The following is a 144,179-nucleotide window of genomic DNA, read 5'->3' as shown; positions in this document are numbered from 1 at the left end:
TTTGCATTTCACTCCCTCTTCACATTTTTTGTCTTCTCCATCTGGGAGAGAAACGCTGACTTTCAAGTGGAGCTTGAGTGTTTACTACTCAAGCTGATGAGGCTCTCTTGTGAAAATGGATTTCGCCTTCCTTTCAGGCTTCTGCTTTGAGTTTCAAGACAATTCTGTGTTTAGAACCAGATAAAACAGCCTGTCAGCAAATTCCAGGGCAGAATGTTAAGGTTATTGAGATTTCCAAGACACTAGCATGATAATAGAGAGGGATTTTCCTACAATAATTTGAATCATTATGTGAACATATTATTTGTAACATATGGTACATTAATAGCTTTAAATAAAAGAAGGCAATTTTGATGGAGTGGGGAGATGTGGAGGAGGGACCAGGGTCCCTCACATGGATCTTGACCTGTATGTTCACTATTATGCAGCATAATGTGTGCTAACTCAGCATCATTCAAGCTGATTCAACATACTTTGTGCAGATTCACCAGTCTGACCATATTTTCAGTTATTGTTTTTGCTTGGTCGCTGAGTCATGTCCGACTCTTCCCTGTCCTCCACTATCTCCAGGAGTTTGCTCAAACTCACTTCCATTGAGTCGATGATGCTATCCAACCATCTCTTTCTCTGCCATCCCCCTCTCCTCCTGTCTTCAGTCTTTCCAGCATCGGGGTCTCTTCCAACTAATAGGCTCTTTGCATCAGGTGGCCAAAGTATTGGAACTTCAGCTTCAGCATCAGTCATTCCAATGAATATTCAGAGTTGATTTCCTTTAGGATTGACTGGTTTAATCTCTTTGATGTCCAAGGCATAGTCTGACCTGATGTTCTTATAATCCAACCTGATTTAGCATAGCCTGCAACTGATGTACAATAATCAAACAAAAGTTGAACTAGATCCAGGCAGTACTGTTTTCAATTTTTACCTAGCTATCTGTCGCTTTAAGAGTTCCACTCCACTTATAATCTGAGGTTTGAGAATATTCCTAATTAGAGACAAATATTCCTAGTGACTAAACACAAAACTTTTAAGATGAAATGTGAAAAAATTTAATTAAGCATGTGGTTGCAGAACTCTCACTTTTGGTGTCAATTAAATGAGTTAGAACCTCAGTAAGTCATTCAAACCAGCTCCATTTCACAGATCAGACAACTGAGAACAAAACAGGGCGAGCAGCCTGGAAGCACACATTTAGAACCAGGTCACTTGTTAACTGACTTTCTTTTTATAACTTAAAATAGGAAACAAAATCAATTTATGTTAATGAAGCTAGATCTTTCTCATTTAATTCTGACAATAAATTTTGAAAAAGAAAAAAATCTTATTACCCTTTTATGAATTAGGAATCTAAGGCTCCAGATTAAATAAAGAGGCCAAAGTCACACATTTTTGAAATGCTTTCAGATACTCCGTATTCACACAATCTAGCAATCTCTAGAAAAGAATTAATGTCATTTTGGGGATAGAAATCTATGGAATCTTTATTTCACCAAAATACATTTTTCAGGTTGTCATCACCTCAAAGCAGAAACTGGGCTTACATGAAGTTTGACAGATGAGCCAGTTTCAAGGAAATTCTTGGGAAGTAAAAGCAATTGTGCTACTAAGATAAACAATTTTTTTTCTCTAAATAAAAAAATGTGAGATCTTTAAAATGTTATTTAATAATCTTTATATTTTAATTAAATATAATTTAATTAAATTCTATTAATTATATTGAAGATTACATTTGTAGCATGAAAGTAATATTTGTAGTATTCTTCTATCAATTATAGAATGAAAAAAGCTTAAGATAGTCATATTCCCAACTCTACTAATCACTGTTTATATATATGTGTGTGTATATAATTATGTACATATAATTTTGTATTCAGATTTTAACTTAATACTCTAGAAGCATTTTGTCTTGCAGTATATTGTAGTCACAACTGCTATTTTAAATGTCTGCATGCATCATCATTACTAGTATTGAGGTTTTTATATATATTTATTTTTAAATGCTATAAAATTTTTAGATAGATACATCTCTGCATTGAGATTATTTCTCCAGCATGATTGCCCTGAAGAAGGATGACTTACCCAAGTGTTTACATTATTTTCTCCTCTTGGCAAATATGACCATCTTATTGCTTCTCAAAATGGTTTCATGCCACCACCATGTTTAATCCCAACCAACTTCACTGCATCTTTACCAGTGTTTGAGAGTGCTCTTAAAATAATCAATGAATTTGACCAAAATGTTGCTGCAAGGCAATTTTTATTTACAAGTGTTGAATTGTGTCCTTATATTTCTATCAAGTCCTCTTTGTCTTTTGTACACTTCTTTTTTTTTTCTTAATTTATATATTGGTTGCTTACCAGGTTCTCTTTATAGAGAGGATTTCATAGAATAAGACAAAAGCATTCACTCTTCTATTATCTACAAAGGTATTTCCCAGTCTGTTTTCTTTTATATGTAAAAATTTTAGGTGATTCTTTCCACTGTTTCTTCCCATCCCAATATTTCAGTTCTTTTTCTGATTTTCTTTGACAGTTTTTCAGTTATTTCCTAGTTTCATAAAATTTTTCTTAATTTTTTTAGTCCCCAAAACCTTATTCTAATGTTTTTTTCTTTACTTTCTAAGTCCTACAGGCCTATTTGCAAAGGAACCAATTTGAGCACACAGACCATAAGCATATTAAATCATGGTTGGTACCTATTAAGATCTATTTTGCTATTCCCACATAATTTGAGTTAAATTTTTTTGCAATGTGTCTTATTTTTTTCCTAGTAAATAAATGAACCAAAATAAAAAATTCTTTTCTTCTTTGATGCTCAGATAGAAAATGACTCAAGTTCAGATTAAATGTTTCTACCAGCAGAATGCCCAGCTGGTGAGATAAGTTCTAAAGCGGAGCATGAAAGAGATGGTAGACAGAAAAAATAAAAATTACAAAGCTTACAAAAATCAATAGCATGTTATAGCCTGTGTGAGAAGCGGCAGAAACTACTTTGATGCAAACTATTGGAAAGCTGTGTCCAAGGGCAAATTAGCCTCACTTTTCAGAGCTAAATGACTTGGAGGCATTCATCTAATACTTCTTTATTTAGGGGAGGCCTAAGTTAGCAAAGTTGAGTGGAAAATTAAGGCTTGTCCTACCATGCATCCGTTATCCACTATGCTTGGTCTGAAAAGTCCTGTCCTTTGCTTCCAGACAATCCATTTCTTTCCCTTCAAAAACACAGCTCAGTGGGCAAGTACTTCAGGAGGCTATTACAGTTTAAACTCATTCAACTATAGTGATTTCTTGACATAATGATACTCATCAAATACATCAATATGCATATACTTTAAATTTGTTAGTGGGTGGTTATTCTAATTTTCTCTGAATATTGTAGAAAGAAGATAGTCATTACTGACTAATTACATTGCAAAATAACAAAATGGCTGGTGTTGTTTTGGGTTAAATTATTGGAATGACAATTTTACTTTTGTTTATTTTTCTATACTGCTGCAACTATAGATTTTGTCATAAATAATCTAAGTACCAGTTATTTAAAGCTTACTAAATCTGTGCTTTTAATCTAACGTTTATAGTTTGAGAGGATAATTAAAAACAAAAATAAATCAACATTTTGAAGATTTGAAATATTTACTGATCACAAATATCTTTCCTTTTAGGGAAAAACATCATGACAAATCACTGAAATTATATTGCAAACAACAAAAATAATATTTCTTTAGATTATATTACCATCCAGAGTTGGCCAAAGGAGAGCATATTAACTGTGGTCCTCATTTCCTTTAGAATATTTAATATCATTTTCATCTCGGGAGCAATATGTGGTTTAAAAAAAAAAGGAACAAACAACTGTTCCACCACTGGTGCAATTAAATATGAAATCTATCCTTTCTCCAAATCTTATGTTGAATTTAAGATTCCCATTCATTCAGTTTCAAATATATTGCAGGTCAATTAACTGTACAGCAGAGACTAGCAAACTATGTCTAGTCACTAGTGTTTACAAATTGAATTTTATTTGAGATGAGTCATAACCATTCATTGAGTTATTGTCTATGGCTATTTTCACACTAGAACACCAGAACTGAGTTGTTGCAAGAAATCTCATGGTCAGCAAAGCCTAAAATATTTCTCATCTGGCCCTATTAAAAAAAAAAAATCTACTGACCCCTTGCTCTAGAGGACTGTGAAAATTGATTAACAAGATAAAGTTCCTGCTTCCATTAGAATAGAAGCACATATTAAACAAATAATCACAAGAATAACAACCTTGAGGTACTCCTTTCCCAATCTGGAACCAGCTCGTGGAACTAGTTCCATGTCTGGTTCTATTTAACTGTTGCTTCTTGACCTGCATACAAATTTCTCAGGAGGCAGGTAAGGTGTTCTGGTACTCCCATCTCTTTAAGAATTTTCCACCATTTGTTGTGATTCACAGTCAAAGGCTTTGGCATAGTCAATGAAGCAGAAGTAGATGTTTTTTCTGGAATTCTCTTACTTTTTTTTTTTTTTTACGATCCAGTGCATGTTGGCAATTTGATCTCTAGTTCCTCTCTCTGCCTTTTCTAAATCCAGTTTGAACATCTGGAAGTTTTCCGTTCACATACTGTTGAAGCCTAGCTTGGAGAATTTATAGCATTACTTTGCTAGCATGCCGGGAGAAATATCAATAACCTCAGATATGCAGATGACACCACCCTTATGGCAGAAAGTGAAGAGGAACTAAAAAGCCTCTTGATGAAAGTGAAAGTGGAGAGTGGAAAAGTTGGCTTAAAGCTCAACATTCAGAAAACGAAGATCATGGCATCCGGTCCCATCACTTCATGGGAAATAGATGGGGAAACAGTGAAAACAGTGTCAGACTTTGTTTTTCTGGGCTCCAAAATCACTACAGATGGTGACTGCAGCCATGAAATTAAAAAACGATTACTCCTTGCAAGGAAAGTTATGACCAACCTAGATAGCATATTCAAAAGCAGAGACATTATTTTGCCAACAAAGGTCCATCTAGTCAAGGCTATGGTTTTTCCTGTGGTCATGTATGGATGTGAGAGTTGAACTGTGAAGAAGGCTGAGCGCTGAAGAATTGATGCTTTTGAACTGAGGTGTTGGAGAAGACTCTTGAGAGTCCCTTGGACTGCAAGGAGATCCAACCAGTCCATTCTGAAGGAGATCAGCCCTGGGATTTCTTTGGAAGGAATGATGCTAAAGCTGAAACTCCAGTGCTTTGACCACCTTATGTGAAGAGTTGACTCATTGGAAAAAGACTCTGATGCTGGGAGGGATTGGGGGCAGGAGAAGGGGATGACAGAGGATGAGATGGCTGGATGGCATCACTGACTCGATGGATGTGAGTCTGAGTGAACTCCGGGAGTTGGTGATGGACAGGGAGGCCTGGTGTGCTGCTATTCATGGGGTCGCAAAGAGTCGGACACGACTGAGCGACTGAACTGAACTGAACTGCTAGCATGTGAAATGACTGCAATTATGCAGTAGTTTGAACATTCTTTGGCAATGCCTCTCTTTGGGATTGTAATGAAGACATCTCTTCCAGTCCTGTGGCCACTGTTGAGTTTTTCAAATTTGCTGGCATATTGAATGCAGCACTTTAGCAGCATTATCTTTTGAGATTTGAAATAGCTCCTCTGGGATTCCATCATTTCTACTACCTTTGTTTGTAGTGATGCTTCCTAAGGTCACCTTGACTTTGCATACCAGGATGTCTGGTTCTAGGTAAGTGATCACACCATCGTGGTTATCTGAGTCATGAAGATCTTTTTTGTACAGTTCTTCTGTATTCTTGCCACCTCTTAATATCTTTTGCTTCTGTTACATCCATACTGTTTCTGTCCTTTATTGAGCCCATCTTTGCATGAAATGTTCCTTTGGTATCTCCAATTTTCCTGAAGAGATCTCTAGTTTTTCCCATTCTGTTGTTTCCTCTATTTCTTTGCATTGACCACTGAGGAAGGCTTTCTTATCTCTCCTTGCTATTCTCTGGAACTCTGCATTCAAATGGGTATGTATTTCCTTTTCTCCTTTGCCTTTCACTTCTTTTTTTTTTTTTTTCTCATCTATTCATAAGGCCTCTTGAGACAACAATTTTGTCTTTTTGTGTTTCTTCCTCTTGGGGATGGTTTTGATCACCACCTCCTGTACAATGTTACAAACCTCTGTAAATAGTTCTTCAGGCACTACTGCCTGAAGATCTAATCCCTTGAATCTATTTATCATTTCCACTGTATAATTGCAAGGGATTTGAATTATGTATTAGATAATTCAGATCTATCAGATCTAATCCCTTGAATCTATTTATCAGTTCCACTGTATAATTGCAAGGGATTTGAATTATGTTATATCTGAATGGTCTAGTGGTTTTCCCTACTTTCTTCAATTTAAGTCTGAATTTTGCAATAAGGAGTTCATTATCTTAGCCATGGTCAGTTCCTGGTCTTTCTTTTTGCTGACTGCATATACAGCGTCTCCATCTTTGGTTGTATATTCTTAATTATGTAGGTTTTCAGACTAGAAAACTCCTCTTGGCCGCCATCCATGCCCAAAGGGCAGCAGCCAAAAGGAGTTACCCCATGTCTGAGGTCAGGGGCAGCGGCCGAGAGTGCCAGGCTGCGACGGCGCAGGAACGGCTGAGAAGAGCTACCCAAGTCCAGGGTCAGGGGCAGCAGCCTAGAGGAGCTACCCCGCGTCCGAAGTCAGGGGCGGCGGCCGGGAGGAGCTACCCCATGCCCCCATGCCCGAGTCCAAGGGCGGCGGCCTGGAGGACCAACCCCGTGTTCAAGGAGCCATGGCTGCACAGGCGCAGGAGGGCCTAGAGGAGCTATCCCACGTTGAAGGTCAGGAAGGGCGGTGGTGAGGAGATACCCCTCATCCAAGGTAAGGAGCAGCAGCTGTGCTTTGCTGGAGCAGCCGTGAAGAGATACCCCACGCCCAAAGTAAGAGAAACCCAAGTAAGATGGTAGGTGTTGCAAGAGGGCATCAGAGGGCAAACACACTGAAACCATACTCACAGAAAACTAGTCAATCTAATCACACTAGGATCACAGCCTTGTCTAATTCAATGAAACTAAGCCATGCCTGTGGGGCAACCCAGGATGGGCGGGTCATGGTGGAGAGATCTGACAGAATGTGGCCCACTGGAGAAGGGAATGGCAAACCACTTCAGTATTCTTGCCTTGAGAACCCCATGAACAGTATGAAAAGGCAAAATGATAGGATACTGAAAGAGGAACTCCCCAGGTCAGTAGGTGCCCAATATGCTACTGGAGATCAGTGGAGAAATAACTCCAGAAAGAATGAAGGGATGAAGCCAAAGAAAAAACTATACCCAGCTGTGAATGTGACTGGTGATAGAAGCAAGGTCCGATGCTGTAAAGAGCAATATTGCATAGGAACTTGGAATGTCAGGTCCATGAATCAAGGCAAATCAGAAGTGGTCAAACAAGAGATGCCAAGAGTGAATGTCGATATTCTAGGAATCAGCGAACTCAAATGGACTGGAATGGGTGAATTTAACTCAGATGACCATTATATCTCCTACTGCGGGCAGGAATCCCTCAGAAGAAATGGAGTAGCCATCATGGTCAACAAAACAGTCCAAAATGCAGTACTTGGATGCAATCTCAAAAATGACAGAATGATCTCTGTTCGTTTCCAAGGTAAACCATTCAATATCACAGTAATCCAAGTCTATGCCCCAACCAGTAACGCTGAAGAAGCTGAAGTTGAACGGTTCTATGAAGACCTACAAGACCTTTTAGAACTAACACCCAAAAAAGATGTCCTTTTCATTATAGGGGACTGGAATGCAAAAGTAGGAAGTCAAGAAACACCTGGAGTAACAGGCAAATTTGGCCTTGGAATATGGAATGAAGTAGGACAAAGACTAATAGAGTTTTACCAAGAAAATGCACTGGTCATAGCAAACACCCCCTTCCAACAACATAAGAGAAGACTCTACACATGGACATCACCAGATGGTCAACACCAAAAAGAGATTGATTATGTTCTTTGCAGCCAAAGATGGAGAAGCTCTATACAGTCAGCAAAAACAAGACCGGGAGCTGACTGTGGCTCAGACCATGAACTCCTTAATACCAAATTCAGACTTAAATTGAAGAAAGTAGGGAAAACCACTAGACCATATAGGTATGACCTAAATCAAATCCCTTATGATTATACAGTGGAAGTGAGAAATAGATTTAAAGGCCTAGATATGATAGATAGAGTGCCTGATGAACTATGGAATGAGGTTCGTGACATTGTACAGGAGACAGGGATCAAGACCATCCCCAGGGAAAAGAAGTGCAAAAAAGCAAAATGGCTGTCTGGGGAGGCCTTACAAATAGCTGTGAAAAGAAGAGAAGCAAAAAGCAAAGGAGAAAAGGAAAAATATAAGCATCAGAATGCAGAGTTCCAAAGAAGAGCAAGAAGAGATAAGAAAGCCTTCCTCAGTGATCAATGCAAGGAAATAGAGGAAAACAACAGAATGGGAAAGACTAGAGATCTCTTCAAGAAAATTAGAGATATCAAGGGAACATTTCATGCAAAGATGGGCTCGATAAAGGACAGAAATTGTATGGACCTAACAGAAGCAGAAGATATTAAGAAGTGGCAAGAATGCACAGAAGAACTGTACAAAAAAGATCTTCATGACCCAAATAATCACGATGGTGTGATCACTGACCTAGAGCCAGACATCCTGGAATGTGAAGTCAAGTGGGCCTTAGAAAGCATCACTATGAACAAAGCTGGTGGAGGTGGGGGAATTCCAGTTGAGCTATTTCAAATCCTGAAGGATGATGCTGTGAAAGTGCTGTACTCAATATGCCAGCAAATTTGAAAAAGTCAGCAGTGGCCACAGGACTGGAAAAGGTCACTTTTCATTCCAATCCCAAAGAAAGGCAATGCCAAAGAATGCTCAAACTACCACACAGTTGCACTCATCTCACATGCTAGTAAAGTAATGCTCAAAATTCTCCAAGCCAGGCTTCAGTAATATGTGAACCGTGAACTTCCTGATGTTCAAGCTGGTTTTAGAAAAGGCAGAGGAATCAGAGATCAAATTGCCAACATCCACTGGATCATGGAAAAAGCAAGAGAGTTCCAGAAAAGCATCTATTTCTGCTTTATTGACTATGCCAAAGCCTTTGACTGTGTGGATCACAATAAACTGTGGAAAATTCTGAAAGAGATGGGAATACCAGACCATCTCACCTGCCTCTTGAGAAACCTATATGCAGGTCAGGAAGCAACAGTTGGAACTGGACATGGAACAACAGACTGGTTCCAAATAGGAAAAGGAGTACATCAAGGATGTATATTGTCATCTTGCTTATTTAACTTCTATGCAGAGTACATCATGAGAAACGCTGGGCTGGAAGAAGCACAAGCTGGAATCAAGATTGCCGGGAGAAATATCAATAACCTCAGATATGAAGATGACACCACCCTTATGGCAGAAAGTGAAGAGGAACTAAAAAGGCTCTTGATGAAAGTGAAAGAGGAGAGTGAAAAAGTTGGCTTAAAGCTCAACATTCAGAAAACGAAGATCATGGCATCCGGTCCCATCACTTCAAGGGAAATAGATGGGGAAACAGTGAAAACAGTGTCAGACTTTATTTTGGGGGGCTCCAAAATCACTGCAGATTGTGACTGTAGCCATGAAATTAAAAGACGCTTACTCCTTGGAAGAAAAGTTATGACCAACCTAGATAGCATATTCAAAAGCAGAGACATTATTTTGCCAACAAAGGTCTGTCTAGTCAAGGCTATGGTTTTTCCAGTGGTCATGTATGGATGTGAGAGTTGGACTGTGAAGAAGGCTGAGTGCCGAAGAATTGATGCTTTTGAACTGTGGTTTTGGAGAAGACTCTTGAGAGTCCCTTGGACTGCAAGGAGATCCAACCAGTCCATTCTGAAGGCGATCAGCCCTGGGATTCCTTTGGAAGGAATGATGCTAAAGCTAAAACTCCAGTACTTTGGCTACCTCATGCGAAGAGTTGACTCATTGGAAAAGATTCTGATGCTGGGAGGGATTGGGGGCAGGAGGAGAAGGGGACGACAGAGGATGAGATGGCTGAATGGCATCACTGACTCGATGGATGTGAGTCTCAGTGAACTCGGAGTTGGTGATGGACAGGGAGGCCTGGCGTGCTGCGATTCATGGGGTTGCAAAGAGTCAGATGCGACTGAGTGACTGAAATGAACTGAACTGAACTTATACTAGAATTTTGGCCAAATGAGATATATCATTATAACGTGAAATATTTTTTAAATGTTTTGTAAAAATCATGTAGCATTTTCAGAAAAATTTATTGAAAAAACAATACATTTTGCTAGTTTAAATGCTTATATCTTTGAGTATAATGATAAAGAGAAGGGATGGATGGTTATCATAGATTTTTTAAAATAATCTTTGTATTCATAGGGTAATTTCCATAATAGGTGCTTAAGAAATATACAGATCATTGACATTTCATTTTTAAGATCTATGTAGAGATGTATTCACATAATTATAGATTTTTTCAATTCTTTAATGTTATTTATATATTCCAGTTCTTCTCTTATCATGTTTTCTTAAATTGCTTGTAATATAGGATAAATACAAGTAATAATGCAGTCCTCCAGTCTCTTCTGTCCATGGAATTCTCCAGGCAAGAATACTGGAGTGGGTAACCATTCCCTTCTCCAGGAGATTTCCTGACCCACGGATCAAACTCGGGTCTCCTGCATTGCAGGCAGATTCTTTATTGTCTGAGCCACCAGGGAAGCCCAACAATGCAATAGAAACAGAAAAGTCAGAACAAAGGAAAATGAACATACAAATGCCAGCCATGATATTTGACAATTTTCAATTTGACTCTGAGTTTCTTCAACATTATTACAAAAAACAAAACCTAACTTGTTACACAGGCCTCAATTTGGAAGAGAAGAACAAACCAAATTCTTAGGGAATTATAAAACTTTCCTAAAATAAAGTCAGGTTTAAACATTATTTCTCCTTCCCTTGTGCAAGTTTAAAACATTAATATATAATTGATCTTCATTATCTGTCTTTAATAGAGAAAAATAGAAATATTTGGGGGAATATTTGTGTATATCAGTGGTCCCCAACCTCCAGTTACTGACCACTACCTACTGTCAGATCATTGCTGACATTAGATTAGAAACAATGTGTACAATGAATGTAATGCCCTTGACTCATCCTGAACCATCGCCCTGACCCCAGTCCATGTAAAAATTGTCTTCCACAAAACTGACCCCTGGTAACAAAAAGCTGGGGACTGCTGGTATGTATGATGTTACAAAAATATTCTTCTACATATGTCATCATATAATAGACTTCTCATTTTTCCAAAAATGTATAGTCTAGAAACCTATGTAAATAAGAATTTGTACTTGATGTTTTCTACATAGCTCTTATTTCAATCATGCTCATTCCTGTGTTTGTTTACTATCTGCCTCTAGTCTAATGAGAGCAGTACACACACACACACACACACACACACACACACGCACACAGATATTACATTGTCCACATTGAAAAATGTACTCATCTCTGTCAATGACAGCAAGACACACGATCTCTGAAGTGACTGGTAAGCTATTCTTAAGTGTCTGTCCAACTGTTTATGATGTTACTGTTAGGGGAAGCACACTGATTGAAACCGCCCACCCTGGCCAGGCACCATAGTAAGCATTTGCATTAGTTGTTTTATGACAGGAGATCCTGATAAGAATACAGAACTAATAAGCCACCACCAACAGGAAGAGTTCGGAAAAGGTCAAAAGGAGACACCGCGTGTCCGTCCACTTCCCAGAATCCCTCTCGCTAGCATCCATCTTGGCTGAGATATGCGTGCGCCACCAGGAAAGACTCTGAATTAGAATGATTGGCCAAAGACCACCCGGAAACAAATCCCATCACCATAAAACCCGAGACTGTGAGCCATGCTGAAGAGCAGGTCTCCTGGTTCCCTTACCCTACTGCTCTCCACCCGGGTGACCTTTCCCAATAAAATCTCTTGCTTTCTCAGCACATGTGTCTCCTCGGACAATTCATTTCTGAGTGTTAGACAAGAGCCCAGTTTCAGGCCCTGGAAGGGGTCCGCCTTTCTGCAACATTAATATTTTTGTGGATCCAAAACTCAGATCACGGGCAGCCTATTCTTTCAATGCTTAGATTCTCCAAGATTTCACTGCGTAGGGTCTGCAAAAAGGGGATTTCTCTGGTGACTATAGCTTTGGAAAATCATCTTTCCCTTGAATCTTTTTTTTTTCAGTCCAGAAAAGACTTGCTTCCTGAAATCTGATTTCTGTATTTATTAAAACAAGTATCACAAAATTCTGCCAGTGGTTTGCAGTGAGTATCTGTAGATGGTTTAGTTGTGAAATGAAATGAAATCTGTCAGTGAATCCATCAGGTTTTCTGATACTCCGCTCTACACCCATAAAAAGAAAACAAGCTCTGGGACAAACTTTTCCGAGAAAACGTTTCTTACAAATATATAGGCGTTCCCTCAGTCCATATTGAAGATACTCAATTTATAAGTTATCTTACTTTTTAACTGTGTTCTTCCCCACAGTGTGCTAAAATTTCTTCTTGTACCTAAAAGGGCACCTAAACAAGCTAAAGGCTCTTTTGTTTCAATTAAATATACTTGCGCCACTATACTGAGACGGCAATGGCACCCCACTCCAGTGTTCTTGCCTGGAGAATCCCGGGGATGGGGGAGCCTGGTGGGCTGGCATCCATGGGGTCACACAGAGTCGGACCCGACTGAAGTGACTTAGCAGCAGCAGCAGCACTGCCACTATAGGCCACCCTCGTGGCCTACTGAACACTTTGCTGTTGCAGGGATGAAGGGAGCTTGTTACTGGGTGTAAGTGCAGAGGAGGTGTGTAGGGGTGATTAATGCTCCCAAAGGGAAATTAGTCAACAACATGGGAAATTCTGCAAGCAATACCCCTCTTAGACCTTCAAGAAAAGCCTTAGATTAGAGAACAAATATATGGACGCTGTGGAACGAAATGTTTTCTGCTCTATGCTCTACCGGTAAACAAGCCTTTCCAAATGGAAACTTCTAAGCCCAAGTGAAACAAAGCCAGATATTTTGAAGCCATCAGCTACTTCCACCCCCTATCCCCCCAAACCCCCGCACTCCCAATCCCCTCCTCCCATTAGCACTTAGGAGCTGGGGGAATGTGATACACTACTTAAGGTAAACAGGGAATTAACATGTGAACAATAAAGAAAGCAGCCTTGGCTCCATATTACTAGATGCATTTATGAAAGAAACGATTTTAGCCAGCCTTGCCTCATCCCATACATAGAAGATCACTAATTCTCTTCATGTGAGAGATTTAGTTTTCTCTTAATTAACAGTAAACGTTTAATATTGAGACGACCTGTGGCTCACTGCAAGCTTGTATATAGCTGTGCTCCTCCCCTGCCTCCTCGGAGTCAGCTGTCTCAGGGTGACCTGAGATACTGTCTCCTGGGCTCAAGTCCTGACATTCCCGCCGAATAAAACCTAACTCGCAACTTTTAGGTTTGTGTCTATTATTTTAGTGGACAACACCAAGGAGGAAAAAGGGAGAGTGGGGGTAACTGAGAGACTGGGATTGACATATATACACTATAGATACTGTGCTTCCCTGGTAGCTCAGCTGGTAAAGAATCTGCCTGCAATGAGGGAGACCTGGATTCTATCCCTGGGTTGAGAAGATCCCCTGGAGAAGGGAATGGCAACTCCAGTATTGCCTAGAGAATCCCCATGGACAGAGGAACCTGGCGGGCTACAGTCCATGGGTTTGCAAAGAGTCAGACACGCCTGAACGACTAAGCACAGCACAGATGCTAAGTACATAATAGATAACTAATGAGAGAAGCTACTGTACAGCACAGAGATCTCTACTCAATGCTCTGTGGTGACCTACATGGGAAGAAAAATCCAAAAAAGAGGGAATATATGTATTTGTATAGCTGATTCACTTTACTGTAGAGTGGAGACTAACTTAACATTGTAAAGTAACTATATGGCAATAAAAATTAATAAGAAAGCAATAAGAAAGGTAGGAGAGAGGCTGGGCCAAGGGAGTGGACCGGTTTGCCAGTGTGCTCATTTCCTTTTCCTCACCTAAGGTTCAAGGAGAGAATTTAGGAAATAAATTTGCGAGAACCTCTCACTCCCATGTTGCTCATTGGAGAATGTAATGAGGGAGAAAATAGTTCTTGGCACTTGTAGAAGAGACTTCGGGATCAAGCTGACTTTGTTTGGAAAATGCCTTGATTAGACCACTTGGGCAGATGAGTCTGCAGGGATGGGTAGGGTCTGGCATCAGGACATCAGAGGTGGAAGGATGTGGTAGAGGAACAGCACAGGGAAAAGGATGACCTGCTGTGTCCTGCGACAGCCCCATGAGCTTTATCTATCCAATCTGTTGCAAAGTTAATAAGTTTACAGAATGTTTGGTATGCGGGGAGGGAGCATAGTATACATGGGAATCAGCTTTATCTAAGGGTCAGGATGAGAAAACACGGAAAGCAAGTAAAGAATCATTGAAACATACAGTTTATATAAATCAGCACTATTTTTGGAAGGAAGATTTTAGAGCTTTACCATGCTGGGAAACTGGGGGTTTAAGACATTCCTACAGCATTTAATGAATTGAGAAGAACCTTTATCATCTGGATTAAGTCTAACTAGCAAGTATATAATCTATAGCAGAAAATGTTCTAGGAAAAATAATTTTTAAAATTAGGATGGCACGTGCACAACAGTTTTCTGAAAACTAGACTATTGGGTCATTTATTCATTGATTCTACAAGTATTTATTGAGCCATATTGTGTATTTGTATGTGTATTTATTTAAATACAAGTATTTATATGGCAGTATTGTGCTATGAATATAGCTGAGGATGTAGACAATGGAAATGAAATCAATTTAAAATTTATATAGGCAGACCTCATTTTTTTTGCACTTTATTGTGCTTCACAGATATTGTATTTGTTGTTGTTACAAATGAAGCTTTTTCACAACCTATTGTCCAGCAAGCCTGTTGGCACTATGCTTCCAACCGTACGTGTTCCCTTCGTGTCTGTGTCATACTTTGGTACTCTCCCAATATTTCAAACATTTTCATTATTATTATATTTGTTGGGGTCATCTGTCATCAGTAACCTTTGATGTTACATGATGGAACTCAGAGATGGTGCAGGGTCAATTTCACACCGTGACAATAAAGCAAATTTTTCAATAAAGCAAGCAATGTAAATGTTTTGGTTTCTCAGTGCAAAAGTAACAGAAAGAGTATGACTTGCTGAAGGATTAGAAAACAGTTAGCATTTTTTAGCAGTATTTCTAATTGTGATAATTATTATTTAGACATAATGTTGCACACTTAATAGAATAGAGGTAGTGTAAACACAACCTTTATAGCACCGATGACAAAAAAATTCATGTGACTCACTTTATAGAGATTTTTACTTTAGTAAGGTGGTCTGCAATTAAAAGCACAGTATCTCTGAGGTCTGTTTGTAGATATTTATATTTTAAGCAGATGAGATGTTCAGAGAACATATGCCATTGGTTGTCTTGTTTTGTACCTAAGAAACAGAGAAAAGAAATTAAAGATTTTGTATCTTTGATACTCTATTCTAATTCTCTGATATCAATTGAATGTCCGACAGCTCAATTAAATTCTGACACTATCTGGAAAGAACTAAAACCTCACAGGTCAATAGAATAATCTGTCACAAGACTGTTCCTACTTCAGACACCAGAGGCAACTGGGGTCCCCAGGCGTCCCAGTCAGCTAGGACTGCTGTAAAAAAACATAGACTAAATGACCGTAACAATTTATATTTGAAACTTATTTTCTCCCAGTTCTAGAGGCTGGAAAGTCAGAGATAAAGGTGACCGCTGATTTGGTTGCTATTAAGAGTTATCTTTCTGGCCACCTTCTCGCTATGTGCACACATGGTGGCTGGAGAAAGAAACGCAGAGAAAGAGAGCAGACTCGCTCTCTGGTGTCCTTATAAAGGCACTAATCCCATCATGAGGACATCATCCTCATAACCTTACCTAAACCTGATCATCTCCCAAAGGCCCCATCTCCAGATGCCATCACATTGGGATTAGGGCCTCAACATATGAATTGAGGTGGGGGTACAAATGCCAGGTTACCTACACTTCTGTCCAAACTGGCTACAAATTCAGGGTTCCCAGGACCCTCATTCAAGTTCAATAATCCACTAGAAAAACTCAGAGTTACTGAAAGAGCTATCCTTACAATTATAGCTTTGTTATCAAGATAGCAACTTGGGAAAAACCAAGTGGAAGAAACACCGAGGGCAGGGACTGTGGAGAGGGGTTTCCATGCTGTCTTCTTGCGGAATCCGCATGCCACCCTCTAGCACATCAGTGTGTTTACCAACCAGGAAGCTCCACCCAGCCTTGATGTGGAGTTTTATATGGGGCTTTATGACGTGGGTGCACTTGCTTAAATTACTGTCCATTGGAAGGCTGAGACTTTCAATTCTCTAATCATGTGGCTTGCTTTTGTAGTATCTACCCCCATCCTGGAGCTATCCTGGGGCCCACCAGGGCTTCCCAGGTGGCTGAGTAGTAAAGAATCTGCCAGCAACACAGAAGATGAGAGTTCAATCCCTGGAAGATCTCCTGGAGAAGGAAATAGCAACCCACTCCAGTATTCTTTGCCTGGGAAATCCCATGGACAGAGGAGCTTGGCAGGCTGCAGTCCATAGGGTCACAAAGAGTCAGACACCAAGGGCTCATCGACTAAACAACATGAGTCACCTTGTTAGCATAAACTGAGATGTGGTTGCTGCTGTTGTTCAATTGCTCAGTCATGTCCCACTCTTTGCAACCTCATGGACTGCAGCATGCAGGCTTCCCTGTCTTTCACCATCTACTGGAGCTTGCTCAAACGCATGTCCACTGAGTTGGTGATGCCATCTAACCATCTCGTCCTCTGACATCCTCTTCTCCTCCTGCCTTCTGAAATGTGGTTAAAAGGGGCTTATAATGAATAACAACATACATACTTCTATCACTTAAGAAATTTCAATGGCTTTTGTAGCTCAGTGCCAGGAACCAGGGACAAAGATCAAATACATTTTTTTTTTATTATATCACAGACATAACACTAAAATCACCTCCCCAGCCACAGAGCCCTGCCAGCAAGAGGTGAGCTGATCTAAACTGAGCCCGTTGGCATCTCTGCCTCTGTAGAGACAGGTAGGTAGGAAGGGTCCAAGGTCTAGAGACTGTGCTCTAGATGCACAGTAGGAGGGAGACACTTTCCTCTCTCCCTCTATGCCCTGGTGTTACCTGTCTGTGTGCATGTGTGCTCAGTCATATCTGACTTTTTGCAACTCCATGGACTGTAATCCACCAGGATCCTCTGTCCCGGGGATTTCCCAGGCAAGAATACTGGAGAGGGCTGCCATTTCTTCCTCTAGGGGATCTTCTTGACCCAGGGATCAAACCTGTGTCTCCTGCATTGGCAGGCAGATTCTTTAACCATTGAGCCACCAGGGAAGCCCCTGGTCCTTCCTACTGGTGCCTTATTAGGTCCATGGAGAAGAGCCTATAAATGTATGCCATTTCCCTCCATTTCTGAGGCTGGTCCTCATTTGACCTCCTTGAAGTTGTCTGTCTTTCCTTACATTGCAGACCATTAGGCTGTTCTGCAATCTCAGCTCTCCAATGGCTTCAAGAGAATTGGATTTTTATATTCTATTCATCTATGGTTGATTTTCCCATCTGCAGTATAAACAATATTTATTCACTGTTTTTTTCATTTGATTCTGATAATAACCCTGTAAGACTGGCAGAGTAGGGGTTACCAGTGCAGAGTTTTTCTCATTAATCTAAGGTCTGTTTTCTTTCTGGCACGTGATATACCTCTCAGAGATCCTACATAGGTTATGTATATTGCTATCACTCATATTAGGTTCCTTATGACCCAGTGTTCATCAATAAAAGATCAAAGGAATAACCTGAGGGATTTCAAAAAAGAAAGCTCAGAAAGCACATTTCTTTACCTTCCAAATAAGGCACCCTCTTTCCTCCATGTCTAATATTAGTAACCACCCCATTTTTAAGTGGATATGCTTTCCCCTGTCCAAGTACTAAGCCAGAGATCAAACTTCAGAATACATAAGAAATTCCTGAGGAATAGTACTTAAAAAAAAATGTACAAAATATTCACCATAAAATTTTTTAAAAGGGTACACTGGGCTATATTAGAATTTAAAGAGATTGAAAAGGCACTGCTCAGAGTGGGAGCAGATATTTGCAATACAAATATCTGATAAAGAAGGCATACCCACAATGTATAAAGAATATCTCCTAATCAATAAGGAAAGCCAGTCCGCCCACTAGAAAAATGAAAGTTCATAAAATAAGATATTCAGATGTCCAATAAACAGGAATATGTGCTCAACTTCTTTAGTTTTTAGGGAAATGCGAACTGAAATCACAATGAGATGCAACTATATATTCTCAAGAAATTTTTTTTAAAGGTTTTAAAAAAAGATTGACAATATCAAGTGCTGATAAATACTTAACTGGAGCTCTCATTTATATGCTGTTAGTATTGTTGTTGTTAAGTTGTATCCAACTCTTTTGTGACCCCATGGACAGTAGTCCACCAGGCTCCTCTGTCTATGGGATTTCCCAGGCAAGAATACTGGAGTGGGTTGCATTTCTTTCTCCAGAGGATCTTCCTGACCTAGCGAGTGAAACCCAGTCTCCAATACTGCAGACAGATTCTTTACCGCTGAACCAAAAGGGAAGCTGATTGTTAGTGTAAATTGGTACAAGACAATGGTAAATTATTTCTAAGTATATGGTAAAATTGAATAAATGCATTATCTAGTTCACTTTTAGCTACTGTGCAATAGCAAGGCATACACATGTTCATCAAATACTGTGTGCATGCTCAGTCGTGTGCAATTCTTTGTGACCTCATGGAGTATAGCCCATCAGGCTCCTCTGCCCATGGAGTTTTCCAGGCAAGAATACTGGAGTGGGTTGTCATTTCCTGCTCCAGGAGATCTTCCTGACTGAGGGATTGAACTGGCATTTCTTGTGTCTTCTATATTGGCAAGCAGATTCTTTACCACTAGTGCCACCTGGGAATCCCAAAAAGAAATGTAGATGGCAACACAATTGTGTGATAGACTTAAATTGGAAACTAACCAAATGCCCACTATATTAATGAGGATTTATGGGTTGATATGTACGTAAGAGTATACTCACACAATAATAAAAACAAAAGCATGGGTTAATTTTACAACCATAATTCTCAGTGAAAAAAGGAAAAATTCCTAGTGAACAATGAATCAGTTCAGTTCAGTTTAGTTGCTCATTTGTGTCCAACTCTTTTCAACCACATGAATCGTAGCACACCAGGCCTTCCTGTCCATCACCAACTCCCGGAGTTCACCCAAACTCATGTCCATCGAGTTGGGGATGCCATCCAGCCATCTCATCCTCTGTCGTCCCCTTCTCCTCCTGCCCCCAATACCTCCCAGCATCAGAGTCTTTTCCAATGAGTCAATCCCTGGGTCAGGAAGATCTTCTGGAGAAGGGAATGGCAACCCCCTGCAGTATTCTTGCTGCCACCCCCCCCAAAAAAAAGGGGGGCTCAAAGAACAAAGAATACTTCTTTATTAATCCATTTATATAAAGCACAAACAGACAAAAGTAAATATGCTGGTTGATGTCACAAAAGTATTTGCTTCTGAGGGCTGGCTTCTGACTGGAAGAGTGAACAGGGCAAGACTCTGTGGGCCAGAATATTCTTTCTTGACTTGATAATGACCATGTGGGTGTTTTTGGTTCATGAAAATTTATGAAGTGGCACATAATATGTGAACTTTTGTGCATGCATGTATGGAATACTTTAATAAAAAGTTAAAAAAATAAAATCTCACTGTAGCTATACATGAAGAGTTTATTTGAGAGAAGCAAGAGTAAATTGGGAAAATCGTTAGGATGTTGTAGTTTTGGCAAGAGACGATGGTAGCCCAGTAGGAAAAAGAAATTACAGAAACTTCTAATTGTCATAGTAGAAAGCATAAAACTGATTTAACTAAAGAAATATAGTAAGCAGTTTTCTGAGTCAATAATTGTACATTAATGAGGGTAACATTTATCTTGTATAATTGTCTCTAGCTGTATTTAGCTACTTAGATACTAGCAACAAAAATACATACAGTTGATTTTATACAGTATTATATAAGATCTGGAGGTTTTCTACCAAGCACATGGGTGATCATTAATTTCTTTTTCAATTTAATTTTATTCAATACAAATGGCCCCAAATGGTCTAGGATAATTTTGAATTATCCTAGACTCTGCTTTTTTCTCTCATATCCTATTTTTCCCTTTATTATCTTGGGTTAACATCTTGAAAATCCCCTGCTGGTTTTTCTTAAAGGAAAATACAATTGCAAAACAACCAAGTTTTAAAACCCTGAACACTAGATAATACTACCTTTTCTCCAAAAATTGAGCTTATGGCTGCATTTTCTGGGCTCAATATGTGGTGAGGTTGTTTGAGATTATAAAGGAATCAGAGTATAGCTCTCCAACACTGCAGTGAAGGATGTTTACAATGGATTTCTGCAGAGGGTTTTTAAAACTAATGAAATGAAGATAATTCAAGCTATAATATCCATGGAAACATTTCATTCAGAAACTGCATGATAGAGAATACTTTTCTCATAGCCAAAAAAACCTCCTAGATGGCATGAATTTCCATACATTTTATCCTTGAGGGAAAGTTATCCTTCTGAATTTCAGTTATGTTGAAGATGTCCATTAAATTAGATAACTTTTATGGTGCACTTATTATGCTCAAAGCACTTTGGCAGATAATTGGAAAAATACAATAATCAATCATATGTCTCAATTTTCAAGATGTCGAAGTATTTGAAATATTTGTAAAACAGATGTACTAAAAACTTAGAGAATTTTAAAAAAAAGTTCTACATCTATTTCAGGACAGATACTCTGAACTTAATTCTAAATTGTGCAATACACACTTACTGGGCAGGGTGGGAGGAGGGTTGCAAGGTCTACTTCATGGTAAGATGGTGAAGCAATAGCTGTTGATTCTCACCCCCTAAAATGATCCTGCAGATACATAAAAGCAAGAGAACATCTGACCTATCCCAGAACCCAATATTTAAATATTCTACCAGCTGGATGGTGACTGGGTCCTAATATAAGTTCAGGATATAATAGTCCAGGTAGAAAGGAAGGGATATCCAATAGATCCCCTTGGCAGCTCTTCTGACTGTGCCCTGCTTGAGGCATTGATTGTTCCAGCTCTATTTGGTGGTAGAAAAACATCAAGAGAAGTTCAGTGCTGACTAGAGTAGCATGGAGGACCTGCTGACTAATGAGGGGATTATAAAAGCTCTATGTTCTCTGAATAAGTTGGCTCTGATGGATTCTTTCTTATCCACCACGTGAGGGTGAATCCACCCAGGGTTGTTCTGGAAAACAGCAGGACCTATAGTTGAGATACTAAGAGATTCCCTGAAAGATCAGATTGGTTGATGGGAGGGAAAGTGTAATGGGGAAGTGTTAGAACCTTACTGAATGTCATAAACTCTGCCCTAAAGCAAATTCCACCACAATCTCCAAATAGAACAGGCAAATGCAAGGACCTGGAATTAACCCACTCTGGTATTCTTGCCTGGAAAATCCCATGGACGGAAGACCCTGGTAGGCTACAGTTCATGGGGTCACAAAGAGTCCGACATGACTGAGCGACTTTCTTTCACTTTCATCCCTCCCCCAACAATATATTAGCCGATTCTTCCAAGGGAATGTGCATTAAAGGGACTAAATATTTAAGTACCTGAGAAACATTAAGTACCATAGAAGAATGACTTCAAATGATGAATACATTATCTAAAAACAAAATTTAAAACGAGAAATCACACATCCCCACTACTCTGGCCATTCCGTTCTCTTCCTCAGGAGCTCCTGGATGTCCTGACAGAAAGGACACTCAGGACCCTGTCCTAGGACTAGGACTGGTGTTTGTCCTAATTCCTTCAGGCTTGTGTAAGTGTGGGCTTCCCTTGTAGCTCAGCTGGTAAAGAATCCACCTGCAATGCGGGAGACCTGGGTTCGATCCCTGCGTTGGGAAGATCCCCTGGAGAAGGGAAAGGCTACCCACTCCAGTATTCTGGCCTAGAGAATTCCATGGACTGTATAGTTCATGGGGTTGCAGAGAGTTGGACACGACTGAGCAACTTTCACTTTCACTATGTAAGTGTAAGCGAATGTTTACCTGAAAGACAAACATGGAAACAAGCAGCAGCTATGGCAGCTAATTAAATAGCCAATAAAACAGAATTAAGTGGAAAAGTCAGGAGAAAGTCATGAGAAAGAGGAAGTCATATAGGATAAAAGTAATATTCCATCAAGAAAGAATTGATCAAAAACAACTGGGCCAGAAAAAAATATAGTCATAAAAGGCAACACCTGCACTATTGATATTATGTACAAAATAGATAATTAATGAGAACTTACTGCATAGCACAGATTGGTTCAAAATTGAGATAGGAGTACATCAAGGCTGTATATTGTCACCGTACTTGTTTAACTTATATGCAGAGTACATCCTGCAAAATGCCTGACTGGATGAAACACAAGCTGGAATCAAGATTTCCAGGAGAAATATAAGTACTAACACTATCCTTATGGCAGAAAATGAAGAGGATCTAAAGAGCCTCTTGATGAAGGTGAAAGAGGAGAGTGAAAAGTTTGGCTTAAAACTCAATATTCAAAAAATTAAGATCATGGCATCCAGTCCCAATATTACATGACCAATAGATGGAGAAAAAATGGAAACTGTGATAGCCCTTATTTTCTTGGGCTCCAAAATTACTGTGAATGGTGAGTGGAGCCATGAAATTAAAAGACACTTGCTCCTTGGAAGAAAAGCAATGATAAACCTAGACAGTGTATTAAAATAGCAAAGACGTTACTTTGCCAACAAAAATCTGTATAGTCAAAGCTATGTTTTTTCCAGTAGTCATGTATGAATATGAGAGTTGGACCATATAGAAGTCTGAGCACAGAAGAATTGATGCTTTTGAACTGTGGTGTTGGATAAGACTCTTGAGAGTCCCTTGGACAGCAAGGAGATCAAACCAGTCAATCCTAAAGGAAATCCATCCTGAATATTTATTGAAAGGATTGATGCTGAAGTTCTGATACTTTGGCCACCTGATGCGAAGAGCGAACTCACTGGAAAAGACCCTGATGCTGGGAAAGATTGAAGGCAGGAAAAGGGGATGACAGAGGATGAGATGGTTGGATGGCATCACCAACTCAATGAACGTGAGTTTGAGCAGGCACTGGGAGCTGGTGATGGACAGGGAAGACTGGCATGCTACAGTCCATGGGGTCGCAAAGAGTCAGACATGACTGAGTGACTGAACAGCAACAGCTGCACAGCACAGAAACTCTACTTGATGTTCTGTGGTGACCTAAAAGGGAAGGAACAGAGAAGGCAATGGCACCCCCCTCCAGTACTCTTGCCTGGAAAATCCCATGGACGGAGGAGCCTGGTGGGCTGTAGTCCATGGGGTCGCTAGAGTCAGACACGACTGAGCGACTTCACTTTCACTTTTCACTTTCATGCATTGGAGAAGGAAATGGCAACCCGCTCCAGTGTTCTTGCTTGGAGAATCCCAGGGACGGGGGAGCCTGGTGGGCTGCCATCTATGGGGTCGCACAGAGTCGGACACGACTGATGCGACTTAGCAGCAGCAGCAGCAAAAGGGAAGGAAATCCAAAAAAGGTGGATATATGTATATACGCTGCTGATTCGCTTTGCTGTACAGTAGAAACCAATGCAATATTGTAAAGCAACCATTCTCTAATAAATTAAAAAAAATTTTTTTAATTAAAGAAAGACAACATCTGAAAGATATCAGGGGGATATAAATGCATCAAAACATACTTTGAGATTTTAACTTATATTTTTCAGAAGCTGCAGGTCAAGCAGTTGAAACTATTTTGGAGGCTACCTATGTACTAGTTATATAGTAACCTATAACTAGTTATATATAACCTATATACTGGTTATAAACTAGTAGGTATATCTTGCTGAGTGATAACTTACGGGGAAGATAAGTGTGTAATATGTGACTCTCATGTGAAAATCTGGACAAATTACATGTGTCTAGCTTTTTATTTGTGCCTATTTGAAAAGAAACAGTGAAAGAGTACAGACATAAATAAAAATATTAGGGGAAGTAAGGTATACAATTAGCTATTTTGTGTACATTTTTGTGCATATTTTAAACTTTATAGATACATATTTTTAAAATATTTTAAAAAAGGAAACAGAAGTCTAAGGCTTTCCAAGTCAGCCACCCCAGGTCAAAGTGGGGCTGGATCTGGGATTTGATGTTCTCTTTTGCTATAGGATTGACACAGAGAGACTTGACATCCCAGGGCCGCATTTGTGGTCATTAATGCAGTAGTGCAAGATTATATTATGAAAAGAAGTCTGAGACTTGAATCAGAGTTGAGGGCAAGGATGCAGCAAAGATCTGTACTTAGCAGGACCCAAAATCTATTTGTCAAAAATTTGCAAAGAGTTTAGAGCCCATTTAATGTGCAGGCTTTGAAACAGAGCAGTGGGAGATGAGACAGGTACATCAACATTCTGAGAAATTGGTGCCTCAAGCAAAGTCTAACAGACCTATATGCAAATTAGGAGCAGTCTCTACTAGAGCTTTAATGTGGGTCCATTAAGGACCAAACCAATCCAGCTTGGCTGGAGGGCTCAAGATAAATGTAAGGATCATGAAGGGAAGACTACATATAAATCGTGTAAACACGTCTTTAGGAAAATGGTGCATCGTTTTTTAAGTTTTGGTAGTAACAGGTTAAATTACAAAGTGCTTTCACATTCATTCTGTCATGTGAAGCTCAGAATAAAGGTTAAACAGCCATAACTCCTCTGTTACTACTTCATCAATGAGTAAACTTTCAAGAGTGAAATGGCGTGTTCACATTCACAGCTAGTAAGAGGCTGTGCAAAGAAGAAATACAATTCTTTTTCCCACTCACTGCCTCAGCCATTAATTTATTCATTTACCCCTCATTTCGAGTCCCTAATAAGTCAGTCACTACTTAACAAGAAGCAAGGTTTTCCCCTAAGCACCCACCACTCCACTAGGTCCTCTTACTGTTAGTGCTGTATCAGAAGGAATTATTTTTCTTCCTGCCTTTAACTGTGCTATAGGCAAGAAAATATATGCAATGAACCCCTTCAATTCAACTCCGGGGGCTTTTAAGACCTCCACGGGAAGCCAGAAAGCCCATTAATTCTGGGTCTAATGATCTAGTTTTACGGTTTGGTAACACTCTGCCCTCTGTACCACCTCTGTGCTCCTTCGGACCATTTTAAGGGATGCTAGCATGGTGAAGGAGAGGATATGGAAATGAACAAGAAGGAATTCAAGCCCATCAATTTCTATTTGTTTGAGGAGGCAGTTGGCACTGACAAAATGAGAAGCTTGGATTATTTGATGATATAAACTAGTCAGCCTAACTTTCCCTCTCCCCTCCCCACCATAATAAATTTGGAGCTTTCTCACTGCCACACATTGATTTGCCTTGGCTTCTCTTTTTCTTTTATGTTAAAAATTATAAAACCTTCTCCAACATACAGAATTGTCTTCATGTAAAGATTGTTATTTGTTTGTTTGCTTTAAGTTAATGGGGCAGAGAGTGGGTACTGACAAAGCAGAAATTCTGGAAATGCTAGACTTGCAGTCGATCTGAGGACTAAGTCCAGCTCAGTCATATTTTTGTTTAAGTTGGGAAAAGAATAGAGTAACTATCATCAGGATTAAATGAGTAGATTTTTTTAATCAAAAAGGAAGGAAGGAAGAAATTAAAATAATTTTAAGTGCACACTGCATATAACTGGATTCTAATGAAAGAGCCTGCAAGTTCATTTCAGATCATAACTTTCAAAATGAGTTTGTTGTTAAGATAATGAATTCCCACAGAGACCTTGCCAGTGTGGAGCAAGTTTTTCACGGTATAATTTGATAGATAGTTGGCACCTCTGTCACAAAGAAGAGACAATTGAATTTAGAGACATCCATAGAAGCTTAATAAAAAAAAATACTGGAGCTAATGCTTTTGTTTAATCTCTGGGAATTGTCTGCAACCTTCTGCCAATGCTGAACTAACAGTGATTCCAATGACAGTCATAAGCGATTACAGTTTACAGAACCAGACGTTAACTATTGGCATCTTTAAAGAAGACAGCTATTTGAAAATGTTAGAAAGAAAACGTGGTTCCCTAAACGTACTAAACGAGTCGCCAGTCCAGGTTCGATGCACGATACTGGATGCTTGGGGCTGGTGCACTGGGACAACCCAGAGGGATGGTATGGGAAGGGAGGAGGGAGGAGGGTTCAGGATGGGGAACACATGTATACCTGTGGCAGATTCATTTTGATATATGGCAAAACCAATACAATATTGTAAAGTTAAATAAAATAAAATTTAAAAAAAAGAAACAAGAAGTTTGCATTGGCCAAGCAGAAAATTGCAGCAAGGTGTTTTCAAAGTAATTCCCTGCCTTCCTATAATTTCAGATTGCCTGTCAAGCTTCTCTTCTTCTATCCACTGGCTCTGTCTTTACTGTTCTCAACCCAATTGACTGAAAGACTAAGAAAGAGATGAACAATGGAAAGAAAATAAGCACATAACTCTGCTTTCATTTTTTTTCCCCTCTTAAGTCTCATCTCAGTTGAACAAAATGTATTACACTTTGATGTAGTGGGCAAACAGGACTAGACCCATTACAGGAGGCAGGACTAAGCTACTCCATTAATCACAGATAGAAGGTTAAATTAAAAAGTGCACAGTCTGGAAAAATCAAGATTTATGAAATATGTCTCCATTATATAGTAGGTAAATACTGAGAAGGGGGCTCCAGGTTAGAAAGAGATAAGAATTAAAGCCAGTTTAACAAAAGTAATCTGTAAATAACCATCTGTATTGATAGAAATAGATTTCCTCAAGGTGACACAAAAATGTCCCCACCAAGGCAACTAAAATAAAATGAATAATAAAAAATACTGAAATACAAGAGAACTCTGGGATCTATGACACCACCCCAAATTGTTTGCATCTCTCCAAATGGGTGTTGCAACTGACTTATTTTTCATTCCTGATGGGCCAATGCATGTTTGTTATGAAAAGTATTTTAAATAGACTTAACATGTAGAGGGCTTCCCTGGTGGCTCAGACAGTAAAGAACTCGCCTGCAATGCGGGAAACATGGGTTCAAGCCCTGCATTGGGAAGATCCCCTTGAGAAGAGAATGGCTACCCACTCCAGTATTCTTGCCTAGAGAATTCCATGGACAGAGGAGCCTGGCAGGCTATAGCCCATGGGTTTGCAAAGAGTTGGACATGACTAAGGGACTTTCAATTTAACATGTAGAAGTGGATATGTTAGGGTAAAATACCTTTGCTTTTTTTTCTCCTCTCCCTCTCTTTTCCATGCCCTAGTATTTCCATCATCATCATTCTGTGCTTGTCAGTAAAATAGCTAGCTTAGAATAAATGTCTTAGTCCTTCCATGATGGCCACAGATACATGTTCTTAACATGTTTCTCAAGGAAGTTTCTTTCAGGATCAGATAAATTTACCTTTTCTCTTTACTTCTAGGTGGTGACAGTTGACTGATTTTCATTTCCTGTTCCAATAAAAACAGGTCAGTGTTGACCAAATCTTAACTAGTCCCTTCAGTTCAGTTCAGTTGCTCAGTCATGTCTGACTCTTTGTGACCCCATGGACGGCAGCACGCCAGGCTTCCCTGTCCATCACCAACTCCTGGAGCTTACTCAAACTCATGTCCATCAAGTTGGTGATGCAATCCAACCATCTCATCTTCTGTCGTCCCCTCTCCTCCTGCCTTCAATCTTTCCCAGCATCAGGGTCTTTTCCAATCCAGTCACATCAGGTGGTCAAAGTATTGGAGTTTCAGCTTCAGCATCAGTCCTTCCAATGAATATTCAGGACTGATTTCCTTTAGGATTGACTGGCTTGATCTCCTTGCAGTCCAAGGAACTCTCAAGAGTCTTCTCCAACACCACGGTTGAAAAGCATCAATTCTTTTGTGCTCAGCCTTCTTTATGGTCCAACTCTCACATCCATACACAACCACTGGAAAAGCCATAGCTTTGACTAGACAGACCTTTTTTTGGCAAAGTAATGCTCTGCTTTTTAATATGCTGTCTAGGTTGTCTATGCTGTCTAATGTTTTTGTCTTTTTAATATGCTGTCTTGTCCCTTCAAGTACCAAACAATTTGTAGCAAAATTTCATAGACTCATTCTTGTGTTTATTGACTAGGTGTCACCTGATATTTCTAATAAGGATTCTCACTATAGTTCTATATTTCATAAATTAACACATTCTGAGTTTTGATTTTTCATGAGCAGTGACATGTTTATTTTCCTCTGATGGTTGGAGACTTACTTTCTAATTATTCCGTGTTTCAATCATCTAGTTTTTCTTCCTTTTCTTTAGCTTTCTGCCCTCTCCCTCTCTTTCTTCCCTCCTTTCCTTGGTTCCCTATCTCTTCTCTTCTCTCTTTCCCATCCTTCTATTATTCTTTCCTTTTCATTGTTTCTATAATTATGTGATGACTTTTCACGTTGTGCCTGTCACTATACTTGTTTAGGTCCTAGTGATACAAGCACAGTTTCATCCCTGAGGAGCTCAAACTAACAACCCTGCAACAGTAGACCATGTACCAGGTACTGAGAAACCCACAGAAACAAAGGCAGTTCCTTGAAGGGGCAAAGGGTAGGATGAAAGAACTGAAGAGGTTTTCAGTTTCTAACTTTTTAAGTCTATCAAAGAAATGAGGAGGCCATTCTAAGCAGAGGGAAAAGTAAAGACATGTATAAACATATAAACGTGCATGCGATGTTGGCAGAACCATGAGAAGCGAAGACAAATTCATGCCAGAAAGGAAGTGGCAGTGTGTGTAGTGGGGGAAGCATTAGCTGTGAAGCTAGAGGTTATTTTTTCTGTTTTGAATTTTTTTTAATTGAAATATCATTTATAATGTGATAGTTTCAAGTATACAGCAAAGTGATTCAGCTGTACGTATGTATTTTTCAGATTCTTTTCCACTATAGGTTATTACAAGACATTTAACTATAGTCCCCTGTACTATACAGCAGGTCCTGCTTGGTTATCTCTTATATGTAGTGTGTATGTTTTAATCCTAAAGTAATTCACCCCTCCCCACCTTCTCCCTCTGGTAATCGTGTTTGTTTTCTGTGTCTATGAGTCTGTTTCTGTTTTGTAAACAAGCTCATTTATGTCATTTTTTAAGCTTCACATGTAAGCAATGTCATATGATATTTCTCTTTGTCTGTCTGACTTATTTCACTTAGTATGATAATCTGTAGATCTATCCATGTTGCTGCAAATGGCATTATTTCATTTCATGTATTTATAAAAAATAAATTTATTTTTATTTAATATTTGTTTTATTTCATTTTATTCCTTTGTGTGTATATACCACATCTTTTTAAATTCCATGATAGGCTCTGAGAATTTCATCTTGTAGGCAATTCACTCCTTTAAGGATTTTCAAAGTAGTAAATAGAGTGACTTACTCTATAAAAAATAATCACTTTTTCATATGACTGGATTATAGACTCTTCAAAGAAATTGATAAACAAGCAAAAAATTTATCATTTTCCAAGTAATTTTACAAGCAAATAGCTTGTAACTGTGAACCCAGGAGCATCTTTTGCTGGCATACTGCTAATGGTTTCCCTGGACCCTCCCCAGGAGGGTTGTGGGACCCCGCTCTGCTCAAGCAGGAGATGCCTGGTCTGTGCCGATTTGCTCACAGCTTTCCTGGAATCTCTATCTAGGAGTTTCTCAAAGCCCAAGTCCAGTCCCTTTAGCATGTGTTTTGAATGCATCCTATTTATCAAAATCTAAAATGTCAGGGGTAGACGGGATCCAACGTAATGTCAGAATAAAGGTATTCATTCAGTGCATTCTTCCTAACACCCAAAATGGCTTTGCTTCTTGAGTTCGGTTATTTTGTTGTGATTGTGATCCATTTTCCAGTGCACATGTGGGCAGCTCAAAATATTTGCCATGGAGTGCTAATGAACGCTGCAAGAAAATTGTGGAACACTTCATACAAAATTGTGGTCATCTTCTTTGACAGATTTAGCACAAAAAGTGGAAAATTGCAGAAAATTGTAAAAACAAAAAATGCAGTTAAAATGGTTTACACTTACTGACAACCTCTATCTCAAACCCTGCTATTTTATCATTTATTTAATCTGTCATGTTAGCTACTAGTTTAAATTTCACTTTCCATTTTCTTCCTTGTGTTGACACTTCCTCGCCTCCTGCATCTGACATCCCAGCAGTGAGCAGTTACTCATTCCTGAGCACCAGGCACCTGGGCAGTTACATACTCAGGTGTTAGCTCTAAATGGGGATGAGCACTTATTACAGACTACCATTTTATACACATATATACATGCTTATATGTGTATACACTATATACATGTGTGTATATAGTGTGTATGAACTGTTGGCTTCAATATCTGTATTAAAAAACCCTTTTTGACCTATAGGAAAGTTTTGAGAGATTATTATTTGAGAGATTTTAGTTGGTGATGGACAGGGAGGCCTGGTGTGCTGCGATTCTGCTACTGCTAAGTCGCTTCAGTCGTGTCCGACTCTGTGTGACCCCATAGACGGCAGCCCACCAGGCTCCCCTGTCCCTGGGATTCTCCAGGCAAGAACACTGGAGTGGGTTGCCATTTCCTTCTCCAATGCACTAAAGTGAAAAGTGAAAGTGAAGTCTCTAAGTCGTGTCTGACTCTTAGCAACCCCATGGACTGCAGCCTACCAGGCTCCTCCATCCATGGGATTTTCTAGGCGAAAGTACTGGAGTGGGGTGCCATTGCCTTCTCCGTGCTGCGATTCATGGGGTCGCAGAGTCAGACACGACTGAGCGACTGAACCGAACTGACTGAAAAGTAATAATGCAATAGGATCAAGGCTCTGATTCTTATAATAAAACCCCCTTCTAGTCTCTGAACTTAGAATTGTAATGGCTTGCCTAACTTGTCTCTTAATCAAGTATGACCTTACATTACCTCTTATTTCCTTGTCTACCTATCCAAATTATTGTGTCTTAAGTTTTCTGACCCCAAGTAAACTATAAGCTCCAAGAAAGCATGAAATATATACCATTCATTTCTAGCTTCCCAAGTCTCCAGAAAACCTTATATGCTTCTCAGCATATTCTATTAATACTTTTAAAATGTTCCACCAGGATTAAACATTTTGATGAGAAATTTGCCTCTATTCTTTTAGTATCTTTAACATACAACTCAGAAAAGTAGATTTGCTTACTACCTTTCTTTTGGAGTTCATATTCTCATTTGCTTTGAGAATTTTCAACTTTACATGAAACAAGAGGAGCCCAATTACTTCCCCAAATAATGGGAAAGTAGACTGAGATATAAATTATATTTTTCAAGTCATAAATGGCAGTCATCTGCATTAAAGTTACCTTTGTGTGTATGCTCCATCGCTCAATCATGTCTGACTCTTTGTGACCCTATGGACTAAAGCCTATCAGGCTCTTCAGTCCATGGGATTCTCCAGAAAAGAATAATGGAGTGAATTGCAATGCACTACCCTAAGGGATCTTCTTGACCTGGGGATCAAAACTGCATCTCCTGCACTGCACTTGGATTCTTGGCCCACTGAGCTACCAGGGAAGCCCCAAAGTTACCTATAACATATTTTCAATAACTGATATAATGCAATGAAGAAAAACAGCCAGAACTTGCAACAACATGATGGACTTAGAGACTGTGACATTGAATGAAGCTGGACAGAGAAAGACAAATATTATATGATATCCCTTTACGTGGAATCTTAAAAAAGAGTACAAGAACTTATTTACTGGAGAAGGAAATAGCAACCCACTCCAGTATTCTTGCCTGCAGAATCCCAAGGACTGAGGAGTGTCACAGATGTAGAAAACAAACATAGTTATCAGAGGGTAAGAGAAAGGAATAAACTGGGAGATTGGGACTGACATAGACACACTACTATATATAAAGTACATAACCAATAAGGACCTACTGTATATCACAGGAAACTCTGATCAGTACTCTGTAAAGGCCGATATAGGAAAAGAATCTTTAAAAAAAAAGTAGATATATGTATAACTGTTAGCAAACTGTACACTTTGCTAATACAACATTGTAAATCAACTACACTCCAATAAAGATTTTTCAAATAAATAAAACATAAAAAAGAAAAATAGAAACACAGGTAAGTGAGAGAGGCTATTCTTTAAAACAGAGCAGAAGAGCCTACAAAGAATAAAAGAGACAAAAGAAAACAATTCATTCTGGCAAGAAACCTGAAAGAGTTTGAGACTGACTTTTTTAGGAAAAGAGTTAAGTTTAAAAACAGACTTGAAGAAATTGAAAGGTGATCTTTGATCATTTAGAGAGTAGATGCCAACAAAATGTTCTTTCTGAGGGAACTAGTCATAGTAAGGAAAAAACCATCATCTTAACCCTAAAGCTACAAAACTAGAACTCATAAATTATAAATAATGCCTTATAAATCAGTCAGAGACATTGGAGAAATAAGAAAACTACACAGGTGAAACAAAATGTATATTGAAAATGAGCTGATGTTATCCCTGAGAGAAAAGTCAAAACAACAACAAAAAAGATATTTTTAAATAATGACAATATTTTTTATCTATAGGAATAAAGAAAATATGCTTTTCAATATATACAAGGAGGAAAATAATTCAGTACTATTCAAACCAGTCAGGTAAACGTCAGCTCCTTCAATAACTCCTTTGAAGAAAAAGATTGTATTCTCAAATTGTGCAATATTTCCAGGACAGCGTCCATTGCTCAGGACCTTATTCCCAGCTTATATATTTGCAAATCTAAAGGGAGTAAAAATTAAATATTGCAGAAACAAAACAGCATTTAAAAGAGCAATAGGCTTCCAGAATTAAAGAAACTGTCAGCAAAGGAAAGATATCCAATTCTAATCCACAATTTTAAACCCATATGAATTGATATTGTGATAAAAATTGAATTCCAGAAGTAATTCACTCATGTCTTCCATTTAATTTCCAAAGATGTGTCAAGTCGTCCCATGTACAAATCAACATGTTAAGAAGACAAAGAGATTTTAAGTAGGCAAAACTACTTATAAACCAAATATTGAACACCACCATTTCTTATATCTGGAGCAGCAGCCAATATTGTTACTAACTGACTTAGATATAAAGAGTTTATGGCAAGGTGAAGCTTTAAGATTTCACTGAGCCTGTGGTGTTTAATATTCTTCTCGAGTGCTGAGGAAACATTATTTATATTGTGGATTAGGGATACTCACACCCACATGGGCTATCAGGAGTGAGGGAGAGAAGCCAGGCTGACATTGGTCCAGACTCTCCCTTTAGTACAGACACAAACAGGATAAAACCTTTGAGCTAAATTTTGCTCCCAAGGGACTCTGGCCAAAAGGAATCTCTGGTTGTCACAGTGGGTGGGATATAAGTGGAATGCCTATGTCCTAACATTTTTTTCCCCCATCAAATTCTTATAAACTATTCATGGGCTCAATTCATGTAGAACACCCAATCATTTTTCTTTCTCTTAGTTATCCCTACATATATCTTCTTCTAACTTTTACATTATCATGAATCCAAGCTAACTGTCTCTTCAAAACATAATTTGCTAAAGTTCACAAGAATAGAAGTTTTCCTATCCAGTATCAGTGACTCCTAAGTCTTTTTTTCCCCCATTAAAAATGCATGCTCTGGGAATTCCCTGGTGGTCTAGTGGTTAGGACTCAGTGCTTTCACTGCTAGGACCCAAGGTGAGTCCTTGGTTAGGAAACTGAGAGTCTGTAAGCCACGTGACCTGGCCAAAAGTAAAAAAAAAAAGTTCACTTCTTTTCCTGTGTGTTCAATCCTGCAGTATTAGGCTAAATTTCCTGATAACCCGGACTGTTAGGAGAATTATCTAATCTCTACAGTTGGGGTTGGGAATCAGACAAGTAGGTGATATGTGAAAGATGATTTGAGGTTGAAAGAGTAAGTTGGATAAAAATATTAACAAACACTAAAATGTCTTGAAGACAATGGCTGCAAATAGTAAATGTTATATGTTATCTCAGCAAGAGAAAGGCTGGAACAGAACAAATTAATTGATGTAAACAGTGCAAAAGATATAATTTTGAAACTATATATATGCTTGCTGCTGCTGCTAAGTCACTTCAGTCGTGTCCGACTCTGTGCGACCCCAGAGATGGCAGCCCACCAGGCTCCCCCATCCCTGGGATTCTCCAGGCAAGAACACTGGAGTGGGTTGCCATTTCCTTCTCCAATGCATGAAAGTGAAAAGTGAAAGTGAAGTCACTCAGTAGTGTCCGACTCTTAGCGACCCCAAGGACTGCAGCCTACCAGGCTCCTCCGTCCATGGGATTTTCCAGGCAAGAGTACTGGAGTGGGGTGCCATTGCCTTCTCCCATATATATGCTTAGGAATATCTTAACATGTGGGAAGAATATTTTGAAAGTGCTTTTCTTTTTAAATAATCGGATACATGTGTATTTATTTCTGTACTGGTATGAAATGAGAAGTTCTATGATTTGACATCATCTAAAGTACATAGAATATTGTAAAAAGTATCAAATAGAAACTATTTTTAATGTTTATAGTAGAAAGGTACTCTGAAAGAAGCAAAAAAAGTACATGTGAAAATATTTTAGCTAAAGCATTTATGTGAAGAGCTGACTCATTTGAAAAGACCCTGATGCTAGGAAAGATTAAGAGCAGGAGGAGAAGGGGATGACAGAGGATGAGATGGTTGGATGGCATCACTGACTCAATGGACATGGGTTTGAGTGAACTCCGGGAGTTGGTGATGGACAGGGAGGCCTGGCAAGCTGCAGTTCATGGGGTCACAAAGAGTAGGATACGACTGAGCGACTGAACTGAACTAAAAGCATTTATATATTTTAATGCAAAAAATAGAATTGAGTATTTTCTGTCCAGCAGAATTTGTCCCTAGAGAGATAATTTCTCAATTAAAAATGTGATATATAGAGACAAGTCAATTAAATCTATCAACAGCAAAATAAGCAAGCGGAAATACAGTACACTAAAAAATTCTGCATAGCAAAAGATTCACTTTATCATCAATAAAGTGAAAAGGCAACCCACTGAATGGGAGAAAATATTTGCAAATCGTATACCCTATAAGGGGTTAATAACTAAAATATTAAACAACTCAAGGAAAAAAGCAAAACGTCAATTTAAAAATGGGCATTAGATCTGAATAGGCATTTTTTCAAAGACGACATACTAACAACCAACAAACACATGAAAAGATGCTCAACATCACCAATCATCAGGGAAATGCGAACCAAAACCACAATGAGATATCACCTCACACTATTATCAAAAAGAGAAGGGTTAACAAGTGTTGGAGAAAATGTGGAGAACAGGGAACCCTAATGCACTGCTGGTAGGAAAGTACCAATTTACTTTTCATTTCCACAAAAAATTAAAAATAGTACTACCATACAGTCCAGAAATTCAACTTCTGGGTACATATTCAAAGTTGAATATGTTGAAAAGATAGGTATCTGCACCCTAATGTCCAGTGTAGCATTATTTACATAGCCAAGATATGTAAGCAACCTATATGTCCATCAATGGATGAATAAATAAAGAAGATACAGTATAAATATATACAAGAATACCATTCAGCCATGAAAAAGAAACCTTGTCATTTATGACAACACAGTTTCACATTTAGGGCATTATGTTAAGTAAAATATGTCAGACAGAGGAAAAAAAAATACCATATGGTCTCACCTACATGTGGAATCTGAAGGAAAAAAAAAGAAACAAGTCACAGATTCAGACAATAGATTGGTGTTGCCAGGGGTATGGGGTGAAGGTTGGGCAAAACGGGTAAAGGAAGTCGAAAGGTACAGAGTTACAGTTATAGAATAAGTCACAGGAACATAATGTAGAGCATGGTGATCCCAATTAATAATACTCGTGTATATTTGAAAGTTGCCAAGACTAGATCTTAAAAGCGTCCATCACAGGAAAAAAATCTGTGACTATGTATGGTAACCAGACTTCTGGTGACTTATTTAAATACACACGCAGATACCAAATCACTATGCTGTTTATCTGAAAACAATATTATGTTTCATGTCAATTACATATCAGTAAAAATTTATAAATAGTAAAAAGAAAGTATTGACAACTTCAAAGTTTTAAACCATAAATTGCCTCCTGGAAGAAAATAACTGGCAATGTGATGGAAAAAACTAATCCCCTCTCCTGGGGAGGGTTGTTCTCCTGAGAAAGCACTTGGTACAGGAAAGCTCTGTGAAGTTGCCATGTTAGGCTACTCCTTGTTCTTTTTTACTTTTGGCACAACAGGAATGGTTTTCTCTTTCCCCGTGGGTCCTACTTTGCATCCGGAGCAGAGATGGCCAAGCCACTTGAGTAGGATTCTCGTTTTTGTTCTACCAAGCAGAATCAGCAGAGTCCACACTGCAGCAGCCACTCAAGGCAGCTTCTATCCCCTCAGAGGGTTGTGTGCTCCTTGGAGGCAATTTGAAGGGGCACTGCATGTTAAGATGAAGTCTGCAGAGAAGGGCCCTTTTCACTGTGCTTCATGCTTCCACATTTTAAAAAGCAGGTAGCCTAGGCTTTGACCTGTTTTTTTTTTTTTTTTTTCTCTTAATCTAATTCTGAAGCTCAAAAAAAGTCCTTTTTTGGTTGCCGTTTATCAAGTTTGGTGTTTGAATCTTCTATTAAATTGCCTGTCAACAAAAGATAATCTTGTGCACACATTTTCCTAAGAATCATTGTAACTCAAAGCAGAGGACTTCTACAAAAATATCACTCTTTCCCCCTATCTTCTCACCAAGTTTTACCTGGAGAACAAAAAGGTAATGGTAAGGGAAGGTGGGGGGTGGGTGGGTGAGGGGTGGTGGCGGGGTGGCAGGCTTTTTGATTGCTCGTGGGTGACAAGAGATGTGCTCTTATATGGATTGTCCATATAGGTCCAAGCATTTTCCTGATGTGCAGGCAGATAAAAGATAGTGTGTGGTCTCCTCGGGAAATTCTGAGGGGCAGGTGGTCTAAGAGACCCATTTATCCTGTGTGGCCTGATGAAAGTTCTCCTCATTCACTTGAGTGTGGCTGTGACAAAAGAAATGAATGCGAGAAGCCTGGCCCATCAGTCCCAGCTGTCAGACCATCCTTGCTTCCCCATCTCCTGGAGGGATATTCCTACCCATCTTCTCAGGATGCTCAGCCCTACAGGTGACAAATGGCTCCCCCATAGTATTCAATGTAATTTTTTTCTCTTGTCACTGTTTCAGTCTTTACCTTATTTGTAACTATTTAAATGCATTCCTTTCTTTACCGTCAGCTTAGACTTTCTACAGTGATGAATTTATGGCTGTATCTAAAATACATGTGTGAGTGTATGTGTTTAGCATCTTACTTTATAATTTTGATTTGCAAAGGTATACACTTAAGTCTCATGTTTGTCTCATGCAAAGTTTTAACTTCTGGTAATACTGGGAAGACTGAAACCATCATACTCAAACATAAGCAATAATATGGATATCTAACTTATTTGGAAAAGAATAGAATGCTATTTATCAGAAGAAAGCTATTTGTCCTAAGAAAGAGTTTATTAATGGTTGTACTTAGTAAAATCAAACTATACATAGTTTATTTTCTAAGGACATGTTTAAGGAAATAGAAATTTTCAAGCACAATAATAAAATAAGGAAAGTTTTAGAAAAATCCAATGTATTAAAATATCTTCTATTCTTAAAAGGCAAAGTCCTTTTCCTTTGCCTTCTTGCTTGTTTACAAATGTATTGTTCCTTCATTAAGATGCTCTGTAAGTCTAGATTCTAACCACTCCTCTGAGATACAGATCACAGAGTATTCTTTATACTGGAGTATGATGTTCTGGTTTAACCTTCATTTGCAATCATTTGTTTCTGACTTCACTTGGTATACAGAATTTTCTGGACGTCATTGCCACCGGATTAACATTTTTGTGAGCGTTTAGTTAAATACTCGAGCTTGGCTGCTTCAGGAAGTGAGTGCATAGTTTTACAATGTGTTATGCACAGATAATGCGTTTTTAATTGTGAACGTTTTTATTGGAGGCAAAGGAAGTATTAACTGCGTTCTCATGGGTCAGTAATTGCAAATTGAGGGAGGCTTTCCCTAATCCTCACTCCTCATGCTAGTTTATTGCTCCAGTTTTTCTCTTGTCTCTTCTCTGACTCCTGGATCTATGCCTCCAGCTCTCCTCGGCCTCCTCTCCCCCTACAGCTGAGCCAACAATTGGAAACTCTTAGGTAAATTTACTCCACGGAACCCACCCTGTTGACCTTTTCTGGCTCTTTTTCATTTGGAAAGTGGCCTATACTCAAAGCAACTGAGGTCTCTAAAAGTGCAAAATGCATGACTATAAATACTTGCTATGCTTTTGCTACTTCTTAGCAGAGGCCTAATTACAGTGTTTGTTGGTTTCAAGTGTGACATGGATGAACACAGGGAAAAGCACACGATTAACTCCTTCATAATAGGTTCGCTTTTTAACTGTGTCCAGACCTTCTTAAGCTGGCTCAAAACTCAAATTCAAAAATCTAACATCATGGCATCGGGTCCCATCACTTCATGGTGAATATAAGGGGGAAAAGTGGAAAACAGTTTTCTGTGACAGTTATTTTCTGGGGTTCCAAAATCACTGCAGGTGGTGACTGCAGCCATGAAATTAAAAGTAATTTGCTTTTTGGAAGAAAAGTTATGACAAACCTAGACAGTTTATTAAAAGGCAGAGATGTAACTTTGCTGACAAATGTCCGTATAGTCAAAGCTATGGTTTTTCCAGTACTCGTGTACGAAAGTGAGAGTTGGACCATAAAGAAGGTTGAGCACTGAACAATTCATGCTTTCCAACTGTGGTACTGGAGAAGATTCTTGAGAGTCCCTTGGACTTCAAAGAGATCAAAACAGTCAATCCTAAAGGAAATCAACCCTGAATATTCATTGGAAGGACTGATGCTGAAGCTGAAGTTCCAAAACTTTGGCCACCTGATGTGAAGAGCCAAACCATTGGAAAACAGTCTGATGCTGGGAAAGATTGAAAGCAAAAGCTGCCAGAAGTAGCATAGGATGAGATTTTGGATAGCATCACTGACTCGATGAACATGACTTTGAGCAAACTCTGGGAGGAAGTCAAGGACAGGGAAGCCTGGTGTGCTGCAGTGTGTGGGCTTGCAAGGAGTCAGACATGACTTAGTGACTATATAAAACACACAAAAAAACAACAGACCATCTGACACCAGTTCAGCTGGAGTCAGGATCTCTTTCATAAATGTTGTCCATTTACCCGGTCTCCACCTCCACAATTTCCTACCTCTTCTCAATCTCCATTGCTACCACCCACTCTCCTGACCCTGAGTGAATGAGAATTTGCCAGGTCCTTGAATCCAGAGGACACTTGTTAATTTTCTGCAACTTGAATACTCTGCAACATTTGATGCTACCATTCCCTCTTCCTGAAAACAATGACCATGAAGTATTATGCCCTACAATTGTTTTTCCTTTAAAATAGTGAAATAATGAAAATTGCAAAAAAGTGTAAATGACACCATAATGAATACCTATGAGGCCACCACTTTAATTCAAATGAGCTAAAACATAACAAATACTGTTCAAACATTTTCAGACTGCAAGCCTATCTCTCTCTCCATTCTCCACACTCTGAACTTGGTTCATGTTGTCTATAATTCTCAACTTTGATCACATTTGTATGTATCCTTAAATAATTTAACTTGATTTGCATTTATTTAAATTTTGTTTAGACAGAGCTAAAAACTATATCTATAGGTTTTTATTTTATTGTTACTGTTTTTAAGTTCAATGTTTGTGAGATTTATTCATACTGGTATGTATAGTTATGTATATATATGTATATATGTATATGTATAGTTATAGATCTTTCTTTTTATAGTATATTCATTGTTTAAATCTACTACTGTTGACAGCCCAAAAGATCACCAGAAAAACTTGCTGATCAAGTAAAGTTTATTAGATTTACTGCAGTAAAGCAGAAACAATATTGACAATTTTAAAAGTGTTTCAGAAGTGAGAAAGCCAGGGAGAATATTTATGGAGTTTTAGGAATTGGGCTGGGTGATTTTAAGGTGGGCCTTACAAGAAAGGAAACAGTTTGAGATTGAGCAGGATATATGGCATTATCTTTGGAGCAAGGGTTTTGAAGAGAATCTTGGTGAATCTGATAGTCTTGAGCTGTTAGGAGAATTATTAGTTTGTAATGAAGGTTATTTCAGATGGTTCATAGGCTAATCTCCAGGAGCAAGTATTTCTTGCAGCAAGCTAATTTATTTTGCTTTTTTTCTCAGTATTGCTTAACATAGGACCATGGTTACATGACTCAGTTTTATTTAACTCTGGAGCAGGAAAGGATTGTTTAACACAGTATCATGGAATTGTGTTTAAATTCTGCCCACAATTAAAAAAAAAAACATTTTCTGTATCAACTGTTTTCAATGTTACTATGAATAATGCTGTAATACCTTTATTAATATTTAAAAACCTAAAGTGTAATAGATGATTATAAGGAACGCATATTCTAAAATTTACTAGACAATGAAAATTTGCTCTACAAATAGACTGTTATAACTTCAATTCCCATTAGAACCTTATGAGAATTCTTTGTCTGCACTCTGACCAGTACTTGCAACTGTTCAGCTTCTAAAATTTTCCCCAAAGTTAAATGATATCTTATCATGGTTCGCTTTGCTTTGTTAGTTGCTATTTCTATTTTTGTTCCACTTTTCTACTGAGTGTATATTTTTCTAAATTTGATTTCAGATGCTCTAAAGTTTCATGGAAACCATTTTTATGACTATGTGCATTGCAAATATTTTATCTCAGTTTTTGGCTTTTCTTTCTCTGTTTTATATATTTAGATATCTATAAAGTTTTTTTTTAATGTAGTAAGATTTATCAATCTTTTCATTATAGCCTATATTTTTTGTCCATTTAAGAGCTATTTCCCTTCTAGGAAGTCATTAATGACTAAACATTTAGATCCTTAGTTAACTGGAAATTAATTTTTGTAGTTGGTGTAAGTCAGAAATGAATTTCATTTTTTTCTGTACATGGATGACTCGTTTTCAGAGTGTAATAGAGAATATCTTTTCCAACTTTCTAGCACATATCACACTTCCATATACATGTTAGTATACTCTGGGCTCTAGATTCTACCCCATTGTGCTATTTTGTCTCTTCCAGAACCAACACCATCATTTCTTAGTGTACTAGGAGGATATCTGAGACGTGGAGAAGCAAAATTTCCCAGTTCTTTTTTCTCCAAGGGTGTCTCTTCCTCCACGTTGTTTCCTCCGTGTAATTTTCCTGTCAAGTTCTACTGAAAACCAACCAACAAATCTTAAAACCCCTTGCCATTTCAGTTGGAGTTGTGTTGACTCTCAGCCAATTGGGGAAGAATTGGGATATTTTAATAACATTCAAACTTCATATGCACGAAGACAGAATCTTTTACTCCTTCTTTGCAACTTTCTTCATGTTGTAGCGACCCGGGAAGGGCACTTCCATCCCTTACTGGAGACAGCACAGTGTATGGATGAAGGTCCTGGTTGCCCTCTCTCTGGATCTGCCGCCAAGTTCAGGCAGGGTGAACTTGTTCAAGGTTGCTCCCAGCTGATGATGGAGCAGACAGGGTACTAATACAGGCCCAGTCCTGCTTAATGCACATTTCCTCTGACTCGGGGCCTCCCTGTTGGCTTGGCAGAACTGCTCTGTGGTCTTAGACTGTCCTGCCCAGTGCTCCTTCCTTCTCTCATTTCTCACCCAAGTATCAAATCTTCATCACAGTCTAAGGCTCTCCTACTCTCTTTCCCTTTTATCCTCCAGATGTTTTCCCTAATAAATTTATTTTTATTGACAGTTACACGTTAGTACCTGCCTCTTAGAGCACCCAAAGTCACCACACTCAGTGACTTTCAAAGAATTTTATAATTCCCTTCCAAAGTTATTTCCAGACATTTATGAGACTTTAAATGAACAGTTAAGATTTTAAAATCATACTTTTTGATTGCAATTGTGGTAGAGACACTGCACATAGGGACAGGCATATATCTTTGAGGACTTGCCTAATTCATGCTATTTCTTATCTAAAGGATGTAGGAGAAGCAGCAGAAAGAGTGCCTTTATAACCATGCTCAACTTCTATGGAACCACATTGACCATCTCCTACCACCCTCTTATAGCTAAGACTGAGGCTGCAGGGATAATAAAGGGAAAAATAGGAGGCTTTCTGACCCCTGACTGCAGAAAGAGACTAAGGAACAAGGTGAGTGGAATCGCAAAGCAGCTGAGCTCAGGGATGACACACAAACCTGGTTCTTCACACCCAGAACTGAAAAAACAGAGTTCTAGATCCAGCCTGGGCTTCTCAGCCTCTCAGTCTCTGGGGCTGCTGTTACAGTGAGATGGGTCCTATGGCTTCATCTCAGACTTGGGAGGGAGATGATACTTCAACAATACACAGCTACCTAGACAAGAAACCATTGCCAGAAACATGGCCCAGGAGACACTCCTAACAACTGGCCCTTCAGTAATGAAAACCATTTGCTAAGTAAGGGCTTGGTGGAGAAAGAGTGGACGAGTGTATTTCTAAAGCTAGGAGGGAAGGCAAGAATGAGTCATCTCTTCTTTCTGCGGACAAAACAGCCGTTAGCTTGAGAACCAATCTAACCTTGAGGCAGGATGTTCTGAAACCACCTCCAGGCAGAATAGAAAAGTCTCTTAGAATTCAGTTGCTCCTCTATGAGTTGCAGCTGGGACACAGCAGTGCCAACTCTTGGCTGCTGTGAGCACCATGATTCCAGTGCCCCTGGCTGCAGAGCTCAGTGGCTCATCGTGTCCTGGGGCTGAATGCTAAGACCGCAAATCGTGTGCCCTCCTTGGGGTGTTTAAGCTCATCCCACTTGGATTCTGCTCCAACTTTGCAGGCTTCTGGGAGCCCCAGAGTCATCTGTTTTCATTCTATTGTTAATATCAGGTTGAGTTTCAACAATCCTTTTCTCGTCTCCTCCCTGCTTCCCCTTTGGGCTGGAATCCTCAGTCCTATTATTCAGGAGCAAATTGTTGGTCTGCTCTTCCAAAGCCTAAATCAGACTATAGTGCATAACATTCAGTGCAACTTCCATTGAGCTAAAAGATGACTGTAGTTCTTTATAATTCTCATGACAGAGATAAGACATTGAGTCTAAGAAGATTGAGTGCTTTGCCTAAAGTTACACACTCGTCAACTTGTAAAATGTAGTTAGGATTTGAACCCTGGTTTCTGGGACTTCAGACTCTGTACCTTTTCCATGGTGCATTTTCACCTACCTGCTAGGCACTTCAGTACCCTTTCTCTGCTCCACCTCCAAGCTGGGTCATCTTACTGCATCTTTGTAGATGCCTCCATGCACAATGTGTAACTAAACCTTGACAACTCTGAGTCAGGCTCCCCTTGGTCTCACTATATCCTGGGGAGAGTGGGATGCTACCCCTCTTCATCTACGACTGTGCTCTACAGGTAAATCCTCAGAAATTACAAAGGCCAAGAAATCGTGTGTGGTTTTTTTCTATGATAACATTTCTCTTTATTTCTAATTTCTTCTAGTTCCATTCTACAGAATCTACTGATTCTGAGATGCCAGATTTATTATTAAATAATGTGTGCTCAGTCGGTCAGTTGTGTTTGAGTCTTTGTGACCTCTTGGACTGTAGCCCGCCAGGCTCCTCTGTCCAAGGAATTCTCCAGGCAAGAATACTGGAGTGGGTTTCCATTTCCTCCTCCAGGGGATCTTCCCGACGCAAAGATCCAACCCATGCCTCCTGTGTCTCCTGCACTGACAGGTGGATACTTTACCACTGAGATGCCAGATTTATTATTAAATAATAAATATAGCTGGCTTTCCTGGTGACTCAGACAGTAAAGAATCTAGCTGAGAGAATACTCAGCTATAGAAAATGTTTAATCTAATTTATTACATTTTCTGTCTGCTATTTAGGTTGTAAATTGCTTTCTGTTAGCTTTAATTTATGAAAATAAGCTGTGAGAAGTCAGAAAATGTTGAATATGTGCTGGCATCAACACTCTGGGAAGGTTATGCCTCAGCTAAGGAGATGCTTAAGTCGTTTAAAGGCTTATTTCAAAGTTCAAAAATGAAATTATTACTGCACAGAGACATCAACACAGTGCTTACATAAAGAATATGATGGGAAAGCAATGAGTGATACTTTACATGAATAAATATCTTTTTATGGTCTATTAAGAATTCTGTGCTTGAACTAGTAGTTACTCCCATTAGCTTCTAAATGGAGCATTGTTGAGAAGCACTGGACTGTGATATTATGAATGACGTTGCCAGTAGAATAAAGTGATACAAGAGTTGAGTTGTTTTCAAATGATAGCTGGAGAGATACTAAGGATCAATGAGTTTGTTATATAAGAGACAGGGAATGGGTGGAGAGCTCTGTCTTTTCTGAATGCCAACTAGGATATGTAGGGGCTGATATTTTGGTTGGGTCCAAATAGTAAGTCACAGAATCAGAAATGAGGATGGATGGGGTTGTAATTTTCTTGGACTCTCTTATATTAATTATGTTGATATAAGTAGGGATACAATAGAATTTAATGAACTAGAAGACCAGGCTGGACTGAAAGGGAGTCAGTTGACATAGACCAAATGGGATGGTAAGACCACAGGGGTCCAAGCAGGGCAGGGTCCCCTTAGTCCTCCAGGCTCCCAGGGAACCCCTGTGATAACTGGACACTGAGGAAGACATCCGGTCATTTGGCCAGCTTATGTATTGATAACAGAAGCAACAAAAAAAGCCTCTTATTAGAAGCACAAGGACACCCAGCATTCTCAGGAAACAAGGTGGATACCAGGATTGTGGCTATGCTTGTTATTTGATATCACACCAGCTGGTGGGAACTGGGTTTCTAATGTGTTGGGTCTTATTTTAATAGGCAGTCAGGCTGAGTCATTATGTAACAGGCAGTTTGTTTGCTGAAGCCTTCCACAGATTATAAACAATAAGCTCGATTCATCTATAACTGTGGTGATTCTTCCTGTCCACTTCTTATTTATCGACTGTATTTTATTCACTTTGCCCCATGGTACCTAGATAAATGCTTGCCTAGTTTGAGTTCTTAGAAAATGTGTAGTGGTATTCTCGCTTTGAAACTGACCTAAAAGATGATGGGAAATAATTGTTTTAGTAATATGTAAGATGTCTTCTTAGAGAGCAGGATAGCTCTGCTAGGTCAATGTTTATAGGTAGATCTATGGGAGTAAAAGTGAGATGCTTTAGTCAGGGACATACATATTAAAAAAAAAAAAGTAAAATGAAGATCTGTGATGCACAAGCAAGTAATGGGCATTAGGTGCTGGGTTAGAGACTAAGAAGAATGAGAGAGAGTTGAGGAAAGAGGTACGTTTCTGAGGAACAAAGAGGAAGTAACACTGTCCAATGAGATGTTCTCAATGGTGGCGGTTTCACAACAGAGGCACTTAACTTATTTGGTTCTGAATTGTTAATAGTATTGGAAATTGTATCTGCTTCATTGAATCCTCAGGCCTTTTCCGTTATTTTGGGCATAAAAGAATTAGAATGGTGTCCATGATGAGGCAATGCAGAAAAAGAAACATACTCTTGGGACTTCCCTGGTGATCCAGTGGCTAAGACTCTGCACTCCCAATGCAGAGGTCCCGGGTTTGATCCCCGGTCAGGGGACTAGATCCCATATGCCACAACTAAGAGTTCTCCTGCAGCAATGAAGACAGAAGAACCCACGTGCTCAGCCAAATACAAATAAATAAATATTTTAAAAGAAATGCACCCCTGAAACACTAAATGAACCCTAAATTTAACTCAGAAGAAGCAAAAAACGGGAATTCCAGGGGGACCAGGTATCAGTTTTGATTGGTTCCCTCTAATAAACCTGGGAGGGACCCATCTCTTCCCTCTGCTGCTGGGGAGGGAAATCAATTTGTTTAACCTTTGGATTTAATTTTACTGGAGTTTTCAGTTTCAGACAACAAAAGCAAGAGGATATTCTCTAGTCATCTTATCCTCCTAGTTTGTAATTATGCATTTGGCATTTAGAAATATATATATCCAGAAAATACATATACTTTAATCTAAAAGAGCTTCTGATACTATTAACATATACTAATTATAATCCTTCAAAATAATGAATTTTTCAAATTTGCATCTTACTGTTTACTTTCACATCCTAAAAGTCTGAGACTCTAGGGGTGGGAAGCTAGAATTTCGACACCCAAGAACGACAGTAGATATATGGAACTCTGTCCCTTGTCCCTGTTATTCAAGCTTTTAATAAAGCCCCCTTCAGTACTATCTTCTGACATTGAGAAATCCTTCTTTTATAATGACCCATATAATATCCATCTTTTAAAACTACTCTCAGTTGCTTCTCATATTATTTTAATGGTTTTAACACAAGCATGTAAATACTTTCATTGTCTCCATACACACATGAGAAAATCAACAGTCATGGATTGATGTTTGCAGAGTTTAAACTTGCATGTGGGAACCAGCTCCAAACTCACATTTGATCATCAAACCTAAGGAACAGGAGGGATTTACAAGTGAGGTAGGAACCCAGCCATCAAGGTCTGTGCCAAAAATTCTTTCCCTAAAACTTGCCACACAGCACTGTGCCTTTTATGCGCCAAAGGTAGGTCTTGCTTAAGGCATTTATGAAACAAATATGGAAATTAAAGCAGAATCTCTATTACTAATGGTGATGGCACCTGGCAACGTCATAACGTAAGTTATACAATGAAGCAAGGCAATTATGCCAAAACGCCTGAACTACTAAGAAACTTACATCGTATATTAAATATTCACCCTATACACATGTATAATTCTATACTCAGAGTTATACGAAGCCGAAATCAATCCCCAGATAAAATAGAAATGACTTTTCTCTGCCTCTCTTACCTTCTCTCCCTAGACAGCAATAGTAAAAATGCTGATTTAAATGTTATTAAAACATTTACACAGCATATCTAGATCTTCATATCAGAGTCTAATATTATTACAACAGTGGTCTATAAAGTAGGAATTGAGGTGTACACAGCTTAAAGATGAATGAATGTTAAGCATAAAAAGTGTCATTGCTCAGTTTAATTTCATACTACTTGCCAGAGGTTTCCTGCAACTCCAGTCCAGATTTTGAGAGCTACTCTCTGGCTTGGAGTAGCAGAGAGCAGCGTTGCTTTCAGTTTGAAGGAGCCCATTATCGAGCTAAACAGATGCTTGGTATTTTGCATCATCAGCACATCAGGCCTACAGACAACCAGCTTCTCTCTAGCCACCATCATCATTCAATAGGACAGGTTGCCTTTCTACAGTTTTACAGTGGGTCCCACATGCCTCTTAAATCCAGTTAGACTCCTGAGTTGGAGTTCCTCTAGGAACTTGTTTGTTTTTGGTTCTTTGCATTCTATTGAGGTTGTTAAAGTTCTAACCTGTTTATGACCCTGCTTATAAGAACCTCCTCTGTGCCAAACCACATTTCCTTCTTTAGAATATAGCCACTTTCCAAGAAGGGCCCGAGTTTCTTCCTCCTTTCTTTCCTGTTTTCCTCCATCTCTGTAACTTTCCACATCCTGACTCAGATGGTTCTGTGCTGTGTCAGATGCTGGCTGACTCATTTAATGAGTAAGTGGTTTGGATTAAGACCTTGGCAGGCCTTCTCTAGGACAGGCCTGTGTTCATCTAACAGCTTTTCAATGAAGCCCCAGGCCTTTTCAAGGGTGAGAGAAGAAAGGAAAGAAACAGTGGAGATAAGTGAAAACTGATGTTAAAAAAGCAAACCACTCAGTGAAGGGACTGGCATTTTGGAAGGCAGAAGGAAGGAGATTCACCTGGGGAGTGTTCTGGCTTCAGCTGAGATTTCTGCTGTGGCTCCAGACCAGTCTCTGAAAATTTCTTTGTCTCTCATCTTTCTCTGGATTCCTATGCAGGCCTAGAGCAGCTTCTACATGGGGCAAGCCTTGCAAATGTACCCCTTATTATTTATGTTTTTCAGTTTTTCAGATAATTCTTTTTCCAAGTTAGACTCAACTCATTCCCACAGCATTTCTCCTGAAAGATCTGAGTAAATTCAAAGTTCTAGATACACAGTCAACTTTCTATTTGAATTTACCGAGCACTGTCACATTATGAACCACAATGACGCTGTGATGTGCGAGGGTCTCAGGGTCATGTCCAAATGAAAGGACAAAAGCCACAGTCTAAAAACACAAGAGCAACTTCAAAATCGTTCCAGCTCTTTACTAGTATTAACACCATCAAACAAGCGAGGGCTGGTAACTATTCACCGTACTAGATCACTTCTTTCCATAATTTATGTTCACATCAACTCACAAGCACACCCTGAGTCTTAGAAAAATCACGTGCAATCACTCCCATTTTCCATGCTGGGGTTTGAAGATTTAGAGGTTAAACGAATTTCCTAAAGACGTGCAGCCTGCAGGGGGCAGAGTGAGAGGAGAAACTGAGGCTTTCCCTTCCAGGCCCGTGACCACATCACAAGGCTTCCTGGTGCACACTAGCCTTTTCATGAAACCGAGAAAATGAAAGGCCTTGTTGGAGGAGAAAGCACGTGATAAATAATAATGAATTGCTCAAGTTTTTCATCGCTATGAGAAGCGCATAATCCACAGAGAATGTTATTCATTTGTCCTTCATCTTAATGAGATACGGTTTCTCAATGTTAAGGAGTGAAAGATGATATACTGTAATGCTATTTTAAAAATGAAAACTACAACAAATGGTGTTCTAGCATAGGAAGCGCTTGTTTTGTCGTCATGCCATGAACCCAAGTTGACAGCTGATTCCCCCGCTCCCCGCCGTGTAACTGGAGTGCACAGCCACTGGTGGGGAGGTCTGATACGGAATAATGTTCCTTTGAATTTCTTGATTTCCTTACTACTTGCAATGTGGAGTGAAGCTCTGTTTTTAGGTAGCAAGTTGACTTTAAAATCTGAATATGGAGATAAAAAATAATTATTGCTACCTCATTTCTTCAGGGCACAATATGTAAAAATATCATAAAGCAACTTACCTTCTAACTCAGAAGGTTCGGTGTATAATGAAGCCGTGATGAGCAGACTTGCTTCCTGAGGTCTCTCTTCTTTCCTTCTTCTCTTCCTTCTACCCACCCATCCATCCACCCAGCCCCCTCCCTTCTGGGCTCCCTTTCTTTTTACACTTAGCTCTCAGCTTATTCCTTTGACCCCATAGTCACCCTGGCAGCTGACTTGGATAGGTCTTATTAGTTCTTGCAGTCAGCAGGACTAGACTTCTTTAATAGGCCCTAATTCAGAACAGCTGTGTTTTCACTGTTTTCTGCTGCTGAACTTTTAGAGGAGGACAATTTTATGCAATTAAGTAAAAGAAAATATATGAGCAATTTGTCTCATTAATTTTATCAGTCTTTTCAGGGAAATGATGTAAGCATGAAACATCAAAGACATTTTTTGAAAAAAATTGAAATGTTCTCCAGTAGGTTTGATTGAACTTACTTGGCCCTAGGGAGGTTCTTAATGGATGATTCACAAATGTATTTCAATCTTTTTTTTTTTTTCTTTTCTCCCTAAAATTACCCTAGGCATGTAACTCTAAAGTTTTTCATTCAGGGAACCCCAAAGAGCTTTCGGGTTACAGTCAATTCTAGAGTTATTAAAAATAGTAATTTCCCTTTTAACAATTCTCTGTGTACTTGACATTTCTGTAGAAAAACCTATGGCACAATAGTTTCATAAATTATGTAACACTTTTAAAACCTGGACCATGAGTTTCAGGCTCAAAATCGTATTGTCTTCAGAAAACATGTTCCACAGCCAAAGCAGTTCAAAATAATTCCTTGTTTTACCTGTAAGCTCTATAAACTAGAAGAGAATCTAAATATGGAGCCCACAGCTGCAATTATTCAATGTCCTCTATTTTTCTGTTCCCTTTTCTGCATAAGGCCACAGTCTCTAAATCCAGAGTAACTGTTCCTCTGTACCCTTCAGGAGATTCAGTATCACATAACTGTGGACTGTGGCTGCTAAGTTTTCCAGGCAAGTCTGTTGTGTTCCTCTCTGGTCCTGGGTCTGAAGTCAGGAGGGGGCTCTTTAGGAGAGAGGATGGACATGAACTGGGAGACAGAGTGAGCGAGGACAAAAGGGAACTCACAGAGATGAGCTGGAACCTGCATTCATTTCTCTCCTCCAGCTCTGATAAGCCAGGTGGTGTGCAGGACAAAGTGGTAAATTCAACACAGAGCTCAATGTGTACCTGGCTCAAGCAGAAGAGAAAATGAGCAAGGCTCCAGGGAAAGCACAGGAGCTCCTGGCTCCACTGTCCTGCAAACCTGGCCCGCCAGCAGCAAGGTAGACCATCCGTGGAGCTTTGTCAGGGCCCTGCTGCCCCCTCTGCAACTTTCTGAGCATAAAAAGGACCACGCTGCTGCTGAACTCTCAGTTTCTCAACGCCATGCAAAAATGCCCTTGGTACACAGCAAAGGAAACCATAAACACGAGAGAAAGACAACCCTTAGAAGGGGAGAAAATATTTGCAAGTGAAGCAACTGACAAGGGATTAATCTCCAAAACATACAAACGGCTCGTGCAGCTCAATTAAAAAAAAAAAAATGGGTGAAAGATCTAAACAAGCAGGCATTTCCCCCAAAACATACAGATGGCCAACAAACACATGAAAGATTCTCAGCATCTCCAATTTTTAGAGAAATGCAAATCAAAACTACAATGAGGTATCACCTCATACCAGTCAGAATGGACATCATCAAAAAATCTACAAATAATACATGCTGGGGAGGGTGTGGAGAAAGGGGAACCCTCTTATACTGTTGGTGGGAATGTAACTTGGTACAATCATTATGGAGAACAGTATGCTGCTGCTGCTGCTAAGTTGTTTCAGTCGTGTCTGACTCTGTGCGACCCCATAGACGGCAGCCCACCAGGCTCCCCCATCCCTGGGATTCTCCAGGCAAGAACACTGGAGTGGGTTGCCATTTCCTTCTCCAAAATATCATATATTAACTCATATATGTGAAATCTAGAAAAATGATATAGATTAACTTATTTGCAAAGCAGGAAGAGAGACTCAGAAATAGAGAACAAATGTATGGATACCAAGGAGGGAATGAGGGGGTGGGGTGAATTGGGAGATTGGGATTGACATATATACACTAGAATGTATAAAATAGATAATTAATGAGAACCTACTGTATACTAGCAAAGGGAACGCTAAACTCAGAGCTCTATGGTGACCTAAAGGGGAAGGAAATCCAAAAAAGAGAGGATGCATGTATACATCTAGCTGACTCACTTGGTGTGACTTCTCTCTAAAGAGCTTGGTAATCTGTGACAAATACTCTCTATTACTGTTCTGCAATTGTCTGGGAAAAAAACGAAAGAAATGCACTGCTGCTGCTGCTAAGTCACTTCAGTCGTGCGACCCCATAGACGGCAGCCCACCAGGCTCCCCCGTCCCTGGGATTCTCCAGGCAAGAACACTGAAGTGGGTTGCCATTTCCTTCTCCAATGCATGAAAGTGAAAAGTGAAAGTGAAGTCGCTCAGTTGTGTCTGACCCTCAGCGACCCCATGGACTGCAGCCTTCCAGGCTCCTCTGTCCATGGGATTTTCCAGGCAAGAGTACTGGAGTGGGGTGCCATTGCCTTCTAGATAATTTCTAATATTATTATTTTTCAATTTTAAAAAATCTGGCTATATTAATAATGCATGTTTATTGTAAGAAATTCAAAGTTTGTAATACAACTGTCAGTGATTAGTAGAATTTCTCCTTTTTTTTTTTCTTTTTCTTTTTTTAAAGAAGAAACTACTTTCCTACCCCTGCTGTTTTCTTTACTCTTATGGCTTTGAGTTAATTTCTAGTATTATTTCATTTCAATCTGAAGGACTCCTCTGCAGTATTTCTTATAGGGCAGGTCCAATAGTAAGAAACTACCTTTGTTTTTGTTTATCTGGGAATGTCTTCCTTTCTCCCCCATTTTTTGAAGAGACAGTTTTGCTAGATGAGAATTCTTGGTTAACAGTTGTTGTTGTTGTTGTTTTTTTTCCCCCCAGCAGTTTAAACCATGTCTTCTGACCTCATGGTTTCTGATGAGAAACTGTCTGTTAATCTTATTGAAGATCCTTTGTATATGACAAGTTGCTAACCCCTTGCTGCTTTCAGGATTCTCTTTTATCTTCCGACAGTTTATTATGATGTGGCTTTGTGTGGGTATCTTTGAATCCATCCTGTTTGGATACTGTTGAGTTCCTTATGTCCATCTCTTCCATCAAATCTGAGAGCTTTTGCACATTATTTCTTCAGACATTTTCTTTTCTTTCTCCTTTCCTCCCTTTCTCTCTCTCTCTCTCCCTCATTCTCTGCTATTTCTGAGACTCTCACAATGCATGTTTTGGGCACCCTCCATGTACTTACAAGCACCCTACACCATACTTTTACTTTTCTTTAGCTAATTCTTCATTTCGTTTAAATGTACTATTAAATCCCTTGAGTGAATTTTTCACTTTAATAGTTGTACTTTTCAAATCCACAATTTCTGTCCTTTTTTAAAACTTTTTACTGATATTCTGATTTTGTTAATACACTGTTTTCAGTTTTCTTTAATTCTTTGTCTTTTTTTTTTTTAGCATAAACAGTTGTTTTAAAGTTTTTGTCAAATATCACAACATTGAACTTCCTCAGTGACTTTTCTGTCAAAGGTCATACTGTTCCTTTCACTAAATCATACTTTTCTGTTTCTTTATACACCTTGTAATTTTTTTTGCTGTTGTTGTTGAACACTGGACATTTGAATATTATAATGTGGTACCTCTGAAAAGTAGATTCTCCCCCTTCCCAGTGATTTGCTGGTTTGTTTGTTTGTTTGTTTAAGGCTGTATAAGTCTATCTTTCTTGTTACTTCCCTGAACAGTTTTGCAAAACCTGTTTCTTGTGGGTAGTCACTAAAGCTTCTGTTCCTTAGCCTCTGTTCAGCTAGTGTTTTTGAATGCTAGGAGCTAAAACAACAAACAAACCTCTACCAAAAAAAGCCCAAACATACCCAAAGAAAAGCAATAATAATAGCAAAACCCACCTCTTTCAGTATCTGCAGACTGGTTCTATGCTGAGGGGCTCCTTCAGCACTTAATTACAAAACTACACTGCTGGAGTAAATCACCTATGTATAACAATTAGAAGAGTGTACTGTGATGAAGTGCATTTTCAGTAGGCCGTTTCCAGTAGTTCCAATTCCAACATAACATTTTTGCCTTTGCGAGTAAAAGGGCACTGAGTCATTATCTGGGTATATTTGTGAAGACTTCAGGATATGAACAAATGCTTAAGACCATGCTTTTGTTTATCATCATTGAAGAAAGTATAGTAGGGCCATCCTGTACTAGTGGCTTTTTAATCACATGTTTCTCTGAGTTGGGCTTATGAAACTTGAAAAGTATGTTTCTCAGGGCTGAGATTAAGCTGAATTTCAACAGAAATTGCTAGTCTTTCTACCCATACATCTAGACAGCAGGGCACAGTCACTGAGTTATTGGATGAACTTGGTACTATTCTGGCTTCTCAGGGTCATCAACCCTTTGCTGCTGCTGCTGCTAAGTTGCTTCAGTCGTGTCCGACTCTGTGCGACCCCATAGACAGCAGCCCACCAGGCTTCCCCGTCCCTGGGATTCTCCAGGCAAGAACACTGGAGTGGGTTGCCATTTCCTTCTCCAATGCATGAAAGTGAAAAGTGAAAGTGAAGTCACTCAGTCGTGCCCGACTCTTAGCGACCCCATGGACTGCAGCCCACCAGGCTCCTCTGTCCATGGGATTTTCCAGGCAAGAGTACTGGAGTGGGGTGCCACTGCCTTCTCCCATCAACCCTTTAGGGGTGAAGATTACCTCTCTCTCTCTGGGTTGTAAATATTGACTCTCTTAATGAAAGACTATAGAGATGGGTCATTGAAACTTCCTTCTGCAGGCAGGACATTGCATGCTGTTAATTAAAACTGAGTAAGTAGATATACTTACCTTTTAAACACAGTCCTAGAATCATAACAAAGTAATTACTCATCTTAGTTCAAAATGTATAGCAAGCTGAGCTCTATGTTATAAAATGACATTTTTGACCTGCTAATTATATGGACACATACAGTGATGGTGGGCCTTTGCTTTTTCTCATATGTCTTGCTTTCAGCTAACTTAATGGTCCAGTGTAAAAGAAAAAAATAAAAACAACAAAACTGTCAACACTTGACCATGTCAAATAATCATGTTATTATTAATGACCATGTGGTTAGTCATGTTAGTAATGACTTTGTCAATATTTGAGCAGGTAAAACCTGTTGAGTTTTTCATCATGGCCAAAACATATCATGAACATTACTATCTAACTTCTAGTTACTGCACAGAAATCTTGAACTAAGATTCTTCCTTTAGAAATGTGTATGGGTTGGAGATTTTGCCAACTTGGTACAAAAGAAAACTTTCCAACCCTCTCATTATTCAAAAAGTAATCACATTAAAATCAACTAAATAGATTACAAAGAAGGCAAAAATTGTGTCTTGTAATGAAGATACAAATTGTAGCCAGTGATTGGGATGTGTTTCCATTATCACTGGCATTTGTAATCCAGAAGCCTTAAACTTCAATATATGCAATTCAATATATAAGTCATTATATTATAAAATGCCACTTAAAAACCTAGAGAAGTTGAAATGGTTCTGGTATTTGAAGCAAATATGAAGCTATTTTATATGTTTATCCAGTGATTTTTAAATATTCCTTTTCTGTGGACAAAATTCTTAGTTTCTTAAATATTAATTAAGCTGATTTTAGTGAAGCAAAGGAAAAAAATCACTTTGTAACAGTTTAAAAAATGTGAATGAAAATATGATGCATTATGTAGTGCAAGTGACCCCAGCATCTTCGTCGTGCAAACAGGCTCTCACACCCCACTGTCTAATTCTGCACTCTTCAATGGATGACTCTTTTCCGAAACAAAATACTTCATTCAGCCATATTGGACCTGTACCTGCAAAAATCAGATACAACTGTATTAATAAGTATAATTTAATGTTTATGTTTGCATGGAACAGAGTCATTAATTTATTCACTAATTTAACAAAAAATGTGTTGCTCATTATCCACATGCAAGCTCTGCACTCTGTATTAAGATTCAAAAGTTAACTCCCTGCCCCAGAAAATTTTATTTTCCATCAGTGTGTAAATGACAAAAATACTAAGTAATAAAAGCTGCCATGAAGTTCAGCTCTTCATACAGACTTTTATGAAATCATAGATTAATGAATTATTGGTTTTCTCCAAGGATTTAATAAAAATTTTATTTTTAAAAATAAGGAAGGAAATAAGCTTTACTAACAATGGATATATGCTATAACTTAATGATCTAAACGTATCTTGTAGGAGGTTTATCTAGAACACTAGCGACCCTGCAGTTCTTTTCTTAGCTTCCTGTGTGTTGCAGTTTGCATGTGTCTGGTTTACCAGGTATATTATCTATTTTTAATTAAACCAAAACTAACACAATCAGCAAAGGGCTTACAAACTATCCTGCAAGAAGACTACAGATTATTAATTGCAAACCCAAGCAAACAAGAAAATGGCAGAGGTAACACTTATACTCTTTGTCTGAAATCTTCCTCAGACACATTAGAAGGAAAAACAGGCTGTCAGCACAGGCTACCTAGGAGATAATTAACTAAACAAACTTAACTGCCACTTTCAAGATAAGAACATTATTTTATCAGTGAATAAGAAAACAACTTCTTTTTTTTTTAAGGAATTCATGGCAAGAAAAGATAACTTTAAAATGAATGTTTGGCAATGTTTTTCTGATATTCTCTAAAGATTTTTTTAAGTGTATCAGATATAACAGTTTTTTCTTTCATACTTAAGACACTTGGGAACAGACTCTTTGAAAAACTTATAAATGAATGATTCCATTGATATATGGCAAAACCAATACAATATTGTAAAGTTAAAAAATAAAAGAAAAGAAAAGAAAGAAAAAAACAAACAAAATAAACGTATAATATTGAAACCTCCTGATGAATTTTCAAGAATAGTTCATGTCATCAAGAAACTGATGATTTAGCAGTGAAATTCCAATAAACACCTTTGCAAAACTGTGAATGGAAAATAAATATCTTAATACTCTAAGTATAATCAATAATGCACTTTTTCCATTTGGATCAATATGATGTTAAAGGGTTCTCTTTCAGTCACAAGAACTATATAAAGCATGTTTAGAAGCAAATTCAAAACCTAGAAACATACCTCTGTGTAGCTCTAAAAGCTAAATGAAGATTTGTTTTTTACAGAGGAATATAAAATGGCACATATAATTCCATTACTCTTAACTGATTTTTCAAATAATCTGTGAGTTAAATAAAAGTTAATAATATGTGCATGACTAGCGTGCATAATTATATAGTAGTGGACAGGGAGGCCTGGCGTGCTGCAGTTCATGGGGTTGCAAAGAGTTGGACACGACTGAGCGACTGAACTGACTGAACTGATGTGCCTATAATATACAACTAAATTAGCAGATACTGGAAATTTTGTAATTGTGATATGGATAATATTTGACCAAAGCTTAAAAATGAATGAAGGTTTTTCCATATATTGAAAAGATGTAATTCCATATAGTGGGGGCATCATGAAATGTATGATCTATTAAAACATTGAATGATCTTCTGTCATCTGTAACTGAGTCCATTAATGGGGGGAGGTGGGCTCCTTGGAAAGGTTGGACAGGAAGCTACGACCATGCTATAAACATTTTTGGATTGTATATTATAAGTCACCAAAAAAAATAATAACATCATCAGAACTATATTTTAGAATTGTAAGTCTGTCAGAAATGTGGAAGATGGATTGAAAAAGAAAAAAAAATCTATAAGCTAAAGGAGCACTTAATAGGATGTTTACCTAGACATTTTCTGTAAAGACATGTTTTTTATTTACTTTTGGAATTAGGAAATTGTAAGTTCCATATATAAAATAAATAGGTGCACTTACTTAATTTTTGAATAATTTGTGCCTTCACTAGAAATATCAAATAAAGACAAATATTAATAATATTTAGGTTTACATTATCAAAGTAACTGGGAATAGTATATTTTTCATTTCACACAATAGTAATTAAATCATTAGAATCCAAATAATGTCTCTATTAGACAAGCAAAGGTTTTCCTGGGCTGATCAATTATGAGTAGCAACTTGGAGAGCTCAATTATTTTATGAAGTGTTTATAAGAGTAATAAGCCTTTTCAATTTGAATTTTTAAGGCAGATAAAAAGGAAAAAAGATTAGAGGAATATGATCTTAAAATCAGAAGCCTGGCCAGTAATACTCTTTGGTTTTCAAATTGCTCTTACTAGGTATGTTGTGCTCCGTTTTGTGTTTGTGAGTAATTGTGTGTGTGAGCATGTTTGTGTGTGTGTGCATTTATTTTAAATATATAAGGTCTATCTAAATTTTTGCGAAACTGACCCAAAGAGCTACTCAACAAGATAAGCAAATAACAAAAACTGGACAAATAATAAAGCTATTTCCCTGCTAACGTGGAAGGGAGCCAAAACAGTGGGGCATTTATAAATCGTATTTATTACACTTCAGTTCAGTTTAGTTCAGTCGCTCAGTACTGTCTGACTTTTTGCAACCCTATGGACTGCAGCATGCCTGGCCTCCCTGTTCATCACCAACTCCCAGAGTTTACTCAAACTCACATCCACTGAGTTAGTAATGCCATCCAACCATCTCATCCCCTGTCATCCACTTCTCCTCCCACCTTCAATCTTTCCCAGCATCAGGGTCTTTTCCAGTGAGTCAGTTCTTCACATCAGGTGGCCAAAGTATTGGAGTTTCAGCTTCACCATCAGTCCTTCCAAAGAATACTCAGGACTGATTTCTTTTAGGATGGACTGGTTGGATTTCCTTGCAGGTCAAGGGACTCTCAAGGGTCTTCTCCAACACCATAGTTCAAAAGCATTAATTCTTCGGTGCTCAGCTTTCTTTATAGTCCAACTCTCACTTCCATACACGACTACTGGAAAAACCACAGCTTTGATGACAAAGTAATGTCTCTGCTTTTTAATATGCTGTCTGCTGCTGATGCTGCTAAGTCACTTCAGTCGTGTCTGACTCTGTGCAACCCCATAGACGGCAGCCCACCAGGCTCCCCTGTCCCTGGGATTCTCCAGGCAAGAACACTGGAGTGGGTTGCCATTTCCTTCTCCAATGCACTAAAGTGAAAAGTGAAAGTGAAGTTGCTCAGTCGTCTCCAACTCTTAGCAACCCCATGGACTGCAGCCTAACAGGCTCCTCCATCCATGGGATTTTCCAGGCAAGAGTACTGGAGTGGGTTGCCATTGCCTTCTCCAAATATGCTATCTAGGTTGGTCATAACTTTACTTACAAGGAGCAAGCATCTTTTAATTTCATGGCTGCAGTCACCATCCACAGTGATTTTAGAGCCCAAAAAATTAAAGTCTGTCACTGTTACCGTTGTTTCCCCACCTATTTGCCATGAAGGGATGGGACTAGATGCCATGATCTTAGTATTCTGAACATTGAGCTTTAAGCCAACTTTTTCACTCTCTTCTTTCACTTTCATCAAGAGGCTCTTTAGTTCTTCGCTTTCTGCCATAAGGGTGGTGTCATCTGCCTATCTGAGGTTATTGATATTTCTCCCGGTAATCTTGATTCCAGCTTGTGCTTCATCCAGCCCACTGTTTCTCATGATGTACTCTGCATATAAGTTAAGGAGCAGGGTGACAATATATAGCCTTGACGTACTCCTTTCCCAATTTGGAACCAGTCTGTTGTTCCATGTCCAGTTCTAATTATTGCTTCCTGACCTGCATACAGACTTCTCAAGAGGCAGGTCAGGTGGTTTGGTATTCCCATCTCTTTAAGGATTTTCCGGAGTTTATCATAATCCACATAGTTGGCACAGTTAATAAAGGAGAAATAGATGTTTTTCTGGAACTCTCTTGCTTTTTCCATGATCCAACCAATGTTGGTAATTTGATCTCTGGTTCCTCTGCCTTTTCTAAATCCAGCTGGAACATCTGGAAGTTCATGGTTCACGGACTGTTGAAGCCTGGCTTGGAGAATTTTGAGCATTACTTTACTAGCATGTGAGATGAGTGCAATTGTACAGTAGTTCGAGCGTTCTTTGGCATTGCTTTTCTTTGGGATTGGAATGAAAACTGACCTTTTTTAATCCTGTGGCCACTGCTAAGCTTTCCAAATTTGCTGGCATATTGAGTGCAGCACTTTCATGGCATCATCTTTTGGGATTTGAAATAGCTCAGTTGGAATTCCATCATCTCCACTTGCTTTGTTCGTAGTGATGCTTTCTAAGGCCCACTTGACTTCACATTCCAGCATGTCTGGCTCTAGGTGAGTGATCATACCATCGTGATTATCTGGGTTGTGAAGATCTTTTTTGAAAGGGTTGTTATTTATTATAACTTATATAAATAAGCATGAGTGACACTTTTGGTTTTGTAGTCTTTGAGAGCACGAGAACAGCATGGTTCCATGGCCTCTGCACCCTGGGGACTGTGGGGCTTTCATTCTACAATTTGTAGATCTTGTCACCAGATTTATATCTCAGCAGTGCAGAATTTTTACAATCCACGAAAAGAGAATTTAGTATGAGGATCCTCTCAATAGCTGAAGCGCCCAGAAGGGCCATCCCCACAGGGGCAACTCAAGACAGATATTATTCAGTCATTGTGCTGCCATGTGAGTCTAAGTTTCTAGAAACCATAGTGGTGAAATTCATGAATATTTGAATGACAAAGGTGCAGTAAAAAATAAAAATGAACATGTAAGCCCACTGTTTTAAGGATTCATTGTGTGGCAGAAAATAGTCAAAGTACTTTTGAGCTGTTACCTTACTAAGTTCTCCATCTTAAAAAGTTAATAAATGCTATTTTGGGGTCATGATACTGTTATGGAAAGTGAAGGTCAGAGAGAAGAAGCCCCTTTGCCCTAGGTCACATAGCTAGTGCGTGATGGAGCCAGTATTCCCACCCTGGGTCTGCCTAGTGCCAGGCCTTTCATCAGAGATTTACTGCAATCCCTTGCATCACTGTGATGTGTTTGTGTGCTCAGTCGTGCCTGACTCTTTGCAGCCCCATGGACTGTGGCCCTCCAGGCTTCTCTGACCATGGGATTCCCCAGACAAGAATACTAGAGTGGGTTGCCATGCCCTCCTCCAGGGGATCTTCCCTACCTGGGGATCAAACTCACATCTCTTATGTCTCCTGTACTGGCAGGCGGATTCTTTACCACTGCACCACCTGGGAAATCTCCCTTGCATTATTAGATTCCATCATTTAACAAATCTCCTTGCAGTACCTATATGAGTGAACAAAAATCAGAATCCATCCTGTCTTGGACTGACTTTCTAGTGAAGACCTTTGTTTTAGGTGAATGCAACAACTGAGGTCACAGAGATAATTAGTGGCAAAGCTGATTCCTGTATTTAGAACACTTAACTCATGCATGCATGATAAGTTGCTTCAGTCGTGTCTGACTCTGTGTAACCCTGTGGACCATAGTCTCTCAGGCTCCTCTGTCCATGGGATTCTCCAGGCAAGAATGCTGGAGTGGGTTGCCATGCCCTCCTCCAGGGGATCTTCCTGACCCAGGGATCAAACCCATGTCTCTTAAGTCTCCTGCAGTGGCAGCCAGGTTCTTTACCACTAGCATCACCTGGGAAGCTCCCGCTTAGCTCATATTACAATGCTTTCCCCACTGAGAACACATAGATGTGATAAATACATTATGTAATTTAGTAACTCTGGTGTTACACTATACAGAAGACTCAGGCACAGTGAACATACTGAGTCTTTTCATATATAATTTTACATATTTACTTCCAATAACTTTGTGAAATATTGGCAATTATTTCCATTTCACTGATAAATAAATTGAGACTCAGAAAGGATGTATGATTTTCTCAAAATAACAGAGAAAATAGGGGCAAGCAACAGAACATGATGACATTTAAAACTTGGTGCTATTCACTGACTATAGAGAAGCCCAAATAGAGTTATAAAAATTATTTTCAAGTATTTGCTATTTTATTTTTATATTAATATATTCAGGACTATCAACACTAAGGAAAATTTTATTTAATACTTACTTCCCATCTTCTTCCAAATTGTTTTCTACATTAAAAATTAATGCCAAAGTAGAATAAAAGTCATAAAATTTTATCTTCATATGCACTTCAAAGATTAAAAAACAGATCCGTTTTTATTTCTGTAGGTAACGACAGTTACTGAAGGACTTTTGTCGTTGCTGCTGTCCTTGTTATTTTTTGCCTCTGAGCAATCCTTTCTACTAGTGGAAACCATGAAAAATTGATATATGTATTTTAGGGATGATTTTATTCTCTAATCCTACCTGTTTATCGTCTATTTCTCTATCTACCTAAACATCTATATAGCTACAATTTCCTTTACAATGTGAAAGCTGTAGAGGAAGGAAAAACTGATTTTGTGTTTCCAAAAGCAGACAACAAAAACTGTCATCCATGGCTTCTGGAGTTTTATGACTTGGTTTGTGATGCTTAACAGTGTGCTTGACAGATGATACCATTTCCTCTTACTGCTAAGTCACTTCAGTCGTGTCCGACCCTCAGCGACCCCATGGACTGCAGCCTACTAGGCTCCTCCATCCATGGGATTTTCCAGGCAAGAGTACTGGAGTGGGGTGCCATTGCCTCCTCCAATTTCCTCTTAATACCTCTTTAAAACAAGACAAATATTGATATTTCTTTGAGGGACTTGAGTTTCTTTAATCTTTCGTAACCACTGCTTTTATTTTTAAAAAGTAATCATATTTCAAAGAGTAGCCAGATACACAGTGACATGATGAGATTTGAAATTAGCTGCTGAATAAGATAAGTGAAGAAGCAAAAAATCACTAATGGTTAAAGCCTCTGAGTGAATTTTAATTACATCCAGTCAAGGCTGGGTGACATGCATTTATATCACTTTTTAGACTTCTAGTTGGGAAGTGCTTTGTCAACAGCTTCTTCTTTGAGAAAAGCATTATGCTTTTTTTTTTTTTTTAGGGGGTCGGGGGCCAATGTTAAAAATGAAGTGGGAATCAGACTAGAGAATGGGTAAACTTAGATTATAGTTCTAGATTCTAGTTTTTTGGTTCTGGAGAAGCCACTTATTTTCTCTGTTTTATTATATATGCAGAATAGAGGAGTAGGGCTGAAATAGCTCTAAGATTTCATTTACTTTTACAATTCTAAGATTCTGAAGAAGCAAGCTCTTTAGAAATGAGGTTTTTAAGGTTAAAGAACTTAGAAGGACTTTCTGTCCAGTGGAGAGACAAGGTAAGGCATGAAGGTTGACCCATGCCTCACAATCACGATAACAGCTATGGAAATGTGGGTGTTTTGTGACAGTTCTGTCAAATTTCCTTAGTTTTCTAGGGAGAATGGGGCTATACCACCTTTCTCATAAGCACTGTGAGCACTAAATTAGATTGCATAGTAAACACTTGATAAACAATATTATTTCATACTTAGTATTTCTTTGTTAGATAAGCAATAGAACAGACAGGTTACGAACTGTTAGGCTCTATGAAAGTGAAAGTGATTGTGTTAGTAGCTCAGTTGAATCTGCCAGGCTCCTCTGTCCATAGAATTCTTCAGGCAAGAATTCTGGAGTGGGCAGCCATTCCCTTTCTCCAGAGGCTCTTCCTGACCTAGGGATCGAACCCAAGTCTCCTGCATTGCAGGCGGATTCTTTACCATCTGAGCCACCAGGGAAGCCCTGCTTCTATACCAGCTTGCTGCTACTGCTGCTAAGTCGCTTCAGTCGTGTCCGACTGTGCGACCCCATAGACAGCAGCCCACCAGGCTCCCCCGTCCCTGGGATTCTCCAGGTAAGAACATTGGAGTGGGTTGCCATTTCCTTCTCCAATGCATGAAAGCAAAAAGTGAAAGTGAAGTCGCTCAGTCGTGTCCAACTCTTAGCGACCTCATGGATTGCAGCCTACCAGGCTCCTCCGTCCATGGGATTTTCCAGGCAAGAGTACTGGAGTGGGGTGCCATTGCCTTCTTACATAATATCTAACACATAAACATTTACATTTGAAAACTTTCAATGAGCAGGGATCAGAATGTAAGAATTGGCAGTTCTGATCTATTGATATATTTAATTTATCTTTGAGATTGTTTTCACTCCCAATCACTAAGGGATAGTTCAGAGACACAGAGTTTTATTTTTGATCTTCAGTTTAGCTTTGTAATTCTTAAAATTCCACTCAGAAAATTGAATATGGAACGTGAAAGGGGTAATGTACAAAAGATAGCATTTATGTTTAGAATTTTCTTCTGTTTCTGCTTTTACATTTGGAGCTTCAGCACCAACTCCTTTAAATTTAGGAGAAGATGAGATGGCTGCTCCAGAGCCAGTTCTTAGTTTGTTCATTAGCCTAGAGGCTCAGACATGCCTGGAACAAACTCTCGGACTACCACCGTCCCCCGATAAAGCTCATCCGAGTTTGCTACAGGGAGCCCACTGGGAGAGAAGAGGCTCCCTGCCTCCTCCTTGCTCCATGCAACAGCAAGCACCAGAAGCTTCTCAGCGCTTCTTTAATTTAACCTTTTTGTCTCCTTAGGAAAAAGAAAGAACATTCCATTTGATGCAAAAGGTGCATCCAGATGAAAGAACCCATTTAAAGGCGTGAGCTTTAAGCTTTGTTCCTATGAATCATTTTACTTGCAACACTAATTGTTCTTAAAAAGCTAATAAGGATTATCTCTAACAAGCCAGGTTTGCTATTTTAAAATGAGAAGGGGAAAAAAAAAAAAAGGAGAGGGGGAGACTGTGTCCAGAAAATGGTATTCTGTCTTTAACAGGAGAATTATACAAAGGAGATAAATTTAAACTTTTATCTTCTTGTTTCAATTTTGATAATGTTGTACCATATAGCATTAATCTGATTCTTCTTACTTTCCTATGGGAATGACATGTAATTAAAACTTTAATGCACCTTCCTCCTCTTCTCTGCTCTACACCTCCCCACTCATACTTCTAAATTTCCTTGCCTGCTTCTCTTTTGCAGTCAAACTGCTTTCTTGTTTACCTCCTGAGTAAAACTGTAAATTTAAAATGGAAAAAGGAAGAGTTTAAACAGCTTCACATGAAATGGTGGTTTGCCATGACTAATCCAGAATCAGTTTATGTTGTAAGCCTGTTTCTTAAAATACAATGTACACTGAAGCAGATCATGAAGTTCATTTTTCAGATTCTTTTTCTTCAGAACAAATCACCTCAGTTCTATTTTTCTCCCAGCCCACCTTGCTTTACTATTTTAAAATTCTTATCATCATTCTTCAGTTGTTTGGGGCTGAAATCTCCAGAGAGCTGAAACAGTGCTAGGTGTGTGTGTGCAGCAGAGCGGGGACCTTACTAGAGAATGTTACACAGAATGTTCTAAAGTCACACCTCCAAACTGCAGAAAACCACATTCAACTTTTCCACCCTTGGAACATCATGAATGTCACTCCACAATGTAACACCAATCTGACTTCTCTACCTTTCAACTTTCAGCTTCCCTGGTGGCTCAGACAGTAAAGAATCTGCCTTCAATGCAGGGAACCTGGGTTTGATCCCTGGGTTGGGAAGATCCCTTGGAAAAGGGAACAGCTACCCACTCCAATATTCTTGCCTGGAGAATTCCATGGACAGAGGAGCCTGGCAGGCTACAGTCCACGGGGTCACAAAGAGTTGGACATGACTTAGTGACTTTCACCTTTCAAAGAGGATGGTAAATATGTAATTATACAGTTAGTGGTCCTGCTCCCTGTGATCTTGTCACTCGTGAGCAATGCTGTGCGTCTGGCTTCAAACTGGGCACTTTATAGATGCCACTTCTTTTCAGATTCAAAACAAATATTTGCTGTTCAGTTGCTCCATCATGTTCGACTCTTTGCAATGCCATGGATGGCAGCACTTTGGGCTCCTCTGTCCTTTTACCATCTCCTGGAATTTGCTCAAACTTATGTCTGTCGAGTCAGTGATGCTGCCCAACCATCTCATCCTCTGTCATCCCCTTCTCCTCCCACCTTCAATCTTTCCCAGCATCAGGGTCTTTTCCAATGAGTCAGTTCTTTTCATCAGGTGGCCAAAGTGCTGGAGTTTCAGCTTCAGCATCAGTCCTTCCAATGTAAATTCAGGACTGATTTCCTCTAGGATGGACTGGTTGGATCTCCTTGTAGTCCAAGGGACTGCCAAGAGTCTTCTCCAACACCACAGTTTAAAAGCATCAATTCTTTGGTGCTCAGCTTTCTTTATAGTTCAACTCTCACACCCATATATGACCACTGGAAAATCCATAGCTTTGACTGCTAAGTCACTTCAGTCGTGTCCGACTCTGTGCGACCGCATAGACGGCAGCCCACCAGGCTCCCCCGTCCCTGGGATTCTCCAGGCAAGAACACTGAAGTGGGTTGCCATTTCCTTCTCCAATGCATGAAAGTGAAAAGTGAAAGTGAAGTCGCTCAGTCGTGTCCGACTCTTAGCAACCCCATGGACTGCGGCCCACCAGGGTCCTCCGTCCATGGGATTTTCCAGGCAAGAATACTGGAGTGGGGTGCCATTGCCTTCTCCATAGCTTTGACTAGATGGACTTTTGTTGGCAAAGTAATGTCTCTGCTTTTTAATATGCTGTCTAAGTTTGTCATAGCTTTTCTTCCAAGGAGCAAGCGTCTTTTAATTTTAATGTAAATACATAGCCTCACTGAAAATGGACGCTCATTTTAGAGAAGTAGTCAGTTATCTCGGAAAAATCTTGAGATGATTGTTTCCATATAGCCAAATGAATCATTTCACTTGAGACTAAACTCTATTTAAATAATAAGCTTCTGTTTTTTTGTTTGGCTAGTATTTCAGAATATTTATTTTATTCCTTTCTTACCGGTGTTTTAGACTAGAAATTCCTAGTGCTTTAGACTAGAAATCCCCAGAGGTATAAGTAAGAATGAATAAAATCTGGGGGGAAAGAGCATTTTACTTGTGAAACTAGGCCTTCAAGTTAATGGAATCTTAAGATAATGGTCTCCAGTTGTGTATTGACTGTACAGGCTTGAACCTTAATGGGAAAACAACTTTGAAATCTATAGCAAGGCTCCATATTCAGAAAAGGAATAGAGCCTGGGTATAATGTCTTATTCTGTTTCCTCCTACAGTTTATATTTGAAATGTTTTTTATACAATTATGTATTTTAAATAAATGGTCTTTCATGCTATAGATCCTAGTTACATAGAAATGGAATCTCTCTGAAAAAAACATTATAGAAACTCAAATGGGCAGATTAGTCTTCCTAAACAATTAACTGATTCATTTGATTTTCTAGTGATGAAGAGTTGGGGATTTTTGTCTTTTTCCCTTCTCTGGGGGTAAAAAATAAATCTATCTTATCAATGTTTAAAACATTTCACATGGAGGTAAATTTTACAGGTACATGAATGATTTTGGTCTGACAATTTTCAAGCTGAGGAAGTTCTGAAAGTGTAGTGTAAATGGAAAAATTTGGAAATTCCAAAAATCTGTTTGGTGGTGGCAACTTATGGATATTTTCTCTTTCCTTTGTTTCTTCTATTCAGAGCTTTAACACACAAATTAAAAACTGGTGGCCAGGGGCTTGAACAAAACAGAACAGAAACTTTCACCACTTTCTTTCTGTCTTGTCTTTAGCCTCTTTATGAAGTTAAATTATCCTTCTGGTCTTTAAAGACTTTGGAATCTAGATTCCTTCTAAAATTCATCTCTTAAATCTGATATAATAAATTCATTTAGGTAAAAGAATAAAGGATATAATTGTGATCTATTATTAATACTGCTTATGTGTTTAGCACAATGCATGACAGAGAGTTATTGCTCAGTAAATTGTAGCATAATAGTGCTAAACACAGGCTTCCCAGGTGACGCCAGTGCTCAAAGGACCTGCCTGCCAGTGTGGGAGACGTAAGAGATGTGGGTTCACACCCTGGGTCAGGAAGATCTCCTGGAGGAGGAAATGGCCACCCACTCCAGTTTTCTTGCCTGGAGACTCCCATGGACAGAGGATTAACAATATGTTTCATTAATATAATTCATGAATTTAAGAAGTCTATCTTGTTTAGTCTTTTGATGTAATAATTTGACATACTCCACTATTTTATTATTACACATAAGATTACCTGGTAATTGTTCAGTCGCCCAGTCATGTCCTGCTCTTTATGACCCATGGCCTGCAGCACACCAGGCATCCCTGTATTACATACCTGGTAATGCTGTTATGTTATGTCTATAATTCTGCATACAATCTCTATTGCCAGTACCTCCCTAGAAGAATAACTAATGCAAGAAGAAGGTGGTCAGATCTTTCTCTCTTTTTTGGTCACCACCAACTTCAGAGACACTAGTTACTTATCACATATGGACAGAAGAATAAATAAAGAGGAAACACTGACTTTAAAATTCTAGTTTATTTATATATGGCTACTTTCTTCTAACCTGTCCTTCAGAACTTATATATGTTTAATTATACATAAAACCTAATATAAGATGCCAGTGTAGGGGGAAAAAATGAGGTAGTAAAAATACCATGGGTAAACTTTCAAATGTTTTACCCCCTGCAAATTTTCTCCCAAGGTCTTTCAATACATTCATAAAACATGTTACCAAATCATCAGATGAAAATACACAAATTTACATGTAGCAAAAGAACTACGCAATTCAACCTCACATAGAGGGGAAAGTAACCTTTCCATTCCCTATTTCCCATCACAGTCCTTAGAGGAGAAGTCATAACTGGCAGGCATAGAGAGCTCGTATAATTGCTCCTTTTTCTTTTAGAGTTTCTACTGCCCTTTCTGGAGAAGGAAATGGAAACCCACTTCAGTATTCTTACCTGGAGAATTTCATGGACAGAGGAGCCTGGCGGGCTACTGTCCATGGGTTCGCAGAGAGTCGGACAGGACTGAAGCGACTTGCAGGGCGTGGTGGCTGGGGGGTAAACGCAGAAACCGGTACCCCGCCCCCACTCAGTTCCACAGAAGAGAGAATAGGGGAACACAAGGCATTGCCCACAAGACCCAGAGAGGTCAGTGAGTGTCCCAGGAAGTCAGGCCTTCTCTGTAACTGACTGCTTTCTGGTCTGCTTTGCCGATCATTTCCCGCATTTCCTCTGTTACATTTTCCACTAACCAATTCAGTCTAAAGGATATGTAGACATTAAAAGGTGTCTAAGAGCATATGTCTTTTCCTTAAATCTCTTTTCATTCCTACTTTCTAGGAAAGGCCTGTAAAAAAAAATTCTACTTCCTTTTCTATATGTTCCTGTCTCTACTTGATTATATGTATTGGAGAATGCTTGCTGCTGCTGCTGCTGCTAAGTCGCTTCAGTCATGTCCGACTCTGTGCGACCCCATAGACGGCAGCCCACCAGGCTCCCCAGTCCCTGGGATTCTCCAGGCAAGAACACTGGAGTGGGTTGCCATTTCCTTCTCCAATGCATGAAAGTGAAAAGTGAAAGTGAAGTCGCTCAGTCGTGTCCGACTCTTAGCAACCCCATGGACTGCATGCAGCCAATCAGGCTCCTCCATCCATGGGATTTTCCAGGCAAGAGTACTGGAGTGGGGTGCCATTGCCTTCTCCGGGAGAATGCTTACATTTCATTAAAAAAAAAAAAAAATTACCTTTTCCAAAATAAGCTCGCTTATGCACACTTTGAACACCTTTGTATCCCAAGCTCCTGCAGACGACCAGTCCTCCACGCAGTTCCCAGCGGTCGTCACACACCGTACCCCACTGGCCTTCGTGAAAAATCTCCACTCTGCCTTCGTGAGGGCCGCTGCCACCCACCAGTCGGACTGTATTAGATTGTCCTGTAACAGAAATAAACAGGGTTTAATTTTTTATATATGCACATACTGCTTTATAATGCTTTCTCTTAAAAGAAAAAAAGCACATTTTTTCCAGTAAGTTCAATTATTGGAATAAGTATTAAATTTTCTAGCCCCACCTATTGGTAAAGACTTTAATTGCAAACACTGTACTAGCAGTCAAATCTGAAGAAGAAAGCTCTTCTTTCTTGTGAATCTCTTCCAGTAACTTTAAAATTTAACAACCACAGGTCTGTTATTGTTATAGAGATTTTATGATATTTTATAATATCATAAACATAAAATAGGCCAAATATCCCATTCTTCACCAAGATGAACAAAATAACTATAGTGACAACACTGATCTAGAAACAGCAAGACTCTTCCTTGTTACAAGGTCCCTGGATTTTATCCCAAAGTGTTTATCTTGTTTTGTAAAAGCATTAATGAGACCGGGATCAGATAATTTTTATTTTGAGAAATTGCTAAAAAGTACACTTTGGGAAGAAACATACCATGTCTATAATAGTAAAAGTAATTTTGCTCTGCAGTGCCTAAGTAATTAAAATTGCCATACATGCTGTAAACTTTTATAAAATCTTGATCATGTGCAGTGATTAAAGTGTCTCTTTTTGCCTTCTTTAAAAGCAACATATACATTTCAAACCCAAGAACAGGCAAATAAAGTGGGTAATTAGTATTATAAAAAGTTTCAGTTAGAGTTAGAAAATTTCTTTAAATAACCTATACTATTCTAGTAAGTTTTTGCTTAAGAATATTTGGCTAAAAATGAGGAAACAGAAAAGACAGAAAATAACTTTTAAAATATATTTAGTGCTAAATAAAAATAATAATATTCTCTAATAATTAAAAAAGCCAATGAATTAAACACAATTCTACTTAAATATATCTTTTCAAATACAAGTTTGAAGGACATCATATTATAAAAAAGCACAATGTAACTGTTACAACAAAAGTATCTCTGTAATGTGAAAATGGAATTTTAGGTTATAGGTTTTCAGAACTCAGTTACCTAAAGAAAGAGTAACTTTTTTTTTTTTAATTTCAGTAAATTTTGTTGGAACAGTAATCCAACAATGTGTAAAGGAAAATAAGCTGTTTCCTACAAGCCTGACTGAGCCACTCAGAAACAGGAAAAGCAAACAAATTAAATGTAGTATTACAATTATTTTCTTGATTCTTCCAAAATGTTATTCAGTGCTAAATAATGAATTTATGCAATAATGCCCAGGTGCATAAGCCCTTTTTCACTCAATAAATGTGAATTATAAGCATTAACATTTTTTAAAAGGAAAATAGCTTGCTATTGCAGTATTCAAACTTCCAATTACTGAGTAACCCAATTGTTCACTGTAAATGCCTAAGAAATAGGAACTGATCCAGCAGCAGATTGTGTAAAGTTTTAAAATGCTAGAGTCATGTAATAGTAACTAGTGCCACTCCCAAGTGTTTAAATTTTACACAAGTCAGAAATACCTAAACACAACATGTTTACCATGATTCTATGAAAAAACAGATGTCACATTCAAACACGTGATTTTATGAGCTTGCCTTACTGCCCAAATAAGTGTACAGAAGTGTTCTCATTGTGGGTTCTTACCCCCTTCAGTTCAGTTCAGTTGCTCAGTCGTGTGCAACTCTGCAACCCCATGAAAGGCAGCACGCCAGGCTTCCCTGTCCATCACCAACTCCCGGAGTCCACCCAAACCCATGTCCATTGAGTCGGTGATGCCATCCAACCAACTCATCCTCTGTTGTCCCCTTCTCCTCCTGCCTTCAATATTTCCCAGCATCAGGGTCTTTTCAAATGAGTCAGCTCTTCGCATCAGGTGACCAAAGTATTGCAGTTTCAGCTTCACATCAGTCCTTCCAATGAACACCCAGGGCTGATCTCCTTCAGAATGGACTGGTTGGATCTCCTTGCAGTCCAAGGGACTCTTCAAGAGTCTTCTCCAACACCACAGTTCAAAAGCATCAATTCTGTGCTCAGCCTTTTTTATAGTCCAACTCTCACATCCATACATCACTTTTCTCCTTACATCTCTGAAAATGCCATTAAGGAACCTGGCTTGTCCTGGATCAGTGGGTCTCAAACTTTAGTTTGTCTTAGCTCAGGCTGCTACAACAAATATACCATGGACTGATGGGTTAAGCAATATTAATTTCTCACAGTTCTGGAAGCTGGAAAGTCCAAAAAACAAGGTGATGGCAGATTCAGGATTGGGTTTAGCCAGCTTCTTGCAGCCAGCTGCCTCTTGTCTGCTGTGCTCAGGTGGCCTTTCCTCAGTGTATGTAAAAAAAGAAGTAGAGAATAGGTCTCTGGTCTCTTCTTGTAATACTACTAATAGAGGAAAACAGTAGAATGGGAAAGACTAGAGATACCAGGAAAATTTCTTCAGGAAAATTAGAGATACCAAGGGAACATTTCATGCAAAGATGGGCTCAATAAAGGACCAGAAATGGTATGGACCTAACAGAAGCAGAAGATATTAAGAAGAGGTGGCAAGAATACAGGGAAAACTACACTAAAAAGATCTTAATGACTCAGATAATCATGATGGTGTGATCACTCACCTAGAGCCAGATACCCTGGTGTGCAAAGTCAAGTGAGCCTTAGGAAGCATCACTATGAACAAAGCTAGTGGAGGTGATGGAATTCCAGTTGAGCTATGTCAAACCCTAAAAGATTATGCTGTGAAAGTGCTGCACTCAGCATGCTAGCAAATTTGGAAAACTCATCAGTGGCCACAGGACTGTAAAAGGTCAGTTTTCATTCCAGTCACAGTGAAGGGCAATGCCAAAGAAGGTTCAAACTACCACCAACTGCACTCATCTCACACACTAGCAAAGTAATGCTTAAAATTCTCCAAGCCAGGCTTCAACTGTACATGAACCAAGAACTTCCAGATGTTCAAGCTGGATTTAGAAAAGGCAGAAGAACCAGAGATCAAATTGCCAACATCTGTTGGATCATTGAAAAAGCAAGAGAGTTCCAGAAAAAAATCTACTTCTGCTTCGCTATGCTAAAGCCTTTGACTGGGTGGATCACAACAAACTGTGGAAAATTCTTCAAGAGACAGGAATGCCAGACTACCTAACCTGCCTCTGGAGAAACCAGTATGCAGGTCAAGAAGCAACAGTTAGAACCAGACATGGAAGAAGGGACTGGTTCCAAATTGGGAAAGGAGTATATCAAGGCTATATATTGTCACCCTGTTTATTTAACTTATATGCAGAGTACATCATGCAAAATGCCAGGCTGGATGAAGCACAAGCTGGAATCAAGATTGCCAAGAGAAATATCAATAACCTCAGATATGCAGATGATACCACCTGTATGGCAGAAAGCAAAGAGTAACTAAAGAGCCTCTTGATGAAAGTGAAAGAGGAGAATTAAAAAGCTGGCTTAAAACTCAACATTCAGAAAACTAAGATCATGGCATCCAGTCCCATCACTTCATGGCAAAAAGATGGGGAAGCAATGGAAATAGTGAGAGACTATTTTCTTGGGCTCCAAAATCACTGTGGATGGTGACTGCAGCCCTATAATTACACAAACTCATGTCCATTGAGTCAGGGATGCCATCCAACCATCTCATCCTCTGTCGTCCCCTTCTCCTCCCACCTTCAATCTTTCCCAGCATCAGGGTCTTTTCAAAAGAGTCAGCTCTTCACGTCAGGTGGCCAAAGTATTGCTGTTTCAGCTTCAGAATCAGTCCTTCCAATCAATATTCAGGATAGATTTCATTTAGAATGGACTGGTTGGATCTCCTTGCAGTCCAAGGGACTCTTAAAGAGTCTTCAACAACACAGTTCAAAAGCTTCAATTCTTTGGCCCTCAGCTTTCTTTACAGTCCAACTCTCACATCCATACATGACTACTGGAAAACCATAGCTTTGACTAGATGGATCTTTGCTAGCAAAGTAATGTCTCTGCTTTCTAATATGCTGTCTAGGTTGCTCATAGCTTTTCTTCCAAGAAGCAGTTCAGTTCAGTTCAGTCAGTCAGTCATGTCTGAATCTTTGCGACCCCACAAACCACAGCATGCCAGGCCTCCCTGTATATCACCATCTCCTGGAGTTTACCCAAACTCATGTCCACTGAGTCGGTGATACCATCCAACCATCTCACCTCTGTTGTCCCCTTCTCCTCCTGCCCCCAATCTTTCCCAGCATCAGGGTCTTTTCAAGAGTCAGCTCTTCACGTCAGGTGGTCAAAGTATTGGAGTTTCAGCTTCAACATCAGTCCTTCCAATGAGCACCCAGGCCTGATCTCCTTTAGGATGGACTGGTTGGATCTCCTTGAAGTCCAAGGGACTCTCAAGAGTCTTCTCCAACACCACAGTTCAAAAGCATCAATTCTTTGGCACTCGGCTTTCTTTATAGTCCAACTCTCACACCATAAATGACTACTGGAAAAACCATAGCCTTGACGAGATGGACCTTTGTAGGCAAAGTAATGTCTCCACTTTTTAATATGCTGTCTAGGTTGGTCATAACTTTCCTTCCAAGGAGTAAGTGTATTTTAATTTCATGGTTGCAGTCACCATCTGCAGTGATTTTGGAGCCCCCCCAAATAAAGTCTGACACTGTTTCCACATCTTCTTGCCATGAAGTGATGGGACCAGATGCCATGATCTTAGTTTTCTGAATGTTGAGCTTTAAGCCAACTTTTTCACTCTCCTCTTTCACTTTTATCAAGAGGCTCTTTAGTTCCCCTTCACATTCTGCCATAAATGTTATGTCATCTGCATATCTGAGGTTATTGATATATCTCCTGGCAATCTTGATTCCAGCTTGTCCTTCCTCCAGCCCAGCATTTCTCATGATGTACTCTGCATATAAGTTAAATAAGCAGGGTGACAATATACAGCCTTGATGTACTCCTTTTCCTATTTGGAACCAGTCTATTATCCCATATTCAATTCTAACTGTTGCTTCCTGACCTGCATACATGTTTCTCAAGAGGCAGGTCAGGTGGTCTGGTATTCCCATCTCTTTCAGAATATTCCACAGTTGGTTGTGATCCAGAGTCAAAAGTTTTGGCATTGTCAATAAAGCAGAAGTAGATGTTTTTCTGGAACTCTCTTGCCTTTTTGTTGATCCAACAGATGTTTGCAATTTGATCTCTGGTCCCTCTGACTTTTCTAAATCCAGGTTGAATATCTGGAAGTTTATGGTTCATATATTGTTGAAGCCTGACTTGGAGAATTTTAAGCATTACTTGCTAGTGCGTGAGATGAGTGCAATTGTGTGGTAGTTTGAACATTCTTTGGCATTGCCTTCTTTGAGATTGGAATGAAAACTGACCTTTTCCAGCCCTGTGGTCACTGCTGAGTTTTCCAAATTTGCTGACATATTGAGTGCAGCACTTTCACAGCATCATCTTTTAGGATTTGAAATAGCTCGACTGGAATTCCATCACCTCCACTCACTTTGACCATAGTGATGATTCCTCAGGCCCACTTGACTTCACATTCCAGGACTTCTGGCTCTAGGTGAGTGATCACACCATCGTGGTTATCTGAGTCATGAAGATCTTTTTTGTACAGTTCTTCTGTGTATTCTTGCCACCTCTCAGTATCTTCTGCTTCTGTTAGGTCCATACTGTTTCTGTCTTTTATGGAGCCCATCTTTGCATGAAACAGTCCCTTAGTATCTCTAATTTTCCTGAAGAGATCTCTAGTCTTTCCCATTCTGCTGTTTTCCTCTATTTCTTTGCATTGAATGCTGAGCAAGGCTTTCTTATCTCTCCTTGCTATTCTTTGGAACTCTGCATTCAGATGGGTATATCTTTTCTTTTCTCCTTTGCCTTTCCATTCTCTTCTTTTCTCAGTTATTTGTAAGGCTTCCTCAGACAACAATTTTGCCTTTTTGCTTTTCTTTTTCTGGGGATGGTCTTGATCAGTGCCCCTGCACAGTATCATGAACCTCTGTCCATAGTTCTTCAGGCACTTTATCGGATCTAATCCCTTGAATCTATCTGTCGCTTCCAGTGAATAATCATAAGGGATTTGATGTAGGTCATACCTGAATGGTCTAGTCATTTTCCCTACTTCAATTTATCTCTGATTTTGGCAATAAGGAGTTCATGATCTGAGCCACAGTCAGCTCCTGGTCTTGTTTTTGCTGACTTTAAGGAGCTTCTCCATCTTTGACTGCAAAGAATATAGTCAATCTGATTTTGGTATTGACCATTGGGTGATCTCCATGTGTAGAGGCTTCTCTTGTGTTGTTGGAAGAGTGTATTTACTATGACCAGTGTGTTCTCTTGGAAAAACTTGATTAGCCTTTGCCCTGCTTCATTTTGTACTCCAAGGCCAAATTTGCCCATTACTCCAGGTATCTCTTTACTTCCTACTTTTGCAATCCAGTCCCCTATATGAAAAGGACATCTTTTTTGGGTGTTAGTCCTAGAAGGTCTTGTAGGTGTTCATAGAACTTAGCTTCTTCAGCATTACTGTTTGGGGCATGGACTTGGATTCCTGTGATACTGAATGGCTTGCTTTGGAAATGAACAGAGATCATTCTGTCATGTTTGATATTGCATCCAATAACTGCATTTCAGACTTTTTTGTTGACTATGAAGGCTACTCCATTTCTTCTAAGGGATTCCTGCCCACAGTAGTAGATATAATGGTCATCTGAGTTAAATTCACCCATTCTTGTCCATTTTAGTTCACTGATTCCTAAAATGTTGATGTTCACTCTTGCCATCTCCTGTTTGCTCACTTCCAATTTGCCTTGATTCATGGACCTGACATTCCAGGTTCCTATGCAGTTTGCTCTTTACCACATGGGACTTGCGTCCATCACCAATCACACCTACTGCTGGGTGTTGTTTTTTCTTTGGCTCGCTCTCGTCATTCTTTCTGGAGTTATTTTTCCACTATTCTCCAGTAGCGTACTGTGCACCTACCGACCTGGGGAGTTCATCTTTCAGTATCCTTTTTTTTTTCCCCCTATCATACTGTTTATGGGGTTCTCAAGGCAAAAATACCAAAGTGGTTTACCATTCCCTTCTCCAGTGGACCATGTTTTGTCAGAACTCTCCACTTTTAGGAGACTTTTAGTTCAGTTCAGCTCAGTTCAGTCGCTCAGTTGTGTCCAGCTGTTTGTGACCCCTTGGACTGTAGCACACCAGGCTTCCCTGTCCATCACCAGCTCCTGAAGCTTCCTCAGACTCAAGTCCATTGAGTTGGTGATGCCATCCAACCATCTCATCCTCTGTCATCCCCTTCTCCTGCCTTCAATATTTCCAAGCATCAGGGTCTTTTCCAATGAGTCAGTTCTTTGCATCAGGTGGCCAAAGTATTGGAGACTTTTAGGAAGTATACAAATATGGATCCCTCCTCCCTTGAGGGACAAGCCCCCTTGGCTATGTATTTCATAGCCCAGTCTGCCCCAGACATCAGGCACAAGATTCAGAAAGCAACTTCTGGGCCTCAGACTCCAGTGAATCAGTTGCTCCAATTGGCTTATTCAGTTTTTTAAAATACGGATATGGCCAAAAAGGCTGAACATACCCAGGAAAATATGCAAAAATGGATTTTTCTGCTCAGAGACCACCAACTAATCTTCCCACTCATTAGCATATGAAATTGCTCAGCCTATAAAAACTAAACATGCCACATTTCATATAGGAATTTGCCCTCTGTGATGGCCCACACACTCTCTGTGGTGTGGATCTCTGAATCTGAGTAAATCCACTTCTTACTCTCACTTTGTCACTCACTAAATTCTTTTTACAATGACACATCAAGAACCTGAGCTTCATTAGGTCCTGAAACCAGGTACTGTGGGTTTTGGCAGGGTTCAAATCCCAGCACATGGGTTCAAGTTCCAATCTGAGGTACACAGTTTGAGTTTATTCTTCAAAATGAAATATAAATCTAAAGTTTTTACTTTTACAGGTTTTGAAAATTTTGAGATTTACATTTTAAGGTGAGAGTACTTGAATATATTATCATACTATTAAACACCTTGCTTATTAATTTTTTAACTACTTTCTTATTTAATACTTAACCTTCTCAAAGAGGAGCTTTCAGCCCAATAGGTAGAACTTTTGCAGACAGACGAAGCTTACCCTATGGTTTCAGAAGGAATATATTTGACTTTTGTTATTTCCAAGCATGATGGATCTTGAAGAGGCTCATGGAGACCAGTAATGAGTAAAATATGGCCCTTAAGCCAATCCTAGCTTTCTGTTTATTTTGTAAATAAAGCTTTAGTTTATTTACTAAATAAACCTCAAAATTCTCCAAGCAAGCCTTCAACAATATGTGAACCAGAACTTCCAGGTGTTCAAGCTGGATTTAGAAAAGGCAGAGGGACCAGAGATCAAATTGCCAACATCCATTGGATAATAGAAAAAGGAAAGAGTTCCAGAGAAATACCTACTTCTGTTTTATTGACTATGCTAAAGCCTTTGACTGTGTGGATCACAACAAACTGTGGAAAATTCCGGAGACTGGAATACCAGACCACCTTACCTGCCTTCTGAGAAATTGGTATGCAGGTCAAGAGCCAACAGTTAGAACCAGACATGGAAAAACAGACTGGTTCCAAATTGGGAAAGGAGTATGTCAAGGCTGTATATTGTCACCCTGCTTATTTAACTTCTATGCAGAGAATATGATGTGAAATGCTGGGCTGGAAGAAGCACAAGGTGGAATCAAGATGGCCAGGAGAAGTATCAATAACTTCAGAGATGCAGATGACACCACCCGTATGGCAGAAAGCAAAGAAGAACAAAAGAGCCTCTTGATGAAAGTGAAAGAGGAGAGTTAACAAGTTGGCTTAAAGCTCAACATTCAGAAAAATAAGATCATGGCATCCGTTCCCATCACTTCATGGCAAATAGATGGGGACGCAATGGAAAGAGTGAGAGACTTTATTTTCTTGGGCTCCAAAATCACTGTGGATGGTGACTGCAGCCCTATAATTAAAAGACAATTGCACCTTGGAAGCAAAGGTATGACCAACCTAGACAGCATATTAAAAAGCAGAGATATTACTTTGCCAACAACAGTCCATCTATATTCAAAGGTATGGTTTTTCCAGTAGTCATGTATGGATGTGAGAGTCGGACTATAAAGAAAGCTGAGCGCTGAAGAATTGATGCTTTTGAACTGTGGTGCTGGAGAAGACTCTTGAGAGCACTTTGGACTCCAAGGAGATCCAAGCAGTCCATCCTAAATGAAATCTGTCCTCAATATTCATTGGAAAGACTGATTCTAAAGCTGAAACTGCAATACTTTGGCCACCTGAGAAGAACTGATTCATTGGAAAAGACCCTGATGCTAGGAAAGATTGAATGTAGGAGGGGAAGGGGATGACAGAGGACGAGTTGGTTGGATGGCATCACTGACTCGATGGACAGGACTTTGAGCAAGTTCAGTGAGTTGGTGATGGACAGGGAAGCCTGGCGTGCTGCAGTCCATGGGGCTGCACAGAATCAAACATGACTGTGTGACCTAACTGAACTCAACTGAAAGCTTTAGTGGAATGCATCCATGCCTGTTTGTTTACATATGATGTAGGTTTGCTTTCAGACTACACAGCAGAGTTAAATAGTCTAACAGACTTTCTGGCATGCAAACCAAAAATATTTACTAGCTGGTTCTTTTCTGAAAAAGCTTGGCAACCCCTGGTATAATTGAAAACACAAGACTAGTATGATAGCAGATTTCAGTAGGGAAAAACCTGCCACGTGACCCCTGGAACCAATAAGGCTATAATTAATCTCCACTTACTTTTCCAGTTTAATGCTTTGGAAACCTCTTTGCCCCTCCTTTCTTGCTTCCTTTACTTCAGTTACATAATTACTCACATTTCCAAATAAGCCTTCCCTCCTTTATTCCTGGGGCTTTGGTGCCTCGATTCCCCCACACCCTCTCCTCCTCCCAGCCCCCACCAACACCTCCCATTTCTTCACCCCCAGCACCCAGTTTTGATAGGTACCCTTCTCAAGCTCGCACAGCACTGAAAGTGTTAGTCGCTCATCTTGTCTGACTCTTTGCCACCCATGGACTGTAGCTCACTAGGCTCCTCTGTCCGTGGGATTCTCCAGGCAAGAACATTGGAATGGGTTGCCATTTCCCTCTCCATGGGGTCTTCCCCACCCACGGATTGAACTCAGGTCTCTCACATTGCGGGCAGAGTCTTTACTGTTTGAGCTACCTGCAAGCACAGCACTACTGACCTACAAAGCACTGAAAACTGGTTTATTTTCACCCCCGAACTGACATCCTTCCAGTTATCTTTTCAATCCCTGACCAAATATCACTTGATGAAGCGTGATGGTATAAATGAATGAATTAATTTTGAGCTCCTCTTGATAGGTGATCTCTATTACCTGAGTGGATTAAATTGGCAAATGTTTAAAATACCAAACACTGAAAGGAATAGAATTTAGTATGTCATCCGTCTCTAGAGAGAATGTTGTTTCTATGTGCAGAGCAGTAAAGGAAATTGCACAGGGAAGGTTGATTTAAAAAGAGTCCTATTACAGGAAAAAAACCACATGGTCGTCCACTAAGAGCCCTCTAATGTGGAATGGTCTGGTGGGAGGGTTTGATCAGAAGCCTCACAAATTCCAAAGCCTGATTTTGTAGGTTTAGCGGATTTATCTCTTAGTGGCAGACTAATGTTAAACAGAATCTTGGGACTAAATGGCAATTCAATTTACAACCAGAAATGTAATTGCTTCAAAAAACAGAAATATTTTTAACTACTTGACAAGGCCATTTTCTCTCTGTGGGCAATCTGTGCAAGAAGTCAAATCACAATCAGTGAATTATTCGTTTAATTAATTTATTAATTTACAATGAGGCATAGCAGTGAGATTTTGCCTCTGGGATTGGCCCATGCTCTTTTGCTTAACACATTTTTCTTTCTATATGTTAATATATTTCATCAGGTTAGGGGATTTTACATATCTCTGCTCTGATCCACTGTGGTTTAATTTTCTAAAGGCAGTCTTATTATACTTATTTCCTAGGGTTGGAAGGAAGAGTAGACTACTGATAATTTTTATATATTTTTAAAAGTCTGTAAGAAAGATAAAAACAATATGTGAAATACTTATTTTACAAATAGCTCATTCATAGGTCTATAATCATAAGGTGTCAAACAAAAAATAATGAGCAAGTAATTTACAGAAGAAGATTTTTTAATCTGAGAAAATAATTTCAAATTAGTGCAAGTTAACCAGTTCAGTGGCCATTGTTGTTTTTTTTTTTGTCTGTTTGTTTATTGAAGGCTTATTTTTAAAGGAAGAAGTAAAACAACTAAATTAAATATCTGGAATAAAGGAATAGCTAAATTAATTATAGTATATACATTAGATGGATAGTTTTAGAGGCATTAAACATAACTGTCAAAGGAATAATGTAGAAAATGAAAAAAATGGTAATATAAAATTAAGTGATATTAATATTTTATTTTACTATGCCAAAAAGTTGATATTTAAAAAGACTAGAAGGAAGTATCCAAGAATATTGACAGTAATTTTGTATAGGGGACAGGGATTGAATATAAAATCTTTTTCTTATTTTCTGAAATTATAATATTTTTAAAATTAGGATTAATTAAAATAAGTGGTGGCCAGACATTCACTAATGTCCTTACTGTTTTAAAGGGTCTATTACTCAAATAAAGCCAAAATTCATAAAACTGAGGAAAAGAACAAGCTTAGAATGAGAGATCTTGTATAGTGTTTTTTATATAAAACAGAAAATAATACCATCTCCCATTTATGCAAACATACATATGTAGCAAATATACAGAAGCATGAATGGAAACAAACATGTAACTCCATGATGGAAATTTAACCTAGAAAACAAGACAGGCAAGCATAAATGGAACTTCAGCTGTGCAAGTTAGCATACTTCTTAAAAAAAAAAATATGTGCAGTCAGTATGGTAGAAAGACAACACCTCTAAAATGCAGGTGGTGTATACATGATTACGTATCAGCTATTTGTTGTAAATGTTCTTTCTTCCTGTCTTTATATTTGAAATCTATTTTATTTAAAGAAGTCTATTTTAAGTCTCATGTTCACAGGGCTACTGATGGAGCCATCCATGAGCCCAAAATAAATTATAGAAATGCTTCATATGTAAGTCTTTTCTTGAAAGTTAGGAAAAAATATTATGAATCTGCATAGCATAGAACAGGAAGGCAGCAGGGCACAACCTTTAAAAGAATGACAGAGATGTTGAGGACACAGCATGAACTGGTTAGCACCAACTAGGTCCAAAATGGTGCACAAGTGAACTTCCACTAAACCTTCAGCCTCATTATGCACTCATTATAATACATCAGAAAGCTAAACTCACGTACAGACACCAGGACAGTTCTAAGCCCAGCCATAAAAAGGCTAAAGTGGGCAGTGCCCCAATTCCTGGAAATCTCCACTCCATCCCCATAATAGTTGGAATAATACTCCCACTCATTAGCCTATAAAAACCAACCACCCCATATTTTAGGGCCTCTTACCTTCTGAGATGGTCCAGAATCTATCTATGGAGTGTGTATCTTCCTGAATTAGCCATCTTTTACTTGTGACTCTTGAATTCTTTCCTGAGGGAAGCCAAGAACCCACACTAGGCACCGTCCCAGGGACTTGCCTGAGACCCCAGATGTGACCATCCTCTTGCACCCCACTTCCTTTCCTGCAACAAGCTCCAGCTTCCAAAATTGTAATTTGAAAAGAAAAGTCAAGAAGAATGTGAATTCTGAGGCATCCCTGCATGTATCCAGCACTGCTACTTGAGTGGAAGAAAAGAATGGAGGTTAAGATGACTTGAGGAGTGTAGTTATTTCATTTCAAGTATTATGATATTGCTTGCCTTATTGTCATGCTTTCTTTACTTTAAATTATTTAGTGGAATTACAATTTAGGGTTAAATTTATTACCCAATGGTAATTATTGTATCTGAGCTCCAAATGTAGCAAAAGTTTTTTGTAAAAGTCTAGTTGCAAGTTGACCCAGAAGTCCTTGTAATATAACAAAATTCCTCTGGAAAGGGACCTGATTTTTTTTTAAGATAATTAGTCTAGTGAAGTACTTAACTATGAAAGGCACAATCTGGTGTGAAATAAAATTCATACTTTATGGCAAGATCAAAAAATTTAAACATAAAATTTTTTCTGCCCTTTGGCCTCTTCTGCCCCTAATGTTCACTGTATATCTGCATTATGTATCAACCAGATCTCAACCATCAGCAGAAAGACCTGCTCAACAATAAACAGCAACAGTGTCCTAGCATCAAGACAATTCCTTAAATATAACATTCCCTCTAGAGCTTGTAAGGGGTCACATGACCTAGCACGATGACCTGAAGATTTGGATTATGTAAACTATCAATAATAACATCATTTGATATACATCCCTCTGTCTCAAAAACTTACACAACTGGGCCTTGACTTCTAATGGAGCTCTCTGAGATGCTCTTCCCAAGCTATCATCCTCAAATTTGGCTCAAATGAAATTTTCCATTTCTTCCTTCAATTGACAGATTAATTTTTCTTTTACAATGGATATCAGATGTCTGCAGAAATATGTTGAATTTCTTGGAAAAATACTTTAACAGATTTTGAATCTTGATCTGGAAGTTGAAGGAAACAAGTATTCTGGAAATCCCAAAACAAAGTAAAGAGGAGAAACAGGAGGGAGAAGATCCCAGCTGAGCAGGGGTGTGTAAAGTTTTTTGGCTGGAGGGTAGAATCTGAGGATAGCGGCCAGTGAGGAAAATTTGGTGTCTAATCTAGTTGGTTTTCAACAGAGTCAAGTTCAAGGCTCAGCTTGAAGTTGTAGACTTTTCTGCTCACATTTCCTGTTAGGCATGATTCTTCAATAAAATTCTCTTACATCCCCAGGTAGAATTAGGGAACATTCTCAAATGAAGGGAGACATGTGGTGGTCATTGTTGGAATGAGAGATGTCGGGGGGGGGGGGAAGCAACAACAAAGATGCGTGGGTGTGTGAGTTTCCTCAGGCTACTATAGTCAATGACCAACCCAGACAGCATATTCAAAAGCAGAGACATTACCTTGCCAACAAAGTTCCGTCTAGTCAAGGCTATGGTTTTTCCAGTGGTCATGTATGGATGTGAGAGTTGGACTATAAAGAAAGCTGAGTGCCAAAGAATTGATGCTTTTGAACTTTGGTGTTGGAGAAGATTTTTGAGAGTCCCTTGGACTGCAAGGAGATCCAACCAATCCATCCTAAAGGAAATCAGTCCTGGGTATTCATTGGAAGGACGGGTGTTGAAGCTGAAACTCCAATATTTGGCCACCTGATGTGAAGAGCTGACTCATTGGAAAAGACCCTGATGCTGGGAAAGATTTAGGGCAGGAGGAGAAGGGGACGACAGAGGATGAGATGGCTGGATGGCATCACCAACTTGATGGACATGGGTTTGGGTAAACTCCGGGAGTTACTGATAGACAGGGAGGCCTGGCGTGTTGTGGTTCATGGGGTTGCCAAGAGTCGGACACGACTGAGAGACTGAACTGAACTGAACAATAGTAAATGGTCACAAACTGTGCAGCTTAAAACAACAGAACTTTATTCTTGCAGTACTGGAGGGCAGAAGTCTGAAATCAAGATGGTGGCAGAGCCTTGTTTTCTTTGAAGCCTCTGGGGAAAATCTATCCTTCTTTGTCTTAAGTTTCTCATGGCTTCAGCAAGTCTTAGCATTGTTTGGCTTGTAACCAGATCACTCTAATCCTTGTCTCTGTCTCCACGTGGTCTTCACTGCGTCTCTATGGCATTCTCTTCTTATCAAGATGTCCATCGCTGGCTTCAGGGCCCACCAGAATCCAATATGACCTCATCTTAGCTTAACTACACCTGCAAAGACCCTACTTCCTAATAAAGGCACGTTCTGAGGTTTCAGGAGAAAAGGAATTGCTAGAAACCCTATTAAACCCACTATCACAGTTGTCACGGGGATTTGAAAGAGGAGATGAAGGGAATATAATTTTTTCATATTTTCATCAAACTGCCTTCTAAAGCAGGCATAATTCCAGGAGGTACTGGAATTGCCTTAGAATATGAGGGTGGTGCTCAATTTATTACAATTTTATTTCAGGATTAAAGGACTGACTGCTCCCCCCCTCACCATGCCCCAGATTTCAGGACTGCGGAATAGCTGGGTAGCAGACATGTGGTTGCACTGGAAAGTAGAAACTTAGCAAAATTAACAATGATGACAGTGAACACCCATAGTTCAATAACCAAAAGATTGAGAATGTGTTACATCAAAATAAATGTTAGTAAACCTAGATGATACTGAGTAAATACGTTACAACTTAAAAGTTCTTACTTTGCAGTGGATTAAGCAGGATGTGAGTGAGAACACAGCAGAATCAGGGGGTGAGGGTAACCAGAGCGTCCAGGAAGGGTCCTGCAGGGTAAGCCACAGTGGGAGATATTTCTGGGACACTTCATGTGCGAGCAAGTAACTCCGCTGGCTGTTCTAAGGAATCTGACCTTGAGATTCGCATTGTAGGGAGCACAGTAGCCAGAGAACCAGGTTAAGGGGGCAAATGATCCGTTGTGACCTGGGAATTCCCTGGTGGTCCAGTGGTTAGGACTCTGTGTGCTCACAAAAGAAACAATCTTGTATTAGTGTAAGATGATGTTTACTGCAGAACAGGAAGCCAGGACCTGGTTCTCTGAAGAAGGAAGGAAAGTCATTTGGACCTCCAAGCTCGTGGAGACATGGGAAGTGGTGTGTTGGGTCTCTCTGCTCCATCTGAACTCTAGCACATACCTGGGTGAATTACAAACTTTGCTGATGCAAAAGACCTGGCTGGAACTGTATTGATTTTGTTTTTTTTTTTCCTTCTCATTATCTCTGCTGAGAGTCAAGCTGTGAGACAGCTGGGATAGGTCCTAAACAGGACCAGTGCTAAGCCCTAGGCTCATTACTGATTTAAATCTCTAGTTCAATTTACAAGACATATTAGATATACACACTATTAAGGAATACATCTATTGCTTCTTAATGGAACACTATGTGTTTTTAGCAACCATTTGTGGAATCATATAAAGCTGAAAACACCACATAACTGTTGAGAATGATCAGTGTTTATGTAAGTTACATGGAGCCATCACTGCTCAGGGGACACTGCTCTGCTGAAGCCCAGCTGGGCCACTGAGGAAAGGACAGTGAGCAGTAAAACAAGAAACATGACGAAAGAAATGGGACATCCAAGCAGCAACATAATTGGGGAAAAAATGTGTTCAAATTGAGCCAGTTACTGAAATAAAGATAGAATATTAACAGGTAGCATCTTCCCCCGGCACACACGAGTAGCTCTCAGCAAAGTAATGGAAGCTTGGTGAGCATTCCAGAAAGACTATGTTTCTGAGTTAATATTCTTTAGGGAGAGACTGGAGGCAGTGGCTGGAACAGGATATGATGGAAGAAACATCAACAGAGATTAAACGAGAATGCTTTCTTGGAATCTGACCTAGTGGAATTCATGTTCTAAGAACTTTTTCTTCCTTAAGGTCTTCAAATGATTATAGCCATCCTAGATAATCAAATTGCTCATTACAAATCTCTTTCTCTCCCTTCCTTCTCCCTCTCTCCGCACCCTCCATATATTTGTGGTATTTATATATAAAAATATAGAAAACTAGTGTAGGAGTGTTGGATGGAGTCATAGAAACAAATAGGAACGTTGCAGATCAACACATCAGGTTTTGCGTTTCTGTTCTACCACTTGTTACAGGTGAGCTTCAGTTTCTAATCTATAAAATGGGAATGATGATAAGACTTACCTCAAAGGCTCTTCTGAATATCAGATGAGATAATGCATTAAAGCCCCTGGTGCTGAGCAAATGTTCTCCAAACACTCATTATTATAATTATTTTATGGTTGGAGAAGCAGCCTTGACTTTGGTCAGCTGATTGCTTTGAGAAAGACTGGGATTCATTCAAGGGTGTGCTGAGTCCTCAGCAGTAATCAAATGAAAGACATACTGATATTTCATATCGTGCTATGAGTTTCATTGTATGTAGTCTTATTGGGTAAAAAGCACAGTAGAAAACACGGACATTAGTACTTGGTACCTTTAGGACAGAGCATCACACAAAGTATTTAATTGTACAGCAGGAATTCATTTGCCTGAAACACATATGCTTCGAAGTTAGGGTGAGAACACAGCAGACTATTAGGACAAGCGTTAGAACTTGATGCAGACTTATTTTCTTTTTACTATATGTTATTAAATTGGGTGCCATGTGTGCATTTGAACTGGGCATTCAGCATCTACTTTTGTCTAGAGAAAAAGCCCTTCTGCCCTAATGTGGAAAGTTCAGGTTAGTATTTCACACATGTAAAGAAGTTCTTTGTAGTCTGGGGAGCCAGATAGCTTGTGAACTGAATCCCCTAGCATGGTGTCCCAGGGTGTCTGGGTTCAGGGTCATCCTGAGGCCAACGTAGACCAAGTCCTGTTGGAAGGAAAGATGGCTCTCAGCTGTCGCCTGGCCCCCAGCACAGAAAAAGGTAGGACATCCAATGAAACCACAGGCCAAGAGATCCGACTCATCTTCAGACATCTGCAATAATTGGCTCCTCAACATTGCTAGTTTGCTAGCATTGAGGATGGGTGGTCTGATTGCTCCCTGTCCCTCTTCTCCTGGAGACCTTAGTGTCGAGCCAGCACAAACCCAGAGTGCCACTGACAACTCTAATCTGTTTCAACCTTTCCTGGAGCTTTCTCATCAGCAGCGTCATGGGCTCATCCTTCGTTCCTCAGAGCCTGGAACTCCTGTTTTATTAGCCTGACATTTTGTTCTGACCTGTGTTGACAGCTTCTGGCCTCTGGTGGGCACTCTGTTTAGTCGCTCCTTTTATTTATAACTTAACGCTCTTTTCCTCGGCTCAGACAAACTCATTGATTTGTGATCTGGTCACACTCGCGTTGCTCTATCTAATGTAAAATCTTATCCGAGTCTCCAGCATCTCTTTTTTGTCCATGGCATTTATTTGGCTTCTTGCATTTTCATTTGGCACACACTCATGTTCTGATTGTGGATTTAAATGTCTGCATTAGACCAGTGAGAAAGAATAGCTCCAGGTTAGAGAGACCCACCGGGAACTATGCCTTATGAGTGTTAAGCACGTCATGATTTTACAGAGCCATCTACATACATGGAGTATCTTATGTGACTCTCACGACAACACTGTGAGGTGAGTGATACAATGCCCATTTCACAGGCGAGGGAATGAAAGTGGGCAGACACACAGGGATGCTACTGAGAATTCTCCTAGAACTTTAATATCCTGAATCCTGGGACTGTATGTGTTAAAACTTGAAGGGAAGGAGAGGTGAGGAAATTCCATCTTTTGATTAATAGAGAGAGATAGACATTCAAAATGAACAAGGAATCCCATAGCTTTCTTTTTTTGTAGTTTGTCTTTTCCTACTTTTTCTCCTTTCTCATTTTCAGCTTTTTTACCTACAAAAAATATCTCCAGTTCTGCTGAAATATTTCTTTTTCTCCAGGATCTAAACAGAATATTTAAAGCACAAAGAATTGCTTAAAAAATGGTTTTCTTTATAGTTTTTATTGAGTAACATAACTAACACACTTCGAAACTTTGTTTTTACATGTGCGTTTACCAAGGATATTAAATGAAGCAGGCTGGTGAAAAGAGCTTTATAGAATAAAATAGTTTCAGCATTATTTTTTTATGATCAAAATATTCTTGCTTGAAAGAGCCTGGTAATTTAAGGCAACAAATTTTGATTTTTTTTTTGGCTAAAAAATTTTGAAGGAACTGCCCCAGCTCCACTTGACTTCATGACAAAACTTGAAAAACATATGCCATAAACTGGAGAATAAGAAGACAAAGTAAACGAAGCAAATCAAAGTCAATTTACCTTTTTAAAATTCTAAGGAATTGAAGACTCTTGATCCCCTCTGAATACCCACGGAGCCCAGTTCCTTCCCCCATCTAGCCCTGCTCTAATGCATAACTGCTTGTGTCCATGGCTATGTTTTTCAGGGACAATTAGTTCTGGAAGGCCAGAGACAATAGCTATCTTATTAGCTGTTAAGTCTAGCTCCAGGAGGTATATGGTAAACATATGCTGAACAAACAAATGGATTCCTTTATGGCATCACTATCTCTGGCTGAGACTGATATGTTTGAGGGTAAAGAACTCACATATAATCTGTTACCATGAAATTTCTCCTGGGAGCCAATGGATTCGGGAGACACTAGATGAGTGAGTGGCAGAGTGATCCTGGCCTGGCTCTGAGAAGGGTAGGAGAGAGCAGTCTGCAAGTCAATCCATGGAGGCATCCCAGCTCAGGGACAGTGGTCATGGAGAGGTGCTGGAGAGCGGACAGGTATGAGCAGGGGAGCAGAGGCCCCAACAGCACCAAAAAACCAGGAGAGGAAGGCATGCGGAAGCTGATACCATGTGGGAACCAAGGTCGTTTGGAGGAGCCACAAGGGAATCCTGGAGTCAGATGTGCTGATGACTTGTCCAGAGATGAAGGGCCTTTTAATGAGATGGTAGCACGGGGTGTCCCGCCCAACCCACCTGATCTTCAAAGGGGCCTGCCCTAATACGATCAGGGAGTTATCCTGGTCCTGACACATATATGAAAGAGGAAATAAGAATGAAATTAGAACATGCTCCAGCACCATACACAAAAACAAATGCAAAATGGATTAAAGGCCTAAATGTAAAACCAGGTACTATCAAAATCTTAGAGGAAAACATAGAACACTCTCTGACAAATATCATAGCAAGATCTTTTTTGACCTACCTCCTAGAGTAATGAGAATAAAAACAAAAATAAGCAAATAGGACCTAAGTAAACGTATAAGCTTTGGCATAGCAAAGAAAATCATAAACAAAATGAAAAAACAACCCACATAATGGGAGAAAATATTTGCAAAGTGACCGACAAGGGATTCATTTCCAAAATATACAAACAGCTCAAGGGGCTCAATACCAAGGAAACAAACAGCCCAATCAATAAATGGGCAGAAGATCTAAATAAACATTTCTTTAAAGAAGATACACACATGGCCAAGAGGCACATGAAAAGATGCTCAACATCACTAATTACCCGAGTGAAAGAAAGAAAGTGAAGTTGCTCAGTCGTGTCCGACTCTTTGCGACCCCATGGACTGTAGCCCACAGGCTCCTCCGTCCATGGGATTTTTCAAGCAAGAATACTGGAGTGGGTTGCCATTTCCTTCTCCAGGAGATCTTCCCAACCTAGGGACTGAACCCGGGTCTTCTGCATTGTAAGCAGAAGCTTTAACATCTGAGCCACTAGAGAAGTCTGAGCCACCAGGGAATTACCAGAGTAATGCAAATCAAAACTACAATGAGGTATCACCTCACACAGATCAGAATGGCCATCATTTAAAAATCTACAAATGATAAATGCTTGCAAGGGTGTGAAGAAAAGAGAACCCTCCTACACTGTTGGTGAGAATCTAAATTGGTATAGCCATTACTAAGAACAGTATGGAGGTTCCTTAAAAAACTAAAAATAGAACTACCATATGATTCAGCATTCCCACTCCTGGGCATATATCCAGAGAAAGCCATAATTGGAAAAGACACATGTACCACAGTGCTCATTGCAGGACTATTTACAATACCCAGGACATGGAAGCAACCTAAATGTCTATCAACAGAGGAATGGATAAAGAAGAGGTGGTGTGGAAAATTACTCAGCCATAAAAAAGAATAAAGTAATGTTGTTTGCAGCAACATGGTTGGAGCTAGAAATTGTCATACTAAATTAAGTGAGTCAGACACAGAAAGACAAATATCATAAGACACTGATTATATGTGGAATCTAAAAGAATGATACAAATGAACCTATATGCAAAATGGAAACAGAGTCACGGATACAGAAAAGAAAAAAAATATTAAAAAAAAGAAAACAGTTACCAAGGAGGAAGGGGGGAGGGATAACTTGGGAGACTGGGATTTTCATATACACTCCACTATATGTAAAAGAGATAACTAACAAGGACCTACTGTATAGCACAAGGAATTCTACTTAACACTCTGTAATGATCTATAAAGGAATAGAATCTAAAAAAGAGTGGATATATGTATATGCATAACTGATTCACTCTGCTGTATAGCAAAAACTAACACAACACTATAAATCGACTACGTGTGTGTGCACTAAGTCGCTTCAGTTGTGTCCAACTCTGCGACCCTATAGACCGTAGCCCTCTAGGCTCCTCTGTCCATGGGATTCTCCAGGCAAGAATACTGGAGTGGGTTGCCATGCCCTCCTCCAGGGTATCTTCCCGATCTAGGGACTGAGCCCGAGTCTCTTATGTGTCCTACATTGGCAGGTGGGTTCTTTACTATTAGTGCCACCTGGGAAACCAAATCAACTGTATTCAAATAAAACTTAATTAAAAAAAAGCTGAACCCCCCGCAAAACAAAATAGGAAGTCAATGATTATTTTCATTATATTTAAATCACACTTGAAAAATATTTTTAAAAATTACAGCAAAATAATTCAGCATCAATTTTCATATATCAGAATTAATTGAAGATGTGGGAGATAAGGCACTTTCGTACAGAATAAATTGGTGCAACCTTTTAGGAGCCATTTGCAAGAATCCACCAAATTGTAAAATGCATGTCACCTTTCAATTATTGATTCTACTTCTAGCAAATTCTCTATTAAAAAACATTCCCAAAAGATCATGTAAGAGAGTGCTGAAAGTAGCATTGTTTCTTTTTTTTTTTTTAAACTTTACATAATTGTATTAGTTTTGCCAAATATCAAAATGAATCCGCCACAGGTAAGCCAAACTAAAGCAAACAAAAATCATCAAGTGTTCATCATTAGGGAATTGAATGACATATTATGCCAATTAGGGCAGCACTATATTAATGGAATAGTGTGTAGCCACTGAGAGAGAAAAAAGTACCCTAAGTATTGCCGTGGCAGATGATTGGTATGCTAACTTAAAGAAGAAGACAGACTACTCTGTGTAGACGTTTCTGGATATGATTCCTTCTGTGTTTTTGAAACAGTATGGAATTACATACTCTTTACGGGAGGATACATGGAGAGGAATCTGGAGGCTATGCACACACATTTACACATGGAAATTCCTCTTAACACTTCTTCAAAGAAAGCAAGCACATAAACTTCAAAACAGCCATGAAAATACCTATAACTGAAAACATTTCTGAACACATCTGAAAACAAAAAATGTTCAAAGCATTTGAAAGCCTCAGGTAACAAAAGAAAGGGTGGGTGTTTGGTTAGACAGGCTGCAAAATAAAGGTTTCCCTTATTTGCCAAGCTTGGCCACAGTCAAGGTTAAGAAACTCAGAGAATGTCTTAAGAAAAGACAAGAAGGAGATAAAGAACCAAAGATGGAGAGTCCCATGAACAGAGGAACCTGGCAGGCTACAGTTCTTGGGGTCGCAAGAGTCAGACATGACTTAGTGACTAAACCACCACCAAAGGAAGAAATAAATTTTGAGATAAACATGCAGATAGAGAAGAATTACACAGGAGCTCAATGAAAATAAGTGGGTGATGGGGGAAAGGGGAAGAAATGGAATAAAAAGTAAACAGCTGATCAAAGTGACCACATCAAATAATAAATGGACACAAAGGAGACTTTTTCCTACAGTCCATGGGACTATCTTGGCAAGAATACCGGAGTGGGTTGCCATTTCCTTCTCCAGGGAATCTTCCTGATTCAGGGATCAAACCCACGTCTCCTGAATCTCCTGCATTGGCAGGCAGATTCTTTACCACTGAGCCACCTGAGAAGCCTTCAATACAATAACAACAACACTAATAATCACTGACTCACACTAAAGCACTTTGAGGATAAACAACACTTAGTATTGTTCAATTTAAAGGCACACACAGTTCAACAATGAAGCAATTACGGAAACGATTGTAGAAAGCATCATGTGGTTATACCACACTTAAATGGCTGGCATTCACAGTGGTGATCCTAAGTTGCCTAAATGTGTCATCCACACACACTATTAGGTTAAAATAATTATTTTTAATAAGACAGAAAAATTAGTACTGCAGTTTTAAAACAATAATTACAATGGAGAACTGCTAGATTTTTATGGTTCCATGAAAGGATTTGCCAAAATCTGTCTCAATCAGATTCCTGATGGGTACAGATCATGATCATCTCTGTGTGTATCCCCTATTTTCACAGCACACACACATATACACATTACATGCAGTGCCTAGCGCGGATGCAGAGGAGCAACACATTGGTTTCTGAGAAGTCAAATGTGAATTCCCTTTCAAAATTTTTTCATTATATCTGGTAGGTTCAGACTAGACATACAAGTGTTGACTTATAAAGATAAGTCATCTAATATTTAGTTTTCAAGGTCCAATTTACAAATTCTCTACACTAGAATATAAAATCACCATTCCATTCACAGGGAGTCCTGTTGTGAAATTTATGCTATTGCAGTTTTGAAGGTCTGGGATATTGAATATTACTTGTCAAGTTTTTAACAAAACAAAACACAAAAAATCCCAGCTGTCACAGAATTAGTCTGTCAGGGTTCTTAGATTGTGCAAATTCCTATATGTAACATTTCAGTTATTTTGGTTAGTAGGTAAGGAGGCTGTAATTGTTTCTATTCATAAGCTTGATTTTCCTTCAGCAGATTGAAATTGGCTTGAAAATTGAGCAATTTTCTGTGTGAAATTTTTAGAACATTACGCTCATCACAAAAACTAAATACAAATGGGTAATGAGATTTAGAGTTGTGTAATTTAATCTATTTGCTTTATTCCAATTAGCACAGTTTACTTGTAGAAAACTGTGGCTGACTTTCAGAGCATCTATGGTCAACAATGAAGTTCTCAACCTCTACCTCAAGCGTAGCCCACCACTGTCACAAGCTTGTTTATTACAGAGCCACAGAGGAAAAAAAAACAAGAAATTATAAACTTACTTTGCATGCTTCCACTCCCTTTTTCTCCCTTCTGGCCTTTTTGTCCATTAAGTCCTTAAAAAAAAAAAAAGGGAAAAAAATTAATTTAGGCAATTCACAATGCTTGCCCTAAGAGGAGACAGAGCATGGTGAGGTCATCCAGAACATCAATGTATAACAACCTACAGATGCTCAGACATAATAATGCTGCTGCTGATGATGGTGACGACGATAGCTATCATTTTAGAAGGCTATTATGAACTTGGCATTTTATGGGTAGGTCCTTTACATACATTATCTCAGATTCCTTACCAGGGCATTAAGTGTTCCATTTTCCTAAAGTAAGCAAAACTGAGGAGTAAGCAGTTTGTTTGGGGCGTGTGCTCCTTTTTGTCCTTTTTCTCTGTCTTCCTCCCTTCCCCAGAAAGTCTAGTGTCCACCATCTCATCCCAAACCTTGATTTTCCATTCCTTTACAATTTTTCTATCTTACTTTCTATTTCTTTTTTTGTGTGGAGCCTCTCAAAGACTGAGCTGTGAAAAGAACTGGGAGTACTGAGATCCTGACTACCTCTGTACTGGGGAAAGCTGGGAAGGTTTGAGGGGGTGTCTAAACCTCTAGGCTTCAAGAAATTTTGAGAAATTTTGGCTTTGTGAAATTTCATTCACATAGTTAGAGGTGTGGTACAAAAGGTATTCTAATAAGGTTTAGGGCTTCAGATACTTATGGAAACATTGCTAAGACCCTGCTCTTTGCTAATGGGTTGCTATTTAACCCATGGTTCCATTCGGAAAGGTAGATCCAGAGGATCAGTCCTTAGCACCAACAAGAGACTTCACGAGGGACAATCCCGTCCCATGAGAGGGGTGCTGCTCTCGCTTATTGATTCTCCTTCCAAGGGTCCTCAGTTGGCTGTCTTGCAAATAATAACCTTCCTGGTATAAATGCATGACTGAGCACAGTGCCATCCAGCTCTAAGTCAAAATCTTTATTAACATTCTTGATTTCCTCCAATAACACCAAGGACTGCTCTCTTTTCATCCAAGAACTCAGAAAGCAGAGTTCAAAAACTCATGAGCTTTGGAATAATAACAATCATTTTAAAATCTCTTGTGTTGAATTATTTTGCTTGGCCACTTATTAGGTATGTGGCTCAGAACAGGTCTTTAAACCTTTCTGAGCTAAAGTTTATTCTTCTTTCAAATGAAAAAAAACCAATACTTTCTATTGTAGAGTTGCCTGGGAAATTAGCAACCATGTTTATAAAAGGCCTTGCCCATAAGAGATGCATGTGAGAGATGGTAGCTCTCATTATTTGTTGTACAACATCACTTAGCTAGAATGGTCTCCATGATTTTATTCTCAGTGAATCAGAGAGGATATTTTCATTTCAGTTCACCTTTTTATGGTACAATTATTTTAAACTTTATTTTTCAGTTTTACTTTTTATTTTGGATTTTATTTTTTAACTGTTTTTTCCTCTAGTTTACTTTGCTTCATCTATGCTTTGTTTTTGAACACTTGTTCTTATTTGACTTTTCGAGAAGATTTTTTTTTGATCCCCAACTTACTACATTTAAAAAAATACAAAATAATGTGTGATTTTATTAAAAATTAAAATTTCATTAAAATTTTATTGTGAAGATTTCATGAAATACCAACCATTCTTTATCAGAGTATGATAAAGAGAAAGTCTCTAATTGTTTTACACCTATGAATACAATGTACATCATTAAATTCACTTTTTACTAATGATTCAGTCATTTCAGGTAATATTAAATTGACAAGAATCATTAATCTTGCACAAAGTACCCAAGACCATTTCTACTTTTTTTGGGGGGTGGATGGTAGGCTTTTATGAGATATAATAACAAAGTTTTAGACTTCCTCAAGAGAAAAAATCTAAGATATTAAACAAAAATTGGGGATAGGGGTTTAAAACGGTGTAACTGGTCAGTTCTAATTCTTTTCAGAGAAGATAATAAACAATCTTATCATTCTAGCACTATTTTCACAATTAGAAAATAGTTGTAAGATGATTCTTGGAAGTCTTTTCATACTGCAATTTGTCTTCAGTATTTGAACAACAGAACGGTTTAAACCAAAGATCTGAGCAAATGACCCACTTTTCTTCTTATAAATAAAAACGAATGTTTTATGTCATTTTAGCATGTTTCAGAGATTTCCTCACAGACGGCATTTGGAAATCTTGTTCACACCTGAACACATGAAAAACACCCTTTCTAGAGAACAGGGGCTCCTCTCTCCTTTATGAAGCAATGCCTTAGGGTAAAAGTGAGCCCAACAAATTTGTCAAAATCTGGAGTTAACCACCTCTTGTCAGATATGTCACTCTTTCATCAAAAATAAAGAACTAATATTTCTGACAATCACTGAAAAATAAGAAGTAGATGGTATGTAACGTACCGCCACTCTAAATTCTAAGATGAGAGGAGCTATTCTCACCGATATCATTATGACGCCGGGCATTTTCAGAGCCCCTGCCGCGAGCCAGGCTCTGGGTTCCCGTTTTCACACGCAGACACACTCAGCTCAGCCAGTCTCTCCATGTCGATTCAGACGTGACAGCCTCCCTCCTCGGCCCCCTCCTGCTTCTTCCCGTCTCCTAGATCCTTCCCCTTCCCCCCTCTTCCTAACGTGTCACAGTCTGTTTCGCCTTTCTTTCCTCTGTATCTTCAGCAACTCCTGTATTTCATCTGGCCATCAGCCTTTAAATAGTATTCAAATTACCCTCCAAAGAAAACACAAAATCAAAAGAAAGAACTGAGCTCCTCCTCTCCCTAGGAAGAGCCTGACCTCTCTACCCCCATCTACAGTCCCTGCCACCAGCTACCTCTGGGCCTTCCCTAATCTGGCTTCCACCCAACCCCACCAAAACTGCTCTCAATAAAGGCAACGTCCTCATAGCAAAAAATGCCAAGAGCTTTCTGTGGGCTGCATCTTACTTGACCGACTTGTGCAACTGTCTGCCTTTTCCACTTCACCTTGTCTGGGCTCTCCTCCTCACTTGGGCTCCTTTGCTGTTTCTGCTCTGTCTGTACTTCCGGAACCACTTCAGCCTTTATCCTAGGCCCCTTCTCTTCTCACTGCCTACCCAAGAACTACTATTAAAATAAATGATTATTAAAATTCATTGACCTCAGTGAACATTTAAATGAGACTGACTACAACTTTGTCTTTTTACATCTGGCTTCACCTCTGAGTTTCAAATCCATATATTCGACTATCTATAAATATCTCCATGAATAGCACAGAGAAAGTGTTTCATAATCGTTTGTCAAATAAATAAATGAATTTGTTATGGTCTATAGCTTTAGATACTCCTAAGAAAGACCATAACTCATTCTTAGAATCAGACTTTGAATGGATTCCAAGCGAAGTAAATTATTTACATTGCTGGAAAATCTAGTTCATTTAAACAAGTTCTATTCAGAGTCCTTTAGGGATTTTAAATATATGTAAGGTTACACATTAATTAAATCTTCCAAGCTCTCTTCAATAAACCTGTTGGGATAATAAATGCTCTATAAATCTGAGATGGATCAAGAAGAAAGTCTTCCCTTCTTCTGCTTATATGTTTATATTTTATCAGTTAAGGACTGTGTCTTCTTTACTTCTCATTCCCTTGTACCAAGCATTGTCCCTTGTGTGTGTGTGTGTGTGTGTGTGTGTATTTATATATATGGGGTGGGGGATACTTAATACACATGGAAGAAAGAGGGCAGGGTGGGGAAGAAAAGGAGAGCAGGAGAGAAAATAGGAGAAAATAAATAGGATTGCTTTTTAAAAAACTTTTTTGCTTTGAAATCTGTTAATGCTTTGACATCACTCAGACAGTCCAGGCTGTCATTATTTAGAAGACGACAATTCATAGATTTTATTTCTAATTTTATTACTCTTTGGACTTTTGTATGGAAGGACTCATTTACAGTTTTAATCTAAAGTATAACTAAACTAGTACCAGGCACTGCTGCTCACATTTCTAGCAAATTTGAATCTTTTAATAAGGAAGGAATATCCTGAGAATATCTTTGGTCAAGGGATTTATTACCTCTGTACAGTTACTGTTTCTCCACATTTCTTTACTGGAAATGTGGTTCTCAAACTCTGATCCCTGGATCAGCATCATCACTATTACCTGGAAACTTGCGAAGAGTAAACATTCTTGGGGGAACCCAATTCTTAATCTACTGTATTATAAACTCTGGAGTTGGTGCCCAGGAGCCCAGGAAGTTGTTTTAACAGGGCCCTACAGGTGATTCCAATGCCTGCTGAAGCCTGAAAACCACAGACAAAAATGGTATACTATGCATCTTTAGGCCAGCTCCCATAGGACTTTCTTTAACACCTTGTCCTGCTGTATGGAATTAATCACTCCACTGCCTACTTCCACCGGAGAAGGCAATGGCACCCCACTCCAGTACTCTTGCCTGGAAAATCCCATGGATGGAGGAGCCTGGTGGGCTGCAGTCCATGGGGTTGCGAAGAGTCAGACACGACTGAGAGATTTCACTTTCACTTTTCACTTTCATGCATTGGAGGAGGAAATGGCAACCCACTCCAGTGTTCTTGCCTGGAGAATCCCAGGGACGGGAGAGCCTGGTGGGCTGCTGTCTATGGGGTTGCTCAGAGCCGGACATGACTGAAGCGATTTAGCAGCAGCAGCAGCAGCCTACTTCCACAGCATCCAGCTCCCATTACTTCTATTCTACTGTACAAATGTTTATTACTTACCACTTGGCAATATAGCTAATTGCTTCTGCATTTTTCTGCCCCTGCTCCCTTCTAAAATTTCTGTGCAAAGTTCACAATTCAGGCTTAGGCTACTGGCATAAGGAGTAGACATAGTATCATCGTGTATGCAAATTATAACGGGCCCAAGCATGTCGATTATTAAGTACTAATAAAACAACATCTGCTGGATCATCAAAAAAGCAAGAGAGTTCCAGAAAAACATCATTTCTGCTTTATTGACTATGCCAAAGCCTTTGACTGTGTGGATCACAATCAACTGTGGAAAATTCTGAGAGAGATGGGAATACCAGACCACCTGACCTGCCTCCTGAGAAACCTGTATGCAGGTCAGGAAGCAACAGTTAGAACTGGACATGGAACAACAGACTGGTTCCACATAGGAAAGGGAGTACGTCAAGGCTGTATATTGTCACCCTGCTTATTTAACTTATGTGCAAAGTACATCATCTGAAATGCGAGGCTGGAAGAAGCACAAGCTGGAATCAAGACTGCCAGAAGAAATATCAATAACCTCAGATATGCAGATGACACCACCCTTATGGCAGAAAGTGAAGAACTAAAGAGCCTCTTGATGAAAGTGAAAGAGGAAAGAGAAAAAGTTGGGTTAAAGCTCAACATTCAGAAAACTAAGATCATGGCATCCAGTCCCATCACTTCATGGCAAATAGGTGGGGAAACAGTGGAAACAGTGTCAGACCTTATTTTTCTGGGCTCCAACATCACTGCAGATGTTGATTGCAGCCATGAAATTAAAAGATGCTTACTCCTTTGGAAGGAAACTTATGACCAACTTAGATAGCATATTCAAAAGCAGAGACATTACTTTGTCAACAAAGGTCTGTCTAGTCAAGGCTATGGTTTTTCCAGTGGTCATGTATGGATGTGAGAGTTGACTATCGGAGAAGGCAATGGCACCCCACTCCAGTACTCTTGCCTGGAAAATCCCATGGACAGAGGAGCCTGGTAGGCTCCAGTCCATGAGGTCACTAAGAGTCAGACACCACTGAGCGACTTCACTTTCACTTTTCACTTTCGTGCATTGGAGAAGGAAATGGCAACCCACTCCAGTGTTCTTGCCTGGAGAATCCCAGGGACAGAGGAGGCTGGTGGGCTGCTGTCTATGGGGTTGCACAGAGTCGGACACGACTGAAGTGACTTAGCAGCAGCAGCAGCAGAGAGTTGACTATAAAGAAAGCTGAACACAGAAGAATTGATGCTTTTGAACTATGGTGTTGGAGAAGACTCTTGAGAGTCCCTTGGACTTCAAGGAGATTCAACCAGTCCACCCTAAAGGAGATCAGTCCTGGGTGTTCATTGGAGGGACTGATGTTGAAGCTGAAACTCCAATAATTTGGCCACCTGATGCGAAGAGCTGACTCATTTGAAAAGACCCTGATGCTGAGAAAGATTGAAGGCAGGAGGAAAAGGGGACGACAGAGGATGAGATGGTTGGATGGCATCACTGACTCAATGGACATGGGTTTGGGTAAACTCCGGGAGCTGGTGATGGACAGGGAGGTCTGGCATGCTGCAGTTCATGGGGTCGCAAGAGTTGGACACGACTGAGCCACTGAACTGAACTGATACAGTAGAAGGCAAATTATCTTACAAAGGATAGGATTTCAGGTCTACCTGTGTTTTGTTAATTATAACTTAAGAGGATTTGAAGGGTTTTGGTTAAAGGGGGGTTAATATTGTTTATTATTATTGGTTATTTGGTTAGTATTTTGCTTTTTTGTTTTCTTTGCCAGTCTCGCACTCTCTTTATTCTATGATAGATGGCGATTTACAGTGGTGTGAAGCTGATAGATCCTCTGTTGTGGTTTTATATTAAATTGTTTTCCTTTAGTAAACAGAAACCTTGCTCACATGGACAGAAATCAGTTTCAATATGTTTCAGATCACAAAATAAACTGCATGTAACTGCTACTGTTCATACCATGATGACCATTGTTTTTGTTATCTAAGAAGTTGAAAGGAATATCAATGATCTGGTGTTTATTTTCATGTTCTATAGAGAGAATATGCATTATCAGAATACCTGGCTTCCCGGTCTTCCCCATTGGTCCTGGGAATCCTCGAATTCCAGGTAAACCAGAGATCCCCCGATCACCTTTAAGACCTGGAGTACCTACACGGTAAATGAAGGGGGAAAAAAAAAAACAGTAGTAATAATTCATTTTTCATAACAATTTGAGAAAATAATGAAGCAATCTAATTTCACTAATGGATATGAAAGAGGTGAGTCTCCAAGGTGGAGGAATAATGTCTTTCCTAAAATTTCATGTGTAGAAATCGATAGATAACATCAACAGTAAGTGGAAAAACATTAGTGCATACACAGCAGATATTCAACAGGTAACATCTTGTTAATAGAAATAAAAACACATGAGGAAACGAATCTTAGAGTTTTAATTAGGTTTATGTAGTCTAATCAGGTATCTTCAAATGGCAGGATTTTGCTGTGGCTGAAGTGATAACTTGGAAATGTAAGCTAAAAATTGGATTTTTAAGATTTGTCCCAGAGAAATCCCAACTCAAGCAATGGGAAATATCAAAGAATATTTATTAAAGAAAACTAGGTACAAGTAAAGGAATGTATTACTCTATCTTGCATGCTCTTGTTTATACCTACTCCACTGTAATCCCAAACAATAATGTAACTGTGTCTGTGCGTGTGTCTCCTAGGCACAGGGAAAGTATTCAGTAAAAACTTGGTAAAATAAATTTTAAAGTAAAAGGTCATAGGTCATTCTCCTTGACATGCTGCCAAGGAAACAGCACACTGAAATGATTTTGTATTATATTATTTGAGATAAAGCACAGTTTAACATAATATCCACCCCAGTACATAAGGAACAATTATAATATATTTGCTGTATTGATTATTTAAAAGTACTAACATAAATAATGGACTCCAATATCCTTGCCTGGGAAATGCCACAGATAGAGGCACTTGGCGGGCTACAGTCCATAGAGTTGCAAAGAGTTGGACACAACTTGGAAACTGAACATCAGGATAAACACTTATTTTTCTCAGACTTTCATATTGTGGTTGAGTGTCAAGCTGAGTTTAGTGGGCTTAACTGCATGTGTATGTGGGGTTTTAATAAACCTGCTTAAATCAGAAAGTAGAATAATCAAGACAGTCCATTATATACTTTTAAGCTCCTGATTCCAGTTCTACACATGAGGCAAATAGGCAATGTGGCAAAGAGCAAAACAGAATGCAGCAATTAGGTAGGAGAGATGCCTTATAACTTGAATATTTTTGCTGCAGTGCACCAAATCAAATGGTAACCTAATAATCTAAGAGTCAGTTTATAACTCCCACAGTGAAATCTGCCTCTCTTTAGCGGGGCCAGATAATGCTTGTTTGTATACAGGAGCAGCACCAATAGCCACAGACTAAAGCCTCAGGTAAAGAATCAAAGCAGCTTTGCAACAGTATCTGTTTACGGTATTAACAAAAACAGAAACTTTTAAATCCCTCTTTCTATTTCATACATCCATAGTTCCGAAACAGCTACAAAAGACGTTCCCAAGATGAAGCTTTGGATGCAAGTTTTAGCCCAGACTGAACTTTTATGGTTGAGTTATAAAGCTTTGACAATTGCAATTTGTAACGGAGGAGCTGACAGACCTTTGACAATAGCCACTCTGGCAGATAATATAACACTGGTTACTTCCCCTGCTCATGACATTAACATACCATTGCTAAGCTCTGCCAGGTGCTAGTCAAGTGGAAAGACTTTTTTGAATAAAGGATCTTACCTGGTATTACTTTCAAAGGCACAGCAACAATTCACTCTCTCTCTATATTTTTTTTCTTTAAAGGAATTTAAATTTTTAAAAAAAAATGTACATGTTATATACCGGCTTTAAATGGCAACCCACTCCAGTATTCATGCCTGGAAAATCCCATGGACCAAGGAGTCTGGTGGGCTACAATCCATGGTGTCGCAAAGAGTTGGACACAACTGAGCGACTTCTGTGTGTGTGTGTTTAAGCTCTATGACATAAAGGGCAGGCTTGTGTCAAATTAGTGCTTTTCATTTTTAAAAACCGTTTTTCTGATGTAAGCTGGGCTGGTCAATACATTGATCAGAAAGAAGGACATTTTATATAATCAAAAGACAGAAAAATAAGATGAAATCCTTACTATTTAGGTATTTTGGGAGAGGGCAGAACAAACCATTTTAGTTGTAATTAGACTGTGCAATGTACTCCCCACCTTCAGCAATCATACAGGTATTTGATTTTGAACCATAAATAACATGGTGATCATGTTCTTGTTATTATCTTCTTTATTTTTTGAGAGCAGAAAAAGTTCATGATCTTTCTCTTTTTCTGTCTTCTATTATCTTCTTTCAAAATATTGCTTTCAAGATTACAAAATAGACTGAAGAAAGTAATTTGAAACATTTTGCTCCGAGTAAGATACAAAGAGTAACTGACAGCAAAGGTAAAATTCATCCGTATTCTAGTCAATATTTATATTGAAACTGCAGAGGTTTAGGAGAAGGCAATGGCACCCCCCTCCAGTACTCTTGCCAAAATCCCATGGACGGAGGAGCCTGGTGGGCTGCAGTCCATGGGGTCGCTAAGAGTCAGACACGACTGAGTGACTTCACTTTCACTTTTCACTTTCATGCATTGGAGAAGGAAATGGCACCCCACTCCAGTGTTCTTGCCTGGAGAATCCCAAGGATGGGGGAGCCTGATGGGCTGCCGTCTATGGGGTCGCACAGAGTCGGACACGACTGACACGACTTAGCATCAGCAGCAGCAGAGGTTTAAGCAGGTATGTTCAGTTAAGGACTATATAAGGAATATGATCCAATTTGCCTTTGACTCATTTTATTTATTTATTTTTTGTATCTTTAAAACCAGATAACGTGTAAATATAATCAATGTGAAGGTAGTTTTCATATTTTCCTTCACCTGTGACTTCAAACTAGTTCTGCCAAATACTGTTTTCGGTCAGTGATACAGACAGCCCTCCCTAGAATTAACGAACAACCTCATGTTGTTAACATTCTTCGAAAATAAAGAATCAGTGCTTACCATTCTGAACATAGAGGTGATGAGGTTACCTGAACACTTAATATGCCCACACACGCACGCACACACACCCCACAGAGAACCAATCAAATATGTCAACCCTCCTTCCTCATACATGGCTGTACACTACTCAGCTCTGTGGTACATAGTGGAGTAGTTACTATTACCATACCTATTAGACCTGGAAAGCCTGGTATACCATTTTGTCCAGGAGGGCCTCTATCTCCTTTTTCACCTGGAGGTCCAGGAGGACCTTTAAAAAAAATAAATGACAGTTACTAATCATAGTTTTAAAGCAAGGGTAAAATAAATTTGTCACCTGTCAAGACAGTTACATAGGTAAATCCAAAGCCTTTTGTTTGTTGCACAGTTATACAGAACGAATGAGACTGACCTTCCTGGATGGAAGCAGTGTAGCCAGCCACTGAGTACTACAAAGAGATAGCCCTAAACTAGACAGCCTGATTACAGATTAAGTACTTATGTGTGCTGAGCACTGTTCTGCGTTCTCAGATCCTGGTGGCAGAGAGAGACACTGAGTCAATGACAGGACAAGTCCACATTAGTACTGTGTACCTACTGGGAATGAAACCCAGCGCCCCTAAAACTGAGTTTCCTTGCCGAGTTTATGATTAACCTCTCTATCCAATATTTTATTCCCCTTGTCTTACCCATGCTCCCCTCAGGATTGAGCAGCATCAAAGAAAAGGGGGATCAAGAAGGATCTTTGGGACCTACCCAGCCCAAGGCTCTCCAGGTTCCCTTGTTTCTTGTTTGTAGAGAAAAGTCTTTAGTTTCCTAGGCCTTCCTGGAGCTCCAATGAGCAGGCACAAGCGGTTAACAATGAGACAAGTGAGGGGGTGCAGACAGAAAGCAGTAGTCCGGCAAGGTAGCTTCAAGTTCAGAGTCCTAGTTCTTCCCCAACAATATATGTAACAATCTGACACATGTCTGAGTTGATCTGCAGACACCAAGCTGCTCATGGAGGTGAAGGATGGTAACTATGTTCAGACCACTAGCACACGGAGATTCCCGATTCACAGGAACCAGAAGGTTGATGATTAAGTTTCCGGGAACATCTCCCTGTTACCTCACCACCAGGCAGATTTTACTATATTAAGTTAGATGTTCTGTGGAAAATGTCCAAGTAGAGTCATGTGTGGTACCGTCAAAGGAAACAGAAGTCCATACAAAGTAGATAACCAAAAACCATATTGTTGAAAATGATACCCTTGGGTATTTGTTAGAGAGATGCATGTCAGCACGAGGAGCAGTGGTCGAAAAGACTTGACTGAGGAGGTAGGATTGGAGTGGACTTTGAAGAATGGGTAGAATGAGAAGAAAGACTTCTGGGTAAGTGGGAGATATTGGGGAAAGACAGTAAAGTGAAACTGAGTAAAGGAATAACTTTTCGAGTATAATATTAAGTAGAATCCCAAGTTGGATATAGATGTTATAAAATAAGATGGAGGTTGCAGGGGAAATTTTGACTACTTGGCATGGCAATTATTAATACCACAGTGTCCCCCAGTACTGAGTCTGATCAACACTGATTAAGTCACTTAAATTTTCTGTGTCCAAGAAACAGATGGCACTATGTCCCTCTTCTTCACAGAGTGCCACAGGACAAGTATTAATCTCTAAAACATAGCAATGTTTTAAAATAAGCATTTTCAACTTCCATGGTTCAGCCACATACCCCAAGGACAATACACGGTCATAGTTGGCATCACTGGTTAAACAGTACTCGTTTACAAATTGTAATCAGGTGGGAAGATGTAAGACCTGAAAAATTCTTAGAAGGGACTACATAAATAGAGATAATGTGATGAGTAAGTATATTCTGTCCATTTTCTTTGCTTCTTTTGAAATACTTGCCCCTGCTTTTCTCCATTTTCCTGAACTGTTTCTGATTTTGCAGGGTCCAAATTGGGTTTTAGGACCTTCCTTCCCTGACAACTTAATTTTCCAAATATCCACAGCACATTTGCCATTTCAACGGCACATTTTCCATTTCCCTTCATATACACCACTGGGCTATAATGTTTTATTGCATTTTCATTACAATAATAACCCTACATATTATAGGAAGGGTGAAAGCCTAGACAAAATGAGGAAAATCTAATTCATAATTCTATCATCTTAAGAGAATAACCTCTAACATTTATCTTTTCTATTTATGTTGTATATTTTTTTGCCTCTTTGCTTTTTTAAAAATATAATCATCATGTAAATTACATACCACTGGGCATTAAGTAGCTGTAGTAACAACCAGCAAGTTCTCCTAAGCTATAGCTTAATGTTGGAAACATATACTTAGGTGTCCACAAGTGATGTCATGGTTCTATATCAGTGGGAATCCATGCATCTCCTATTCCTGCAGCAAGTACTTCTTCCCAACAAAGGGGTTTTAACCCCACAACTGTGAACATGGCTATAAGTCATTCATCTCTGCACAGTGACAACAGAGCAGGAAAGTAGGCCAGAAAGACTCAATTTGCAGCTTGAATTTTGCTGAGCAAATTGAAGGGAAGCAAATCTACAGTACTCCAGGGTGAATTTTGACAAAAGAGTGCATACGCAAAGACTTTGATTCAGTGATTAGGACCCTAAACCAAGATAGACATTTCAGGAAAAACTATACAGCATGAGACAAAAAACAAGGGACACAAACTAGCTGTGGACTCTTAGCCTCTGAGATTAAGAGTTTTCACCATTTCTTTAATAAATCAATATTCAAAAAACTAAGATCATGGAACCCAGTCCCATCACTTCATGGCAAACAGATGGGAAACAATGGAAACAGTGACAGACTTAATTTTCTTGGGCTCCAAAAATCACTGCAGATAGTGACTGCAGCCATGAAATTAAAAGACGCTTGCCCCTTGGAAGAAAAGCTATGACCAACCTAGACAGCATTTTAAAAAGCAGAGACATTAGTATGCCAACAAAGGCCCATCTAGTCAAAGCTATGGTTTTTCCAATAGTCATGTATGGATGTGAGAGTTGGACTATAAAGAAGGCTGAGAACCAAAGAATTGATGCTTTTGAACTGTGGTGTTGGAGAAGACTCTTTAGGGGCTCTTGGACTGCAAGGAGATCCAACCAATCCCTCCTAAAGGAAATCAGTCCTGAATATTCCTTGGAAGGACTGAGGCTGAAGCTGAAACTCCCAACACTTTGGCCACCTGATGAGAAGAACTCACTCATTGGAAAAAACCCTGATGCTGGGAAAGATTGAAGGAAGGAGAAGGGGATGACAGAGGATGAGATGATTGGATGACATCACCGACTTGATGGACATGAGTTTGAGTAAGCTCAGGGAGTTGGTGATAGACAGGGAAGCCTGGCGTGCTGCAGTCCATGGGGTCGCAAAGAGTCAGACACAACTGAGAGACTGAACTGAACTGAACTGATAGCCGATTAACAATGTTGTGATAGATTCAGTGAGGGTACTCAGCCACACATATACATGTATACATTCTCTCCCAAACTCCCCTCCATCCAAGCTGCCACATAACACTAAGCAGAGTTCCCTGTGCTATAAAGTAGGTCCCTATTGGTTATCAATTTTAAATATAGCAGAGGACAGTTATCTTAACACATCTTGAAAAGATCTCAAGACTCCTTCCTCTGGATATTTGTAATAAATATATGCTCCAAAACTGTTTGAAAACTGTAGAATTTCCAATACCAAATTTCTACATGTATCAGTACATCTTAGTATATCATTTTCTGGAGGAATGAGAAGATACATTACCTTGGAGTAAAGTGATATTTTTCAATGTCTGAGAATGTTCCCAATCCTTCAGCCTCAGATCATTAGTGATATTATTCAACAGTTTCATTTCCCCTTTTATTTCCTGTTCCAAATATACTTGTTTTTCATCTAGAGACTTAATTTCTGCTGATGCATTGTATATACGCTCCTCTAATTTACGCATCTCCTGTGAAACACAAGCCAACATCCGCAATTTCTGTTACATACACAATTATCAAATATATAAGTTTAAGAAGCCCTACGAGTCAGATTTTTTAAAAATGGATAATATTACAATAATATTATGGAATAAGAATATGGAAATTAGAGAATAACTTTAAAACAGTAATTCTTTGGCTTTGAAGCATTTCCTCTTTTAACTGAATGGCTTATTTCTACACTCTGCCAGAAAAAAAAAAAAGGTTAAATATATATATATATCTTAGACATGGTTCTATTCCTAAATATCTACATGTCAAAATGCTAAAACTAAAATCAAATTTGAAACTTGGCATATGGTTTTAAATTCATCTAAAGTTAAGCTCTTTATACTGTACTTGAGTAATTCCAATTCTATCAACTCAATAGATTTGTATATTAAATTGTTTTAGTACAATAGCAAAGCTTAATGTCACAACTCTCAGTGGTAATGACCATTAAGGATAGCTTTTCAGATTCGATAAAATCTCAACTAGCATATTAACAATATCTTATGTTCAGGTTTTTTGCCTCTGTATTTGAGATTTCATTATTTTATGTTTTCAAATGCACATATAGATTGTGGGCATTTATATACATGCACGCATAACTGAAAACTACCAACAAGAGGGATGGCATCATGTTCTGGATTATGACTTTATTTTTCACTCAATAATATATTAAGAATATTTACCTATTAAAATATTTAGAAACTGCTTTATTTTCTATAATTTAGTAGAATTATATTGTATGTTTCATAATTTGATTCCTATTGATAAAGAGTTTTGAGCTGCACATAAATAATGCTACAATGAACACAATTTTATATGTATCTGCATATTTATACAAGCACTTTTATAGGACAGTTTCCTGGAAGTGGATGTGATCAAAGGCACTAAATATAAACATTTTTGTTCTCCACTGCCCTGTATTTATAAGGTGGTAACCTTATAAATACACAGGACCATTAAAAAAAAAATCTTACTTAATGTATCTGCTGCTGCTGCTGCTAAGTCGCTTCAGTTGTGTCCGACTCTGTGCGACCCCATAGACGGCGGCGCACCAGGCTTCCCCATCTCTGGGATTCTCCAGGGAAGAACACTGGAGTGGGTTGCCATTTCCTTCTCCAATGCATGAAAGTGAAAAGTGAAAGTGAAGTCGCTCAGTCGTGTCCGACTCTTCACGACCCCATGGTCTGTAGCCTACCAGGCTCCTCTGTCCATGGGATTTTCCAGGCAAGAGTACTGGAGTGGGGTGCCATTTTGCACTCAAACCCTGGGTATCATCAATGCATTTAATTTTTCAGAGTAAGAGTAGACATAATAAAATCTTGTTCAATTTGCTTTTCAAATTGTGATGAGGTTAAGTATCCAGTTGTAAAGTTTTTGACAATATATATATATATTTTTATTACTTTTCCTTTCAAGTCATTTCCTGGGTTTTCCTTTGGGAGCTGGGCTTTCTCTTTCCAGGGTACCTAACCTTGTCATCTATCTTGGTAACATTTTCTATTTCTCTGTTCTACTTACCTTGTGTCCTCTGTGTTCATGGTATGATTTATACTTTTCTAATGACTTCTATGTTTAATTGCTGATAAATTCTCATTTCCCAATTGCACAAAGAAATAAATCAGTGGTGTACTGTTCCTTAATCCAGGTATGAAAAGAAAATTTCACCTCACTTGACTGGACTGGACAAGTTGAAGTGAGAGGGTCCAAAGTGTCAACTAAAACCTTTGGAAAGAAATGCAAGTGTACCCAGATTTGCCTGTACAAGAGCACGGCACTCAAATAGAGATACGTCAATTTTTACCACTCTGACTGTGCCTTCCCCCATCCAAAACCTTGTTTTAGATTAGGATGTCTCTACCCTCTGCTGCCTCCCTCCCCATTTAGTCTTTTCTGTACAATATGGTATATATATATACACGAAATAATGAACATGGATGTTTTATAGAGCATAAGAACATGATAAATATGCTTGACATCATTGATGTGGCTGCAGATTGCCCCAGCTGTCAGGATATCCACAGATATCCTGTGATATCCTGATATCCTGTTATCAGCTCCTGATATCCACAGAGAAAAGGTCAAGGGACTAGTTGGTGATTTTTGCTCCCTAAACCTTAGGAGTCACCCATGTTTTTCATACCTAAAGCTGAGGCTGCCTTTTCCCCCCTTCTTTGAAAACTCTATATAGCGCTCATATTAACCACACTTTACTTAAAACAGGTTTTATTGGGAGGAGAGAAAGTTCATTTGATATATCTTTAAAAGTCCTGTATAGCAAGGCTCTCCAGCTAACAGGATCTAATGCCTGATAATCTGAGGTGGAACTGATGCAATAATAATAGAAATAAAGTACACAATAAAAGTAAAAGTAAAGTGCACAATAAAAGAATCATCCTGAAACCAAATCCCACCACCCCCCATCTGAGGGAAAATCGTTTTTCCATGAAACCGTCCCTGGAGCCAAAAAGGCTGGGGATTGCTGCTCTACAGTAACTGCACACACTGCCCATCTACCACCAGCAGCTCTGCTAGAAACAAGCATTTAATTTTGCATTCTTACAGTCCTTTCTATGTAAAACAGAGATGATAAATCCCACCTCTCTCTTTTATTTAGTCAGTATTCTTCTTTCTTTTAAATTAATGCCTGGTCTGTCCTTGGTAAACATATGCTGGTATTACTTATAAGCCTTTTATTCAAACAATTACTGATTGAGGCATTTATTTAATTTACTTATTCCTGCATTGGGCTAAAGATTCAAAGATGAATCCAATTGTTTTAAGCAATGGGAACAAGACTGTAAATACTATTTTCAGTGAGCAAGCATACATGCACACACACATACACGCTAGCACTTACCTAGATTTCAAATCTCTACAAATGACTACTGTCTTACAAAAAAAGAGCTTTAAAAAAATTAACCTTGCAAGTTCCTCCTTTCCCTTGTACCTCCATCTCTAATTCTGGGACCGCTTCCAAAACGAAAGTGCAATCTATTCCAACTCAATGATCGATTATTACCAGATTCCAGCTGTTTCTATTATATATCATTTCCAGGCTCCCTGGTGGCTCAGAGGGTAAAGAATCTGCCTGCAATGTGGGAGGCCTCGGTTCAGTCCCTGGGTTGGGAAGATCCCCTGGAGAAGGGCATGGCGACCTACTCCAGTATTCTTGCCTGGAGAATCCCCATGGATAGAGGAGCCTGGAGGGCTACAGTCCATGGGGTCACAAAGAGCCAGACACGACTGAGCAACTAAATGCACACACATGTATCACTTCAAACATGTTCAGCACTTCTACTATCTTCCAAATGGTTTCCAATTTGGTTTTAACTCTTCATTTATGTGGGTTCATGAAAGTGATGAAAATGGAAGTCGCTCAGTCATGTCCAACTCTTTGTGATCCCATGAACTGAATTCTCCAGACCAGAATACTGGAGTGGGTAATCGTTCCCTTCTCCAGGGGATATTCCCAACCCAGGGATCAAACCTAGGTCTCCCGCTTTGCAGGTGGATTCTTTACCAGTTGAGCCAGTTCATAGATAATCTATAATCTCTGAGGACTTGGAGACATTACCAATATCAAGTAAATTCTTATTCTTTCATTGTGTCTGTCTTCATTTTCTTCTCACCCTGTCTCACTGCCCCTCTGATCTTCAGTTTAGTTCAGTTGCTCAGTCATACCCAACTACTTGTGACCCCATGAACTGCAGCATGCCAGGCTTCCCTGTCTATCACCAACTCCTGAGTGAGTAACACCATCCAACCATCTCATCCACTGTTGTCCCCTTCTCCTCCTGCCTTCAATCTGTCCCAGCATCAGGGTCTTTTCCAATGAGTTGGCTCTTCGCATCAGGTGGCCAAAGTATTGGAGCTTCAGCTTCAGCATCAGTCCTTCCAATGAATATTCAGGACTGATTTCCTTTAGAATGGACTGGTTGGATCTCCTTGCAGTCCAAGGAACTCTCAAGAGTCTTCTCCAACACCACCAGTTCAAAAGCAACAATTATTCAGTTCTCAGCTTTCTTTATGGTTCAACTCTCACATCCATGGAAAAATCATAGCTTTGACTAGATGGACCCTTGTTGGCAGAGTAATATCTCTGCTTTTTAATATGCTTTCTAGGTTGGCCATAGCTTTCCTTCCAAGGAGCAAGTGTCTTTTAATTTCATGGCTGAAGTCACCACCTACAGTGATTTTGGAACCCAAGAAAAGAAAGTCTGTCACTGTTTCCATTGTTTACCCATCTATTTGCCATGAAGTGATGGGACCACATGCCATGATGTTACTTTTCTGAATGTTGAGTTTTAAGCCAACTTTTTCACTCTCCTCTTTCACTTTCATCAAGAGGCTCTTTAGTTCCTCTTAGCTTTCTGCCATAAGGCTGGTGTAATCTGCATATTTTGTGGTTATTGGTATTTCTCCCAGCAATCTTAATTCCAGCTTGTGCTTCATCCAGCCCAGCATGTCTCATGATGTACTCTGCATATAAGTTAAATAAGCAGGGTGACAATATACAGCCTTGACGTACTCCTTTCCCTATTTGGAACCAGTCTGTTGTTCCATGTCCAATTCTAACTGTTGCTTCTTGACCTGCATACAGATTTCTCAGGAGGCAGGTAAGGTGGTCTGGTGTTCCCATCTCTTTAAGAATTTTCCACAGTTTGTTGTGATCCACACAGTCAGATTTTAGAGTAGTGAATCTTGTTTTCACACAAAGTAATATTTCTTCTCCTATCCTCTTTCCCTCATATTTAATCAGTTTCTATTCCCACAGCTGATATTTTATTTTCCTCTGTCTCAAGGTTCTCAGCCCTGTGGACAGTTTCTTCTTTGTGCACTCTTTCTAAGCCCTCCATAGCCTGAGTCATTGATATTCCAATAACATTTGTATATGTTTAGATACTTATTAACCATGGGGGACAGAGTAACAGTCAGTATTTGGAAGATGTGACAAGGATACAACACTGACTATCAAGGCTGACATTGGGATGAGGTTCACCAATGGTTTCTATATTTAAACAGCAATGTCATTGTCTTCTCAGTGATTGCATATTACAATAAATAAATATTAAAATGTGCTTTCTTAACCTGTTTAGTCTATTCTCTAGTCAATAATTTAATTGGTTTTCACGTGATGTTAAAACTTTAGAGGCTTCTCTTTGCTCTCTATAAGGGACATCTATTTACAAAAATCACCACTGCATAACACTGTATCTATATAGAAAACAACCTCATTAATTAAGACATGGTCTATTCAAGTAAAATATACTACGAAGATGGCAGCCTTACTGAGCTAATGGTGGAAAGTTTACACATTTCACATTATGATCTTAGGGCTTAGATACCATGTAATATGAAGATTAATTTTTTTCACACAAGTAATAAAGCTTTATCCATGAGCTTGTTTTTTTCACAAATGGAACAATTATAACTACCTAACAACAAAAAATAATCCAATTCTGAACTAAACAACTTGCTTCTTAATTTCCTTCTCTTCAATACAAAGTAACTCAGAGGGTTGTCCACAGAGTAGTTTAGAGCAAAGTTAAGAAAAATTATGACCCATGGGTCAAGTCTATTTTTGTAAAGAAAGACTTATTGGATCACATTTCCTAAGAGTTACATCTGGGCCTTTGCAAAAATCTTTGGCTGGCAAGTGGTCTAGAAGATGTCTTGCTCTCTTGTGTTGATCCTGTGATGGTAAAAAGATGTTGATGCATTATTCAAACTCTAATTCTTTACTTAGAGTTATCTCTACACATAAAAATTTAGCAATTCTTCTTGTGAGTGACAAACTATTTTAAAATTTAGATTTTATAATTTACCCATGTAAATAAGGTTTTCATTCTTTTCATGATATTCTGGGTTTCTTTTAAAATTTGCAAAAACTGTGTCTATCTGTCCAAATATGCTAAGATAATCTATCAACTGTAATTGGTTTAGAGGATCTCAAGAGGCATTCTGAAAGTATTTATAAAATTAAAACATGCTAAGAGAGTCTATATTTGATGAAAAACAAACAAACTCCGCCTTCGGCTGGGAATTTGGAAGAGGCAGTAGGTAAATCCATTTGGAACTTTCTGGTGAGACTGCAAGAGAAATCAGGTAAGTAGAATGACGTTAAAACAGGTTTTGCCATAGCAAAACCAATACAATATTGTAAAGTTAAAACAAACAAACAGGTTTTGCAACTTTTTCTCTGCCCTGGACTATCTGAGGAGAAAGGTTACAGATGGATTCACTCCCAGCATACGACTTTCCAGTACAAAAACTCTTACCTCTTGTTGTTTAAATGCATTCTCTTGGACTCTGCCATTCAGTGTTTCAATACTGAACTGCAAATCAAGTACTGTGGTGTTCAGACCTACTAATGACTTGAAGATATCCCCTATGATATTCTCATGTTCCTGGATGGAGGAAAGTAAGGAATTTAGCTGGAAAAGAACATCATTAAATCTTTGATCAGTTGTTATGCTGAAATTTTGGAAATTCTTAGCATCTAGGAGATTGGCTTCATTATCTGAAAGATACTGGATTCTGCTTTCCATGTTGCTCATGCGTTCCATCACAGCTTCTCGAAATCTCATTTCATCTTCACTGCCATTTCCTTTGCCTTCTGGACTTGGAGATATATCTGCATTAACTGAGCCAACCGTGCAATTCTTCGTTTCCCATTTCAGGAGCTGAGCTGCATATTTAAGTAAAAATAAACAGAGTCATGCCCTGTATCCTTAAATGCATCCACCGTTCCATTCCACATCACTTCATCCCATTCTAACATTCTGAATGCTATCCTAAATCAGGTGTTTATTTTAAACATACAAAGTATGAACCAAGGTAGGCAGAGTGCTGAGAGGGAAACAGTCTCCTTTTCCCATTTTATATTAGAATTTATTCCACAGTTAAGTCATTCTTTCTGACTTGCTGCTTAGATCAATCTTCTAGGTCACTGCATTTAGCTATGAGAGCAAGAGTAAATGCTACACATTATGAAGTACACTGTATCCTTGTCCTCAGGTGTGCTGTTAGGATAAGATGAGATAATGCTTAACACAGCGTCTGAAGTAAACATGTTGAATATGTTAGCTATTATGAAGATTAATGATGATGTGACAAAAACAATATGTAGTAAAAGTAGAAATATTAGTGTTATCCATTGTATGAGTAAATTGTTGGCTCATCTTCCTTATGCTATCACTAAGCTACCAGAGAGTTATCACTTTCAGTTTCTGCAGATCTAATTTATTGTTGGTAGAGAAGGAAATTGGATAAAAAAGTTTTTTAACTTTAAAAAATACTGTTCTTTCAAGACTCCTCTTTACTTATTATAAAATATATACTTGTAGAGGAAAATTTAGAAAATATGAGTAATGAAAATAATTTACCATTAATCTCATGGTGCAGAATTAAGTGCTAACATTTTAGTATATGCATATCAGATTTCTGATTCCACTATCATATTATTATTATACAATCAAGAGCTTATATATAATTTGGAAACTAGCTTTCAATTTGCATCTATCATAAAGACCCTTGCATATTACTTAATATTGTTTTACAAAAGTAATTTGAATAACTACATTATTATTCTATGTGTGGTTCTGCCAGATTTAACAAAACCCCTATATTCAGTTTGCTTCTATTTCTACTAATATATTTAACCCTTTGATGAACCATCTTATGAGCAATTATTTCCTGAATATAAACATTCTATTAAATGGTGTTTGGGGCATAGAGAGCTGCTAATATATATTCCCAAATGGGCATATGTTCTCTAAACAAGCTAATTATCCTTCTGAAAGGATTTAGAGAAGTATGTTTATGGTTTCAAAAATGAGAAGTATAAATATTACTTTTGCAGATAAAATAATACATTAATTGAAACACCATGAAGAAAATGTTCAGCACCATTTTATTTCTAGTTAATGATGGTTAAGATTTTATTGTTTCATCTCTCTCTATATATATCGATATGATTTATACCTTTTATCTACATATATATCAGTCTCTTATCTATATTAATTTGAATATATAAGACTTTACATATTTGACCATTATTGAGCAGTAAAGAGTAACTTCATATGGTTTAAAAGTATATCTATATAAACAGCAATAACTGACCTGTCAATTTTCTTTAAAGTGATATGACAATAGTTATTAGCTTTACAGGTTTTGAGACTTAACTGAAGTAACACATGAAAAGCCCTGAATTCCACCCTGAGCTCAGGGTACCTGTTATACAAATGAGAGCGTGGTGTTTACATAGGAACAAGCTGCCCGATTCTGGAATCTAGTCCCACTCCTTAGTTACTAACTAGGTTACTCTGAGCAAGTTATATTTCTTCTTAATTAGGCTTCCCCAAAGACCTAAAAGTAATAACCGTCTTACAGTGGTGCTGAGAATGAATGAGATAAAGCATGTAAATCCCATAGCACACAGATGGCACATATGAAAACTACTCAAATTAAACTGCCTTATCTTTGAAAGTTATTATCTTAGTTACAGAGTCTTCGCCACTATCACTTAAAGAAGGTGTTTGATGATGGCTGTCATTGTAGCTCTTATTAAGCATTAAACTACATATTCAATTAAATCACAATTTTAAAAAATATATATTATTTGTTCCTAGTTATATTCTCTTTAAAATTAGCTTATTTGATTTAATAAAATATGTGGCTATATTTTGATATAATACACAACAGAGGCCATATTGAGTATACATTATTTTATTAATACTTTGGACAAAATAGTATATTTCTTAGTTGGATCTTGTAACATTTATTAAATTAAGTGTAGAGAACAAGTTTTGGATTGACAGCTTCATTTACGCATTTGCCAATTCCATGATTTATTTATTGAGTACCTACTGTATATAAAGCACTGCTCGAGCAACTCTGGGAATAGAAAACTGACTGGGAATGGAATTTGACTTTAACAATCAGAAACCCTAACTAACAATATTTGAAAAATTATCTCTAAGTTAGCCCTTAAAATTTTTATTTTATGATGATTACTGCTTTTTCAGGTAGCAGTTAATAATACAGGCTCTAGATGGGAACTGTCTGGATTAGCCATTCTGGCTCTTTCCTTCATAAACTGTGCCCTTGAGCAAATTAATCAGGCTATCATTTCACTACCTTATAAATGGGATACTACTAGTCAGTGTTTAAATAATTAAATGAACTGATATATGTAAAGTGCTCAGATCTTTCCCTGGCACATAATATACATTTGATACTTTTCCTTTTTTAATTATTATTAATATTTTGGATTCATTATCTGCATGCCCAATACTGATACAAGCAGGAATTAATATTATGTAATATAAAAAATTGGGAGGAAGTTGGGTGCTCCATGAGAAAGATAGTATCTGTACTTTATTTTAATAGGCATACTGATTTAATTATTCAACCATATAATATTTATTTTCACTAGAAATGCTTTTTATTTCATAGGGATAAAGCAAAACCTCTTCACAGTGTAGAAAGGGAAGATTTGATTTGATAAAATGGCATGTGACCAAAGATTTTTATTCAATATCAAGTTCAACATGAACTGATAATAAAGGCTATATTTTGCTTACAGATTTAAAAATGCAATATTGCTTGTTTTCCTAAATCTTGAATGAAACCTAATTTAATCCTTACTTTCTTTAAAAACATTTAATTGCAGTACAGATGATATAGATACATGTACTGCAAATCTAGGTATGGAATGCTAGAGTTCATATTTTCAAATGTTCATTTCTTTCATTATCATCAGAGAGATGGCATTTTGTGACTTTTCTATCTTACATTTGAAAGGAGACAAATTTTATGACCTGTACAATAGGGAGAAGGTTATATTTGACCTTACAGATCACATATACTCCTCCATGTTGGCAATACCTTCTTCTACCAAAAATTTGTATTATTTTGAGCTCAAGGATCTTCAGTTTGTCAGCAATTTATATATATTAACCTTAGGCTTAACCTTATCTTATTCCTCAGAGACATTATTATATGTTGTTATACTGTAATAGAAATGTAGTAGCTTCTTGGAAAAAAGGTAGCTTGTGGAGAAGATTATAATTAAGAAACATTTGTCAGTACATAAGACACTTTAGTTTTCATGCACAACATTTTATTTCATCTACTGATTTATATTTGCCAAAACAGAATAATTTCTATCATTACAGGAATATATTTTATCTACATTTTAATTTTTTTATTATGTAGAGTTAATTTATTGCATTTTAGCTTTCTTTTGGAAAAATTCTAAAACTTACAGCTGTAAATGGATAATCAATTGTTTATTATTCAAGTATGATAAACACAGGAGATCTAAATTCTGGTGAATTGGGGTGCTCATGTGAACTTGCAAGATTTGAATACTTTTAGCTTTTTGTCAGTCTTAATAGTACATGCTACAGTTTAAGGAAACAAAACTACTTTAAGTCAATCATTGTCAACCCTAGAACAACTGTGTTGACTTGGTAGCATTTGGTAACAGCCCGGAGATTTTGAACCTGATTAGAACCCTGATATTTTCAAACTTCAGTTCACATTGTGCATAGGCCAAGTATAAAGAAGTTGCATTCACTGAGGTTGGTTCTGCAGGCCACGGTTTACATAAAAGCAATGAAAGTGAGTCACTCAGTCGTGCCCAACTCTTTGTAACCCCATGCACTAGATACAATCCATGGAATTCTCCAGGCCAGAATACTGGAGTGGGTAGTCATTCCCTTCTCCAGAGGATCTTCCCAACCCCAGGATCGAACCTAGGCCTTCCACACTGCAGGCAGATTCTTTACCTGCTGAGCCACCAGGGAAGCCCAAGAATACTGGAGTGGGTAGCCTATTCCTTCTCCAATGGATCTTCCCAACCCAGCAATCAAACCAGGGTTTCTTTTGTTGCAGGCGGATACTTTACCAGCTGAACCACCAAGGAAGCCCCATAAAAGTGATGAAATTACGCAAATTCTAACTGGCTGATAGCTAATGATCCCAGACAATGATGCATCTTTCAGGTAAGCACTTCAAACTGATAAGCATAAACATAAACAACACATAGATAACCCGGTTATCAGGAAGTTGTTGTTTAATGACAGACACATCAGGTTCTTTTATTTAAATGGCTCTGGTTGGTTTGATTGGTTGATTGGTTGTGGTTGGCTTTTGTTTTTGACATCCAAAAAGGTATTTGGCTTTTACATACGGAAAATATTTTCCTGGCTGATGTTACAACAAGTTAATTTTTTAGTGGCCAATCATAGTTTGTTCTAAACACCTGATTGTACTGGGAGATAGTAGACCACAGAGGATAGGAGTCAGGGGTCATGGCAGGAACTTCAATTCCATCACTGAACAGTTTCCTTTTGTGGATGATGAGGGTAAGCATATGTCTGTTCCAAGGGTAACTGTGAGGTGTCTTAAGATAATCTGTGGAAAATGTATAGCCCAGGGCCTGAACATAGTAAATGCTCAAAAATGTTACAAAGATATTACAGTCATTGTTGCTTTCATTATCATTTCTTCCTTAGTAAAATTTTGGTTCTGTCTTGGAATATCCTTTTGACAGAGGAGGTATGGCCTTATATCAGGAGCATTTCCTTGTTAAGCTGATTAGCATGCGCATGAAAACACATCTTCCTCCCAGCCTATCTCTTGTTCAAGCATGTGTCTAGACATTTTGTCACTCTCAGAGAAAAAGGGAGCTACAAGGCAAATAAATTCAAATGTCAATCAAATCCCTCAAAAATGGTCCTGAGGGAAATAATGTTTATAAATTTGCTTACGTTACATGCAAGCTTTCCATCCCTGTATAAACTCTTTAAATGTATCCCCAACTCAAGCCAAACTCTTCAAAACAAATATACACCTGAAAAACATCATGTAGGACCCAACCAAAGTGTTCTATTTTTGTTGTTGTTTGTTTGTTTGAAAGAATGCTATCAGTTCATTTTTAGAAAGGTTTTAAATAAAACCTCATGAAATATGTGACCATATAAAGGACAAATACTGCTGAGGGATAGGTCATTAGTTTCTGAGATTTCCTCTGAAGACTTGTAGGGATATTTCTTTCTGCTCTCAATACTAGGAATAAAAGTATTTTTCCAGAACAACTGTCTTGTTTTTATATTTTAGGCATTGCTAATATAAACAATCATGTTTATATCTTCACATTTGCAACTAGAATGCTTACCATGAAATTTATGATGCATCATCAAAACTTCATAGGACTTCAGATGATAACATTGCTGAAATGATCAATTCTTTCCATCTTACCTTTACATATTCATATTTTTATCTTAAAGTTCCATTGTCTAGGCTATTTATTTAAAGTTTCTTATGCAATAACTTTGCAGAATCTGTTTTTTTTATGAAATAAATTTGAGGAACATTTTTTGATCTGAAGTTCAAATTCTTACGAATTTGCCATATACCAAACACTGAATGCTTCTTTCTGCTTCTGCAGTAAATAATTTACCAGATGAGTTTCAGAACTAGAGTACTGTACCTGCCACTATGCCAATGATGGGCACGAGAACTACAAACACAATGAGATAAAGGGTGATCAGTGCAGTTTTATAAGACTTCATCCTCTCTTGAAGAGTTGGGCCATTTTTAGGATCTAAAAAACAAAAGTCCAATCTCCTGTTAGAGAACTTATTCATCTTACTTAATTAAAACTTTTTAAAATCTCCAATTATATGGTTAGTATCAAACCTACTGGAATAAAAAATGAACCAAGAAATAGGTTCTCATTTATTCAGCAGGAAGTAAAAGTGACAGTCAAAAGGAGAAGTCAATACAGAAATTGCTGTGGACATTTGATCTATCCACTAACTAAACATCCAGGACAAAGTTACTATCTTCTCCAAGCCATACTTGTCTCATTGGATACATTCATTGATAAATTTTAATACTGATACCATACCAACACACACGCAAACATAAATTTTATTCTTCTGTTTCACATGGGAATGTGAACATTCTGGATGAAAATAAAGCTCCTCAAGCAACCATATATTAATAATTATATATATATTTTCAGATTTTAAGTGGAATAAGAAAAACATTACTTTTGATGGTAATTATGCAAATTTCCTTTTCTCATTCTACCTCAATAGTTTTGTATTTGGATGCCTCTTGTGATTTGAATACAAGTTGAAAAAAAAGAAATAACAAAATTCACACTTTGATTAAACGTTGGAGTGGATCAGTAAAGCCCATCCTCTGGATATTTCAGAATATACTAATATTTTAGTATTATTTCTTTATATGAACCAGCAATTCATATGTTGAGATGCTAATTGTAGAAAAGTTAACTCGATATAGAGGGGATCTTACTAGTAGAAGAAGATGTTTCTCTGGTTAAGTGAATAAAACATCTATTAAAACATTCTTTCCTATGGCCATCGCTTTTGTTGTTTAGCAAAAAAGAAGGAAATTTTGTTTTCAGGTTGCAAGTTAAAATGAAATTTTAGGTATTATTCAGTAATCTTCTATGAGGAATTGAACAGAAAAAGGAGGAAAAAATTAAGTAAAGAAAATTTTAAAAATAAGGAAAAGGGGGAAAATGAAGGAAAAAAGAGAAGGAGCAACCACAATACAAACAAGATGGGATATGGGATATTCCATCTGTCAGGTGACTAAGATTGGATCCAACCAGGAAGATAGAGTAAGTCTCATGACCATAATTTTACACAATCTCACTAACTCCAAGGACAATGTCCATGAGCACCCTCCCTTATTCTACTTACGGGGAGGAAGCAAAGCTGTCACTGAGCGAGCATCGAACTTCACAGACTCTGTACAGCTGTCAGTGTCCTCTTGCTGATCAGGAAAGTCATCCCACTGTGCCATACTTCTATCAAACACATGGAAAAACCTGTTAATTACACACAGAATTGCTAGGGCCCTTTGGCATCATGTTTCACATTGAAATTTACAGTTAAAGTCCAATTTTAGCCAGGGAACAAGTATAATTAATTAAATTTACATACATCTCTGTCATATATATGCCAACATATTATAACTACCCATTAATTTCATTTCAACATTAAAAGACAGACTTACATGCAACCCACTCACAAGTTTTTCCATGTACAAATGTACACTTGTGTCTGAAGTATGTGGGTTTTTTTTAGAGTGAGAGGTAACTTTGCTCTCTTTAGCTAAAAAAGGAAAAATTCCAAACTGGCAGAAAACAACTGTTTACCTAAAAAGTTAAAAAGAATTTCCCTTAGAACAAGTAGTAGCTGAAAATTTGAAACAAATATTTCCCGTGATCTTTTATCAGAGCTTTATCAGCCAAATTTTCTTCTGCCAAGGCATCTGTTTATCCCTTTAGAAACAGAAAACAAAATCCGGTCACAAGATAAGGAGCCACAGGACAAACTTAGTTTTTATTTTCCTTTCCTTTCCCTTCTTTCCCTTTTTTTAAAAAAGTTATTATATATTTTCCTATCAAGGCTTCCCTCACTGTATACATTGCCAGCACCTCAAATATGTGCTTGTACCTTTTAAAACACATTTGCAAAGAGCTGGTCACGACTGAGCATACACACACATATTTTATGACCCAATTTATATCTATGTCTCTTTAAGAGGCATCAGAATCATTTAAAAGGCTTACTTTAAAACAGATTGATGGTCCCTAACTGCAAAATTTCTGATATTTAGGGTAGGGATTAACAACTTGCAGGCTTCACTGGTGGCTCAGCGGTAAAAATCTGCCCGCCAAGGCAAGAGACGTGGGGTTCAATCCCCAATCAGGGAAGGTCCCCTGGAGAAGGAAATGGCAACCCACTCTAGTATTACTGCTTGGGAAATCCCATGGAAAGAGGAGCCTGGCAGGTTACAGTCCATGGGGTCGCAGAAGAGTTGGACATGACTTAGAGACTAAACAACAACCACAATCTGCAATTCAGACAAGTTTTCTAGTCATGCTGCTGCTGCCAGTCTGAAGACCACAACTTTAAGAACATTTGTCAAAAGAAGCTGTATAACTTTTTCTTGGAAACAGTTCAGTTCATTTGATTGATAAGTTTAGCATAAAGCCAACATCTTCTGATCATTGTTTATTTTCTCTAATGCTGAGTTATGGATTTAACACAGCTGAAGTTGCAACTGTGTACCCTGGCAACTTCAGGACACTGAACTCTTATCTCCTCCAGAAAATGGGCAATCATTCATATGCAAATGTTCATCCTGCTTTGGGAAGAGGTACTGAAAATAAGGATGTGGCAACTCCTGTCAATATATTAAAAAATATGTATCTCCAAGGAGTTATTTTATTTTGTAGTTTGTACATACATCATTCTGTAAATCGGTTTTAGTTTTTTGTAAGTCCAGTCGATCTAACCAAGGAGTGTATTCTTTAAATGCTTCAGTCACTGTGGAGGAAGCTGGCAGAGGGGGAAGTTAGAACGACATCCCCTTTTCTTAGGCAGAGGTGAAACTAAATAAACAATTATCGGGGAACACTATTATAGGAAACCAAACTGATTAATTCAGACCCAGACTCTCCTGCCATTTCCCCCCATTTTAATTCACTCTATTATTTGATTTGGATGACAGTTTTTTACTTGCCATGGGAAACAAATCAAAAACATGACTTTCAAAAATGAGATGACAATGAAACAGCTAAATTCTTTTTAAAACTGCAGCCTGCTCCCAAGACAATGTCAGCCACTATTTGAGAGAACAGGAATATTTATTTTTTTAAGTCCAAATATTTAATATCCAAGATTAAGAAGATAAGTCTGTATTCCCATCAATAACAAACTGGAATCTGTTTGCTTTTTTTTTTAGGTGAAATTGAAATACCATTTTTTACCATTATTTTACTTACCAGTATAGACATTATTGATATCTTTAAGGCTGACCTTCCTGGTATCATGGTATCATGTAATGACTGAATGTATCTAAATTGTAATAATTTAAAATTGACAAGCATATAAAGCAAAACTATGTTGTTAAAAGTTTCCTGAAGAGACAGATTTTTATTATTTATTTTCTTTTTGACTAGTAAGAGTTTATAAATAAAAGGAATGGAAAACCTTTGAGTGTAATAAAATATCTTCAAATTAAAAAAAACAAACAAACTACAGTTCAAAGCATTGGGACTCTGGCAAAGCTTTTAACATTTGAACTCAGTTTATAAAGGATGGGCTCACAAAGTCTACTTTTTTTTTTTTTTTTTTTGCTGTATCCCATGGCATGCAGGATCTCAGCTCTCTGACTAGGGAACAAACCTACATTCCCTGCATTGGAAGCCCAGAGTCTTAACAACTCAACAGCCAAGTATACCTTTAGGTACCCCTGCTAATGCACCTAGAAATATATTCCTGTCAGTCTGCTCACAGGTCCCTTCTCAATGTGTTTGACTCTGGTTCTGGTCCCAATAGCTGAGATATTATGACTCCATTTTCACTTACATACAAAGGAAACATCCTTATATTACTCAGTCTTCTAGATGGGAATTTCTTTGTAAAAAATATTTTTGCAAAATTTTGAAAATTTTAAATCTGATAAATCTCACTAGACTGTGAGCTACAGAAGAGGTGGGACCATGTCTAGTTTTGTTCAATATTACATTGCCAGAGCTTCAAGCAATCTGGAGTATAGACTATGCTTGATATATACTTGTTGAATATTTGGGCATTACTACAGAGACTAAGTTCAGTTTTGTTTTTCTTTAGGCCTTTACACTTCGATCTATCTTTTATGGGCTTTAGATGATAATATACATCTTTTAGATTACTGGATTTCAAACTATGGTTTCTTTGGGTAGATTTTAAATCTTTGAAAAAGAAAACCCTCCAATAAATGCCTACAAGTGGGTTAGACTGAATGACCACATGGGGACAACAGAGGTACAGAGAGCTGAAAGTGAGATGAACACTAAAGTCTGTTGAGTGGAGAATATGGCACTTTTCTTCTTCCAGGGTTTCTGATGTTGGCATGCCACTCATTTATATCATCTGTTTGTTATTACAATCCTGGGCTACCTTAATAGCTCCCAATAGGTCTCTCCGGCTTCCCTGATAGCTCAGTTGGTAAAGAATCCTACCTGCAATACAGGAGACTCTAGTTCAATTCCTAGGTTGGGAAGATCCAGTATTCTTGGGCTTCCCTGGTGGCTCAACTGGTAAAGAATCTGCCTATAATGTGGGAAACCTGGGTTTGATGCCTGGGTGGGAAGATTCCCTGGAGAAGGGAAAGGCTACCCATTCCAGTATCCTGGCTTGGAGAATTCCATGGACTGTATAGTCCATGGGGTCGCAAAGAGTCAGACATGACTGAGTGACTTTCACTTTCACTTTTTCATAGGTCTCTCAGCTTCATGTTAATCTTTCCATTCTACTTTCCATACAGCTTCTAGAATGGTCCTCTTCAAAAGTAAGTCAGATTGACATCATGACCAAGTGGCTTTTATCCCAGGGATGCAAGGACTCTTCAATATTTGCAAATCAATCAATGTGATACACCACATTAACAAATTGAAAAATAAAAACCATATGATTATCTCAACAGAGGCAGAGAAAGCCTTTGACAAAATTCAACATCCATTTATGATAAAAAAAAAAACCCTCAAGAAAGCAGGCATGGAAGGAACATACCTCAACATAATAAAAGCCATATATGATAAACTCACAGCAAACATCCTTAATGGTGGAAAATTGAAAGCATTCCCCCTAAAGTCAGGAAAAAGACAAGGGTGCCCACTCTTACCATTACTATTCAACATAGTTTTGGAGGAGAAAAAGAAATAAAAGGAATCCAGATTGTAAAAGAAGAAGTAAAACTCTCATTGTCTGCAGATGACATGATCCTCTACATAGAAAACCCTAAAGACTCCACCAGAAAATTACTAGAGCTAATCAATGAATATAGTAAAGTTGCAGGATATAAAATTAACACACAGAAATCCCTTGCAATCCTATACACTAACAATGAGAAAACAGAAAGATAAATTAAGGAAATGATTCCATCCACCATTGCAATGAAAAGAATAAAATACTTAGGAATAAATCTACCTAAAGAAACAAAAGAAAACTATAGAAAACTATAAAACACTGATGAAAGAAATCAAAGATGACACAAATATAGATGGAGAAATATACCATGTTCATGGATCAGAAGAATCAATATAGTGAAAATGAGTATACTACCCAAAGCAATCTATAGATTCAATGCAATCCCTATCAAGCTACCAACAGTATTTTTCAGAGAACTAGAACAAATAATTTTACAATTTGTACAGAAATACAATAAAAAAAAAAAAACCTCAAATAGCCAAAGTAATCTTGAGAATGAAGAATGGAACTGGAGGAATCAACCTGACTTCAGACTATACTACAAAGGTACAGTCATCAAGACAGTATGGTCCTGGCACAAAGACAGAAATATAGATCAATGGAACAAAATAGAAAGCCCAGAGATAAATCCATGCACCCATGGACACCTTATCTCTGATAAAGGAGGCAAGAATATACAATGGAGAAAAGACAATCTCTTTAACAAGTGGTACTGGGAAAACTGGTCAACCACTTGTAAAAGAATGAAACTAGAACACTTTCTAACACCATACACAAAAATAAACTCAAAATGGATTAAAGATCTAAACGTAAGACCAGAAACTATAAAACTCCTAGGGGAAAACATAAGTAAAACACTCTCTGACATAAATCACAGCAGGATCCTCTATGACCCACCTCCCAGAGTAATGGAAATAAAAGCAAAAATAAACAAATGGGACCTAATTAAACTTAAAAGTTTTTGCACAGTGAAGGAAACTACAAGCAAAGTGAAAATACAGCCTTCAGCATGGGAGAAAATAATAGCAAACAAAGCAACTGACAAAGAATTAATCTCAAAAATATACAAGCAGCTCATGCAGCTCAATTCCAGAAAAATAAACAAACTAATCAAAAAATGGGCCAAAGAACTAAACAGACATTTCTCCAAAGAAAACATACAGATGCTAACAAACACATGAAAAGACACTCAACATCTCTCATTATCAGAAAAATGCACATGAAAACCACAATGAGGTATCATCTCATGCCAGTCAGAATGGCTGCTATCAAACAGTCTACAAACAATAAATGCTGGAGAGGGTATAGAGAAAAGGGAACCCTCTTACACTGTTGGTGGGAATGGAAACTAGTTCAGCCACTATGGAGAACAGTGTGGAGATTCCTTAAAAAACTGGAAATAGAACTGCCATATGACCCAGCAATCCCACTGCTGGGCATACACACTGAGGATACCAGAATTTAAAGAGACATGTGTATCCCAATGTTCATTCCAGCACTGTTTACAATAACTAGGACATGGAAGCAACCTAGATGTCCATTGGCAGACGAATGGATAAGAAAGCTGTGGTACATATACACAATGGAATATTACTCAGCCATTAAAAAGAATGCATTTGAATCAGTTCTAATGAAGTGGATGAAACTGGAGCCTATTATACAGAGTGAAGTAAGTCAGAAAGAAAAACACCAATACAGTATATTAATGCATATATATGGAATTTAGAAAGATGGTAATCATGACCCTATATACAAGATAGCAAAAGAGAACCAGATGTAAAGAACAGACTTTCAGACTCTGTGGTAGAAGGTGAGGGTGGGATGATTTGAGAGAATAGCATTGAAACATGTATATTACCATATGTGAAATAGATCGACAGTCCAGGTTCAATGCATGAGGCAGGGCGCTTAGAGCTGGTGCACTGGGGTGACCCTGAGGGATGGGATGGGGAGGGAGGTGGGAGGGGAGTTCAGGATGGGGAACACATGTACACCCATGCCTGATTCCTATGAATGTATGGCAAAAACCACTACAATATTGTAAAGTATTTAGCCTCTAATTAAAATAAATAATTTTTTTAAGTAAGTCAGGCTGTATCACTCTGCTCAAATACTATAAATACCTTCCCATCTCACTCACTCAGACAGACTTTTCTCCAGCATCAGATCTGAAATGGCAACCTACCTCTTTCACTTCCTCTTCTCCTTCTTGCCTTGATCTGCCCCCCAGCCCCAACTTATCACCATCCAACATGAAATGCATTTCCCTTATTTATCTTGTCTATTATTTGTCTCTTCTTACACAAGTTAGAGTCATGATTCAGGGTTTTTTATCTCTTTGGTTCAATGAATAGAGTTCTTGTCACTTAGTAGGTGTTCATCATGTACATAAGAACATTAGGAGAAATTCCACAAATAAATGAAAGACAAAATAGTTTGCAAGATGACTGGATTTTATACCTGGAGTAATGCTTCAAGGAAAGTTTGCATTAGTGAAATGCAGAAATGTAAAAACCTGTACTGCTATCTATTGGAAAATGAAAGGTTTTTCTTTGAATCCTGTGTCAACAGGAAACTGAAACAAAAAATCTCACCCCCGAGGTTCCCACTTTTGCCTCCGAGGGATTTGTTAGACTTACTGGTTTCCTTCAGTTCCTTACTCTATCAGTGCTGTTTGTTTAGGAATGTTGGAAAACATACACTGAGGCTTTGTTAGAAGCCAGCGGACAATTCACACAAATGAGCCTTAAACTGCTTTTTCCAAAGTTAAAAGAAAAAGTAACCTCACATAATGTTACAGCTTCCTATCAAATGTCAATGCACTGACAAAGAACTGCGAAATCTTCTGAGTGTATGTAATCTATTAAAATCACGTTCTCATGAGAAGTGAAACGGCTCTCTGCAGTATCAGCTCTTCATGAAGAGGGTGAAAAGTTTATAGAAGCTACAACAGGAAAACCTTAATGAAAGAAATTCAGTATTATTCTGTTTGGAAACATACTTTTCTTTATTCCTGTTTTTATTATAAAAATGTAACACTATTGAAGACAAGTTGGGACAAAATTTCTATCATTTCATCACCCCAATAAAGAAAAAAATTGAGTGTATCCACATTACAAATTGATACTATAATGTACATTATCATCTGGTTTTATGTATTTCCCTTAAATTCATATCAGTATCTCTATACTTGAAACTATTTTTCCAAGTTTAAAATGATGGGCCACATAATAATTCATTGACTATATGTACCTTATTTATGCAGCCATTTTCTTATAATTCTTCAAAATAAGATATGTTCCCTGTTCTTTGAAGGGCAATGTTTTACTGATACAGATGCTGCTGCTGGAAATATTTGCATAACTTAGGTTTCTTCTTTTTAGCCTAAATGTTTCTTTAGGCTAATTCATTATATGATGAACTATCAGATAACAGGAATACTATCTCAAACTTCTTAGTATCCACTGTCTGACTTCTCTTTAAAAAGATTGTACACATTTACAGAGAGTCACTTATGTTTTAAACCAAATTCACCACTGTTCAGTAACAATGTTTATTTTAGAATCACTTAGATTTTAGTGAGAGCTAAATGATATCTCAGATATATATCTATATACACACAGACATATATGGTTATAATAAGAATTTAAAAATTATTATGAGGATTAAAAATAATTTTTATAAATTGTCTGCTACATAGACAACCACAGATAAATGAATCACCATTATTTTAAACCATCTTTTTTTTTTTTATATGAAGTTTTCTTATTTCATCCTCACAACAGCACCATGAGGTATGTTCTCAATTTTACAAGCTGGGAAACCAAGGCCTAAAACATTTAAGTATCCAGTTAATGTTAGACAACTAGTGAACGGGGAAGTTGGGACCTGAAGGTAGGCAGTGTACGACCAGAAAAACAGCTCCTAATTCCCGTATAAAACATTTATAATCTCAGTTTTATGACTTTTCTATCACTATTTTCACATGGCTAATGAGAATGCTAATTGCATTTTATGCTGTGTAACTCTTAACCATTCTTCGAGATGAATGTAAATTCTAACAGCTCCACGAAGATTCTTCTTTCTCCTCTTGAAGTACTTTTGGCCTCTCCTGTATTCTCATAGTAGTTACATATAGCACTTGCACACCACTTTTATGGTGCTCAAATTGTATTATGCCAATTTGCCTTAGATCTTGATTTTCCTGAAGACAGAGACTTTTATTTTTTATATCCCTTCCTTACATCTAGAAAGTTCACACAGTAGATGCCCAACCAATATTTGTTATATGAGCAACAGAGGTAATAAAAGTATTAGATTGAAGTCAAAAGTATTATGTAAAAACTAAGATTAGACTAAAATATATTTAATCACACTGAGTAAAGCCAATAATTTGCAACAAAACATGCACATTTATATGCCCAAAATTTCTTGCTAGTTCAACTTACAAAATATATATTATATATATATATATATTTCATATATATTTGTGCACATATATACATTTTTTCACCCACAGAAAACCTAGCAGAAATCTCTATTTATCATTGAAACAATCAAAACAAGTTATTAGTGATAGGATAAAAAACTGTACCAAAAATTACTGATCACATATGTGAACAGCTCTCTCATACCACACACACACACACACATGTAGACACACAAAAATACGGAGTAGACCCATATATTCAACAGAAGCAATTTGGGAGAAAACACAAGTAAAACTTTTACCATATGTCCTAAAGACGGCAGCACCGATTTATCTACTTCCCTCTTGTAACAATTGAAACCTAAAACCTTTATCACATAATATTTCAGCACAGCACACGAAGAAAGGAAATGACACATTTGTATGTTGAAAATCTTTCTTAACAGCGTATTTCAATAGTACTCTTCTCAGTGCACAAGTTTGCAGAATCTAAATTTGTCAGATAACTCATTCCTCTTTCCATCTAGGACATTACAGAAGAAAAAGAGAAGTCAAATGAAAAACAATTGGGGTTATTGTAACAGCGTGCATAACATATGGAAGATTAATCTTTTCCTTTTTGTAAGATAGGTCTGCTTTCTATAATATTCTCATTCCTATTAATCTTCCATTAATCTCAATATCTTCCACTAATACTCATGATCTTTCATACTGTATAACCTTGAGGGAAGACTCTATGTCTAAGTGATTTGTTTTTCTCAATCCTTTTCCCTAGATCCCTTATCTCTAGCTTCAAACACAAAGCAGAGTAGGAAAGGATACCCACCAAGTAAAAGCAGCAATCCCTTACTGCTCACTTCAGCTCTGTCTATAGTGATGTTAGCAATTTCTGTAGATCCCTTTGAGCATCTAAAAAGTTATTTATTTCCTGAGAAGTATAATAGAAGAAAGGGGTCTCGGGCATGGGATCAGAACAAAGGAATGACTTTCATCTTCCATACCTGTCAGAGTTTTACATATTTTTTAATCTCATTTATTTAATCACATTCCAGTTCCAATAAGACATGTAAAAAAATATACTAATGAGCTAATTTTTAGATTCGAATCTTTTGGGGAAAAGTGTTTAGTTTATATTTCATGGGCACTTCATGGTGCTCAAAGAGGGAGGGATCCTACTTTCTATCAAGAGATGGTCCAAATGTCCTTGCCATGCCCACTGGCACCACAGAACACTAACCCCTAGTAGAGAGAACCCAGGAATAGTGCACAGTGCTTGAAAAAAGAAAGCAGAAAAGAAAGTAGCAGTGTAACAGCAATAGTAACAGGCAATGAAGCTGGAAGCACAAATGCTGGCCAGGCAGCTTGAGCCAAGAATAGGATCCCAGACGTCAACCCAGGCTAGACCAACATGAAGGCTACTCTGTGACCACACTTGGTCACCAGATTCTAGGAGAAGACCTGGATACTAACATCAGAACTCACTGTATTTTCTTTTTATCTGCTTCTACATGTTTTTGTTGTCCAGTCGTTAAGTCATGTCCAACTCTTTGCAATCCCATGGACTGAAGCAAACCAGGCTGTTCTTTCCTCTACTATCTCCTGGAGTTTGCTCAAATTCATGCCCATTAAGTCAGTGATGCTATCTAACCATCTCATCCTCTGCCACCCCCTTCTCCTTTTGTCTTCAATCTTTCCCAGCATCAGGGTATTTTCCAAACTCATTGGAAAATATTGGAGTTTCAGTCAAAGTATTGGAGTTTCAGCTTCAGCATTAGTTCTTCCAATCAGGAAGAACTGAATATTCCAATCAGGAAGAACGAATATTCAGGGTTGATTTCCTTTAGGAAGGACTGGTTGGATCTCCTTGCTGTCCAATGACTCTCAAGAGTCTGCTCCAGCACCACAGTTTGAAAGCATCAATTCTTTGGTGCTCAGCTTTCTTTATGGTCCAACTCTCATGTTTGTACAGGACTACTGGAAAAACCATAGCTTTCACTATACAAACCTTTGTTGGCAAACTGATGTCTCTGGTTTTTAGTATGTTGTTTCAGTTTGCCATAGCTTTCCTTCCAAGGAGCAAGCATCTTTTAATTTCACGGTTTCAGTCACTGTCCACAGTGATTTTGGAGCCCAAGAAAATAAAAGCTGTCATGTTTCCACCTTTTCCTTTTCTATCTTCCATGAAGTAGTAGGACCGGATGTCGTGATCTTAGTTTTTTGAATGCTGAGTTTCAAGTCAGCCTTTTCACTCTCTCCTTTCGTCCTCATCAAGAGGCTCTTTAGTTCCTCTTCACTTTCTGCCATAAGGGTGGTATTATCTGCGTATCTGAAGTTGTTGATATTTCTCCCAGAAATCTTGATTCCAGCATGTGATTCATCTAGCTTGGCATTTCACATGATGTAAACAGAATATGTTAAATATGCATGGTGACAACATGCAGCCTTGACATACTCCTTTCCCAATTTTGAACAAGTCTGTTGTTCCATATCCAGTTCTAACTGTTGCTTTCTTGCCCTGCATACAGGTTTCTTAGGAGACAGGTAAGGTAGTCTGGTATTTCCATCTCTAAGAATTTTAAGATCACAATTTGTTCTGATCCACACAGCCAAAGGTTTAGTGCAGTAAATGAAGCAGAAGTAGATGTTTTTCTAGAATTCTCTTGCTTTCTCTATAATCTCTCTATAAATTTCAGATGCTGGCAATTTGATCTCTGGTTCTTTGTCTTTTACTAAATGCAGCTTGTACATCTGGAAGTTCTCAGTTCACAAACTGCTGAAGCCTAGCTTGAAGGATTCTGACCATAACTTTGCTAGCATGTGAAATGAGCACAATTGCAGTGTAGTTTGTACATTCTTTGACATTGCCCTTCTTTGGGATTAGAATGAGAACTGATCTTTTCCAGTCCTGTGGCCACTGCTGAGTTTCCAAAGTTGCTGGCATATTGAGAGCAGTACTCTAACAGCATCATCTTTGAGGATTTGAAATAGCTCAGCTGGAATTCTATCACTCTCACCAGCTTTGTTCATAGTAATGCTTCCTAAGGTCCACTTGACTTTACACTTCAGGATGTCTGGCTCTGGTTAGTGACAACACCATTGTGGTTATCCAGGTCATTAAGACTTTTTGCTTATTTCTTCTGTGTATTCTTGCTACCTATTCTTAATCTCTTCTTTTTCTGTTAGGTCCTTACTGTTTCTCTCCTTCATCATGTCCTTCTTTGCATGAAATATGCCCTTGGTATCTCCAATTTTTTTTAAAGAGCTCTCAAGTCTTTCTCATTCTATTGTTTTCCTCTATTTCTTTGCATTGTTCATTTAAGAAGGCCTACTTATCTCTCCTTGCTATTTTTCTGGAACTCGGCATTCAGTTGGGTTTATTTTTCTCTTTCTCTCTTGCTTTTCACTTCTCTTTCCTCAGCTATTTATAAAGCTTTCTCAGACAACAGCTTTGTCTTCTTGCGTTTCTTTTCCCTGGGATGGTTTTGGTCACTGCCTCCTACACAATATTACAAACTTCTGTTCAGGCACTCTGTCTACCAGGTCTAATTCTTAAAGCTATTCATCACCTTCACTGTATAATCATAGGGGATTTGATTTAGGTCATACCTGAATAGCCTAGTGGTTTTCCCCACTTTCTTCAAGTCTGAATTTTGCAATAAGGAGCTGATTATCTGAGCCACAGTTAGTTTCAGGTCTTGTTTCTGCTTACTGTATAGAGCTTATCCATAATTGGCTGCAAAGAACATAATAAATCTAATTTTGGTATTGACCATTTGGTGATGCCCATATATGGAGTCATTTCTTGTGTCATTGGAAAAGGCTGTTTGCTATGACCAGTGTGTTCTCTTGACAAAACTCTGTTAGCCTTTGCCCTGTTTCATTTTGTATTCAAAGGCCAAATTTGCCTGTTATTCTAGGTATCTCTTGACTTCCTGCTTTTGCATTCTAATCTCTATGAGAAAAAGAACATTTTTTCTTGGTGTTAGTTCTAGAAGGTCTTGTAGATCTTCAAAGAACCAGTCAACTTCAGTTTCTTTGGTATTAGTGGTTGGGGCATTGACTTGGATTACGGTATGTTGAATGGTTTGCCTTGGAAATGAACCAAGATCATTTTGTCATTTTTGAGATTGCACCCAAGTACTGCATTTTGGACTCTCTTGTAGACTATGAGGACTACTCCAGTTCTTCTAAGGAATTCTTGTCCACAGTAGTAGATATAATGGTCATCTGAGTTAAATTAATCCATTCCATCCATTTTAGTTCACTGATTCCTACGATGCCAATGCTCAATATTGACATCTCCTGCTTGACCACATCAAATTTACCTTGATTCAAGGACCTAACACTCCAGGTTCTTATACAATACTGTTCTTGACAGCATGGGATTTTACTTTCACCACTAGAAACATTCACAATTGAGTGTCATTTCTCCTTTGGCCAAGCTGCTTCATTCTATCTGAAGCTATCAATAATTGCCCTCCACTCTTACCCAGCAGCATATTGGACACCTTCTAACCGGGGTGCTTCATCTTCTGTAGTCATATCTTTGTGTCTTTTCACACTGTTCATCCATTGGGTTCTCTAAGGAATACTGGAGTGGGTTGCCATGTCCTCCTTCTGTGGACCATGTTTTGTTAGGACTCTTCACCAGGACCCATCATCTTAAGTAGCCCTGTGTCAGTTCAGTCACTTAGTCATGTCCAACTCTTTGAGACCCCATTGACTGCATGACGCCAGGCTTCCTTGTCCATCACCAACTCCAGGAGCTTACTCAAACTCATGTTCATCAAGTCGGTGATGCCATCCAACTATCTCATCTCTTCTCATCCTGTTCTCCTCCTGCCCTCAATCTTTCCCAGCATCTGGGTCTTTTCCAATGAGTCCGTTCTTCACATCAGGTGGCCAAAGTATTGGAGCTTTAGCTTCAGCATCAGTCCTTCCAATGAATATTCAGGACTGACTTCCTTTAGGATCAACTGATTTGATCTCCTTGCAATCAAAGGGACTCTCAAGAGTCTTCTCCAACACCACAGTCTAAAACCATCAATTCTTTGGTGTTCAGGTTTCTTTATGGTCCAACTCTCACATCCATACATGACTACTGGAAAAACCATAGCTTTGACTAGATGGACCTTTGTTGGCAAAGTAATGTCTCTGCTTTTTAATATGCTGTCTAGGTTGGTCATAGCTTTTCTTCAAGGAGCAAACATCTTTTAATTTCATGGCTGAAGTCACCATCCACAGTGATTTTGGAGCCCAAGAAAATAAATTCTGTCACTGTTCCCTTTATTTCTCCATCTATTTGCCATGAAGTGATAGGACCAGATGCCATGAACTTTGTTTTTTGAATGTTGAGTTTTAAGCCAAATTTTTCACTCTCCTCTTTCATTTTCATCAAGAGGCTCATTAGTTCCTCTTCACTTTCTGCCAAAAGGGTGGTGTCATCTGCATATCTGAGGTATTGATAATTTTTCTTGATTCCAGCTTGTGTTTCATCCAATCCAGCATTTCGCATGATGTATTCTACATTTAAGTTAAATAAACAAGGTGACAATGTACAGCCTTGATGTACTTCTTTCCCAATTTTGAACTAGTCCATTGTTCCATGTCTGGTTCTGACTGTTGCTTCTTGACCTGCATACAGATTTCTCAGGAGGTAGGTAAGATGGTCTGCTATTTCCATCTCTTCAAGAATTTTCCACACAGAATTCTTCTAGAATTTTCCACCCTGTTGTGAGCCACACAGTCAAAGGTTTTAGCACAGTCAATAATGCCGATGTTCCTCTGGAATTTTCATGCTTTTTCTATGATCCAGTGGATGTTGGCAATTTGATATCTGGTTCCTCTGTCTTTCCTAAATCCAGCTTGAACACCTGGAAGTTCTCAGTTCACGTACTGCTGAAGCCTAACTTGGAGAATTTTGAGCATTATTTTGCTAGCTTGTGAGATGAGTGCCAGAGTGTGAGATGACCCCTACGCAAGGGGTCGGGACAGAGTGTCTCTGAGGGGTGAAGGGCAATCTTGTCAGCCTATCCCTACTTGAAACAAACAAACCCTGTCCACATCAGGACCAAGGAGAAAGGAGAAGTGGCCCCATAAGAGACAAAGCCAGACTTGCCTTGAGTGTCTAGCCCTGTGTGACATGGCTCATAGATTCACCGAGTAAGCCCCTTAGCCACAAGGCTGTGACCCACGAAGGGACTGCTGCTATATACATCTTATTATAGACTATGGTCCTTTTGAGGTCTTTAAAAAAAAGTCTAGAGTTTAAGAATTCCTTAGTCTATTGCTAAATTTGGATACCCCTGTCAGTACTATGTGATCAGAGAAGTCAGACTCAGTAAAAAACAATCTAAGACACCAACTTTCTAAAATTCTTCCTAATAAGATTCATTTATTTTAAAGTGGGCTATATTTCTAGGATGTCTCTATTAATATTGTTTGGTATACATCTCTACTTTAGCAATAGTAACCACTTTTCTATTTGATATTTCCACATTCTTCAGTCAATCTAGTCATTCATTTAAAACAAAAAAATCTCTGCAAGTGTGTACAGGGTATCACATAATATATTATATTCCATGATATTATCTATTAGGGCTTAATATATGTAAGATGGCATCCATGGGGTCACTAAGAATCGGATACGACTGAGCGATTTTACTTTCACTTTTCACTTTCATGCATTGGAGAAGGAAATGGCAACCCTCTCCAGTGTTCTTGCCTGGAGAATCCCCAGGATGGGGGAGCCTGGTGGGCTGCCGTCTGTGGGGTCACAGTGTCAGACACGACTGAAGTGACTTAGCAGTATATGTAAGATACCTTATCAGGGAACATGGAGAAAATGTTTAGGTCAAACTAATGGTTCACTGAAAGAAAAGAGGGGAGGGAATGGATCTTTACATCCACTGAGTCATTTGAATTCACAGCAACCTTGTCAGGTCATTTTCCTGGTTAAGACACTGAAGCTTAGACATTGAGTAAACTTGTCAAGATCATAGAGATATAAGTCATCAGAGCTGGTAGTCACACCCAATTAACCTGATTTCAAAACTCAGCAAAAATATACATTTGTCTCAGTCTGAGATCAGTGTATGCATTATCAGTCACCTTCATGACAAATGTTATTTTGAAAACAAACTACAAACACGGACAAAGTCCAGATCATCAGAATAGCTGCCTTCTCATCAGTTACTGCCATGCGATTCTTTGACTTCATTTTTGTTGCTTATGGAATATATGTCTAGCACAAAGACTATTATAACATTATGCCTAATGTTCAAATAAAGTTTCAAAATTAAATAAATGGGTTGAAAAAACTTACTTGAGTCCCATAGAGTTCTTTGTGTTAGAGGAATGCAAGCTGAATTCAAAGGAAGACATACTTTATGTTCATAAAGTGATACATTTGAATGTAACAGGTCATTAGTTATAAGGTACACGATACCATATATTTATGTGATAAATTTGCACAAAGATAACATTTTTCCTAATCTTGACTCAAAATAATAATTAGATAGTAATGTTTACTATCTACTTATTCTTTTAATAATTAAAAGTTTTAATAACATTACATTGGACACATCTCTCCATGTGAATATAATGTCTTAAATAATTATCAAAAGAACCTCATCAAAATCAATATTGAAAAATTACATGCTAATAGAGTTTTTGTTTGATGATCATCAATAGGAAAAAGGAAGACTTTTTATGGTAACTATCATTTTATATAACTCTATACTGAACAGAACTTTTCTGCAGAAGTATTATTGAAGTTAAAATACATAAACAGACAAGTACAGCATCAGAACCAACTCTATCTTCCTTCTGTGAAGCCTATCAAAACTGTTCTGGTTCAATCACATGATCCTAAAGTGATACAGCTGATTAAAGTTTTAGTATTTTTGTAGGGTTTAATGTAATTTACAAATGCATTATATCTATAAAATATATTTGTAACCAAAAATTGGTTAAGAACCATAGACTTATAGACCTATGGAATTTAGGTCTAAATTTATGTTTCTATGTTTTAACATATAATTATAATAAAATATCAACACTCAGTGAGATAAAGGGACTAAAATACTTATTTCCCTTGGAGACACAATGCACTTCTACCATACTGTTTTAAAAACCATACAGTTTTTAAAAGAAAGGGCAGATATCTAAAGAGCTCAGATGTCCCTACAATAAGAAAAAAATAACCTGAATAAACTGAAAATCAATGACATTTCCTGCAGACAGCAGAGCCTTGAGGTCTCAGGACAAACTTTAGAGAGGGAACCGAAAGAACTCACAGCTGGGTTTAGCTTCCCTGGAGCAGAAGCCGCTAGAATCAGAAACTGGCAAGAACCTGTAAATGGTAATTTGAACGAATGGCTGGAGAGCTGAGGGAGGGCCAATGTGAGAGTGAAACTCCTGGGGCTGCAGTCGTTGGGGGCTTTATGCTCAGGAACCCCACCAGGTTCTCACAGGGAAGAGCCAAGAAAAACCACCTGGTGCCTGTGGCAGAGGGAGGGGAAAGAAACCATTTTAGAATGCCCCCGAGCATTCTCCATAATAAAGGCTTCTTCTCCAGGGCAAAGGGCTTCCCTGGGGCTTCCAGTGGTCTGAAGAGCCCCTGGAGAAGGGAATGACAACAACGCAGTCCAGTATCCTTGCCTGGGAAATCCCAAGGACAGAGGAGCCTGGTGGGCTACAGTACACGGAGTCTCACAGAGTCGGACACAACTGAGCGACTAACACTGTCGCTTTTTTACTTTCACAGCTGACTGACCCTGAAAAGTTCTCTTTTTTCAGGGAAGTTTGTAGGGAAATCCCAAAACTAGAGGAGACAAAAAACAAGGACACTGGAAGAAATTTTAGCCTCTGACAGCTTAGCTCCAGCAAGTATTAAACACAGCCCAACTCCTAGCCAGGGAATCATAAAATTTCATACCCATATGCCCACTTACCTCAGTTCCTAAACCTGTCTTGACCAACTCCAGTTTTCAACAAAAGACATGCGACAAATCAACGAAGTGTGTGCCAGGCCCTAAAAGTCATGGATTCCTCGGATAGTTAGGGAGGTGGTAGATAGTGGGGGTGCGGAGGATAAAGTATGCACAAAATCCTAGTGACCAGTTACCCTCAAGCAATATTAGCAAATCACCCCTTCCTCATGACTCGTGTCTTATTAAGGAGACACAAAATGCCAGTTAAGAAAAAAATGAATGTGAGCTCATTTTTAAGTAATATTTTTAAAACATGAATGCCCTGAGTTTAGGGAAGTTTGGTTTCAAAACTAGAGTGACAGACTCATCTAGTTTAAATAAGCTTTAAAGTGGTAAAAATGTCAATTTATGTAAGCCTGAACAAACTTCATAAAGCAGGAATTCAGTTCCAGACCAGGTATCAAACCTAGACCCTAAGCAGTCATAACTACTGGACCACTAGGCAATTACCTCATTAAACAAATTCTTATCCAGAAATCTCCTGGAATCATTACGAGATGTCAGCCTAGGGGCTCAAAAGCAGAATGGACCCTTCTACCACAGCTAAGGGAACTGAGGTAAACTGAGTATCACTCACTTTATAGCAACTTCACATGTGCCGTAGTTTTTCCTACTCATGGCTAAGAAACAACAACAACAACAACAACAACAACAAAAACCTCTTTGAAAATGAGAGAATAAAAACTCTTCAAAAAATTTATCTAGGGTCACTTGGTCAGTGACAGAGTATGTTCTAGAACCTATATTCTATGATGTTCTTTCCACTTGGACCCTTAGCTTCCATGAACACACATAATTACTCATCTACACATCTCCGTTCTCTCCCATAACGTCTTCAGAAGCTACTGATAGTTTCCAAAAGGCATCAAAGCCAAGCTCTGTCTTTGCTGTTTGATCTCCCTGCATTCGATTTCAGAGAATAAAGAGCTCCCTCTTTTTGACTTCCAACTCTCTTGAAAGCACTACTCCTTAGCCAACTCTCACCAAGAATCACACGGGAAAGGTGATTCTGAGCAATGTAGTTCCTGGAACCTTCCGCGGGACACAGAAAAGACAGTAAAGAGTGTAGGGAGGCAAAAAACAATAGTGGATGTCTACATAATCTGACAACTCAGAAAGGAACACTTACCATCCAAAGAGGGAATGGAAACTGAATTGCTGAAAAGGGAGAAAGAACAGAGGGGGTGGAGAAAACAATGCATCCAAATGCCCGAAAAAAGACAGGAACACGAGAACATCAACGACCAGAGTGAGGCCAATGTGGCTACGGTAAAAATTTCAGATGTGGGAAGCAAGGTTTCAGCTAAAGCTGAGCTGTAGGTAGGAAGCCACGGATTGAGGAGTTTATCTTCAGAGCAGCAGAAAGACATGAGTCCTTTGGAAATGGGATGAATGAGACATATTTCAATTTTAAAAGTTGACTGTCATGTGGAGGTGGGGAAGTGTGGTTGACCACAAGTTGACTGGTTAGGAAATTATTACAGTGGTGTCAGGGAAAATTGATGAAACCATCTGACTTGGAGGGTGTCAGTGGTAAAGGGGAGAAGTAGGGAGATATTAAAAGGCGAATTTAGTGGGCGTTGATGATGGATTTGATGGTGAGAGTTGGTGAGCTTAAAATTTTCTTATTTACTACTCCAGATTCACTCTCCACTTTCTCTGCTGCTGCTGCTGCTAAGTCGCTTCAGTCGTGTCCGACTCTGTGAGACCCCATAAACGGTAGCCCACCAGGCTTCCCCGTCCCTGGGATTCTCCAGGCAAGAACACTGGAGTGGGTTGCCATTTCCTTCTCCAATGCATGAAAGTGAGAAGTGAAAGTGAAGTTTCTCAGTCGTGTCCGACTCTTAGCGACCGCATGGACTACAGCCTACCAGGCTCCTCCGTCCATGGGATTTTCCAGGCAAGAGTACTGGAGTGGGGTGCCATTGCCTTTTCCGCCACTTTCTCTACCCTTCTACTTTTTGGACTGAGAGTTATGGAACACATAACTCTCTTGATCTCTGGCTTCTGATGTGAAGTGAAGTTGCTCAGTCATGTCTGACTCTTTGCGACCCCATGGACTGTAGCCCACCATGCTCCTCCATCCATGGGATTTTCCAGGCAAAAGTACTGGAGTGGGTTGCTTTTTCCTTCTCCAGAGCATCTTCCTGACCCAGGGATCGAACCTGGGTCTTCTGCATTGTAGGCAGACACTTTACCACCTGAGCCACCAGGGAAGGCTCCTGATAAGGTGTGACAAATGGGTAGCCCAGCAGGATATTTGTGAAAGGAAAGAGTTAGTTCTTCATGCTAAATGTCTAGAAATGAAATAAATACTTATGACCTGGGAATGTTGAGTAGCCTCTTAAAGGGCTACTTGACCTATATAAGCAGAAAATGTCTGGGTCTGCTAGGCAATAACCTAACCCTCACTATTGTGGAGGTTTCAATGTCATACCCATTTCCAGAACAGTGATAGTAAAAAAACAAAAAAAAACCCAGAACCCTACTTTTTAAGAATAAACAAGGCCCGGTGATAAGACTATGGTCGGCAGAAAATCCTCTCCCCCAGAAAGCTATCCACATCCTAATTCCCAGAAGAATGTTATGTTTCAAGGCAAAGGAGAATTGAGTCTGCACATGGATTTAAGGTTGATCATCAGCTGACAAAATAAGGAGATTATTCTGGATTTATCTGAGTGGGTCCAAGGTAATAACCAGGATCCACAAAAGTAGAGGAGGGAGGCAGAAGAAGGTCAGAGGAAGTGATGATGGAAGAAAGGCCAAAGAGATACAGTTTCTGGTTTTGATGATGAAGGAAAAAAGGCCATAGGCTAAACTCTGTGAGTGTCCTCTAGAGGCTGTGAAAGGCAAGAACATAGATTTTTCCCTTAAACTGTTGAGAAAGTAAGGCAGCTCATTGACAACTTACAATTAGAACAGTAAGATCTGTGGAAACTAGAGAACTGTAAAAAAAAAAAATGCATTTGCATTCTTTTAAAGCCACTGGATTTGTGTTAATGTGTTAGTGAGGCAGTAGAAAACTGATTCAGGACTGTTTGTTAGAGCTGCCATATTAAAACACCACACTGAATGGACTGGGTGGCTCAAACAACAGAAATTTAGTTTTTACAGTTCTGGAGGCTGAAGCCCAAGCTCAGGGTGTCAGAAGGTCTGGTTTTTCCTGAAGCTTCTCTTCTTGACTTGCACATGGCTACCCTCTTGCTTCTTTACATGGTTGTCCCTTGGTGCTCACACTCCCCTCTAGGGATATGTAACACAAATAGAAGACAGGCTTTGTGATCTGTAGCAATGACCTATTTAAAAATATGTACTCAAGCCTTGGTGACTTAAAGGTAAACTCTTCAATTTACCATGTGTGTTAGTCTCCCAGTTGTGTCCGACTCTTTGCAACCCTATGGCCTGTAGCCCGCCAGCCTCCTGTGTCCATGGAATTCTCCAGGCAAGAATACTGGAGTGGGTTGCCATTTCCTCCTCCAGGGGATTTTCCTGACCTAGGGACTGAATTCGGGTCTCTGTCATTACATCTGGTCTAATTTACCACATCTATGATGAAAACAATCTTTCAATTCAGTTCAGTTGCTCAGTCGTGTCCGACTCTTTGAGACCCCGTGACTCACAGCACGCCAGGCCTCCCTGTCCATCACCAACTCCTGGAGTTCACTCAAACTCATGTCCATCAAGTAGGTGATGCCATCCAGCTATCTCATCCTCTGTCGTCCCCTTCTCCTCCTGCCCCCAATCCCTCCCAGCAACAGAGTCTTTTCCAATGAGTCAACTCTTAGCATCAGGTGGCCAAAGTACTGGAGTTTCAGCTTTAGCGTCAGTCCTTCGAATGAACACCCAGGACTGATCTCCTTTAGAATGGACTGGTTGGATCTCCTTGCAGTCCAAGATTAGAACATTGTTATACAATTCAGATACCTGAATAGATCTGACGGAGTTAGCAGCTCTCTACAGGACAGGACATCATCCCAAAAGCACCGAAGTCAGTAGAGAATCCACCTGTAATACGGGAGACCTGGGTTCAGTCTCTGGGTTGGGAAGATCCCCTGGGGGAGGGCATGGCAACCCACTCCAGGGTTCTTGCCTGGAGAATCCCCATGGACAGAGGAGCCTGGCGGGCTATAGTCATGGAGTCGCAAAGAGTCAGACATGACTGAGTGACTAAGCACACACAAGGAGAACAATGAACGTGATAATGAGCATGAAAGGAATCGGCAACTTTTTATCGTCAGCCCAACGAAGAAATCCCACAAAGGACAAAAAGCAACACCATCTCCTGAATAATAGTTCAAAGAAGAGGATGACTCAGAAAAATAAAGAAAAGGAGCTCCCGTAACCTGTATTATAAAAGGCAATCGCAATGCTTAGTCTTGAGGCTCCTGCTTTTAGATATGAATACAAATTATCCTAAGAAAATTCCTTTGCAAGGCAAGAGTTTTTGAAATTTAAATGAGTTCTCTCCCATCTATCATAATGCTTACAACAAATTTACACAGACTTCACACTGCATTGATTTAACCAAAGCGAACAGTCTTCCTTGGCTGTTTTCACATCATATCGAAGAGATTCTGTTTGTTTACTTGTTCATTTCGTTTTTACTGTGGTACACACTGGCATAGCAAATATTCCAGCCTGTCTCCAAAATCTATATCAAAAGCACTGTATTTCTTATATTTTAAAATATTTATTAGCTGAGGCAGATTAAGGAGAATTGTTAGAAAATTGGTTACTGGAATTATTTTATGTCTCAAAATAAGCTCTTTGCATCCAAATAACTTGCTATATTCATACAACATAGGAAAAAACAAAAAAATGAGTAAAATGAGGCCTTCAAAAATAGAATATAAATGCTATAAAATTCTATTCAATAAAGAAGCATGGCACTATTTATTTAAGAAAGATATGATAGAATTTTCACTGTTCCTGGAAACAGGAACTCAATATTTTTATTTTTTATGATTTATTTGTTATTATATACAAGATCCTTATTTAAAGAACATGGAAGATAAAGTATGGACACTAAGAAAGCCTTCCAAGATTTTGAATCCTGCCTCTAAACTTGCTAGCCATGACATGAGGCAAGTCATTTTATCTCAGTTTTTCATCAGTAAGCTGATTTTCAAAAAGATCCTTTAGAACTAAGTTCACATTTGTAAAGCATACCTAACAGTGCTCTGCTTGTAGTATGTCCCCTGTAAGCATATTGCTTACAGTAAATTAAAATGTTAAAATCGGAAAATGTGAAGTCAACATCAAATCTTCTTAATATTATAATACTTACTTTTAAAACAATAATCTCTAAGAAAATATTAACTGATTTGCAAAATTTTATATCTCTAACTCATTTTTAATATTGGTATGCTTTTTCACCCAGTAAATGCAACTAAGATATACTTTGTTGTAAATAATATGGAATGTTACATTTTCTATTCTCTTATTTCTTCTCTCCTGACAGAATTATTTTTGCCCTTGATAATTTAGCAATTTAAATGAAAGATTTATATCTTAAAATGACTGGAAAGATTCTCATTATGTACTCCATAATGGTTGATTGGCTTATGAAGTCTAGCATTTTAACATCATGGGGAAAAAAAAAATCACAGATTCTGAAAAAAATCACAACACTTCCTGGCTTCAAATTCTGGATCTCTTCTTACTAGCTACGTGACTGTGGGCAAGATATTTAACCTCAGTGTGCTGCGGTCTTCCTCACCTAGAAAAATGGATGAAAGAAAAAGTTATCTCTTACATTTGTTGAGAAAATTGATTACATTTATAGCTGTGCTTTTACAAAGCAGATAATCTTAAGTATTCATTGGTATTG

At 38.6% G+C, this 144,179-nt stretch overlaps 1 protein-coding gene and 1 non-coding gene across 17 annotated transcripts; both read right to left on the bottom strand.

Moving 5' to 3' along the window:
- Window positions 1-54,636: 54,636 nt before the first annotated feature.
- Window positions 54,637-139,733, bottom strand: MSR1 (macrophage scavenger receptor 1). 16 transcript variants are annotated; one of them, XM_086380698.1, is made up of 12 exons: window positions 139,479-139,675; window positions 120,866-120,972; window positions 119,620-119,733; window positions 113,399-113,808; window positions 106,912-107,098; window positions 103,324-103,404; window positions 100,129-100,218; window positions 93,333-93,386; window positions 81,847-81,930; window positions 69,139-69,327; window positions 59,628-59,811; window positions 54,637-55,418 (listed from the first exon to the last, which is right to left on the bottom strand). In XM_086380698.1, exons 2-11 carry the CDS (start codon window positions 120,966-120,968, stop codon window positions 59,651-59,653), a joined length of 1,473 nt encoding a protein of 490 aa, XP_086236824.1. In that variant the 5' UTR covers window positions 120,969-120,972; window positions 139,479-139,675; the 3' UTR covers window positions 54,637-55,418; window positions 59,628-59,650. The 16 variants fall into 16 exon arrangements, 15 of the variants coding, with proteins under 15 accessions (XP_086236824.1, XP_086236823.1, XP_086236825.1 ...); XM_086380697.1 differs by lacking the exon at window positions 139,479-139,675 and adding an exon at window positions 138,311-138,505; XM_086380699.1 differs by lacking the exon at window positions 139,479-139,675 and adding an exon at window positions 121,324-129,719.
- Window positions 139,734-140,492: 759 nt separating this feature from the next.
- Window positions 140,493-140,565, bottom strand: TRNAC-ACA (transfer RNA cysteine (anticodon ACA)). The gene has a single exon. It is a non-coding gene; the product is annotated as a tRNA-Cys (tRNA).
- Between the last annotated feature and the right edge of the window lie 3,614 nt (window positions 140,566-144,179).

This window comes from Bos grunniens, chromosome 27, assembly GCF_055505025.1.
Source record: "Bos grunniens cultivar Pamir isolate PY7600 chromosome 27, Bosgru_T2T1.0, whole genome shotgun sequence".
Classification (NCBI taxonomy): domain Eukaryota; kingdom Metazoa; phylum Chordata; class Mammalia; order Artiodactyla; family Bovidae; genus Bos; species Bos grunniens.
The sequence above is the reverse complement of the archived record's forward strand: the minus strand, read 5'-3'. Positions and strand labels throughout refer to the sequence as shown.

Coding starts and splice junctions, on each gene's coding strand:
- MSR1 (XM_086380698.1), bottom strand. CDS start 120,968: ATGGCACAGTGGGATGACTTTCCTGATCAGCAAGAGGACACTGACAGC. Junction 119,734..120,865: donor GACAGCTTTGCTTCCTCCCC/GTAAGTAGAATA, acceptor TTTGTTTTTTAG/ATCCTAAAAATGGCCCAACT. Junction 59,812..69,138: donor GCGAGCTTATTTTGGAAAAG/GTAATTTTTTTT, acceptor TCACTCACCTAG/AGCCAGACATGCTGGAATGT.